Below are 121,896 nucleotides of genomic sequence, written 5' to 3' on the forward strand. Positions count from 1 at the left end.
TTTTTGCGGGACGCGGGCCTCTCCCCGTTGCAGAGCACGGGCTCCGGATGCGCAGGCTCAGCGGCCATGGCTCATGGGCCCAGCATCTCCATGGCACGCGGGATCCTCCCGGACCGGGGCACAAACCCGCGTCCCCTGCATCGGCAGGCGGGCTCTCAACCACTGCACCACCAGGGAAGCCCAATACTGTCACCTTTGTGGTTAGAATTTCAACATATGAACTCTGGGGAGACACAAACATTCAGACCAGAGCAGGGACAGAAGTAAAACTGGGCAAAGGGAGAAATCAAGCTGCCTCAGGTGACTCTGTGGGAAGTGCTGGAGCTAGAATAGCCCTTCAGAGTTGCCTCAAGTTGGGCCAAGATGTCAGTGTCCTTATATTCCCCATTGGTCAGTCATTGGATATGGGCTGCCTGGGAAAGGGTGACCTCAGGCATGGCTGTTTCTCCTTTGTTAGGTCATTCATGAAGGGGCTGGCAACTGAAGGCTATCTGCTGACAAGGCTCTTAGCAGCTCAGTTAACAAGATCCACTAAAGGAGGATCTGAATGCCGTGTCACAGGGATGGACAAAGTATGCAGAATAACATGGAATCCCAGTGGCCAGTGCCACAACACCATCTTCCAGGTCAGCTTTCAGCATGAGTGCCTTGATCAAACACATTCGTTCTATGTCCAGAGTTTGGTTGCTGGTCTACGAAGTAGGGAATTTGCATGTTCTCAGGACAATGCCTGCTTAGCCTTACTTGGATGGTCTGAAAGAGGGGATCAATCAGTAAAACCATGGAACTCCTCTAGACTCCCCAGCAAGACGCTGATTGTCACACTCTCTGTTTTGTGTGCTCAAGCCCAGATATGGGCAGTTGACATGTTCAACCTTCCGGCTCAGTCCCACCCTGTCATTATGCTAAAGAGAACCAAACAACTATAATTAGGTTCTGCTTCTCTCTCCTTTCATCAGTCTTACCTGGAAGGGAGGAACAGCAGCCTTCTACACGAATCCCTGTCATAGATATTCAGTTTGAAGGAAGAGGCTATTGACACCAGTTCTGGTTTATTCACTGGTCCAGCACTGCCTTGAATGTGTTTGTCTGGCTGGGACTCTATCAGTCTACCTAGTTCTGGTCAACCTATTTTTCCCAGGATTTGGACCATGTCCTGATCCCCCCCCCCCATGCTGTCTAGGATCCTGTTTTCATGAGAACCAAAATGACATCAGCCATTGAGTATCATCAGCGTAGCTACTGCTCAGGGAATCTAGCTGCAGGATGCCAGCTCCCCTTATCTGATACCTTAATTTGCATTTTGTGATTTGGACTTCTGGGCCAGCTTCCTCAGAAACTGGTCAGGTCGGTCCTCCCAAACCCTTGTTTCCTAAAAGCTTAAGCTTACTCTCATCTCCTCATAGACCCACACTGTTGAGGGTCCAGGACCACCACTGGCAAAATATATAGTCTATGACACCTTGAAGCCTCTTAGAAGGATGTCTCCAAAGTAGTCTTCAGGAATCAAATTGGTATAATAATTCTATTCTAGCCATATAGAGATGGCCGACTTTAACCCACAATTTCCTTGGCCTCCTTTCTTCCCAGATCTCAGTCTTTCCCTCCCAAGGAGGTTCATTTTGCTTCATACATCAAGGAGTGTTCCTCGAAACATACCAACCCCTTTGCTAGAACATGGCTAAAGACATTGCTCAACATCCCAGACACTTTCCTGTGTGATTTGTATTCCTTATGCAGTTAATTGACTGCACACAATCAATAGTCTAAACATTCCAGGCTATTTGGGATAACTCCAGCTCCCCCAAAACTCTGGGCAGTGGTTTTGTCCAGATAAATAATATCTTAGCCGTTTAAAAAAAATAAATATCTTAACCATAAATAATACGTATACATGTATTATTATAACAAATATATTAAATATATATACTTAACTATTTAATACCAATAATATAAGTAATATCTTAACAATCTGATACCAATATTTTAAATGAATCCTAATTAATATAAATATAATTTATATAAATTATAAATAATAACCATTTACTACCAGTATTATTCATTCAAAAGGGACTCTGCACAAATTCATACAGAAAGAGGTAGAATAGTAGTTGCCAGGGGCTGCACGAGGGGACAGGGGGAGTTATTGTTTAATGGGTACAGAGTTCAGGATGATGAACAAGTTTTGGAGATGGGCAGTGTTTATGGTTGCACAACAACATGAATGTGCTTAATGCTTCTGAACCGTGTACTTAAAAATGATTAAAGGGGTAGATTTTATGTATATTTTACCACACTTTTTCAAAAAGGACTCTGGAAGCAGTAATACTTTTCTCTCCCATTAATCCTATTCTGGTTAGTTTGGTTAGAGAGAGACAGATATTCACTCAAGTTTGCACAATTAACGGCTGTTTATTATAAGACTCAGGATGGAGCCAGGATCTCATGGCAGTCAAGGAACAGGGACCAGACTGGACCAGAGACAGGGATCAGACTGTTCCCAAAGACCCTCGGGAACAAGAGCCATGACTCTCCTCTAAAGTGCTCCATTTCCACATGGCTCAGCCTCTCCCTGTCTCTGCTTCTCCTCAAACTTCTTGCTACTCCTCCTGCAAATGACTGGATTTCTCTTCTCTGTCTTCTCCTTCTCACAGCTTCCACTTAATTATTCTCATCTTTTTCACAGCTTAGCTTCCTCATACTTGGCTTTGCTCTTGGCCTCGATTCTACACTGTACCCCCCTCTATACTCCTTCCACATCAGTTCCTACTGTTACCCACTTCGTGTTTCAGTTTCCCAAATCAGATTCCTGCAAGCGAGCACATGATTGGTCCAGTTTGTCCCTCTTTGAGTAGTGCTTTTTGAGCCAGATCACCCTGCAAGCTGCTCTCCAGTCGATATTTTGGCCCCCTCTAGTGCAAGGCAGATTTATATGGTACGAAACATAGCCACCTTCATCTGCCTCTTTAGCAGAGGCGGTGGGTATAAAAGACACTGTGATAGCCACGTCCAGTAGAATCTCGTTTTCCATATCTTCTCTCCTTATGTTCTAGAATAATAACCCCTTTCTAGGCAGTCTTGGCAACTACATCTGGGTCAATGACATCTTTGACAGTATATTTCAGGAGCATCTCTACTGTCTGATACAGCTGAAGACCAAATGACTGACCTAGAGATTATATTAGCAGTAACACCTGTAGAAGCCCTCCATGCTCTAGAGATCACCAGAGAGCATGCCTCAGGTGAACACACATGCAAAATCAGTTTGAAACATTTAGCTTGATTTTAGGACACATTTTTACCCCTGCTGTTTATGTTTACCCCTGTTAATTATTATGTGCCTAATGTTGGCATAGCATAAATCCAAAAACCCCTTTGGACAAATATATCATTTTTAATCAGCAATTATTTTTAGGTCTTGGTCGTTAAATCCTAATAACGTATCTAGTACATTTGGCCTGTAGCAAATGCACTAATTATTAATGTTTTAAATAACACATAACAATGTATTGTTCAGGCAACAGGCTAAGGAAGATATTCTCCCCACTTGGAGATACAGGAGACACTTCCTTGAGACATTAGCTCCTGCTGTCTGAGTCCTGTAGAGCAGCCTGAGATCATCAGCTAGCTCAACTCCAGCTCTGCAGGGCTTAAAGCTTCTGGGCAGGAGAACAGGCAGAAAAGCTGCATTGTGGGTGCCCCCAAGTGGGTACATTTTGATGTGCACGCCGAGGATTTTCTGGCCAGTAACTCTAGCATTAGGTCATGTCTGTGAAGCATTTTTAAAGATGGAAAAAAGCTATACAAAAGTGTGAATGTTTTTCAGCATGTACCTCTTATTATATAATATCTACTGAAACAATACTTAATATTTCAGGTTATCACAGATCATTTATTTTCTAGAAAATATCTTACGGGAAAATGTTCAAGTAATGCTGCCATATAAAACTGTGGAACTGAAGAGGGATGGACTTTAGTGTCAGACACAACTTGACTTTGAACACTCAGCCCCGTATTAGTTGTGTGACCTTGGGCAAGCCACTTAACCTCCGTAATCCACAATCGTCTCATTTTCAAAATGGGACTCAGGAGTATTTGAAAGAGTATCTTATAGGGTCATGTTTTGGGTAAGACAATACTTATAGTGTAATAGGGACAGTGGCACATTAGAAGTGCTCAATAAATATCACTATTTTGTGTGTGTAAACAATATGGTTTGATGTATATATATATATATGCAAAATAAAATGTATTTATTGAGATATGTCAGGGAGCTCCCCAATACCTTTTTAATAAATTCCTTTCCTGCTCAGTCAGCCATAGGCAATTTCTGTTATTTATGATGAGAACTGAGTAATGTATATGGTTATGGCAGGAAAAAATGAATGAAATTGACCTGGATTCCTCAAAAATGTCAGTGTCATGACAGAGCAAGAAAGGCTAAGGAAGTGTTCTAGATGATAACAGATTAAGAGGCACAGTGACTAAATGCAGTAAGTGACTTTGGACTGGATTCTGTATTAGAGGGGAAAAATTCTCTAAAGGACCTAATTGGGACAACTGATGAAATTGAAATGTGGGCTGTAGGTTGAATAAAAATATTTTATTAATGATAGATTTTCTGAATTGATAACTGTGATAATGTAAGAGAATCTTCCTTGTTCTTAGGAAATATGCACAGAAATATTAAGGGGCATGAGGCATGAAACCTACCCTCAAATGGTTTAGGAAAAATAAATAATATATATAACACCTGTGTACAGATGTGGATAGAGAGATATAGACATATCTATGTATAAAGACAACACCATACATACACATACACCATACATGTGCGTGTGTGTGTGTATACAAACAGAGGGAATAAGAGAGAATATGAAAAAGTGTAGAAAAATGATAGAATTGGTGAGTAGGGTAAAGGGCAAACAGTAGTTCTCTGCACTCTCCTTGCAATTTTTCTTTGCTTAATATTTAAAGTTTAAAACTATAGCTTAGGGCTTCCCTGGTGGCGCAGTGGTTGAGAGTCAGCCTGCCGATGCAGGGGACGCGGGTTCGTGCCCGGGTCCGGGAAGATCCCATATGCCGCGGAGCGGCTGGGCCCGTGAGCCATGGCTGCTGAGCCTGCACGTCCGGAGCCTGTGCTCCGCAACGGGAGAGGCCACAACAGTGAGAGGCCCACATACCGCAAAAAAATATATATATATAGCTTAAATTTTTTACATAAAAAATTTTAAAGATAATGAAGTAGTCCCCCAAAAAATATCAGCTAACTCTCCAGTACTTTGAGATAAACCCACAAAATTATTGCCAATTATTTGGCAAATAAATTATGTATATGTTAAAGGAATGTCTTACACTCTAAAGAACATTAGAATATATTAACTAATTCTTTACAAAATTAAGAAATAAAGCATAAATGTTTTTCACGAATAAGAAAAATTTTGAGTTCAAACGGACCTTACAGGTCACCTAGAACAGGCTTCTTTCAAAGACAGAAATCATCCAAATTTCCTTAAAGATATATCCCCCACTCTAAATCCATGGGCTAAATCACTCTTGTATTCATTTCCTGATGGTTTAAAATTACCTATGACTCATTATTCTGAAAACTGTAATAAAGGGAAAGAATCAACAATTTCTTCTGCCTTTTCTGTCCTAACTAACACAAGATAATAAAAATAGTTGATATGGAAAAGTTTTTCTTTGTAGAATAATTCCAGCTAAGTGAAGAAGAAATAATAGAAAAAGAATATCGCCATATTTCAATCCTAATGAAATAATCATCAATGAGCACTAAACTTAAGTAGGAAGCTGATGGGGAGCTTTATAATGGATAAATCAAGCTGAACTCATTGATCAATTTTAATATCAGAAAAAAGACAACCAGACATCGTGTGCCTCCAAAATGGTGCACATAGGAAGTACACAACACAACCTACAAAAGCTATAAGAAGGAAAAAAAAAAAATGACCAAGCCTCTAGGTCTATCTACCAATTTTCAGGAAATACAGAGTTCAAATGAACAAGTTCAATGACACCATGAGGATAAAATTAGCAAAATCCAGATTATGGGAAACACTACGTAACGAACAACTGAGTTTCTTCAACTAATAAAGGCGAAAGAAGAGTGATGGAGAGTCTATAGATGAAAAGCGACTTAAAAGACATATAACTAATTACAATGTGTAGAACTTGTACAGAGTCTTAATTTCAACAAACCAACTAAAAAATATTATAATACAATCAGGCATATCTGAACACTGGCTGCATATTTGTTGAGATTAAGGAATTATTAAATATTGTAGGTGTGATAATGGTATTGTGGTTATGTTTTTCAGTAAAGAGTCCTTATACAGATTCATACTTAAACATTCATAATTTAAATATTATGACTTCTGGAATTTGTTTCAAAATAACATGAGGTAGAGCAGATAGAGGGGAAAAGGAGTAGATGAGAGGGAGAACAGAAGAAACGAGACTAACCACGCGTTGATAACCATTGAAGCTGGGTGATGGGTGGGAATTTAGTATACTATTCCCTTTGCTTTTTAATATGTTTGAATTTTCCGTTATAAAATTTTTAAATTTATTTACGTATTTATTTTTGGCTGCGTTGGGTCTTTGTTGCTGTGCGTGGGCTTTCTCTAGTTGTGGTGAGCGGGGGCTACTCTTTGTTGTAGTGTGCAGCCTTCTCATTGTGGTGGCTTCTCTTGTTGCGGAGCACGGGCTCTAGGCGTGTGGGATTCAGTAGTTGTGGCATGTGGGCTCAGTAGTTGTGGCACTCGGGCTCTAGAGTGCAGGCTCAGTAGTTGTGGCTCGCGGGCTCTAGAGTGCAGGCTCAGTAGTTGTGGCACACGGGCTTAGTTGCTCCGTGGCATGTGGGGTCTTCTCAGACCAGAGCTTGAACTCATGTCCCCTGCATTGGCAGGCGGATTCTTAACCACTGCACCACCAGGGAAGTCCCTCCATTATAAAATTTTAAACACTATTTTTAAAAGATTGAGGTAACTGTGTGTTTACTGAAATTGAAATAATACTAACAGGTATTTGTTGAAAAAGCAAGGTATAATTTGGGGGGTTGTTTTATTATATTTATCATTATATATTATACTTATTTAGTTAAAATGTACATAATATAAAATTTTATATACAAATTTATATTAAAAATTATTTCATTTTAAAGTGTGCAGTTCAATGGCATTAAGTAAATTCACATTTTGTACAACAATCACCACTATCCATTTCCAGAACTTTTTCAGCATCCTAAAGAGAAACTCTGTACCGATTAAACAGTAACTCTCTATTTCCCTTCCCTTCAGTCCTGGTATCCTCTATCCTACTTTCTGTCTCTATGAATTTGCCTATTCTATGTATATCATATGATATTCATCCTTTTGCATCTGGCTTATTTTAATGTTTTCAAATTTCATCCATGTTGTAGCATGTATCAAAAAAATGTTTTGCTGAGATACAATATTTTTGTTATAATTTTTGTTTTATTAAAAGCTCACTTTTCCAAAGCCTGTTTCTTATTTTTTTTGGAATTGAGTATAGTTGATTTACAGTGTTTCAGGTGTACCTCAAAGTGATTCAGTTTTATTTATATACATATACATATATTCTTTTTCAGATTCTTTTCCATTATAGGTTATTACAAGATATTGAATATAGTTTCCTATGCTATACAATAGGTCCTTATTGTTTATCCATTTTATAGATAGTAGTGTGTATCTGTTAATCCCAAATTCCCAATTTATCCCTCCCTCCCCCTTTCCCCTTTGGTAATCATAAGTTTGTTTCCTATGTCTAAGAGTCTGCTTCTGTTTTGGGGGTTTTTTGTTTTTTTTAATTTATTTATTTTTGGCTCCGTTGGGTCTTCGTTACTGCGCGCGGGCTTTCTCTAGTTGAGGTGAGCGGGGGCTACTCTTCTTTGCAGTGCGCAGGCTTCTCATTGCGTTGGCTTCTCTTGTTGCAGAGCACGGGCTCTAGGTGCGCGGGCTTCAGTAGTTGTGGCATGTGGGTTCAGTAGTTGTGGTTTGCAGGCTCTAGAGCGCAGGCTCAGTAGTTGTGGCGCTCAGGCTTAGTTGCTCCGCAGCATGTGGGATCTTCCCGGACAAGGGCTTGAACCCATATCCCCTGCATTGGCAGGCGGATTCTTAACCACTGCACCACCAGGGAAGCCCCCTGCTTCTGTTTTGTAAATAAGTTCATTTGTATCGTTTTTTGGATTCCACATATAAGTGATATTATATTTGCCTTTCTCTGTCTGACTTAATTCCACATGTAAGTGATATCATATGATATTTGCTTTTCTGTGTTTGACTTAGTTCACTAGTATGATAATCACTAGGTCCATCCATGTTACTGCAAATGGCACTATTTCATTCTTTTTTATGGCTGAGTAATATTCTAGTGTGTGTGTGTGTGTGTGTGTGTGTGTGTGTGTGTACCACATCTTCTTTATCCATTCATCTGTTGATGGACACTTAGGTTGCTTCCATGTCTTGGATATTGTAAATAGTGATGCTATGAATATTGGGGTGCATGTATATTTTCAAATTAGAGTTTTCTCCAGATATCTGCCCAGGAGTGGGATTGCTGGATCATATGGTAATGCTAGTGTTGGTTTTTTAAGGAACCTTCATACTGTTTTCCATAGTGGCTGCACCAATTTACATTCCCACCAACAATGTAGGAGGGTTCCCTTTTCTCCACACCCTCTCCAGCATTTATTATTTATAGACTTTTTGATTATGGCCATTTTGACCAGTGTGAGGTGATACTTCATTGCAGTTTTGAACTGCATTTCTTTAATAATTAAGCAATGTTGAGCATCTTTCCATGTGCCTGTTGGCCACCTGTATGTCTTCTTTGGAGAAATGTCTATTCAGGTGTTCTGCCCGTTTTTTTATTGGGGTTTTTTTTTTTTTGATATTGAGCTATATAAGCTGTTTGTGTATTTTGGAAATTAATCCCTTGTCAGTTGCCTCATTTGCAAATATTTTCTCTCATTCTGTGGGTTGTCTTTTCATTTTGTTTATGGTTTCCTTTGCTGTGCAAGAGCTTTTAAGTTTAACTAGGTCCCATTTGTTTATTTTTGCTTTTGTTCCCATTATCTAGGAAACGGGACAAAAAAAACTATTGAAGCAATTTATGTCAAAGAGTGTTCTGCCTATGTTTTCCTCTAGGAGTTTTATAGTATCTGATCTTACATTTAGGTCTTTAATCCGTTTTGAGTTTACTTCTGTATATGGTGTTAGAGAAGTTCTAATTTCATCATAGTGTGTATTTTGTTGTAGCATGTATTAAAATAATATTCATTATTTTTAAGGCTGAGTAATATTCCATTGTATGTATATACCACACTTTGCTCATCCATTCATTGTTGATGGACATATATGTTGGTTCCATCTTTTGGCTATTGTGAATAATGCTTCTATGAACACTGGTGTGAAAGTATCTGTTTGAGTCCCCGCTTTCAATTGTTTTGAGTATATATACCTAGAAGTGGAATTGTTGGATCATATGGTAATTCTGTATTTAACTTTTTGAAGAGCCATCACATTGTTTTCAACAGCAGCTGTACCATTTTACATTCCAACTATTGGTGCACCAGGATTCCAATTTCCTTACATCCTCACCAACAATTTTTTCCATTTTTTGGATAATAGTCATTCTAATAGGTATGAAGTGGTATTTTGTGGTTTTGATTTCCATTTCCCTACTGACTAGTGATGTTGTACATGTTTTTATGTGCTTATTGCCCATTTGTATATCTTATTTGGAGAAATGTCTATTGAATTCCTTTTTCATTTTTGGATTGGGTTGTTTGGGGGGGTTGTTGTTTAGTTGTAGAAGTTCTTTACATATTCTGAATATTAATCCCTTATCAGATATATGATTTGTAATATTTTCTCCCATTCTGTGCGTGTGTCTTTCACTCTCTTGACGGTGTCCTTTGATGCATACAATTTTTAATGCTGATGAAGTCTAGTTAATCTATTTCTTGTTTTGTTGCCTGTGCTTTTGGTGTCATATCTAAGAAATCATCATCAAATCCTTTGTCATGAAGATTTTCTCCTACGTTTTCTCCTAAGAGTTTTATAGTTTTAGATCTTACACTTAGGTGTTTGATCCATTTTGAATTAATTTGTGTATATGGCATAAGGTAAGGGTCCCACTATTTTGCACATATATATCCAGTTTTCCCAGCACTATTCATTGAAAAGAAGATACACATTTTTATTTAAGAAAATGTAAAACTATATTCATAAATTTGTATACTACTATGTAAAAATACAGTGAAAGATTTAGAAAGGTATACACTATGTGGTTAATAATGGTTACTTTGAGAAGGAAAACAATATTGGGGAGGAGGATATATAAGAGCTATAATTTTTATTGTCTATAATTTTATACTGTTTAGATTTTTACAAGCCTGTAGTCATATATTATATAATTTTAGAAGGATAGTTTTGGTGGGGTTTTTTTTCTTTTTGTTTTTAAGAGAAAATTGGTTAGATGTCAAAGCATGGGATGTGTAAGCCAAGGGTCTATATTCTGGTACGCTAGAGGTCCAAATTAAATCAGAACTCCAAGGCAGGTGCACTGTAATGTGGCAAGGAATTAGCAGATCTCAGGGGAAATGCTGTTTGTCCAGATAATCTTGGAGCAACAATAGCAAATAGAGACAGTTAAGAAAACTTGGTCCTAATTCTTAACATTCCACCTAGCCTGCCCCCTATTTATTTTGTTTTAACCTTCACTTGTATTTGCACAGCATATGTTTTGTTGACATATGTAAGAGGTAACTGAAGAGGTCCCTGTGAGCTTTGCCAAAGCAAAGCAGCCAGTTACAAAGAGGCTCTTATGCAATGGCTGTTTGGAGGATGGTTGTTTGGCCAGACCAGAGGATTTTAATAGCAGACTGAGTAGCAGGGTTCCAGAAAAAAATGAAAGCTTTTAACTTTACATTCATTACTATATATTTTATTCTAGAATTCTCAGCAAAGAAAATATCTATGGAAAGGAGTCTCACAATTATACATAATAAATAAAATGCTTGTTGAATGAATGAATGAATAACGTATGAATCTGAAGGACCAAAAATGAAGACAAGTAGACTAAGTAAGAGTAATATGGGAGTTCCCTGGTGGTCTAGTGGTTAGGATTCAGCGCTTCCACTGCTGTGGCCTGGGTTCAGTCCCTGGTTGAGGAACTGAGATCCCTTAAGCCGTACAGCCAACAACAACAACAACAAAAAAAAGAGTAGAGTAGTACTAGTGAGGTATTGGCCTAAATAGGGTAGTCTCAGTGGGGGAAGAAAAGAAAGGAAGGAATGTGTCTAGACTTAGTTCATAGTACCACCTAGATCAGACATCTGAATAGTCAAAAAGTATGAATTAGGAAGCCTGTGACTTTTACTGTGCAATAAGCTATCAATGACCCTGACTCATCATTGAATTGACACTGGCCCATGTTTCCTGACCCTCCCTCTATTCCCTTTCTGGCCAACAGCCTATCATTAGTGATTCTCCTCTAGCTGCCCTCTTCCTGCAGGTTTTCTACCCTAAGAGCAACTTGGAGGCCAACCTGGAAAGCTATTTCTAGTCTTCTAGAAGTCACTGTGGTTCAGAAAGTATATTCTGTTGCTTTATGCTCAAGAGCATTTCAGCAGCACTGTTATATACGAGCTTCCTATATCTGCCTGCCTAGAGATATCAGTCTTCTCTTTTGATATACTTCTGTCCAGTTTCTTGGGTACCTGGCTTTTTTTCTGTCCTCCAGTAAGCTGGCTAGTATACCTACTATGCTCTTGGAGATCATGTCCTCTTCTGTCAGAGCACATCCCTGCTACTCATCTCCCAGGCCTTGTACTAAACTAAGATCCATAATGAATGGCCCATGCCACATAACACTGGGCACCTTGGCTGCCTGGATTCCAAAGTCAAGGCCCCATCCCATCTCCTTGATTTGACCCATGCCTGGAATCACCAAAATTTGACCTCTGTATTAGTTTTCTACTGCTGCTATAACAAATTACCACAAACTGGGTACCTTAAAAAAACAAACACAAATTTATTATTTTACTGTTTTGGAGGACAGAATTTTGAAATGGGTCTCACTGGCCTAAAATCAAGGTATTGGCAGGGCTGCATTCCTTCTGGAAGCTCTGGGAGAGAATCCATTACCTTGCCTTTCTAGATTTTGGAGGCTGCCTGAATCCCTTGGCTGGTGGCCTTCTTCCATTTCCTCAAAGCCAGTAACAGCCAGAGTCTTTCTCATGCTGTATCTGACTCTGCTTCTAGGGTCATATCTTCTTCTCTGACTATCCAGCCTCCCTGTTTCATTTATAAGGACCCTTGTGATTACATTGTGCCTACCCAGATAATCCAGGATAATCTCTTCATGTCAAAACCCTTAACCTAACCACATCTGCAAAGTCCCTTTCACCATCTAAGGTAACATATTCACAGATTCTGGGGTTTAGGACATGGACATCTTTGGGGAAGGGCATTCTGCCTACCAAAAGCACCCTCCAAATTTATCTGAAAAAGTCACAGCCTTTGTATGGGGGAAGAAGTTACCACTTCAGACCCTGAGTTTAACCTGAACTCCTTATACCTGGTCCCTCCCTTCCAGTTCATTCCCCAGAGCTCTCAACATGCTGTCGTGCTGTTGATCAGATGAGGTTAACTGATGCTGATCAGACGTAGGATGTAATGTAAGAAACACTAAGATATTTTGCCAAGAGGTTGAAAGATAGTGAGGAAACAGTGTAGTGGAAGGGTTTGATTGAAGTTAACTCTTGAGAAATTAAAATTGTTAGGATCTTAATAAAAGGATTATATACAATTTGCCAGTTTAGTTTTCAGAAAGGTGGACTATCAACCTGGTATATAATACATACCATATTGTTGTGTATTAGTGTACCCTCTATTAATGTACCCATGGCCACAGGCCATGGGTTGAGCAGACCAGAAAGAGGAAGGTCTGACAATAAATCCTTCCTCCTAAAGCTGAGGTCCTTGCAATCATGAAGTAGGCAATGGTTGGGTAAGAAGTGAGCAAAACCATGCTTTCCTAGCACGACCTATCTCCTGGTACATCAGTTTCACTGAAGAATAATAAAGTGGAGAATTAAGTAATTTAATTGGTAATTTAAAGCATTTTAAATTATCTCAATTTCTACAATAGAGTATCATATAAACATTGCAGGATTTTTTTTAACATAAAATAGAACAGGGCCTTTTGAAAAGTTTCCCTGATCCTTTAAGGCTGTACTCCTATAGCGGGTCTGCTTGTATTCCTCAGCTGGTAGGAGTTCTCTGGTAGAACAAGCTGAGAGAACTCCCTGAAATGGTCAAGAAAGGCAGATGGAATCTCACCAAAGAACAACCTGGAGCAACTGGTAGAATCTGCAGTTCAATAACCTGTGTCTACCATGAATATATGGCCATTCTCCTGAATGATTGACCAGCCCCATAATACTGTATAAGACTGAGCAAAAAATATGACCAGATAAAAGAAGTTCCACGTGTGACTTTCCAAACTGGAATGTTCTCATCACAATGAGGGAATAGGACCCTCTAAATTAAAGATTTTATCTGCTATGAACTTTGCTTTTCCTATAGCTATTGACCACTGGTGTTTTTCTGGCCATGTTTTCCACTTCAAGTTCAAATACAAGTTGCTATATTTAAAACGTACACATTTTGCTTATGCTCTCCTCTAGTTCAAATCAAGAAAGGCAATTTCAGCAAGCACTCTAACTTAATCCTTGAGGCTTAAATGAACATTAAGGTTTATAGACCCCATTTTGTGAAATGTGTCTCCTTGATATTTTGCCTCTGAAAACAATGCTTCCCTTAAAATTAATACAGAGCCCTCACTACTTTAAGCCAAGTTCCCTGGCTTGGGGACATGACATAGGAAACTAACCTTGGTAGTAAAGCCCATAGATCAGAAATGCTTAGATAGGTGAGATTGGTAAGGAAAAGCCTGAGACTATTTGTCTGAACAAACTGGAATAACTGACTAAAGTAATGGAATAACTGACTAAAATCAGTGATGTAAGAGGTGGCCAAGGAGAGTGACTCGTGCCGTGTAACCATATTATTCTTACACAGAGCCACGATAATCCAAAAGTGGAAAGAAAACAAAGTATTACTCAGCATGGGGCACTTGTACCATATGGAAACCCTGTAATTCCCTAAATTGATGTAAGACCTTCATTTATCACATAGCACTAGGACTAGAAATATGACCCTTAAAGACCTCACTGAGGCTAGAGTAGCAAAAAAATTGATAAGCAAAAGTCCTCTCAAACATTTTGTTAGTGTTGTGAAATCTCTTATCTCTTAACAGTAAGTTCAGTATCTGGGTCCATTGATTATGAATGGATTTAATTTCTCGAAGGAGAATAAGGACTTACATTTGCATTTGGTTGTCTTAAAATATAGCCGAGGGAATTCCCTGGTGGTCCAATGGGTAGGACTCAGTGCTTCCACTGCTGTGGGCCCGGGTTCAATCCCTGATCAGGTAACTAAGATCCCACATGCCGCGCAGCACAGCCAGAAAAAAAAAAATTATACACACACACACACACACACAGGTGAAACTGACAATATACTTTCCTATCACATACAGGAAACTCCAGCCAACATATAGATAAGAAGGTATACACACCCACACCCACACCCATGTGACGCTTTAAAACAGGAATAGCCTTACCATGGAGAGGTTAGAGTTTGAATATAAAAGTACACCGAAGCCCATCACCAAAAACTGAAATTCAACATTTAATAATGCTTCCCTTTGGTTTCATTAATACAAGTGCCATAGAAGGGATAATATAATACATTTATCAATTATTATGAAGTATTAAAACTTTCCTAACATATTGGTTTTTTACATTTTAAAGTAATGCTTATGGTAACATATCAAATAATACAGAGGTATGTGAAGAAAATTTAATAGTTCCTTCCAACCTCATTGCTCAAAAATGTACTGAGTACCTATTAGTGGGCCAAGCAAGTTCTAGGCTATGTGGATACAGCAATAAACGAAACAAAGTCCCTGTCCTCATAGACTTAGAGTCTAATGTGAGCTACAAACAAACAAGCAGTAAATAATGCCAGGTAGCAATAACTGCTATGGAGAAATATAAGGTTAGGTAAGGGATCCAGGAAGGTCTCTCTTAAGAAGTGACTTGAGCAAAGACTTGAATGAAGTGGAGGTTAAACCATAAACATAAGGTGTTCCAAACTAAAGGAATGAAAAGTGCAGTTCTGTCAGGGGAATATGGTTGGCATGTTGCAGGAATAACAAAGAGGCTGGCGTGCATAAAGCAGATGATCTAGGAGTTGCTTGTCTTTTTATCCATTTGTAGACTCTTTTTACTTACCAAAAGTAAATGTGTGGTTATGTTACCGACTAGATACAGTTAAATTCAGTTGTTTCATTTACTTTCAATTTGTAGGGATTTCAATTTTTTTTACTTCTATAAATGGTTTGCATGGTTCCAAATTCAAATCCAGAAAGCAAAGCATATTCAAAGAGGTTTAGCTTCTATTCTTGTTCTCTCTAATCTATTCCTTCCACCATAGGTAACCATCGATAAACCTTCTATTTTTTAAACACAGGAAATGCATTTGTAATTCTCTCCCTTTCTTAGATGCATTCACATCCCTCCCCACGTGTGAGGGAAATGGTAGCAAATTATTAAAACATGGAATACGTGATAAATTTGAGTGTCATCCATGCACAGGTGCCATGTTAGTCTTCTCTGTATCATTATAATTTTCGTATATGCACTGCTGAAACAAGCAATAAGTTAGATTTTACATGGATAAGAGTTCAGAAGCTGGACACTGCCTGGAAAGAGATGGCTTCAGTAGGTGCCACCATGGAGAGCCTAACATAGCCAGGAGACACCAAGAAGGTACGAGGTGCCGGCAGAGAGAGTAAGTTGCCGAAGGATGGACCAAAGGCATTGAGAAAAGAAGTGAAAGTTTGACCACAGACAGACCTTGCCTACCTCACAACCCAGCCCAGGGCCTATTATGCTTCAGCTGATGTCCCATTCCTGCCAATATTCTATTGTATCATAGAACAGGTCAATAAAGGGCTTTACTGTTTTGTTTTTTAATGAATTCTTTAGGCACATGAGAATATACACACAGAATCCTTCTTAGGCACAGAAAAAATGTTTGTTTGAACAAATTCATGCCACAAAGCAAAAATATGTTCCTCAAGTTCTCTAAGTTTGAATTTTGCAGTATGAGCAAGAAAAAGAAATTCTAGAGGTCATTCCAATTTTTCCCAACAGCCTAAAATTTTAGTTAAAAGAGAAGAATAATAAAGTTTCTGCAAATTACTTCGAATATACTAAGTACCCTATTTATTACTGAGCAAACTTTACTGAGTGACTACTATGTTTAATACTCTACATTAGGTGCTGTGGAAGACATAAATACAAATTAGACCTAATCCCTGCCCTTGAGAATCTTACCATCTGTGCTAGTTAGTAATTTATGACTTCTCCACTAGAAATCCATCTTTCTATGCCTTGTTTCTGTTCTACAACTGGACCCAATAGGCATTTCTGCTATGACAACTGGCAAAATGTTAGGCTTGGCCAATAGAGGGCACTGGAAAGACACTGTGAGGCCAGAAGAGGAGGAAGGACTTTCCTTTCTTCTTCAGGTGGGTTGGCTTGCAGCAGAGGCCTGGTTGTGTTCACCTCGGCAATTCTCATGGTTCACTTGTGGCCCGTGCCTTCAGCAAGTTTCTTCACCACAAGTGAACTTCAAGTTCCTGTGACAGCCATGTCCTCTCCTCTAAATTTCTAAGTTTTTCGTTACTATTCACTCTTACTCAGCCAAAGGTAGTAGCTATTCCTATAGTTCCTATGGTTTATCTCTAGGCTTTCTATCCTGTGCCATTGATCTATATTTCTGTTTTTGTGCCAGTACCATACTGTCTTGATTACTGTAGCTTTGTAATATAGTCTGAAGTCTGGGAGCCTGATTCCTCCAGCTTTGTTTTTCTTTCTCAAGATTGTTTTGGCTATTCATGGTCTTTTGTGTTTCCATACAAATTGTGAAATTTTTTGTTCTAGTTCTGTGAAAAATGCCATTGGTAGTTTGATAGGGATTGCATTGAATCTGTAGATTGCTTTGGGTAGTATAGTCATTTTCACAATGTTGATTCTTCCAATCCAAGAACATGGTGTATCTCTCCATCTGTTTGTGTCGTCTTTAATTTCTTTCATCAGTGTCTTACAGTTTTCTGCATATAGGTCCTTTTGTCTCCTTATCTAGGTTTATTCCTAGATATTTTATTCTTTTTGTTGCAGTGGTAAATGGGAATGTTTCCTTAATTTCTCTTTCAGATTTTTCATCATTAGTGTATAGGAATGCAAGAGATTTCTGTGCATTAATTTTGTATCCTGCTACTTTACCAAATTCATTGACTAGCTCTAGTAGTTTTCTGGTAGCAACTTTAGGATTCTCTACGTATAGTATCATGTCATCTGCAAACAGTGACAGCTTTACTTCTTCTTTTCCAATTTGTATTCCTCTTATTTCTTTTTCTTCTCTGATTGCTGTGGCTAGGACTTCCAAAACTATGTTGAATAATAGTGGTGAGAGTGGACATCCTTGTCTTGTTCCTGATCTTAGAGGAAATGCTTTCAGTTTTTCACCATTGAGGATGATGTTTGCTGTGGGTTTGTCGTATATTGCCTTTATTATGTTGAGGTAGGTTCCCTCTATGCCCACTTTCTGGAGAGTTTTTATCATAAATTGGTGTTGAATTTTGTCGAAAGGTATTTCTGCATCTATTGAGGTGATCATATGGTTTTTATTCTTCAATTTGTTAATATGGTGTATCACGTTGATTGACTTGCATATATTGAAGAATCCTTGCATTCCTGGGATAAACCCCACTTGATCATGGTGTATGATCCTTTTAATGTGCTGTTGGATTCTGTTTGCTAGTATTTTGTTGAGGATTTTTGCATCTATGTTCATCAGTGATATTGGCCTGTAAGTTTTCTTTTTTTGTGACATCTTTGTCTGGCTTTGGTATGGGACATTCCATCTTATCTTCTCAGACTGGGATTTATATCATTGGCCTCCTTGGTTCTCAGGCCTTCAGATTCCAATTGAATTATACCACCAGCTTTCCTGAGTCTCCAGCTTGGAACATCAGCTCATGGGACTTCTCAGCTTCTATAACCACATAAGCCCATTCCTCATGGTTATCGTGTCAGTCTGTCTGTCTGTCTCTCTCTCTATAAACAATAGTGCTCTGTACTACTCAGGGTTCTCCACAGAAGCAGAACCTGTAGGATCCTACTGAGGGAGGTCAGTTTTTCTTCCAGCTGGTTCTGTTTCTCTGGAGAACTCTGACTAATACAGAGCATTATTGTTTATTCTACTTTAAGCATCACAGGACATCTTACCACATACTTCAGGCAAGAACTGAGTACTTGAGAAAATATACTAATAATTTCTCTTTGAACTGCACGTATGCATTATCTCTATTTTATGGGCTAAAGATTGAAACTGGGGACTTCCCTGGTGGTCCAGTGGTTAAGAATCTGCCTTCCAATGCAGGGGATATGGGTTTAATCCCTGGTCCGGGAAGATCCCACATGCCACAGGGCAACTAAGCCCACATGCCTCAACTAGAGAGCCAGCGCGCTGCAACTGGAGAGGAGCCTGCGTGCTGCAACGAAGATCCCGCGTGCTGCAACTAAGACCTGACACAGCCAAAAATAAAAATTAATTAATTTTTAAAAAGAGATTGAAACTAAAATGATTAGCTCGTGTGTGATTTTGAAGCATTTGTCTGTGAAGTTAGATCAGTGACAAAGTCTTATTCACTCTTCAAATTTTAGTTCTGAGGGCTTCTCCCCAGGATTACTGCTAGATGATACTGCACCTTTGTGCCAACCAGAAGAAGAAGTGATCCTCTGGGTCCATGTTGTACCAGGGCTCTAGACCAAGTGGGTAGGATTTCAGTCCCCAGCCATCCCATCATCTGGGCACACTAGATATTTATTCTTTTATGTTGACTTGTATCACCTCTGATAGCCACTTGTTAGAACTATTAAGTCAGATTTACAGAATTCAAGGACTTAACAGAAGTCCAGAAAGAGCCATTTTTCTGAGACATTTCTGTATTCATCTGAAGTCCAAAGTTACCAAAAACAAGTGTTAAAGTTGGGTCAGTTTTGAAAAACTCAGACTTTCTTTAGTCCCTGGCCCTACATGAAAAAACATTTACAATCCCTTAATTCTCCCAACCATGGGTCTGGGATTGAAAAACCGACCTGCCTCACTTTACCAAGAGGCAATTTTGTGCCCAAGTCACTAAGCTCTTAGATCTATTCATTTGCTTATTCCTTTGTCCCAGTAGGTCAGGCCCACTTTCACCCAAAAGATTATTCCAGACTCTGGAACCTTTTCCAGATTCCTTTAAAGAAATGTATTTTCACTTTGCTGGGAACCCTAATTGCTTCTGCCAAGCAGAGAATGAACCGTTTCCCCACACTGAGTCCCATTTCACAGAGGAGAATGACCAGGAAGGGAGCTCCTCTATGAAAGGGACCTAGAAACTGATAAAAGGCCAAATCTCATCAACTGAAAGACAAAGTCCCACTATCCTCCGACCAGCCTAGATCAAAGGCGAAACAACTTGTTCGGTTCTCTCTGCCTGGGCTGGTCTTTATTTCTTTTTTTTGTCTCTCCGCCACCCTCTGCTCCTCAGTCCGTCTCCGGGCGGTTGTCGCTGCCTTTCCCGACTGGTTACCAATAAAGTTGTTACACAGTGACCTTGAGCGTCTTCCCAGCTGTACCCGATTCCCCGCCTTCTGCATCCGGGTGCCGCGGCGCGGATAAGAGCCGGACCGCGCCTGCGCACCCAGCCCCATTCCTTCGACCTCTGCTGACTCGGCCGCTGCCACCTCCTGGGAAGGTAAGCGGAGGGTGCGGGAGCCGGACCTGGCCGAGGTGGAGCCGCGCCCAGGAGGGACCCATTCATTCTGCTGTCGCCTCGCTTGGCACGGGACCCGAGCTGACCGCGTGCACGGGAGCCCGCGGGACCTGGGTGGAAGGACGGGCCCTCGGAGGGCACTTGACCTTAAGCCTCTTTGCCTCCGCAGAGAGGAAGCGGGAGAGGAGCCCTAGCCGCTTGTCACCCAAGTCCTCCAGCCGCGCCGCCCCGAAGAGTGCAAGATGTTCGCCTGCGCCAAGCTCGCCTGCACCCCAGCTCTGGTGCGTAGCCCAGGCTGGGCCGGGGGCTCGAGGCCCCGACCACTTGGCCCGGGCGTCCACGTTGTTGAACGGGTCACCTCGGGGCAGGACACACCGCCCTCTCGGGACAGCTCTCCCTAGCCCCATAACCTCTGTGTCCTTTTCTCCCTTTCCTCCTCTTCCTGGGGCTTCTCATTCCGCTCCTCCCCTCCACTCGCGGGGTGGAGAGTCGCCGAGGCCTAGCTGTCAGGCCCAGCTCGGTGTAGGTCAAACCCTCCTTGCCCCTCATTCCGGAGCGGCCCCCCACCCCACCTCCTCCGACACCCTGTTGGATCGCGGCCTCGCGAGGGTTGGGGTGCAGTGGAGGGGGCCCCTGAGGCCTAGCGTTGCGGCTGCACTCTCACTTGCTGATCTGTAGGTCAGTCTCGCTGCTGCAGAGGGAGGGACTTTCCTCACCCTGTGTGGGCGGAGGCGGCTGGTGCAGGACCCGAAAATCTCTCCTCCTGCTTCTGGGATGTTATTTCCAAAACCATTTTGGACACTTTTGATGACGTGAAGATCTCGGGGGTTTGTCTTAGAGAATCAGGTCTTGGTTCTGAAGGGGTTTTCTGTGACCTTAATTTAGTGGACACTCAAGGGCGGAGAAGGTGGACTGGAACGTGTCCTTATGGTCAGAGTATTTCAACGATTGTTCTTCCACTGATGTGGAATTGCTTAAGCTGCTTTTTAATTCTATGATTAATGGACATATAGGAATATCCTAGAAATAGCGGGAGCTCATGTTAACTAATGGGCTATTTAAAATGACACGCTGTTTATAGTGCTGTTGTACCTACTTGTTGATCCACTTAAACTTAACCAAAGAATGTGGGGTGTTTATTGCTGGTTTTCTGATCTGAATTGTGGCGCTACAATAATTGAAATTTTAAAAGCAATACTTATTCTTTTTAACTAATTGTTCTTAGAAGTTTTGTTCAGGATATCACAAATACATTATGAAGCAAGCTTTAAAATTGCATTAACAATTTTATTAAAATTGCTTTGTGCCTTGAAAAATGACCAAACAGACAAGATAAGAATCAATAGAGGAAAGTCATAATTTTTCTTACTCATTTTTGCAGTTTGCCTTTTTAGAATTCATGGTGCAAGAAGGGTCATTGAAGTTTTATCTGTATTTTTACTTAATACATGGAATCTTTTTTCATTAACAGATCCGAGCTGGATCCAGAGTTGCATACAGACCAATTTCTGCATCAGTGTTATCTCGACCAGAGGCTAGGACTGGAGAGGTAAATGTAGTAATAATAGAAATTAAGTAACACTACCAAATAAGCCTTATGGTTTCGATTAAAGTGAAGGGGAAAAACCTCATTAATGAGTGGTCTGAGAGGGTCCTTTCCACCCTTTCATCCAAAAAATTTGCAGAGAATGAGCCAATGAAAGAAACTTCTGTATCCAAAACTTATCCACCTGAATTGGCTAAGAAATATAGTCAGTATATATACTTAAGTATATGGTTTTGAGTTGCCTGTATTTAAGATTATGATAGCAACAGTTACTGAACAGCCTACTCTATTAAAAAGCATATGCAGGGCTTCCCTGGTGGCGCAGTGGTTAAGAATCTGCCTGCCAATGCAGGGGATATGGGTTCGAGCCGTGGTCCAGGAAGATCCCACATGCCATGGAGCAACTTAGCCCGTACACCACAACTACTGAGCCTGTGCTCTAGAGCCTGCGAGCCATAACTACTGAGCCCACATGCCACAACTACTGAAGCCTGCACACCTAGAGCCCGTGCTCTGCAACAAGAGAAGCCACTGCAATGAGAAGCCTGCTCACTGCAATGAAGGGTAGCCCCTGCTCGCCACAACTAGAGAAAGCCCATGTGCAGCAATGAAGACCCAATGCAGCCAAAAATAAATTAATTAATTCAAAATTAAAAGCATATGCACGTACACCGTTTCTTACTTTTCAAAAACCTTATGCAGTGTGATATTGCTGTTCCTATTCTGCAAGATGGGAATTATTCTAAGCCCCAGATTTTTCTGTTGTGCCACACCACCTATTCAAACTCAGCTACAAAAATAGAGAAGTGGTTATCATTTTGACAGTACAGTAATTAAAATAGATAACTGTGATTGCTGATTTGACCTTTGCCTTTATTTCCTGTTCTCTAGAGCTCTACGGTATTTAATGGGGCCCAGAATGGTGTGTCTCAGTTAATCCAAAGGGAGTTCCAGACCAGTGCAGTCAGCAGAGACATTGATACTGCGGCCAAATTTATAGGTGCAGGTGCTGCAACAGTAGGAGTGGCTGGTTCTGGTGCTGGTATTGGCACAGTCTTCGGCAGCCTCATCATTGGTTACGCCAGGTAATTCCTGTTGCCGAATAAACTAGTTTAAAAACATGCTTGAAATAATTGGAAACTTAGGAAACTAGTGAAATCATCATAGCTACTTTGTATTAAGTGCCTGTCTGTGTCTTGCATTATACTTTGAGGTCTTTGCATGCAGTTATCTCACTGCTCCCAACACGCCTTGGAGAAACACTGGTTTACCTGTGAAGGACTAGAGACACAGAGGTTATACGGCTTGCCCAAAGTCAAAGCCAGTGTCAGAAAATAAATTATAACTCACTTTGACTTCAGAGTCTGCACTCTTTAATTTTTAAGTTGTAGTGGGAATATAATTAAGAGAGCTCATGCTTTAAAAATATCAGCTTCCGTTTTATTACTTAAGACCTTATTTTTAAACTAACAAATCTTAAAAAGTATAGAACATACTTTCACGGGGATAAGAAGAATGTCAGAATCCCTCAAAATGGATGAAGACTAACCACTTATATTGATATAGAGAGACAGTGCCTCCCTTTCCCCATATGATTAGGAATGAGGAGAAAGGAATGTCAAAGGCAGAACCAAAAGAGAACTAGGCAAAACACTGTTCCAGTACTTTCCAATTTACAAAGATCCTCACGCTAGTAATCTGGTTTTTTAACATTTACCAACCATGTTAAAATTCAAATAATATTTCAAAGTAACAATGATATGTGTTGTCTCTTTTAGAAACCCTTCGCTGAAACAGCAGCTGTTCTCATATGCTATCCTGGGATTTGCCTTGTCTGAAGCTATGGGTCTCTTTTGTTTGATGGTTGCTTTCTTGATTTTGTTTGCCATGTAACAGAAATTACTGCTTGAAATGTTGGCATTCATGTTAATTACAGATGTAATTCTGTGTATCTTACTGTGACTCCAAAAACTGTAGCATTGGTGTCATGAAAATGTACGTTATTTCCAAAGTCATTAAAGATGAAAACTTTAATTTTTGCTGTGATTTGTACTTACCTAATTTAAATTTAGATCATCACAAAGAAGAACATGTATTCAGGCAGAGGCTGTACAAGTCAGAGGAAACTACTGCAGTTGCCCTGGTGATGGAAAAGATCCTAATGTAATTTTTATGGGAATTCTTTTATATAGTGTTCTGAACATTGTAAATTATAGGGCTTTTGTTTATTCGTGTAAAGGGGAAATGTTTGAGTGCTTTGAGCTTCTATGAAATATGATTAATTAAATCAAGATATTAATTACTCAAGATGGTTTTGTGTTTTTAAGGGCTAATAACGTGAATTACAATACTTGGAAGCAGGATCACCTTCCAGGACTAACCTGGCTGGTCTTAACACAGCTGGATCTAAAAATAAATCATGTCGGGTTTTTAGGAATTGAAGCCTTATTAAATGGGTGTTGGGATTAGGGAGGTGATTTTTACTTTTCAATAGGTCTCACGTTAAGCAGTTGTGTGTCTATAGTGAATCTTATCTGTCTTCTAAGAAGAAACTCAATCTAACTAGCAGCTAGTTTCTTGCTTAAACAAGGCTCTCATTAAAAACCAAATATCAAAAAGTAAACTGAATTTAAATTTAAAGCCAAAAGTTGCTAAAGCATTGCTCATCTTTGATACCAACAAATGTTTATAATAGGAGCCTTGGGAATGACAATTGGTTCAATAGTATTCTGTTTCTAATACTACATGTTGCTTATTGGTCAAATTTTGCCTATTAAAATGAAGAAAGGGGTGCTACTATAGAAAGACTGAGCTTTCCCCCTAGCAAATATATTGTACCATTACATTATTTGTCATCACAGTTTCAGGGTTTCTATAAAAGGTTAGGCTGACAGTTGGAAAGCTTCATTTTATTCCTTTAATCCCTTCTGCCTAATTTGATTTCAGTTAAGAGCCGTCAGCTACAAGGGTTTGTCAAAGTGCAGTGGGAAGACCCATCTCCATCAGAATCACCTAGGATGTCTAAAGTACAAATCCCTACGCTCCAGACCTACTGAATTAGAGTCTTTGGCCTTGAAACTCAGCCATCTGCATTTTTAAAAAGGTTTCTCAGGTAATTTTTGAGCACATTATTTGAGGATCACTAACTTATCTGTATCCTTCCCACTCTCTATAAAGTGTCAGAAACACTAAAGAGCTAGAGCTACTACCACTTTCTGGTTGGTTAATCACCTAGTCTATGTTACATAATTTCCTGGAACCTTCACCTTTTTCTTAAAAGTACTACTCAGTATTTGAATTTAGCAATGTAAAGAAGTATTACATGTATTATATGACCTAGCAATTCCGCAGCTTGGTATATACCCAAAAGAATTACAGGCATTCAACAAAAACTATATACAGATGTTCATAGCAGCACTATTCACAATAGCCAAAAGGTAGAGACAACCAAACTGATGTTTGGATAAACTGATGATAAAATGTGGTATATCCATATAATGGAATATTATTCAGCCATAGAAAAGAATGACGTACTGATGAGCGTTACAACATGAGTGAACCTTGAAAACATGAAAGTGAAAGTGCTTTCACTTGGCTAAGTGAAAGAAGCCAAGCACAAAAGGCTGAATATTTACATGAAATATTCAGAATATACAAATCTGTAGAGACAGGGGAATTCCTTGGTGGTCCAGTGGTTAGGACTCTGCGCTCTCACCACCGAGGACCCAGGTTCAATCCCTGGTTGGGAAACTAAAATCCCACAAGCTGCGCAGTGCCACCAAAAAAAAAAAAAAAAGGTCCATAGAGACAGTAGATTAGTGGTTACTAAAGGCTAGTGGGAGTAGAGATTGGGAAGTAACTGCTTAATAGGTGTGGGAGGTCCTTTTGGGGTAACCCGTGTTCTGGTGATGGTTGTACAACATTGTGAATGTACTGAATGCCACTGAATTGTACACTTTAAAATGGTTAAAAGAAAATACATATCTTACTACAATTTACAAAGAAGTACTGCACAATTAACACAAAGTCCATAGTGTAAAATCATATGACATTTTTTAAGTCCTAGGGAAATACTTAGATTAACCAGTCCTCTGTTACAAGTTCATTTTAGGCCAAACGAACAAAAAACCTGCTCTTACTGCTGGTTTGGTGTTTAAAGAGGCCTGAAACATTGATTCTGGAACAGGTTTCTTATAAGACATGCCCTTAGCTGAGGAAATCCCCTGAGAATGAAAAGGAAATTGTGCTGTGGCTGCCTGGCTTCCAAGTTACTGAGGAAAAAAGAATTCTTTAGAAAATCAGTATAACTTAGAAGTATAACCACAGGCGATCTTACCTTACTTGGAGTAACAAGTTTCTGACGTTGAAAGTACATCACTAGAATACATCTATTTGACAACAGAAATGTTTATTGTACGCCATTTTTGCAGCAAGTACTACCAGCCTTATAAGCAAATATTAATGGTGTCTGCTTTTCACTAACTTCTTAGTTTCTGAACAGAGGCCAATAAAGATATTTTTGCATTGAAGACCAAATGAGTTTTCCATGTTGATAAGTTTGGTCTGTTTAAAAACTCCAAGAGACAAGAGCACCCAAGAGTGGTAGAGTGCTAATTCATCTATTTATTTAGAATACCTAAAGGTATTTCAGATTTCCAGGCATACTTCTTATTTGGTAACATGTTGTTACCTTTCTTCATTGCAGGAATGTGGTATTTTTAATGCCTTTGGGATTAACCCAAAATACAGATTTGAGTATGAAGTGTATGTTTGAACTAAAGAAAAACTTGTCATCTAGCCCCAAACACTAGACATGTATGGAAATAACTAAAACTCAAAGTAGAATGGTGAGTTCCAGAAGAGTGGCAGGAAGTACTAAGATGTTCAGGGGAGTAGAAAGAGTTTTCTAACAATGGAATCACATGAAGAAGAGTTATTTTTCTACAAATTAATACAAACCTTGAACTGGTGGAATGAAGAAAGGCCAGAATAAGAGGGTATCTTAGCTAGTGAAAGCATGTGGTAAGGTTCGGGAGGAACAAGGAGCTGCCTGGGTATGGAAGGGAAATAGTGTAAGATAAGGCTGCAAAGGTAAACAGGGACCAAATTATGTAATTTGTCAGATGTAAAAGTGTGGGTTTTATTCATTTGACCACAGCCAGCCATTGAAGGTCCAGAGCCAAGGAAGTTTAATACAAGAACAGTGTAGGATAGACCGGAGGCAGTAATGGTCAGTGGTTGCTATAGTAGCTTTGCTGAGAGGCAACGAGGGTCCAGTCTAGGATGGCGGCAATGAGTACTTTTTTTTAAAAGAGTCTACAAAAGTTGTATCAGTAGGATTTGATGGGAACCAGTTGGAGGAGGAGAGGGTATGTGCATCAGATAAGTGCCATTCCCTATCCTAGTGACTTCGTATACTATGTCATTTAACTTTCATGACAACCATGCAAAATTGGGATTGGTTTCCAAGATGTAGAGTAAAAAGGCTGAGAGGAGTTAAACAGTTCCCCAAATTACATAGCCATTAAGTGGCAAAGTCAGGATCCAAATTCAGGTCATCTTTGATTGCAAAGCCCATGCTTTGATTTTTAGTATGATTATCTTAGGGATGACAAGGAAAAAGTTGATTTGGGGGAAGTTGGTATGTTGTTTTGTTACAGAATTCTAATACAAGATTGAAGCATACTCCTGAAGAGAGACTTGTGGGCTTGAAAAGGGGAAAGGTATGGTATATGATATGGAGTACATGTGAATAAAAGAAGTGCAGAGCAGGAGTAAGGACAGTGACCACTTGTGCCCAAGGGAAGTCAAGGACTCAGAAAAGACCTGAGAAGACCTTATGTTTACACATCAGGTTGATCCTTAGCACAGAGACAGCCTACAACAATAAATAAAAATAATAAAAAGTGCAAATCTTGGGGAAGAAGGAGAATCTGATTTCCAGAGATCCCACATTATTAGATTCAAATGTCCAGTTTTCAGCAAAAAATATCACAAAATATTCAAAGAAACAGGAAAGTGTGGTTCGTTAAAAGGAAAAAAAGATCAACAGAATCTGCCCCTGAAAAAGACCTGATGGCAGATCTACTAGGCAAAGACTTTTAAACAACTGTCTTAAAGATGATCAAAGAACTAAAGGAAGATGTGGAGAAAGTCAAAAAAAGAAAAGTATGAACTTTCTGATTTCAAAACTTACAAAAGCTACAGTAATCAAAGCTGTGTGGTGCTGGCATAAAGATAGACATAATAGACCAATGGAATAGAATAGAGAGCCCAGAAATAAACCCTTGTATATATGGCCAAATAATATTTTTACTCTTTTTTTTTTTTGGTATAGGATAGTTGATTTACAATATTGTGTTAGTTTCAGGTGTACGGCAAAGCGATTCAATTATTTTTTTCAGATTATATTCCATTATAGGTTATTACAAGGTATTGAATATAATTCCATGTGCTATATAGTAAATCCTTGTTGCTTATCTGTTTTATGTTCAGTAATTTGTATCTGTTAATCCCATACTCCTAATTTGTCCCTTCTTCCCTCCCTCTCCCCTTTGGTAACCATAAGTTTGTTTTCTATGTGAGTCTGTTTCTGTTTTGTATGTAGATTCATTTGTATTGTTTTTTAGATTCCACATATAGGTGATATCATATAGTATTTGTCTTTCTCTGTCTGACTTCACTACGTATAATATTCTCTAGGTCTATCAATGTTGCTACAAAAGGCAATATTTCATGCTTTTTTATGGCTGAGTAATATTTTTTTGTAAAATAATTTTTGACAAAAATGCTAAGACCATTCAATGGAGAAAGGACAGTCTTCAGCAAATGATACTGGGAAAACTGGCTATCCACATGCAAAAGAAAAAAGCTGGACCCTTATTTAACACTGTATACAAAAATTAACTCAAAGTGGATTAAAGACTTAAATGTAAGACCTAAAATTATAAAACTCTTGGAAGAAAACAGGGCAAAGTTTGCAGGACATTGGATTTGGCAACGATTTCTTGAATATGACACCAAAGGCACAGGCAACAAAAGAAAAATTAGATAAATTGGACATCATGAAAATTTTAAAAAATTTGTGCAATAAGAAAACCATCAACGGAATAAAAAGGCAATCCACAGAATGGGAGAAAATATTTGTAAATCATATATCTGATAAGGGATTCATATCCAGACATATAGAGTACTCCTGAAACTCAACAACAAAAAAAAAACCCAATTGAAAAATGACCAAAGGACTTGAATAGACATTTCTCCAAAAAAAAAGATAGTCAAATGGCTAACAAGCACATGAAAAGATGCTCAACATCACTAATCATTAGGGAAATGCAAATCAAAACTACAATGAGATACCACCAAGCACCCACTAGAATAGCTACTATCAAAGAAAAATGGAAAATAACAAATGTTGGCATTGATATGGAGAAAATGGAACCCCTGTGCACAGTAAGTAGGAATGTAAAATGGTATGGCTGCTGTAGAAAACAGTATGGTGTTCCTCAAAAAATTAGAAATAGAATTACCATATGACCCAGCAATTGCACTTCTGGGTATATACTCAAAAGAATCGAAAGCAAGGTCTTGAAGAGATACTTGTACACCCATAGTCATAGCAACGTTGTTCACAATAGCTAAAATGGCAACCCAAGTGTCATCGATGGATGAATGGATAAACAAAATGTGGTATATACATACAGTGGAATATTTTTCAGCCTTAAAAAGAAGGAAATTCTGACACATGCTACACTGCAGATGAACCCTGAGGACATTATGCTAAGTGAAATAAGCCTGTCACAAAAAGACAAACACCATATGTTTTCACTTATATGAGGTACTTAGAGTAGTCAAAATCATGGAGACAAAAGATAGAATTGTGGTTGCTAGGGGCTGAGGTGGGGGAAATGAGGGGGACGGGCAGCTATAGTTTAATGGGTGTAGAGTTTTAGTTTACTAGATGAGAAGAGTTATGGAGATGGATGGTGGTGATGGTTGCACAACATTATGAATATATTTATTATAATATGACTGAAATGTACACTTAAAATGGTTAAGATGGTAAATTTTGTGTGTATTTTATCAAAATTTTTTTAAAAGAGGGGGGATCAAGGGCTCAGAGGTTGCAATAAGGTTGAAGATCCATTTCAGTAAGCACCAAAAACTAGACAACTTTTTTAAATTTCAGAGTTCAGATCTTAGAAGTAAGGTAGGTCCAAGGAATGACCAAATTTTGTGGTCAAGTTGTTAAGCGGCTAAAGTTGGGTAGAAATTAATGTCCTTGAAGTTAAGTTTAAGGAGAGATTGTAGAGAAATGGGAAATAACATTTAATAACCAAATAAACTATCTCATGCTTCTACTGCAAGTTTTAAAGTCTGTTTGATAGGCTTCCCTGGTGGCGCAGTGGTTGAGAGTCCGCCTGCCGATGCAGGGGATACGGGTTCATGCCCCGGTCCGGGAAGATCCCACATGTCGCGGAGCAGCTAGGCCTGTGAGCCATGGCTGCTGAGCCTGCACGTCTGGAGCCTGTGCTCTGCAGCGGGAGAGGCCACAACAGTGAGAGTCCCGCATACCACAAAATTGTGTTTGATAATTTTAGCCAATATGGTTTGTTTTGCATGTTAAGTAAGGAGAAGTTTGTATTATTGCAGTACTATCCTCACAAAGCCTTTTAAAATATGATTTCTACACATGAAATTATAAATGAGTTGTTGAATTCTCTACATGCTGAGCATATATAAATTGCATAATTTCATGCTGTTGCTCTACTGCTAATACTATGGACTTAAGACTCTAACACATAGTTCATCAATTACTTGCCCAATCCTTTACGTTATTAGGGGAAAAAATTATTTTTTTTCAGATCTAATACCATTCTCCTCTGCCTCAACAAACATAGCAACATTATGCCTTAGTTTGCTTTGCTGGTTGACAAGTAGTAGTGAAAATTTGTCATAGTATAGGATTTATAAAAAACGATAGTATCTTTTAAATAGTTTTTTAAAAAGTATTGGTAGATAGCATGCATTTATTTATACTTCTCTCTTTCCTCCACCTATCCTTATCCTACACTTCCCTCACACACACACACACACACACCCACACACACAAGCTTACTTGTGCATTCTCCTGTAGGTTTTCTGGTGATGTGTATATCAACTTACTAGAGCATTGCTACTCAAAGTGATGTCCATGGATCAGCACCATTGGCATCACCTGGGAGCTTGTTAGAACTATAGGTTCTGTAGCCTCGCATCAGATCTTTTGAATCAGAATCTGAATTTTAACAAGGAACCCAGGTGATCTGTATATACATAAAACTCAAAGTTTACAGTGCTTCTCAAAGAAGTACTACCAGAATACTATGATTCCCGGCATGTCATGACTCAGACTCCTTATCTTTCAAAAAGCTGTCAACTGGTTCATTGGAAGACTTGTTTCCTCCTCCCTATTGCAATGTACTGCTAATCCAGTGATTCTTAAAGTGTGGTCTGAGAATTCTGAGGGCCCCAAGAGCCTTTCAGGGAGTTCATGAGGTCCTCCCTTTTCCATTTACATAGTTCTGTGAGGCTAGATTTTCATCATACACTTCAACCAAAACATATTGCAGCAGATCAAATGCAGAAGCAGATACAATAATGCAACTATCTTCTACTAAGCCATGACATAACGATTTGCAAACATGAAAACAATGTCATTCTTCTGTTTTTGTTCTAGAAAATATAATTATTTTTCCCCAAAGTGTTATTTATGTTAAGATGTTGTTATCAGGTGTAGGGTCCCAAAGTCAAAAAGTTTGAGAACCACTGGTCTAATCTGTCAGTGAGAAAACAGGCTGCAATACACATCTCACTTACAAATCAATAGAAATGTCAATTTTGTAAATTGAGGGTAACCTGTCTCCCTAGGTCATATCCTTTCAGCTATCAATCTGTTTATAATCTCTAAAAATTGGCACAGGTTCTTGGCAAGAATCTGTACTTCTTTCTCCCAAATGATTTAAGTACTCTATCTCCTCTTATATGTTTTGTAACTTAGAGCTTCTTTCTCAAAGGAGCTTAAATTTTGAAAAGAGAGGGCTTCCCTGGTGGCGCAGTGGTTGAGAGTCCGCCTCCTGACGCAGGGGACACGGGTTCGTGCCCCGGTCCGGGAAGATCCCACATGCTGCGGAGCGGCTGGGCCCGTGAGCCATGGCTGCTGAGCCTGCGCGTCCGGAGCCTGTGCTCTGCAACGGGAGAGGCCACAACAGTGAGAGGCCCGCGTACCGCAAAAAAAAAAGGCCTATCTACTTTGAAATGCCATGACATTTGCGCACATTTTAGTGAATATATTCTAGACCGAGCAATCTGTGATCTGTCAGTCACACGTTTTGTCCATCACCATGTTCATCATCAGTAATCTGAACTGCTGAGGTTTTAATAATCAGTGCTACACTACACTAACACTACTACAATGTTACTAATGTTATGTAGAGATGGTACTTTCATTTTAACTTGAGGCATAAACAGTGTCAATTTGGCTTCTTTCAGGGCTCTTGAGTAATGAAATTAGTTTTAAAAGAGGGGTGAGTTGGCTCACATACATGTATAGAGGCCAGAAACCTGCTAAAAGGTCCAGTGCCATTACAATGTCACTTTTATGGCAGATACCATTATTGAACTGTAGGTTCATTAACTCTCAAATACTATGCCCCACAATCTAACAACAATTTCAGTTTCATTTGAGTTTGGAGATAACGTTTGAGTGCATTTAATGTTCATATGTAAACTTAATACATAATTTTGCTATAGACTAGAAATCATCACTTAATAAGTGGAAAACAAGGCACTGAAAAAAACGTGCTTTTTTAAAAAAATAATTAATGCAAATTTTCGCAGGGTCCCCATCATACTTTTCAAGGGCGCTAGGGTGTATTTATTGAACAATCAATATCCCTACCTTTAACATTCGAAACATTTAAGTTGTAAGGAGAATCATAGAACGACATTAAGAAATATTTTCAGCACTTCTCTTTGTTTGTAGGAATGTATCTGTGTCAACTGAAGAGCAATAAATACGGTCTTTTTTGTCCTTTATGTTAATCAAATGATTAGCTCCCCCGCCCCGCATTCTTTTTAAACAGCTACTTTCAAAGCTTGACAGTTATTTCCTAGGCATTGCATCGGCCTATTAAGCAGTAGGACAGTATTACGGAAAGAGTGCTATTTCTACGCCGTATTAATTTGGTGTCCTTTGGTCCTCTCAAGTGTTAATACGGAGTTGCTGATGTTTTAAAGGTTTGGAATTCTCTCTACTAAAATTGATATTTTTTATCTATAACTGCTAAGTAAAGGAAAATTGATAAAATAGGATACACCATAATATGGAGGATTTTCCTCTTGCACTATTTTAAGTTAGGGAGATATAGTGGAAGGCACTGTATTTCCTTTTAGTAAGTTACTTAGAACATAATTGTATGCTAACATCATACACTGTACTGGGCGCTGAGAGCCGGAGGAATCAGTTCCAGCTACAGCTTAGTAAAATTCGAACAAACGCCATTCATGGTAAAGGCTTATTTCATTTATTTCGGAACTGACATCTTGCTTCCCCGTTTCAGGCGCGTAGGGGGCTTAGGGGGTAATTTCCAGCAAACTCCGCGGCTTCTAAACCGAAGCTCTCCTTCTCAGGCTTCAGTGCAGCCGGAAGGTGGGTTTCGGTGCGCGCCTCCCTACGCTTTACCCTCCTCCCTACCAAGGGCCGGGAAATGACAGCAACGGAAATACCAGGTTTCCGGAGCTGGGCTCAGAGGATTCCTCCTGCTTTCTCTCCCGCCACCGGCAGCCTTCCCAGAGTTCACCTTTCCTCCCTGCACACCATCAACCTCCTCACGCGACCTCAACATCCACCTGCTCCAGCGCCCTACACTCGCGCCCACCTCCAGCCGGCTGCCAATGACAGCCTTCCGCAGCTCCCGGGTACAGAGACGCCACTCTACTAACTCCCTGGTCCCGCCCCCTCCAGAACTGCTTCCCGCCCTTCGGGTTCTGTATCCAATAACCAGCGCCCGAGTATTCTTTGGTTCCCGCCCCCTTCCTTAAGTCTGACTGAACCACCTGATCCGGAGGCGCTCTGTCAGAAGGAAGGCAAGAAGGGGCGTGTGCGTGGAGAGGAGGGGCGCGAGAAGAAAGGAGGGATGTCGGGAGGGGGGCGGAGAGAAGGGTTGTCAGTCCGATCTCGCGAGAGAGGACGGAAGCCTGTGGGAGCCCGTGGCCTTTAAAGTGCGGTTCAGTCCTTTCCTCCAGGGGTGGTTTGTAAACACCGCTGAGCTCGGGTCTCCCCAGCGACCGAAAGAAGCATGAACTAGTGACCTGGAAAGGTGAGTAGTGATGAGGAGAGGGCCGCAGGACTGGAGACTGTAGGGATACAGAGAAAGAAGGCACTAACATGGCGACGTCGCTCACCATAGTCCCCACCCCCCGCTTCCCATCACCTCGGGCGCTCCTGCCCGTGCCTGGCCCTCGGGGCGGCTGTGGCTGTGCTGCAGCTTTAGCGGCCCGCGCGGCGTCGGCTTCGGAAGCCCGGCCGAACAGGCCGGACCGTTAGGTAACTGGCATTTGTTGTTCCGGCCCCTCCCCGCTCGCGCGCTTTCCTGACGAGGAGGAAAAAGGAATAACGGCTCCTCTTAGACCCCTCCCCCTGCTATATCGTCCCCTTGTCTGGTCAGTTTGGAGATCCCTGGGGCACACGTCGGATTTGCCGAGGGTGCAAGGAGAGCCCCCTTCAGTCCTTGGGTTGAACAGGAAGAGGGCCGGCTCTGGTCTCCCCACTCAGTGGTTGGGAACTGTATGTGATGGTGGCGAGGGGGAGGATCAGGAGGCGCGGCAGAAAACAGGGTCAGGGTCTCTGGCTGCGGTGGGAGCTGATGGAACAAATGGTATGCAGAACCTGGGAGCTGGAAGTCTCGGCCTTTTCTGTCCTTTCTGCCCCTTCACACTCCCGCCACCCCCAACTTTTTCAGATGGGGCGGGGCTGAGGTGCGGGTGCAGATTGATTCTGGTATTTTACCCCCCCCCCCTTTTTTTTTTTTTTAACCTTCCTGGGTGGACTGCAAACGTTCTGTAGGGAAATCACCTGTGTTTTTTTTTTTTTTAATTGATATCTTGGGGACCAGAGCCGAGAGTGTGTTTTCTGTGTTCGCTGGTTGAACTGACGCTAGAAGGAGGCAGAGGACGGAAGAGATGGGGACTATTTTTGTGCCTTTAAGTGGTATAAAATTGTCTTTGTTTAATGAAGAGTTTTAAAACTGGTCAGGCCAAGAGCAAAACTATTGTGAATATGATGGAGTAAAAGGGGTTACTCCTGATGGACCTTAGGCCTGTTGACTAATCTGTAAATTATTATGTGAAAGTTACAATTTCTTAGGAATTTAAAATTTTGGAGATAGTAACAGTAAATAAATTTAATGTCTATATTTGAAATCAGATCAAAAACTGTTCCTCTGAGCACGTTTTTTGTCCTATCTGAAGAAATTTATAACCACTGCCAGTAATAGTTTTTCTAGGCATAATCGGAAAGCCTATATGCTTGGTCTGTTGTACCAAAACTGTGAAGGTGAGAAGCTTGTTAAAAAGTCATCCCAGTACGGTTAAGTGCCCTGAAAGACAAATGCAATAGCAATGATATTTTGTAATTAAATTTAAATTTGTTACAGTGACTTGAAAAATCCACTGTAAACACTTTTCAAAACTGCAGGAACATCGTCGTAAAGTGTGTTCAAAAATAGAGATGCCCTTCTTCAGATCAAGAAACAAAAAAGTTCATGGGTCTTTAAGGTCATTGATAATTGAATCCTAATCTTTGTAAAATAGTTTGTAAGAATATTCCAAATTTACAGTGCTGTGTATGCTGCTTTCCTAAGACATGTTTAATCTTGTTCTGAGAGGATGCTACTGCCATTAAGTTTTTAATTATTTAAACTATAATATTGTGGTAATTTAGAACATAGGTGTTTGTTTTTTATTGATTTGTTTGTTTATTTATTTATTTTTGGCTGCGTTGGGTCTTCCTTGCTGAACGCGGGCTTTCTCTAGTTGCTGGAGAGAGCGGGCGCTACTCTTCTTTGCGGTGTGCGGGCTTCTCATTGAGGTGGCTTCACTTGTTGCGGAGCACGGGCTCTAGGTGCGCGGGCTTCAGTAGTTGTGGCACGTGGGCTCAGTAGTTGTGACACATGGAATTAGTTGCTCCCCGGCATGTGAGATCTTCTCAGACCAGGGCTTGAACCCGTGTCCCGTGCATTGGCAGGCAGATTCTTAACCACTGTGCCACCAGTGAAGTTCCTAAAATTGCCTCGATTTTAAAGGTCCAACAGGAAAATAACTTTCAGTTTCTGCCTGTTTTAACATTGAATTAAGCATCTCTGTGCATAGATCTTTTATTTTGAATTATTTCTGTAGATACCAATCTCTATTGAGATTCTAGGTCAAAGGATATAAATGTTTCTACAGTTGCCAAATTTTTGCCTCCCCAAAGAGTTGAGCAAGTTTACACTGTCATCAGAATGTTACTGCATCAACTTTGTCATAATTTTACCAACTTTGGAGTTGTGCTTATTAAAAAAAGTAGGATTACTTAGCTAGGAATTATTATTTTTTTTTTTTTGCGCGCTATGCGGGCCTCTCACCGTTGTGGCCTCTCCCGTTGCGGAGCACAGGCTCCGGACGCGCAGGCTCAGCGGCCATGGCTCACGGGCCCAGCCGCTCCGCAGCATGTGGGATCCTCCTGGACCCAGGCACGAACCCGCGCCCCCTGCATCAGCAGGCGGACTCTCAACCACTGCGCCACCAGGGAAGCCCAGGAATTATTAATGTAAGTGACATTATTTAGAAGTTTTATTTAGTTGACTATATCAGTCTGTAGTTATTTGTCTGCCAGTGATCTGTGTGCTGGGACAGATATGTATATTTCATATTTTCTGTCATTTCACTGATTTTATTTCTCTCAAAGATTACTGAAACTTTTGACATCCAAGTAGCAATAATCCTTAAATTTTCTGCAGTTTTACATAGTTTACACATTGGATGTCTTATGCTAGTTTGTTTTAATATAAGAGCTTCTTTCTGAACTATACATTTGTGAATTATTAAACTTCATAATGACATTCCATATAGGTAACCCTTCAAATAAGGAATGTGTATGTTACAGCCAAATTGACTGTGTTTTTGTTTCCTCAGTATTATCTTCTGGCTCATTGTAAGTATATAATCAATGTCATAGGGTAGTTACTAATCAGGTTGTCATGAGTCTACCACTTATTATCTGGGTCACCTTGGGCAAATCATATAACTTCTCTGTGCTTCAGTTTCCTTATCTTTAAAGATAATACTTAACTCATAGTCTTGTTGTGAACATTCAAATATTTAACGTATATACAATGCTTGAAACAGTGTCAGGAACTTAATGAGTACTCAGTATATGGTATGGTAATTAGAATTGTTAAAGTTCATTCAAAAATAATAATAATCCATCACAACCCCAACAGGCATGCATGTGGTGTGGCTTGAAGACAGTACAGCAGTCATCTATTTGGTAGCTTTGGCAATAATGTTGAGTTTTCCCTAGGAACTTACAATTTGTGGTGGAACTTATAATACTACCTCAGAATTTTCATAAATCCATGTGAGAGAATAGCTTGTAGTTTTTGTTCCATATACATCCCTTCTTCCCAAGTGAGACTTTTTCTATATAAAACTCGTGCAGTATAGCATATCCACATTTTGAGATGGTAAAGTCATGATACTGTGATTTGCATGCATTCCAGTTGTCATTTTCTTCTGCTCCACCAATCCCACTATAAACATTTCTGTGAGACCTTTCATTTCTTCCTCTCTATAGTGGAAGAGATGATTAAATTAAAACATCATACTTCTAATGTTTGTTCTTTTGATTTCTTTACTAATTATTTAATATAAGTATAGCATCATTTCTCAGTCATGGTGTTGAGAGTCACTAGTATCTTTTATCATTGTAAGATAGGTTTTAATGATTGTTGAAGTGTGGATGTTGGATTGAGGGTTACTTCTGAGGTAATATCTCTTTCATTTACCTGAATTTTGATGGACTTTGCATGGTGTGGGGGGAGGTAAGCTTACTAGTGTTGTAATGGGAATTGTACATAATCTGTATCTTATTGCCTTCTTCATGATGAGAAATTATTGATGTACTCCTAAGCGGTGATTATGAATTATTGTAATTCTTGGTGAGCTGTGAGTTTCTATATTACTTTTACAAAGATAAGTTTTTAGTGAGGAAAAGCAATGATCAATAGGTACATTTTATACATCTACCTTGAGCAAAATTAATGCTATGGACACTGTTTTGTATAGCTGATATGATTACCAAATCTAAAATGATGTTATTAGTAAAAACTTTCATTAGCACTGTTCATATTCATAACCATTAATCTGTAAATTCTGTGTATTTATATATTTCTGATGTTCTGTTGTAATTTTAAACTATAAAACAAGAACTTGCTTACCTTAATTCACCTAGGAATTAAAGGTCTGGGAATAATCAAGACTCACGTGAAAAAATGAAGTTTGACTTAAAAATTGGACTACTGATATTATTAAATAATATTTTGATATATTGGGCTGATTTCACTATTCACATACAGTCATCCCTTGGTATCTGTGGGGTTCGGTTCCAGGATCCACTGCAGATACCAAAATCTGTTGATGCTCAAGTCCCTTATATAAAATGGCACTGTATTTGCATATAACCTAAGTACATCCTCCCATATTCTTTTTTTTTTTTGCTGTACGCGGCCTCTCACTATTGTGGCCTCTCCCGTTTCGGAGGACAGGCTCCGGACGCGCAGGCTCAGCGGCCATGGCTCACGGGCCCAGCTGCTCCGCGGCATGTGGGATCTTCCCGGACCGGGGCACGAACCCGTGTCCCCTGCATTGGCAGGTGGACTCTCAACCACTGCGCCACCAGGGAAGCCCTCCCATATTCTTTAAATCGTCTCTACATTACTTATGATACCTAATACAATGTAAATGCTTTGTAAATAGTTGCCAGGCAGGAGGCAAATACAAGATTTGCTTTTTGGAACTTTCTGGAATTTCTTCCCCCCAAATATATATATATATATATATATTTTTTTTTTTTTTTTTTTTTTTTTTTTTGCAGTACACGGGCCTCTTACCGCTGCGGCCTCTCCCGTTGCGGAGCGCAGGACTCTCAACCACTGTGCCACCAGGGAAGCCCCCCGCCCCCCCAAATATTTTTGATCTGAGGTTTGTTGAATCCGGAGGGCCAACTGCACTCATAGTGTACTTTCATGAATACAGTATTGAGAAAAGTCTGTGATGCTCTTCATGTATCCCATCAACTTTGAGGAATATCATCAAAACTTTGGTATATTCTTGGGAGTTGTGATATGTATGAAGAACATCTGTCGTGTCTCCTGTGAGTAGCGAACAATTAAAAACTGCTGCTTTCCTCATTAAAGCGGAACTTATATTTTTCTCACTTTCTTACATTGATGAAGTAAAACATTATATACCAAATAACCTTATGGGATAACATCAAATTCATGGGTTAAAGATTAATGTAAAAATCTTCTGTCTAAAAGTTAAACTATGTAGTGCTCAGCTTCTGGCTTTAAAAATAAAGAAGGTAGTAAGATTTAGATTAATTAAATATTAGGAAAATGTACATTTAAAGTCAAAATACAGTAAAACTTCTAATAAACTGAATAGATACTATATGAGTGCCATGCACTGTACTTGATATATTTTACATATACAGTATTGTTTTCTATTATTATTATTTGTGTGTGTGTGTGTGTGTGTGTGTGTGTGTGTGTGTGTGGTACGTGGGCCTTTCACTGTTGTGGCCTCTCCCGTTGCGGATCACAGGCTCCGGACACGCAGGCTCAGCGGCCATGGCTCACGGGCCCAGCCGCTCCGCAGCATGTGGGATCCTCCCCGACCGGGGCACGAACCCGCGCCCCCTGCATCAGCAGGTGGACTCTCAACCACTGCACCACCAGGGAAGCCCTCAATTATTATTTTTGACAATCCTGAAACTAGTATATTTTTTCTTCCTGGAGAGGATAGGAGGTGAAATCATACCATTTAAATTTTTCCTAATTTAGAAACTCAAAGGGGAATGAATTCCTACTGGCTTATAGCTACAGGTTTTCAACTTCTTAGGTTTAAGTTCGTCATTATGACCATATTGCTCTTCCTAGTGTGAGCTCTAGGATCATTTCTTGGCATTTTGTGGCACTTACCAAGATATGAGAAGGAAATTAGAGCACAGAGAAAACTCTGAATCTGTGCGGTTCCTTGGGCTACAAGCCTGTCCTCCTGAGTACATTAGCATTTTTGCTTACTTTATTTTCTATTCCTGTTTCACAAATCACTACATACTTTGCATCATAAAACAACCCAAATTTATCTCATAGTTTTTGTTTGTCAGAAGTCCAGGTGGGCTCAGCTGGGCCCACTACATAAGGTCTTACTAAGCCAAAATCAGTATGTTAGCAGAGCTGCATTCTTTCTTTCTTTTTGGAGTCTCTGAGGAAGAATCCATTTCCCAGTTCATTTGGATTGTTGACTGCATACAGTTTTAAGACTGAGGTCCTTCTTTCCTTGCTGTCAGCCAGGGCTAGTCTTCACTCATAGAAGTTGAAATGCTTTCAGTGCTGCCCCCTCCAGTAATGTCAGGTAAAGTCTCTCTCATGCTTATCTCTGACTTCTGCTACTGCCAAAAGCTCTCTGACAGAGAAAGTTCTTCACTCTTACTGGCTCATGTGATTAGATTGGCCATCTGTATAACCCAGGATAATCTTCCTATTTTAGAATCTGTGATGATTTTTACATCTGCAAAGTCCATTTTGCTATGTAACATAACCTATTCATAAGTTCCAGGGATTGGGGTGTGGACATTTTTGGGGGGCCATTCTGCCTAGTACACTCATATATATACTCCTGAAAAGAAATTTGATAAACTATGTACTCTTGCACATTTCTAAGTTGATTCCTAAAATATTTCTTCATAAGTTTAGATAGTTGAAAAAAATGTAATTTCTGGCTTTTCAAGATACACCATTCTTTTATAAGTACAGTTGATCCTTAAACAACATGGGTTTGAACTGCATGGATCCACTTATATGTGGATTATTTTCAGTAGGAAGTACAGTTATCCCACAGAGCCATTTGTCCTTTGGATTGCTGCTCCATTCATAGTCCCAGATTTACATTTGTCTAGCTAAATGCCCTGTTCTGGTCCCTTTTCCTTTAAGGAACAGTCTGTATATAAAACAATTTCGTTGCCAATTTTGAAATGAGAGTCCTTATAGCTTTTGGTATTTGCATCAAAAGTTTTAAACATATTAAGGCTGTTTTGGCCAACCTTATTCAAGGTAAAGTGCAACTCTTCTTTTCAACAGTCTGTGCAATAAGGAAATCTCCAAGTTCCTACTTGGCCCTCATGCATGGGAGCTCAGCCCTCAGGTAAGGGAAGGTCAACTTTCCCTTTAACATCTTGCTCCTGGGATAGCTGCCTTTTCCTAATGCAATTGGTAACTGAACTTTCTGCCAAGTTCTTACCCAATCTCACCTTAGGCACTCCATTACTTACCTAACGGTCCCATGTAATCATTCCTAAGTTTTGTGGACTGCCTAGTGAGTTTATCCTCCTAAACTACAACTATTTAGGTTGTTGCTTTACTCTTATATTGTTACTCTGGTCTTCAGGTAGTTTTTCTTCTTCCTCTGTCACCTACAGATTGGTCTTGCATATTTAGAGAAGTCCTTATTAACATTGGTCTTGCTCCTTGGCCACTGGCAGGAGTTTCTGCCTTTGAAAGCTCCCTTCAGTGGACTGATAAGACATCTCTACAAGATATCCAACCATCTTACATTTTAGAATGAGCTGCATATGATGACAGAAACAACTAATTGTCCACCAATATTCATTCTCTTCTTTTTCCTTATTGTAGATGCTCCAGTTTTTTTTTCCAAGCATGTGGTGAAATAAAGAATGTATTTCTCAGCTTCCTTGCTAGCTATGGCCATGTGATTTAAGTTCTGGCCAGAATAGAAGTTTCCTGTAAGATTTCTGAAAAGTATCCTTAAAGGGAGGCTATCTCTCATCTCACCATTTTCCTTCCTGCCATTGATGTGATGGCTAGACCTTGAGCAGTTATTTTAGACTGTGAAGGGGACGCCACATGTTGAGGATGGAAGAACAACAAGACAGAAGGAGCCTGGGTTCCCAATGATCATGGTTCTGGACTGCCTGTGTTCTTGTGAGAGAAATAAACTTCTGACTCATTTAAGCCATTGTTATTTTGAGTTTTCTCACAGCTGAACCTAATCCTAACTGATACAGGCATAAAAAAGTCATTTCCAAATAAGAAGTACATAAACAGTTGTGTGAAGCACACTGGCACAAGAAGAGCCATTAACCTTCACTCTTAAGAATTTTGACGCTCAAGATTCAGCGCTGCCGTTTCGCGGATCAGCTGTGACTACCTCTTCCTTCTGTTATATTAAAGTTTTATTTTTCCCTTTTCACCAAGATTCCATTGCCGTGCTTCCATCTTTGAAACTGTTACACATCTGATAGGTGGCAGTGTGCCAGGAGTTTTGGGAGGCCACAAGGTAAACATCTTCCTGGAGCATTAAAGATTTTGCAGGGAACCTTAATTTTTATACTAAAAAATAATGGAATAGAAGGCAAAATACACATGCATTTTAAAATATAAAATAAACATTTACAAATTTTTGTAGTGGAGTTATTTATTTAAATTTATTTATTTATTTTTGGCTGTGTTGGGTCTTCGTTGCTGCGTGTGGGCTTTCTCTGGTTGTGTTCATTGCACTGCGTGGGCTTCTCATTGCCATGGCTTCTCTCATTGCAGAGCACGGGCTCTAGGCGCGTGGGTTTCAGTAGTTGCAGCAGGCGGGCTCAGTAGTTGTGGTACCCGGGCTTAGTTGCTCCACCGCATGTGGGATCTTCACAGACCAGGGCTCGAACCCATGTCCCCTGCATTGACTGGCGGATTCTTAACCACTGCGCCACCAGGAAAGTTCCTGGAGTTATTTAGATTTTGCAGAGTAATGAATTTGCTCTTTTCTGCTTCTCCTTTGCCCTAGGGATACTTAGATGGAAACTTGAGAAGCACTGCTTACTTGATTGGAGTTGAGGGATTCCTGGCAGAAGAGTAAATAAAGCTCATGGCCCACCAGCTAGAAAGGTAAGAAATTTTAAGCTTTTGCTGCAAAAGTGGTCTTTTATTTTGTGATTGTCTCTCAAATATTATTAAGTTCAAGAGGTGTTTCCATACGGTAATCCTCAGAATGCTAGTTGTCCTACCATATTGATAATGTTTAGTAAAAGAAATTCCTAAGGTTCAGCAAATTTGGAAATATCCTTTTGGAGCTACAGTGCATATCAGCATGTAAAAGAACACTGAAGACTACATAAAAGTATGTAATTTTGTTTAACTCAGAGGGTCCTAAACTTGTCTGACTAGGGAGCCCTCTGTAGCAAAGAGTTCCAATATGAAAGTCCCAACTCTCCTAGGATTTTGTAAGGATTAACTCCTACCCTCTTGCATGTGCTCGATAAATATTTATTGACTGAATAAGTAAATGAGACATCCGAATTTCAGGGTAGGGGGATAGTGGATGGAGGAAGATCAGAGGTGAGTGGTATTAACTAAGAAAGGAACAGATGAGTGGGAAGTAAGAGCACTCTAGACTGAGAGAGGGAGCTGCCTAACTACAGCCAAGAGATCAAGGTATCATTAAGACTGGGGTGGGTGTCAGAGGTCAGTCCACGCAAGGGTCTGCAGACAGTGTTAAGGATTAGAAGCCTTATCATAAGAACATGTTTTTCCGTAACTTGTCCTTTCCTCTGATTTTGACTGGCACTGCTTGAGTATAAACCATCATTCTCTTTCCTGAATCTAGTAGTAACGTGTACTGGTTTTCTTATGCATAGTGTTACTCTCACCAATCCATCCTCCACACTTCCATTAGAGATGTTGCAAAAATGCCCCTTTGATTATCTAATTCACCTATTTAAAATCTTCCCATTTTTTACAGCAGGATTAAGCAAACTTTTTCTTTAAAGAGGCATATAGTAAGATTTTTAGGCTTTATGGGGGTCACATATAGTCTCTGTTGCTTCTTCTTCCCTACCCACTGACCATTTAAAAAATGGAAAAACTTTCTTAGCTCAACATTTTGGTGCAGGACCATAGTTTATAACCTCAGGGTGCGGGTGGGATGGGGGAGTGAGGTTGGACTTCAGACTCCTTACTGGGGTATTAAAGGCCCTTAGAGATATGTTTCCTTCTCTGGCCTCACCTCTCTTCCCTTCAATCATATATCCCATGCTTTAGCCATCAGAAGTTCTTAGAGATCCTTCAGTGTACTCTGCTTTACTGTGCTTCTACATGCTGTCTCCTCTGCCCAAAACATCATCTCTTATTTCTTTGAGAAGACTAAGCTGAGGCATTACTTCCTTCAGTACCCTTCACAGACCCTCTCTTCAGGGTTGGCTAGGTACTAGTCTTAGTTAGGGGGTAGAAAATCAGATAAATTCAACCTAAATAAAAAGCTCATAATCAGGATACAGAAGATTCTCACATGACCCAATCACAGAAAGCATAGTCAGGCATTGCAGAAACTTCTTTCCTTCATCTTGGCTACATGGTTTCTCGTCCCTGTTTTTCTGTGCCTACTCCATTCTGGCTTTCATTAATTTTTTAAAATTAATTAATGTATTTACTTTTGGCTGCATTGGGTCTTCGTTGCTGGGCGCGGGCTTTCTCTAGTTGTGTTGAGCGGGGGCTACTCATCGTTGCGGTGCGCAGGCTTCTCATTGCGGTGGCTTCTCTTGTTGCGGAGCACGGGCTCTAGGTTTGCAGGCTTCAGTAGTTGTGGCTCACGGGCTCTAGAGTGCAGGCTCAGTAGATGCGGTTCACGGGCTTAGTTGCTCCGTGGCAGTGGGATCTTCCTGAACCAGGGATTGAACCCGCGTCCCCTGCATTGGCAGGCAGATTTTTAACCACTGTGCCACCAGCGCAGTCCCTCATTAATTTCTTATCAGTATGAACGTGGCAGAAAATGTCTGCCAGTCCTGAGTATGATTTTGAATGTCTAGTGTATACCTCTGTTTGGCTGATTTATTTATTTATTTTTTCTTTTTACACGTTTCCTGAAGAGGTAATCTGATTGGCTTGACTGTTCAGGTGTCTCCTTTGGTTCACCTGAAACAGGTATGTCAGGCCATGGAGATACAGGATTGCCCTTTACTGACAGTCTGGCTCTAAGAGGGGATTATGGCTGCGGAGGAGAGATGACCAGCTCCAGTATACCCTTTATTGCCCTATGTTCCCATAGCACTTGTGTATATCTATTATTATATGTATATCACTGAATTAGTATTACTATTTTCACTTATTTGTTTTCCTTACTAATCTGATTTTGAGGTCAGGGACCACCTTTCTTATTCTTAATGTAGTATCGGGTACAAAATAGTCAAATGTCTTCCAAATAAATTTCATAAAATAAATTATTTGTATTAGAAATGTTTGGGAATTCTGTACATTGTGTGTAACATTTAGTAATATCCATATTTTAAAAATCTGCTTTGAAACTTGAGTACATGCTTTAAATGTAAGAGGTTACAGCATTTGTAGTTCTATAATTAACTAGAAGATCAGTCAAATTTACATTTTAGACTCTAGTGATTTCTGAAATTAGTCACCAGAAATTGTTTCATTTCCCCCACCCCTATTTCCAAAGATTCATTTACTCACACTATTTTCTTTTTTTTGGTGGATGGGGGGATTAAAATACCAGCTGTAATATATTGTTAAATGAAAAAGCAAAATTCATAACAGCATGTATAGTATGCCACAATTTGTATAAAAATGTGATATACACATATATAATATACTTGTAAATACATGGATTATCTCTGGAAAAATACATAGTAACTGGTAAGAGTGGTTATCTTTGGAAATTGGGACTGAGGTCAGGGATGGGAGAAAAGGAAGGAGACTTACTTTATACTGTATATCCTTTTGTACTGTTTGATTTTTACCAGGGGCATGTGTTTTTGTCCAAAAATGATTTATATGTTAAAAATTTTAAAAGAATAAAAATAGATACCAGCTTTATTGCTGATAGGTCTGGACTGGAGAACATGTTTTGGACCTAAGCCTGAAATGAACTTTTACCCCAAGTGTAAAGACAGTGGATGCCCCACCCCAGAGGGTTAGGGAGGTCTACAGATTAGATGTTTACCCAGCCATGTAGTGAAGGACTGTAGTCTTTCCCATATATTTCTGTGAGAAATGAACTCAGGAGCCAAGAGGGCCCTAAGTTACATATCCATAATAACCCTTTTCTCAAGTTCACCAAGTTATTTCTCCTCCTATTTGGGAGACTGAATGAGTGGATAGTGGAGATGGGTAGAAATTTTCTTCCAAATATTTTTGAGAGTCACAAGTCCTTTGTTTCTTGGTCAGAAACATGGAGAGAGGCAGAGGATAGATCCTATCATACCTTTGGACATTTTTGTCCACATTGTCAACACCCAAGACAGACAGGGCTTGGCTGTCCACTTCGGGGGAGACCAGCAGTATCTTAGGAATGTCCTGCTCCCACTTGACTCGCACTGTTTTCTGTGAAGTGAATTGGTTTCCTGCCTACTTGTTTTTGGTGAGATGTAAGAAAAGCACACATTTTTATCAGCTGCATCATTTGAATGATATAATTCAAAATGGCATGGGAATAGTGATACTACAGCCTAAAGGATTGTTTATTTTGTTTAATAGGTTTAACTCACATTTCAGATTTTAAACAAAGGAGTTACCTATAGGACAAATAATTGTCTAACACTACCCTTTGAGTCTTTATTCAGGTACAGAAATTGTTCTACTAAGTTTGCTCTTAACTTTTCAGTACAGAACAGTTTTTCTGTTCTTTGACATCTCTCTCTCTCTCTTTTTTTTTTTTTTGGCCACGTGGTGAGGTATATGGGATCCTAGTTCCCCGACCAGGGATTGAACCCGTGCCCCCTGCATTGGGAGCACAGAGTCTTAACCACTGGACCACCAGGGAAGTCCATGTTCTTTGACATCTCATAACATGAAGGTTATAAACTGGAAGCAAGCAGAGAATTGTTAGAGAATCTGTGTGTTTTAGTATTTTTCTCAAAACTACTGCTAAAAACTACATGATACTAATTATATAGTGGTTATATATTGAATTATTACAGTGCATGTTATTTATATATAATTTAAATTCATTCTGTAAGTTTTTTTTTTAATTTATTTTTTGGCTGCATTGGGTCTTCGTTGCTGCGTGCAGGCTTTCTCTAGTTGTGGCGAGCGGGGGCTACTCTTCGTTGCAGTGCACGGGCTTCTCAGTACGGTGGCTTCTCTTGTTGCGGAGCATGGGCTCTATGCACGCAGGCTTCAGTAGTTGTGGCACACAGGCTCAGTAGTTGTGGCACACGGGCTCAGTAGTTGTGGCTCGCGGGCTCTAGAGTGCAGGCTCAGTAGTTGTGGCGCACGGGCTTAGTTGCTCCGTGGCATGTGGGATCTTCCCAGACCAGGGCTCGAACCCGTGTTCCCTGCATTGGCAGGCGGATTCTTAACCACTGCACCACCAGGGAAGTCCTTCCCTCTGTAAGTTTTTCCTTTTTTATTTTTAAGTTGTTTAGTCCAGACCCTTTTAAGAGTAAGTTGCTAGCATGATGTCCCATTCGCCCAAATACTTTACTTTCTACAATAAGACACTCTCCTCCAAAACCATAATACAACCATGAAAATCAAGAAATTAACTTTGAAATATTGCTACCATCTAATCTGCAGATTACATTTAAGTTTTGCCAGTTATTCCAATAATGTCTGTCCTTTATAGCAAAAGGATTCAGTCTAGAATCTCATGTTGCAGTTAGGTATCATGTCTCATTGGTCTTTTTCAATCTGAAGCAATTCCTCGATCTTTCCTTGACTTTGATGACTTGGACACTTTTGAAGATTATGGCCCAGTTATTTGAGGAGTTTACCTCAATTTGGTGTTCTGTAATGTTTCTTCATGATTAGACTCAGGTTATGTATCTTTGGCATGACTATTATGAAAGTGATGCTGTGTCATCCTCATTGCAACCGAAGGGTTGCAATGATATTGATGTTGATTTTCCTGATGTTTAGTGTTGTTAACTTGGATCACTTGAGTAAAGTGATATTTGCCAGGCTTTTGTACTGTATATTACTGTTTTGCCTTTAGTAATTAAAATGTATTTTATAGGGAGATACTTTGAGAGGATGTAAACATCTTGTCTTATCAAATTTTCATTTCTACATTGGTATGCTTTATATCAGATTAATGGAATCCTATTTTATTCACAGTATGATCTATTACTATCATTTATTTTGAATCTCAAGTTGTCTGAGATTTGGCCACTTTCTGGCTAAATCCATAAGTCCTTCTTTACTTTCTTGCAGAAGGTATTCAAGGCCCATCCTGTATTATTCCTGCTTTAGCCTCGGAATCAGCCAATTCTTCAAGGATCCCAGGTTCCTTTTGGTGGAGAATAGTATTTTGACATCAAGGTCTAGAGGGCTTATTGCTATTGGGGTATCAGTGCTCCCAGGCCTTCTCAGTGACACAGCTAAGGAAGTATTTGAATATATATGCATGTATATACACATATTATCATCTGTATTTCTATATCTGTATATTTACATTGAAAGTCGTGAGTGCACATGAATATCTCCAGATCTCATCCAGTACCAGAGTTCATTCTGTGTAATTACCTTCACCTGTAGTGTGAATTTACCTTCATCTACTATATCCTTGATAAATTCACTTATTCAATTAATACCTGCATGTATATGTAATGAATTGCCTGTTGCCACCAGACCCCCTCCTCCTCATCAAGTAGACATCTTCCTGCTTGGGCCCTGATATCCTGTCCTGGGCTGGTGCCATCCCTATTCTTTACCTCATGTGGGTGTTATGCAAAGATTTGTCCTCAGAGATATTCACTGATGATAAAAATCCAGTGGTAAAGAATTAGTTATAAATATGTCATATCTGTATTGTGGAATACTATATAGCCATAAAAATGACATCTAATATTTGATGATGTGGCAGAATTTAGATAATTGTGTTTTAAAGGAAGTTATAATGCTCTTTTTACAATTAAAAATTTTTTATTTATCTTCATACATTAATAAGACTGAATATGTACTCTGGAATATTAGACAGTAGTTATCTCTGAATGATAGTATTTTGGGTGGCTTTTTTTTTTCTTCTGTATTTTTTCTGGGAGCAAATTGAAAGTTCCTTACAACATCTTAATTCAGTAAGCATAATCTAGTTCATATTATCCAGAAATAACAATGACCTCTTTCTGAACCCCAATTAAACTTGAGCTTTAAAGGTTTTTTAGAATTATGTAAGATTGATCATTTATGTGGGATACCTAGTGGTGAATAGTTCTATGGCTATGTTATAACAAACAAAATTTAAAATATACCTTTAACCAAGTTTGGAGTTCTAAAATAAAATGCCTATAGCAATGAAATAGAGAAAATATGAGGAACATACACGTGTTTATATGTGGAATTGTCTTAGAAACTGGAAAGAGGAGTCTGAGCTGGATGCTTGATTAGCTAGCATAAGCTCCTTCACAATCCTGGAAGCTTCTTGAGGGCAGAATCTATTTAATTCACCACTGCATCCCTAGCATGTAGCATAGTGCAAAGCACAAAGTAGATACTCAAATATTTGTTGGTTGAAAGACAAAAGGGGGAACTTTGGCACTAAATCATTAGGGTAGGGAAGATGAAGGAGTGTTAGAAGAAGAGTTAAGAGAGATTAGAGAAACCAAAGAAACTGGCTTCTTTTAAATCTTGCCTAGAACCCTCCTGTGTATTCTTCATGACAGTGATTTTCCTACCAGTATAGGTTGTGGATGCTTGCCAGAGAGTGGTGTGGTATAGTAAGAGTTCACTATCTGCAGTCATTGTCTTCTCTGAGTTTATAGTTGAACAAAGCCTCCTTCCCATGCTTTGCTAGGAGCATATTTCCACCCTTGATGTAAAAGGGAGATAAACCTCGATTTAGAGGCTTGAGATTCAGTTAGTTAGCTTAAAAATGCTATCTCTTTGTTAATCCTCCCAGAAGAACTCTCATCATTTATGTGCCAAGGTGCTTTGACTTATATTTACAGACCTCAGCTAGGTATTAGGAAATAGTATAAGGAATGGGAATTTTTATTGGTTGGCTAGGAAATAGTCTAGTTCCTAGACTGTAGGAAAGGAACTATAGAAGTTGCCTCCTGCAGGTAAGGAACACCTTTTGTAGAAGAATGGGACAATAGTAGTCAAGGGGGTGTGGAAAAGATCAGAGAGGAGGATACGAAGAGTTAATTCCCTCAAAGCTTTTCTAGAACTATCGGATTGGTCCCTGCACTACCTGTATATTTTTATTTATTTATTTTTTATTTTTTTGCGGTACAAGGGCCTCTCACTGTTGTGGCCTCTCCCGTTGTGGAGCACAGGCTCCGGACGCGCAGGCTCCGTGGCTATGGCTCACGGGCCCAGCCGCTGCACGACATGTGGGATCCTCCCGGACCGGGGCACGAACCCGTGTCCCCTGCATTGGCAGGTGGACTCTCAACCACTGCACCACCAGGGAAGCCCCTACCTGTATATTTTTAATATTTTAACTGTTATTCTTACCAAATTGAATTGAAATTATATTTCTGTATTCTTTCTTCTGCTTGACTGAAAGTTTCTCAAAGTGGAGGGACTGTTTGTTTTGTTTTGGTTTTTTTTGGACTGTTTGTTTTTTCACCTTTGTGTCTTGGCATGAGTTTGGTGTTTAAATGTTTCTTGAACTTAACTGAGTTTAAATATTGCTTTGATTTTTCAAAGCAATATGAACTGCATTTATTAGTTTTAGAAATTTTTTGAGTTAGATAACTTAAACTAAATTTATCTGACTTTTTCATATCATATGGCTGTTTATTCATTCCTTAATATTTAATGAGTAAATGCTACTATAAGCTAGGCACTGTTTCAGGTAGTTAACCCAAAGATAAGTTCCTTGTCTTCATTGAGTTCACATTCTACTGGTAATGACTGAAGCATAACTTTTATAGGTTTCCTTTGGATTATTCCAGTGCTTTTTCCCCCTCTTCTCACAGGCAACATGATAAAGTTGAATGTGAATGATGAAATGTAACCTTACCAGATAGATAGAAGTTTTGCCTGGGACCAGGAAAAGAACTTTCTTCTTCCTTTCTCCTATATCAGACCATCTCTGACTCTAGGACTCAGAAGTGTAGCTATTTACACATTTCCCCACAGGAATTACCCAATTTTCCTGAGCAGGACATTCTTGACACCACATTTATAAGCAAAATTATGTAAAATAAAAATTTTCTCTGTGTACCATTGGTTTATTTGCATAAGCATATAGTTAACTCTGTTTGCCACTACATGGGGTTTCAGTGAATGTAATGGAGGATTAGCAGAGTTTAAAGATGAGGCACTGACCCTCATAGTTTAAACATAGTTTAAGTATGTTGTACTTGTCCTTAAGCTAATGTCAAATAAGTAAACTATAAAATTAGGGAAGAGGGAACTTCTTATAAAGATCAACTATCATTACATTATGGGACAAATAGTGATGAATTAGGCTGAGAACCAGACCATCACTGACTACATTTTTTAAAACTTAAAGCTTTCTGAATAGATATTTTGAAATACTAGATCTCATCTTTTCATCAGACGTCAAAAGTCAGGATTTTCACTTTTTTAATTACTGCTCTTCAACCACAGTCCTAAAGGCTAAGTTAAATGTTTCTCTTTTACCCTCTTTATCGTGGAGTTGGATATATTAATACCTATGTTTAAGACATTTATATGGGTGTTCATATTTTAGGAGCAGTGCTCTATTATAAAGATTCTTAATAGTGAGTGGGTTTTTGGATGACAGTAGTGTTACAAAGAGTGTAATTATTTGAGTGTTTTTATTGTTTTACTATGTTTCAAGAAATGTTTCAAAACTATATTTAACAGTGTGAAACCACTTCATTTTTCAGTATCCTTGCCATGAAAAAGAGGACGTGATAAGTTGTACAACTTATGAAATTCAAGTTACATGTGAATTCTGCCAGGTGTGTATGCAATATTTGGTATTTTGTGCTTTTTTCATATTTTAGATTATAAAAATTCTCATAGGTTATTTCTAAATAAATATTTCAAGTGTTTTTCATAAATAAGAAAATACTTATCTAGTATGTAGTTTAGCTACTACTTCTATAGTATTTTAAAGTTATCAAATAGAGCATCAAAATACACTTAACTATGACAAGCATAAACATATTTTAGGGTTTTGATTTCTCCTAAAATGAGTTCCAAATAATACTAGTCCCATGAGATGTTCTAGTATTGTTCTAGTGAAAAAGGTTCAAATAGAAAATGGATGTGGCAAAAATGCTGTATTCTAGGTGCTCTTCTGGTCATTTCTCTTGAACATATAAAGTCTGAAAAGTCCTGCCCCTAAAAAACAGTATTCTAGCATTTCCCAAATTTGGCCATAATAGTGATTGTCATCTCTGTTCCTGAAGAGAAACTTATTTCCGAAAGGTTAACACACTAGTGTTGAAAAAGAAACAACGTTACAGTATTTTTAGTTGTCAAATATAGTTCATATATGTAATTTCTATGAAGAAAGCAAAAACAAAAACCTACAAGTTAACGGAAGGAATAATTGGAAACTTTAAGTCTATATCAAAAAGTAGGAAAACAATCTTGACTCAAAAATGTCTTTTTGTAGTTGTTTGGTTCAAATCTGGATCCAAGAAAGTCCCCATATTGCATTTTGTTTAGTATGTTTATTAGACCTCTTTTAATCTAAAACAGTTCCCCTCTACCTCCTCTTTTCTTTAGTTCCCCATGACATTTATTTCTTGAAGAAACCAGGTCTTTTGTCCTGTAGAATTTGGCTAATTCCAGCTTGGTGATGTTGTTTGACATGTTTTTCTTTTCTTTTTTTTTTTTTTACGTTAGAGGATTCTTTTTAAAATTTATTTTTTTATACAGCAGGTTCTTATTAGTTATCTGTTTTATACATATTAGTGTATACATGTCAATCCCAGTCTCCCAATTCATCCCATCCCCACCCCCACTTTCCCCCCTTGGTGTCCATACATTTGTTCTCTACATCTGTGTCTCTATTTTGCCTTGCAAACCGGTTCATCTGTACCATTTTTTCTGGATTCCACATATAATATGCATTAATATACGATATTTGTTTTTCTCTTTCTGATTTACTTCACTCTGTATGACAGTCTCTAGGTCTGTCCACATCTCTACAAATGACCCAATTTTGTTAATTTTTATGGCTAAGTAATACTCCATTGTATATATGTACCACAACTTCTTTATCCATTCGTCTGTCGATGGGCATTTAGGTTGCTTCCATGACCTGGCTGTTGTAAATAGTGCTGCAGTGAACATTGGGGTGCATGTGTCTTTTTTTTTTTTTTTTTGGCGGAACGCGGGCCTCTCACTGCTGTGGCCTCTCCCATTGCGGAGCACAGGTTCCGGACACACAGGCCCAGTGGCCATGGCTCACGGGCCCAGCCGCTCCGCGACATGTGGAATCCTCCCAGACCAGGGCACGAACCCATGTCCCCCGCATCGGCAGGTGAACTCTCAACCACTGCGCCACCAGGGAAGCCCGCATGTGTCTTTCTGAATTGCAGTTTTCTCTGGTTATATGCCCAATAGTGGGATTGCTGGGTCATATGGTAATTCTATTTTGAGTTTTTTAAGGAATCTCCATACTGTTCTCCATAGTGGCTATATCAATTTACATTCCCACCAGCAGTGCAAGAGGGTTCCTTTTCTCCACACCCTCTCCAGCATTTGTTGTTTGTAGATTTCCTGATGATGCCTATTCTAACTGGTGTAAGTGATACCTCATTGTAGTTTTGATTTGCATTTCTCTAATAATTAGTAATGTTGAGCAGCTTTTCATGTGCCTCTTGGCTATCTGTATGACTTCTTTGGAGAGATGTCTGTTTAGGTCTTCTGCCCATTTTTTGATTGGGCTGTTTGTTTTTTTAATATTGAGCTGCATGAGCTGTTTATATATTTTGGAGATTAATCCTTTATCCATTGATTCATTTGCAAATATTTTTCCCATTCTGAGGATTGTCTTTTTGTTTCGTTTATAGTTTCCTTTGCTGTGCAAAAGCTTTTAAGTTTCATTAGGTCCCATTTGTTTATTTTTGTTTTTATTTCCATTACTCTAGGAGGTGGGTCATAAAAGATCTTGCTGTCATTTATGTCAAAGAGCATTCTTCCTATGTTTTCCTCTAAGAGTTTTATAGTGTCCGGTCTTACATTTAGGTCTTGAATCCATTTTGAGTTTATTTTGGTGTATGGTGTTAGGGAGTGTTCTAATTTCATTCTTTTACATGTAGCTGTCCAGTTTTCCCAGCACCACTTGTTGAAGAGACTGTCTTTTCTCTATTGTATATCCTTACCTCCTTTGTTGTAGATTAGTTGATCATAGGTGCGTGGGTTTATCTCTGAGCTTTCTATCCTGTTCCGTTGATGTATATTTCTGTTTTTGTGCCAGTACCATATTGTCTTCATTACTGTAGCTTTGTGGTATAGTCTGAAGTCAGGGAGTCTGATTCCTCCAGCTCTGTTTTTTTCCCTCAAGTCTGCTTTGGCTATTCGGGGTCTTTTCTGTCTGCACAGAAATATTAAGATTTTTTGTTCTAATTCTGTAAAAAAAAAAAATGCCACTGGTAATTTGATAGGGATTGCACTGAATCTGTAGATTGCTTTGGGTAGTATAGTCATTTTCACAATGTTGATTCTTCCAATCCAAGAACATGGTATATCTCTCCATCTGTTGCTATCATCTTTAATTTCTTTCATCAGTGTCTTATAATTTTCTGCATACAGGTCTTTTGTCTCCCTAGGTAGGTTTATTCCTAGATATTTTATTCTGTTTGTTGCAATGGTAAATGGGAGTGTTTCCTTAATTTCTCTTTCAGATTTTTCATCATTAGTGTATAGGAATGCAAGAGATTTCTGTGCATTAATTTTGTATCTTGCTACTTTACCTGATTCATTCATTAGCTCTAGGAGTTTTCTGGTGGCATCTTTAGGATTCTCTATGTATAGTATCATGTCATCTGCAAACAGTGACAGTTTTACTTCTTCTTTTCCAATTTATATTCCTTTTATTTCTTTTTCTTCTCTGATTGCCGTGGCTAGGAATTCCAAATTTATGTTGAATAATAGTGGCGAGAGTGGACATTGTTGTCTTCTTCCTGACCTTAGAGGAAATGCTTTCAGTTTTTCAGCATTGAGAATGATGTTTGCGCTGGGTTTGTTGTATATGGCCTTTATTATGTTGAGGTAGGTTCCCTCTATGCCCACTTTCTGGAGAGTTTTTATCATAAATGGGTGTTGAATTTTGTCAAAAGCTCTCTCTGCATCTATTGAGATGATCATATGGTTTTTATTCTTCAATTTGTTAATATGGTATATCACACATATTAATTGATTTGCATTATACTGAAGAATCCTTGCATCCCTGGGATAAATCCCACTTGATCTTGGTGTATGATCCTTTTAATGTGTTGTTGGATTCTGTTTCCTAGTATTTTATTGAGGATTTTTGCATCTATATTCATCGGTGATATTGGTCTGTAATTTTCTTTTTTTGTAGTATCTCTGTCTGGTTTTGGTATCAGGGTGATGGTGGCCTCTTAGAATGAGTTGAGAGTGTTCCTTTCTCTGCAAGTTTTTGGAAGAGTTTGAGAAGGATGAGTGTTAGCTCTTCTCTAAACATTTGATAGAATTCACCTGTGAAGCCATCTGGTCCTGGACTTTTGTTTGTTGGAAGATTTTTAATCACAGTTTCAATTTTATTACTTGTGATTAGTCTGTTCATATTTTGTTTCTTCCTGGTTCAGTCTTGGGAGGTTATACCTTTCTAAGAATTTGTCCATTTCTTCCAGGTTGTCCATTTTATTGGCATAGAGTTGCTTGTAGTAGTCTCTTATTATGCTTTGTATTTCTGCAGTGTCCATTGTAACTTCTCCTCTTTCATTTCTAATTTTATTGATTTGAGTCCTCTACCTCTTTTTCTTCATGCGTCTGGCTAAAGGTTTATCAATTTTGTTTATCTTCTCAAAGAACCAGCTTTTAGTTTCATTGATTTTTGCTATTTTTTCTTTGTTTCTATTTCATTTATTTCTGATCTGATCTTTATGATTTCCTTCCTTCTGCTAACTTTGGGGTTTTTTTGTTCTTTCTGTAGTTCCTTTAGGTGTAAGGTTAGAGTGTTTATTTGAGATTTTTCTTGTTTCTTGAGGTAGGCTTGTATAGCTATAAACTTCCCTCTTAGAACTGCTTTTGCTGCATCCCATAGGTGTTGGATCATCGTGTTTTCATTGTCATTTGTCTCTAGGTATTTTTTGATTTCCTCTTTGATTTCTTCAGTGATCTCCTGGTTATTTAGTAATGTATTGTTTAGCCTCCATGTGTTTGTGTTTTTTGCGGTTTTTTTTTTCCCTGTAACTGATTTCTAATTTCATAGCATTGTGGTCGGAAAAGATGCTTGATATAATTTCAGTTTTCTTAAATTTACTGAGTCTTGATTTGTGACCCAAGGTGTGATCTATCCTGGAGAATGTTCCGTGTGCACTTGAGAAGAAAGTGTAATATGCTGTTTTTGGATGGAATGTCCTGTAGATGTCATTTAAATCTATCTGGTCTAAAGAAAAAGCTTGTGTTTCCTTATCAGTTTTCTGTCTGGATGATCTATTAGTGTAAGTGAAGTGTTAAAGCCCACCCTATTGTGTTACTGTCAATTTCCTCTTTAATAGCTGTTAGCAGTTGCCTTATGTATTGAGGTGCTCCTATGTTGGGTGCATATTTATTTATAATTGTTGTATCTTCTTCTTAGATTGATCCCTTGATCATTATGTAGTGTCCTTCCTTGTCTCTTATAACATTCTTTTTTTTTAAGTCTATTTTATCTGACATGGGTATTGCTATTCCAGCTTTCTTTTGATTTCCATTTGCATGGAATATCTTTTTCCATCCCCTCACTTTCAGGCTGTATGTGTCCCTAGGTCTGAAGTGGGTCTCTTGTAGACAGCATGTATATGGGTCTTAATTTTGTATCCATTCAGTGAGCCTGTGTCTTGTGCTTGGGGCATTTAATACATTCACGTTTAAGGTAATTATCGGTATGTATGTTCCTATTACCATTTTCTTAATTGTTATGGGGTTTTTTCCTAGGCCCTTTTCTTTTGTGTTTCCCTCTTAGAGAAGTTCCTTTAACATTTGTTGTGGAGCTGGTTTGGTGGTGCTGAATTCTCTTAGCTTTTGCTTGTCTGTAAAGCTTTTGATTTCTCCGTTGAATCTGAAAGAGATCCTGCCGGGTAGAGTAATCTTGGTTGTAGGTTCTTCCCTTTCATCACTTCAAATATATCTTGCCACTCCCTTTTGCCTTGTAGAGTTTCTGCTGAAAAATCAGCTGTTAAGCTTATGGGAGTTCCCTTGTATGTTATTTGTCATTTTTCCCTTGTTGCTTTCCATAATTTTTCTTTGTCTTTAATTTTTGTCAATTTGATTACTATGTGTCTCAGCATGTTTCTCCTTGGGTTTATCCTGCCTGGACTCTCTGTGCTTCCTGGACTTGGGTGGCTGTTTCCTTTCCCACGTTAGGGAAGTTTTCGACTATAATCTCTTCAGATATTTTCTCGGGTCCTTTCTCTCTCTCTTCTCCTTCTGGAACCCCTATAATGTGAATGTTGGTGTGTTTAATGTTGTTCCAGAGATCTCTTAGGCTGTCCTCATTTTTTTTCATTCTTTTTTATTTATTCTGTTCCTCAGCAGTGAATTCCACCATTCTGTCTTCCAGGTCACTTATCCGTTCTTCTGCCTCAGTTATTCTGCTATTGATTCCTTCTAGTATAGTTTTTTTTTTTTTTAAACATCTTTATTGGGGTATAATTGCTTTACAATGGTGTGTTAGTTTCTGCTTTATAACAAAGTGAATCAGTTATACATATACATATGTTCCCATATTTCTTCCCTCTTGCGTCTCCCTCCCTCCCACCCTCCCTATCCCACCCCTCCAGGCTGTCACAAAGCACCGAGCCAATATCCCTGTGCCATGCGGCTGCTTCCCACTAGCTATCTACCTTACTACGTTTGTTAGTGTGTATATGTCCATGACTCTCTCTCGCCCTGTCACAGCTCACCCTTCCCCCTCCCCATAACCTCAAGTCCGTTCTCTAGTAGGTCTGCGTCTTTATTCCTGCCTTACCCCTAGGTTCTTCATGACTTTTTTTCCCCTTAAATTCCATATAAATGTGTTAGCATATGGTATTTGTCTTTTTCTTTCTAACTTACTTCACTCTGTATGACATACTCTAGGTCTATCCACCTCATTACAAATAGCTCAATTTCGTTTCTTTTTATGGCTGAGTAATATTCCATTGTATATATGTGCCACATCTTCTTTATCCATTCATCCGATGACGGGCACTTAGGTTGTTTCCATCTCCGGGCTATTGTAAATAGAGCTGCAATGAACATTTTGGTACATGACTCTTTTTGAATTTTAGTTTTCTCAGGGTATATGCCCAGTAGTGGGATTGCTGGGTCATATGGTAGTTCTATTTGTAGTTTTTTAAGGAACCTCCATACTGTTCTCCATAGTGGCTGAACCAATTCACATTCCCACCAGCAGTGCAAGAGTGTTCCCTTTTCTCCACACCCTCTCCAGCATTTACTGTTTCTAGATTTTTTTGATGATGGCCATTCTGACTGGTGTGAGGTGATATCTCATTGTAGTTTTGATTTGCATTTCTCTAATGATTAATGATGTTGAGCATTCTTTCATGTGTTTGTTGGCAGTCTGTATATCTTCTTTGGAGAAATGTCTGTTTAGGTCTTCTGCCCATTTGTGGATTGGGTTGTTTGTTTTTTTGTTATTGAGCTGCATGAGCTGCTTGTAAATTTTGGAGATTAATCCTTTGTCGGTTGCTTCATTTGCAAATATTTTCTCCCATTCTGAGTGTTGTCTTTTGGTCTTGTTTATGGTTTCCTTTGCTGTGCAAAAGCTTTGAAGTTTCATTAGGTCCCATTTGTTTATTTTTGTTTTTATTTCCATTACTCTAGGAGGTGGGTCAGAAAGGATCTTGCTGTGATTTATGTCATAGAGTGTTCTGCCTATGTTTTCCTCTAAGAGTTTGATAGTTTCTGGCCTTACATTTAGGTCTTTAATCCATTTTGAGCTTATTTTTGTGTATGGTGTTAGGGAGTGATCTAATCTCATACTTTTACATGTACCTGTCCAGTTTTCCCAGCACCACTTATTGAAGAGGCTGTCCTTTCTCCACTGTACATTCCTGCCACCTTTATCAAAGATAAGGTGTCCATATGTGCGTGGGTTTATCTCTGGGCTTTCTATCCTGTTGCATTGATCTATCTTTCTGTTTTTGTGCCAGTACCATACTGTCTTGATTACTGTAGCTTTGTAGTATAGTCTGAAGTCAGGGAGCCTGATTCCTCCAGCTCCTTTTTTCGTTCTCAAGATTGCTTTGGCTATTCGGGGTCTTTTGTGTTTCCATACAAATTGCAAAATTTTTTGTTCTAGTTCTGTGAAAAATGCCAGTGGTAGTTTGATAGGGATTGCATTGAATCTATAGATTGCTTTGGGTAGTAGAGTCATTTTCACAATGTTGATTCTTCCAATCCAAGAACATGGTATATCTCTCCATCTGTTGCTATCATCTTTAATTTCTTTCATCAGTGTCTTATAATTTTCTGCATACAGGTCTTTTGTCTCCCTAGGTAGGTTTATTCCTAGATATTTTATTCTTTTTGTTGCAATGGTAAATGGGAGTGTTTTCTTGATTTCACTTTCAGATTTTTCATCATTAGTATATAGGAATGCCAGAGATTTCTGTGCATTAATTTTGTATCCTGCCACTTTACCAAATTCATTGATTAGCTCTAGTAGTTTTCTGGTAGCATCTTTAGGATTCTCTATGTATAGGATCATGTCATCTGCAAACAGTGACAGCTTTACTTCTTCTTTTCCGATTTGGATTCCTTTTATTTCCTTTTCTTCTCTGATTGCTGTGGCTAAAACTTCCAAAACTATGTTGAATAAGAGTGGTGAGAGTGGGCAACCTTGTCTTGTTCCTGATCTTAGTGGAAATGCTTTCAGTTTTTCACCATTGAGGATGATGTTTGCTGTGGGCTTGTCATATATGGCCTTTATTATGTTGAGGAAAGTTCCCTCTATGCCTACTTTCTGCAGGGTTTTTATCATAAATGGGTGTTGAATTTTGTCAAAAGCTCTCTCTGCATCTATTGAGATGATCATATGGTTTTTCTCCTTCAATTTGTTAATATGGTGTATCATGTTGATTGATTTGCATATACTGAAGAATCCTTGCATTCCTGGGATAAACCCCACTTGATCATGGTGTATGATCCTTTTAATGTGCTGTTGGATTCCGTTTGCTAGTATTTTGTTGAGAATTTTTGCATCTATGTTCATCAGTGATATTGGCCTGTAGTTTTCTTTCTTTGTGACATCCTTGTCTGGTTTTGGTATCAAGGTGATGGTCGCCTCATAGAAGGAATTTGGGAGTGTTCCTCCCTCTGCTATATTTTGGAAGAGTTTGAGAAGGATAGGTGTTAGCTCTTCTCTAAATGTTTCATAGAATTCGCCTGTGAAGCCATCTGGTCCTGGGCTTTTGTTTGTTGGAAGATTTTTAATCACAGTTTCAATTTCAGTGCTTGTGATTGGTCTGTTCATATTTTCTGTTTCTTCCTGATTCAGTCTTGGCAGGTTGTGCATTTCTAAGAATTTGTCCATTTCATCCAGATTGTCCATTTTATTGGCATAGAGTTGCTTGTAGTAATCTCTCATGAACTTTTGTATTTCTGCCGTGACAGTTTTTACTTCTCCTTTTTCTTTTCTAATTCTATTGATTTGAGTCTTCTCCCTTTTTTCTTGATGAGTCTGGCTAGTGGTTTATCTATTTTGTTTATCTTCTCAAAGAACCAGCTTTTAGTTTTATTGATCTTTGCTATTGTTTCCTTCATTTCTTTTTCATTTATTTCTGATCTGATTTTTATGATTTATTTCCTTCTGCTAGCTTTGGGGTTTTTTTCTTCTTCTTTCTCTAATTGCTTGAGGTGCAAGGTTAGGTTGTTTATTCGAGATGTTTCCTGCTTCTTAAGGTGGGCTTGTATTGCTATAAACTTCCCCCTTAGAACTGCTTTTGCTGCATCCCATAGGTTTTGGGTCATTGTGTCTCCATTGTCATTTGTTTCTAGGTATTTTTTGATTTCTTCAGTGATCACTTCATTATTAAGTAGTGTATTGTTTAGCCTCCATGTGTTTGTATTTTTTACAGGTCTTTTCCTGTAATTGATATCTAGTCTCATGGCGTTGTGGTCAGAAAAGATACTTGATACAATTTCAATTTTCTTAAATTTACCAAGGCTTGATTTGTGACCCAAGATACGATCTATCCTGGAGAATGTTCCATGAGCACTTGAGAATAATGTGTATTCTGTTGTTTTTGGATGGAATGTCCTATAAATAAGTCCATGTTGTTTAATGTATCATTTAAGGCTTGTGTTTCCTTATTTATTTTCATTTTGGATGATCTGTCCATGGGTGAAAGTGGGGTGTTTAAGTCCCCTACTATGAATGTGTTACTGTCGAGTTCCCCTTTTATGGCTGTTAGTATTTGCCTTATGTATTGAGGTGCTCCTATGTTGGGTGCATAAATATTTACAGTTGTTATATCTTCTTCTTGGATCGATCCCTTGATCATTATGTAGTGTCCTTCTTTGTCTCTTTTAATAGTCCTTATTTTAAAGTCTATTTTGTCTGATATGAGAATTGCTACTCCAGCTTTCTTTTGGTTTCCATTTGCATGGAATATCTTTTTCCATCCCCTTACTTTCAGTCTGTATGTGTCTCTAGGTCTGAAGTGGGTCTCTTGTAGACAGCATATATAAGGGTCTTGTTTTTGTATCCATTCAGCCAATCTGTGTCTTTTGGTGGGAGCATTTAGTCCATTTACATTTAAGGTAATTATCGATATGTATGTTCCTATTCCCATTTTCTAAATTGTTTTGCGTTCGTTATTGTAGGTCTTTTCCTTCTCTTGTGTTTCTTGTCTAGAGAAGTTCCTTTAGCATTTGTTGTAAAGCTGGTTTGGTGGTGCTGAACTCTCTCAGCTTTTGCTTGTCTGTAAAGGTTTTAATTTCTGATCAAATCTGAATGAGATCCTTGCTGGGTAGAGTAGTCTTGGCTGCAGGTTTTTCTCCTTCATCACTCTCAGTATGTCCTGCCACTCCCTTCTGGCTTGTAGGGTTTCTGCTGAGAGATCAGCTGTTAACCTTATGGGGATTCCCTTATGTGTTATTTGTTGTTTTTCCCTTGCTGCTTTTAATATGCTTTCCTTGTATTTAATTTTTGACAGTTTGATTAATATGTGTCTTGGCGTATTTCTCCTTGTATTTATCCTGTATGGGACTCTCTGTGCTTCCTGGATTGATTAACTATTTCCTTTCCCACATTAGGGAAGTTTTCAACTATAATCTCTTCAAATATTTTCTCTGTCCCTTTCTTTTTCTCTTCTTCTTCTGGGACCCCTATAATTTGAATGTTGATGTGTTTAATGTTGTCCAGAGGTCTCTTAGACTGTCCTTAATTCTTTTCATTCTTTTTTCTTTATTCTGCTCTGTGGTAGTTATTTCCACTATTTTATCTTCCAGGTCACTTATCCGTACTTCTGCCTCAGTTATTCTGCTATTGATCCCATCTAGAGTACTTTTAATTTCATTTATTGTGTTGTTCATCGTTGCTTGTTTCATCTTTATTTCTTCTAGGTCCTTGTTAACTGTTTCTTGCATTTTGTCCATTCTGTTTCCAAGATTTTGGATCATCCTTACTATCATTGTTCTGATTTCCTTTTCAGGTAGACTGCCTATTTCCTCTTCATTTGTTAGGTCTGGTGCATTTTTATCTTGCTCCTTTATCTGCTGTGTGTTTTTCTGTCTTCTCATTTTGCTTATCTTACTGTGTTTGGGGTCTCTTTGCAGACTGCAGGTTCGTAGTTCCCGCTGTTTTTGATGTCTGTCTCCAGTGGCTAAGGTTGGTTCAGTGGGTTGTGTAGGCTTCCTGGTGGAGGGGACTGGTGCCTGTGTTGTGGTGGATGAGGCTGGATCTTGTCTCTCTAGTGGGCAGGTTCACGTCTGGTGGTGTGTTTTGGGGTGTCTGTGGCCTTATTATGATTTTAGGCAGCCTGTCTGCTAATGGGTGGGGTTGTGTTCCTGTTTTGCTAGTTGTTTGGCATAGGTTGTCCAGCACTGTGGCTTGCTGGTCGTTGAGTGAAGCTGGGTGCTGGTGTTAAGATGGAGGTCTCTGGGAGATTTTCGCCGTTTGATATTATGTGGAGCTGGGAGGTCTCTTGTTGACCAGTGTCCTGAAGTTGGCTCTCCTATCTCAGAGGCAGAGCCCTGACTCCTGGCTGGAGCACCAAGAGCCTTTCATCCACATGGCTCAGAATAAAAGGGAGAAAAAGTAGAGAGAATTAGTAGAAGTATGAGGAAAGAAAGAAGGAAAGGAGGGAAGGAAGGAAGCAAGGGAGGAAGGAAGAAAGAAAGAAGCAAAGAAGGAAAGGCAAGAAGGAAAGAAAGGAGGGAGGGAGGAAGGAGGGAAAGAAGGAAAGACAAGAAGGAAAGAAAGGAGGGAGGGAGGAAGGAAGGAAGGAGGGAAAGAAGGAAAAAAGACAGAAAGAAAGAAGATACAGTAAAAATAAAGTATAATAAAGTTATGGAATTAAAAAATTCTTATTTAGAAAAAAAAAGGGACGGATAGAACCTTAGGACAAATGTTGGAAGCAAAGCTATACAGACAAAATCTTACACAGAAGCATACACATACACCCTCACTAAAAGAGGTAAAGGGGGAAAAATCATAAATCTTGCTCTCAGAGACCACCTCCTCAATTTGGGATGATTCGTTGTCTAAAGGAGGGAAGGAGGGAAGGAAAGAAAGAAAGAACGAAGGTAAAGTATAATAACGTTATTAAAATTAATAAGAAAAAAATTTTTTAAAAAACCATGGACGGATAGAACCCTAGGACAAATGGTGGAAGCAAGACTATACAGACAAGATCTCACACAGAAGCATACACATACACATTCACAAAAAGAGGAAAAGGGAAAAAAAATCATAGATCTTGCTCCTAGAGTCTACTTCCTTAATTTGGGATGATTGGTTGTCTATTCAGGTATTCCACAGATGCAGGGTATATCAAGTTGATTGTGGAGCTTTAATCCGCTGCTTCTGAGGCTGCTGGGAGAGATTTCCCTTTCTCTTCTTTGTTCTCACAGCTCACCGGGGCTCAGCTTTGGATTTGGCCCTGCCTCTGCGTGTAGGTCGCTGGAGGGCGTCTGTTTTTTGCTCAGACAGGACGGGGTTAAAGGAGCCGCTGATTCGGGGGCTCTGGCTCACTCAGGCCGGGGGGAGGGAGGGGCACGGAGTGCGGGGCGGGCCTGCGGCGGCAAAGGCCGGCGTGACTTTGCACCAACCTGAGGCCCGCCGTGCGTTCTCCCGGGGAAGTTGTCCCTGGATCCCGGGAACCTGGCAGTGGCGGGCTGCACAGGCTCCGTGGAAGAGGGGTGTGGAGAGTGACCTGTGCTCGCACACAGGCCCCTTGGTGGCGGCAGCAGCAGCCTTAGCGTCTCCCGCCCGTCTCTGGGGTCCGCGCTTTTAGCCGCGGCTCGCGCCTGTCTCTGGAGTTCCTTTAAGCAGCGTTCTTAAACCCCTCTCCTCACGCACCAGGAAACGAAGAGGGAAGAAAAAGTCTCTTGCCTCTTCGGCAGGTGCAGACTTTTCCCCGGACTCCCTCCCGGCTAGCCGTGGTGCACTAACCCCTTCAGGCTATGTTCAAGCTGCCAACCCCAGTCCTCTCCCTGCGCTCCGTCCGAAACCGAAACCCGAGCCTCAGAGCCTCAGCTCGAAGCCCCGCCCGCCCCGGCGGGTGAGCAGACAAGCCTCTCGGGCTGGTGAGTGCCGGTCGGCACGGATTCTCTGTGCGGGAATCTCCCCGCTTTGCCCTCCGCACCCGTTGCTGTGCACTGCTCCGCGGCTTCGAAGCTCCCCCCTCCGCCTCCCGCAGTCTCCGCCCGCGAAGGGGCTTCCTAGTGTGTGGAAACTTTTTCTCCTTCACAGCTCCCTCCCACTGGTGCAGGTGCCGTCCCTATTCTTTTGTCTCTGTTTTTTCTTTTGCCCTACCCAGGTACGTGGGGAGTTTCTTGCCTTTTGGGAGGTCTGAGGTCTTCTGCCAGCCTTCAGTAGGTGTTCTGTAGGAGCTGTTCCATGTGTAGATGTATTTCTGGTGTATCTGTGGGGAGGAAGGTGATCTCCGCGTCTTACTCTTCCGCCATCTTCCTCTCATTCCTAGTGTAGTTTTTATTTCAGTTATTGTATTGTTCATCTCTGTTTGTTTGTTCTTTAATTCTTCTAGGTGTTTGTTCTTTAATTCTTCTAGGTCTTTCTTCAGTATTTCTTACACCTTCTTCATCTTTGCCTCCATTCTTTTTCCGAGGTCCTGGATCATCTTCACTATCATTATTCTGATTTCTTTTTCTGGGAGGTTGCCTATCTCCACTTCATTTAATTGTTTTTCTGGGTTTTTATCTTGTTCCTTCATCTGGTACATAGTCCTCTGCCTTTTCATTTTGTCTGTCTCTGTGAATGTGGTTTTCGATCCACAGGCTGCAGAATTGTAGTTCTTCTTGCTTCTGCTGTCTCCCCTTTCGACATGTTTTTCTATCTCCTGTATTTCCTGTAGTTGGATCTAGAGAGGCTTGATTAGATTCAGGCTTGACTTTTTTCCCCCAAGAATCCTTGGTGTGCTTTCTAGCATCATATCGGGGGCACATAATGTTTGTCTCACTTTTAGTGATGTTAATTTAAGACTGACCTGTGAGTTCAGATGCTGTCACCCTGACCCAGCCATTATAAAGTTCCCATCACCTTTGTTCCTGATTGTTTTATCAGACACTGATGATAGTTACCTAGTCCATTATTTCATTGGGGTTTAAAGTGGTTATCTTCTCATTATTTCATTTCTCTGCACTTATGCTACTGAACAGGAAAGATTTAGACTGATAGATCAGGGTTCCTAATATTTTTTTCTGTAGTGTAAAATCTGCATGTTACATGTTTCTGTTCGTAATAAGAAAATGGAAGGTGGGGTTAAAATGTCAGTAAAAGTGTTTTACTTCACATTCAGATAGAAGGTGATAAGCTTAGTGAAAATCAAATAATATTACATTTTAAGTTGTTCTTTATTTAAAAATCTATACTGTGAAACATTTAGCCATTTCTTAATGTTTTATTATAGGCAATACAAGGACCTGTGGAATATGAGTGATGACAAACCCTTTCTATGTACTGCCCCTGGATGTGGCCAGGTAATATATAAATTGTTTTGTATATTCATATTTAGTAAAACACTTATGACAATATATGTTGTCATTAAAAGGATTCTTTTACAATGTTTTGTACAATTTTGGAGTTAGAATGAAAATAACCCAGAAAAATTTGGGGAAGAAATTAATTTTCCTCAATAGCACATCTGAGTTTTAAAGAATACAATCTAATATGGAAAAAAAAAAATTAAGTCTTGTAAGGGAAAGATGGAAAACCTGGAGAAAATCCAAGATTTAAAAGTATATTCATTTGACCATTATTGGTTGAAAATCATTGTGAACTGCCTAATTGGAAATCAGATATACATTATCTTTTATGAAAATTAGTTTACTTGCTGAACTCTTATGAAAAAAACTAATGTTTACCTCTGAGCATATCACTAATAATATATTAATGTTCTTAAGTATAACATCTTTAATATAGAGCATGTGTGGAAGCATTTTTAGAAAATAATATTTTAGCGTTGTTACAGAAAATAATATTTCAGTGTTTTTTAATAGGCCGTTAAATTATTAATCTGTTACTGTTATAATAATCTTAAAATAGCTATAGACACTAAGGAATGAAAGAATAAATTTAATGTGTAGTAAAATTACAGAGTACTTAAATATACAAACTCTAAATCATAAATAAGTATTAAAGTGTTTCTTTGGTTCTCATTGTTTTCTTTAGCTGATATTTTAAATGCAGGTGTAATTTATATACAACAAACTGCACATACTCATAGTGTACAGTTTGATACATTTTAACATATGTATGTATCCATAAAACCATCACCACAATTAAGATAGTGAACATATTCATCATCCCCAAAAGTTTCCTCATGCTTATTTGTTATACCTCCCTCCCATCCCTGTCAACCATTGATCTGCCTTCTGTCACTATAGGTTAGTTTGTATTTTCCAGAATTTTATGTAAGTGGAATCATACAGTATGTACTTTTGACTGGATTCTTTCCTTCCACATAATTAATTTACAATTTCTGCATGCTATGTGATTAGTAGTTAATTCCTTTTCATTGAGGAGCAGTATTTCCTTATTTCACCATTAGTTTATTTATTCACTTGTTTATGGACATTTGTCTTATTTCCAGTTTTTAGTTGTTACAGATAAAGCTGTTGTGAATATTTATGTATAAGTCTTTGAATGAATGCATGCTTTTTTTTCTCTTGGGTGAGTACCTAGGAGAGTAGTGGTGGGATCATATGTAATATATAATAGGAAATTGCCAAACTGCTTTCTAAAACAGAGGTGTCACTTTGCATTTCCACCAACAGTCTATGAGAGGTCCTGTTGTATCATATCTTTGCCAACGTTTGGTGTCAATCTTTTAATTTTAGCCATTTTCATTGTGTGTATACTGATATATAAAGTGTTACTTTGCATTTCTTTGTTGACTGATGAAAAAATGAGCACTTTTTCATGTGCTTATTGGCTATTCGTATACTTTATTTTTTGTGAAATATCTTTTCAAATCTTCTACTTGTTTTTAAAAATTAGGTTGCCTGTCTTTTAATTATTGAGTTGTATGAGCTCTTTAAATATCCTAGGTACCAGTCTGTCATCAAATATTTCTCCAGGTCTGTGGTTTCCAACTTGATTTTCATAATAGTATCTTTTGATGAACAGATGTTTCTAATTTTAATGAAGTCTAATGTATTAATTTTTTCTCTTCTTTGGTTGTTGGTTTTTGTGACTTATCTAAGAAACTTTTGTTTAACCTTAAGTCACAAAGATATTCTCCATTGCTTTCCTCTGAAAGCTTGGTTTTTCATTTCGGTCTCTTTTGTATCTTGAATTAATTTTTGTGTATAGCGTGAGGTAGGAATTGAAGCTCGCTTTTTTTTCCATATGGTTTCTCAGATATTCCAGTGTCGTTTGTTGAAAAGATTTCCCTTTCTCCATTAAATTGCTTCATCCCCTTTATTGAAAATCAAATGATTTGTGTAAGTGTGGATCTATTTCTGAGCTTTCTATTCTGTTCCTTTCATCAGTCTGTCAACTTTTATGCCAGTACCATACTGTCTTGATTGCTTTAGCTTTACAGTAAGCCTTCCAGTCAGGTAGAGTAAGTTCTCCAATTTAGTTTTTTTTCAGGATTGTTTTGGATAGTCTTTTAATTTTAATCATTCTGGTGAGGGTATAGTGGTATCTAAAGATTTTAATTTACATGGTGTCCATGATGTTGAGCAGGGTAAAGGTAGGAGTTACCAGGGTTGGTGATATTTTAGATAGGTTGGTCAGGGAATGCCTCTGTAATAAGGTGACATTTGAATAAAGATGTGGGAGCAAACCCTGCACATACCTGGGGGAAGAGTTTTCCAGACTGAAGGAACAGCAAATATAAAGTCTTGTAGGGAAGAAATGGATTTGGTTTGTTTAAAAACAGAAAGATGACTGTTGCAGCTGGAGCATACAGTGATTAATGAGGATAAGGGTAGAAGATGATGTCAGAAAGGCAGGGGAATAAAAAGAGTCCATAACCTGTAGGGCTTTTGTTGACTGTGATAAGGTATTTGGATTTTATTCAGAGAGCAAGGAAAAGCCATTGCTGAGCTAATAGTGAAAGTAGAGACTGGCAGCAGTCAGAGAGATAGTGGTGGCTTTGACTAGGTGAATAATGGACAAATAGAGAAATAGACTGATTTGACATATATTTTGGAGACATATTTTGTATACATTTTTCTATAAATTCAGGAAAGCTAAAAATTGCAATTTCTAAAATCCTTTTCAGCTAGAATTCTGGGTATGATTTTAGGTTCCACCAACCAGATTTACTCATTCTGGTAAATTACATTTACTCCTTGGATTTGGGACCAAGTTGAATGGAAAGGTGGTATTACTCAAGTCCTCCATTTTGCTGGAATGGATTGGACAGACACAGTATGAATCTTTAATCCCTGGATTACAGCTAATACAATATGTTTCTAGAGCCAGCCTTTGGACCATGACCAGTTTTGCTGTGTTGTTCTAGGAATCATTCATGGAAACTCAGTCTCAAACTAGTCCCTAATTCCTTGTCCTATCCTTTTCTGCTTAAAATAGTTGGAATTGTTATTTTGTGATTGAGTCTTTAGTAACATACATGCCATTTTAAATAAAAAGAATTACATTTAAATTCACTTAAGAGAGCTTCCAAATGAAGCCAACAAAAGATCAGGGGGGATTTGACTTCAGGATGAATCCAAGAAGTCGAATTAGTACCATCCAACCTTCCCCGTTTTTGGTGCCTCTGCGCCAAAACTATCCCTTCCATCTTCTGCCTCCACCCCAACTCCCAAGGCCAGGCTGTCGTTTCTCCCTATCTGGGAGATAGAACCAGTGAAAGAATGACTCAGTAAAATTAGGAGAAAAAGGCAAATGGAAATGAGATAGTCTTTAGGTCAAGAAGATATTTTAAAATTGCTGAGAAAAATTACACAATCTGTTCAAGCATATCCAGACTGTTTCTAGACACTATTAATGGTTTGCTTCCTTAGCTGATGGGGTGAGGCAAATGGAACATTACACAGTACATCCCCGGGGTAAAGTAAGAGTTTATTCACCTCAACACCAGATCCAGAAAGTCTGGGAACTTTTTAATATTCATTGTTTAAGTTCTCGCAGCAGACTGCCTTGCACATGCCCAGTCCGTGTCCATGGCACAAATGGCCAAGAGACTGAGAGGTAGACTACCTCTTAGCCAGCCAAGAAGAGACCCTTCGTAGGGCTAAGGTCTTCTATGAACATAACAAGGGTGTTCCAGCACTTTATCAGGCCCCAAAGTCACCCATTGTTCTTCCTCATAATATATATCAGCAACATTTCCATCTAATGATCCTGCCTATAAATCAATCTATGCTTATTTTGACATTTTCTACCATAAGAATGTTTATACTTTTGGCAAAGCAGCAACCATTTTACTTCAGTGATATTAAAAGTACTCTTGCACTCTTATTCATTGCTGGTAAAAGTGCAAGATGGCACACCCCCTAGAGGGAGTTTGACAATATCTAGCAAAATTACACATGCATTTACCCTTTGACCCAACAATCCTACTTCTGGGACTCTATCCCAAAAGTGCACTGTCAAAACTATGAAAAGACATATGCCCAAGGTTATTAGATATATGTTCAATATATTTTGTTACTTGTCAGTCTCTGGACAGTAGTATTCCAGGAGAATAGAAGCAAAAGCTATAAAGCTTCTTGAAGCTTCAGTTTAGAAGTGACAGGTCATCACTTCTGCAGCATTCTGTTGATCAGTGCAAGTCACCAGACCAGCCCAGACTCAAGGGGTGGGGAAATAGATACCCTCCTCCGGATGGGAGAACCAGCCTTACCACATTGCAAAGGAAGGAGGGTACATATCATAATGGAAGGAATTTGTGGCCATATTTTACAATCTAGCACAGACAAATACTGAAATACTTAACAGGTAAAATAATTTCTGGGGATGGCCTCAAAAAAATCCATTGGGTGAATGGTGAGTAGAGATGAAATGAGATGGATCATAGGTTGATAATTGCTAAAGCTGGGTGAATGTGCAAAGGGGTTTATTACACTATTTCTTTTTAATTTACTAAAATGCAACAGAAGAAAAAGAAACCTATTGCTGAATGTAAGAACATATGTATGTATGTGCATCAGAGATTGTTTAAAAGACCTAATATTTTTTAAAAATATGAAAAACATTAAGAAGTTAGAATTGTTTTTTAGACTCCCTGTTAGGAAAGGAGTTAACATTCATTTTTCCTCCTACTTCTTTCCTCTCCCTTGATGTCTGATAATAATTTTTCCATTGTCAGGGTTTGTAATACATTTTGTCTGATAATCTATAATCCCCATATTTCTTTAGTTTTACTTCTGTATTTAAATAGTATAGATAGAGAGGAAGGGTGAGAGCTAAGCTTTAAGGCACTCCAGTGTTCAGAAGTCAGAAAGAGGGGGAGGATGTAGCAGAGGAGACTGAGAAGCAAGCAGACAATGAAGAAAATTGTGTTCTGGAAGTCAAGTAGAAAAAGTATTTCAAAGTGTGGGGGAACAATGTAGTCATATAGTTGGTAGGGTAAGGTGAGAATTCAGTATTTATTATCGGATTTAGAAAAATGGGGATTATTAGACACCTTGCTAAGAGTAGCTTCAGTGAAGCAGCAGTGACAACAGTGAGATTGGAGTTAGCCTGACAAGTAAATGTGGAGAACCAGAAGTGGAGACATCATAAGATACCTTTTTCTTGGAATTTAGCTTAAAGGGAACAGTAAAATAACTGCTGGAGGAGAATTGAAGATGGAGTTTTTTTGTTTGTTTTGAATTTTAAGGTGGGACTATCACAGCATATTTGACACTGCAGAGAGAGGGACTATTGCAGGAATGGGGTCCTTAAGAGAGGATGGGATCCGGTGTTCAAGTGAAGGAACTGGCCTTAGAAAGGACCATAGACAATTTATCCATAGTAACTGAAAGTGAAAAGGCGGGAAGAGGTGTGGAAGGTTTGAATAGAGAAAAGGAAGCATATCAAAACTTAGACATACAAACATTTCTTCGATATGGTCACCATAAAAAACTACATTTCTTTTCATTCCATTACACAAAAGAAATCACCTTTAGAAGCTATGGCACATTGTTTTAAAGAGACTTGTATTACTTAGGATGCTGGCTGAAACAAAGACTCAACCTTAATAGATTGAGCAGTTTGTTCTTTATGTAATAACTGGGAAGTAGGAGTCCCAGGGCTGGCTGATTCTATAACCCTCAACATGCTACTTCCATTTTTAGCTCCATGATGGCTGTTCCAGCTCCTCACTCAAGTCCATATTCCAGCAATAAGAGAGGGAGAAGGGGAAGCAAAACACAGCATGTATACACCCATCATTTTAGGAGCATTAACTGGAAGTAATGCATATAATTTTCACTCATTCTTTTGGTCCCAGCCCAATCATATGCCCACCTAACTGCAAAGAAAGCTAGAAAATGTGGTCTTTGTCCTGGGCAGCCAAGTGCTCACCTAAAATTCAGAAGTTCTTTTATTGAAAGAAAAAGGGTAATACATATTGAGGGACAGCTGGCGGTCCTTGTCATAGTTTTCAGAGATGATTTTGAATTTGGTAACCTAACAAAAAGTCATTTGGAGTCTGAGTCTGGTTAAGCTGGGTAATACTGAAATTACCAAAGTCTTGAGTTTAGTTAATAGTAATATATCAATGTTGGTTTCTTAGTTTTGATAAACGTACCACAGTAATGTAAGATGAGAACATTGGGGAAACAAACTGAGTAATGAGTGTGTGAGAACTCTCTGTACTATTATTACAACTTTTCTGTAAACTTAAAGGTTTTCCAAAATAAAAAGTTTATTCAAAACAATAACAACAAAAAGCTCTACCTGAGAAACACAAAAAAGTTGCTTATGAACCACAGAATAGAGCTTTCAGATATTTATCAAGTGTATATATACCATGTCTATTTATTTGTGCTCCAGCTTGTTTCAAAAAGGATTTGAGGAATTAAAGTTTCATATAATAGTTGTCATAGTAATAAAAACAGTTATAAAAGTAGTAACATTTTTTAACTTAGCCAGTCACTGTGCTAAGAAGCTTATGTGGGATATGTCACTTAATCCTGCAAAAGCCCTATAAAATAGGTGCTACTGGCCTCATTTTATAAGTGAGCAGTTGAACTTAAATATACTACTGAATGTCTCTCAGTCACAGAGCCTGAAAATATTGAAGATAAGTTTGAACCCAAGCCTGCTCTTGTGTTAACATTTATAGCGAAACATCCCTAAATAGAATGTTCAGGCTTCAAGGTATATTTGAATACAGGTCTTTGTATATGTTTTTTTTTCAATTAACATTAAAGGTTTTTATTTTCTCATAATTACAAAAGCATCACTGAAAATGTTGACAAAAGGAAAAAATAAAATCCAGAGAGGACTTCTGTTAACATTTGGTGTATTTCCTATATCCTTCCCCCCTTTTATTTATTCAAACAAAATTGGGATCATACTGCACATATAGTTTTGTATTCTATTTGTATGCAGATGACACTATATGTATTATGGGCATTTTGTGTGTTAATTGAAAACATGGGTTTGAGTTCCTGTGTAGTATTCTGTTGCCAGAATGTGTCCCATAATCTATTTACCCATTCCTCTTTTATGACCTAAAAATTAATTATTATGGCCTTAAAAAATCACAACATTGTGATGAGTATTCTTCTGTATTACCCTTTATATGCATCTCTAATTAATTCCTCAAAATACATTTTTAGAAATCAAATTATTGGGTGAAAATGTATACACATTTTTAAGGTTCTTCATACATTTTGCATATTGTTTTTAAAAGCTAAAACAATTTATTTTCACTAGTAATTTATCTAAGCACCGTTCTCATCATGAACACTCCAATCCTAGGTATTATTAACTATTTTTTGGCTTATATTTGTTCCCTAATATACTTAAAATAGTCTAATCTCTATGTTATAATAATACCTTGTAACTGTTACTGGCCAAAATGATAATCCGGCTAAGGTCAGCATCATCCATTTGTTAAATCTTGCTTAGAACAGAAATGGTATAATCTCTCTCTAGATTCAAATAGTATTTCCTAGGAAATCAGAAGTTCTAATAAGAATTGATTTTAGAAACACCAATTTATTGGTGGTATTACAAATTATTTTTTGTCACTAGTAGGTGATAACATTATTCCAAATTTGAATTTCACCTTTAAAAAACTTAATGGACTTAAATTTTCAAATAGGTTTTTAAAATTTTTAATACATTTTGTTGATAATGTCATTTCAGAGATAGAGACTTATAGAATTCAATGCAGAGGATTTTAACTTTTGACTCTTTATATTACAATTTTTTTCATATGCTCGCTCAGTCACTATTAGGTATTTCACAAAGAGTCCTGTTCATTTCATTTGTTTTAACATGGTGTTCCATTGAATTCAGTAAAAGAGACAAAGTTGAGATAATTTAGTGAAAGATTCATTTAACATTGAAACTCATATTTTATTGATAGTATCTTTGCTTTTGGTGATACTCTTATTGAAAATTCTTTCTTTGGTAGAATGTTAATACATTATAAGCTGTTTTACAAAGGAGATAATCATTTTATTTAACCTAAAGTTTCAGTGAAGGTGTGAGAGTGGGAGTGTGTATGTGTGTGTGTTTAATTAGTAACTTCCTGATGTTGAATAAAATAATTCAGCTAGTTAAAGAAGTAGTAAAATGGGCTACTGGCCTGATGGCTTTATAACTTAGTGCCTATTTAATCTATTTTAAATAGGAATAATAATCTATATCATAGATATGAATGCATGTATTAAATGTAGAATGATTTCTTAGGAAGTTAATTCTGGTAAGAGTGTTCAAGCCTTGGAAACACAGATTTCTCAGATACCAGAGCTTAAATTAATTTATTATGGAAGCAACTATTTCACCTCCCTCCTACCTGTCAGGTTACCCATCCTTTTTAACCTTTTAAGAGAGATGGTTGGCCTATCCTACCTTTCTTGACTGCCTTTCCCATTGTTTATTCAGCTGTATGCTCAAAGTCTTCTTGTTTAACAAAACACTACACATCAATAACATTTTGCATTGGAGTTGTGCTCTCAATTTGCCTGGAAGAAAGAAATTGTATGAATTCAATGTGTTATCACTAGCAGTATCATTATAATTTTTCTACGAAGCTTATTTTTAGAATAAAATTCTTAATTTGTCTGGGAAAGCAGTTCAAAGAGATTCTGCAAAAATGTTAGCTTGTAATAGCTACTTTATGTGTTTGTTGAAGAAAGAATGCATTTTACAATATATATGTTCCTGGTGACTGCCTTTTGACACTGTCTTTTTAAGTTTCTTGTTAGAGATAAATAAGTTTTCTCAGATGATAGCCAAGGTTAAACTCACCTGTATCAAGTGTCAATTTCAGTGTATTTTATCCGTGTATATAAATAATATCATTATATGATCAACAATTCCTTTATAAATAGCATTCAGGTAAATTTGATCTGTACATTCTCCATGAGACTTTGTAAATTCATATTCGCCGCATTTCTCCTCTTACTATTCATATGATCCTAAATGTTTTTTAGGATCCTTTTAGCTGTTTCTTTTCACTTAGAATCAATCTCGGTGCCGTTTTCACATGTTTTGTATAAAGCATAATGTTATTTATTCTATATGTAGTTGCTGTTTGATTTGGATATTTGTGTTCAAACCAGAATCTAAGCAGAGGATACTGTTAGGATAAAAAATTCTTAGCACATAACTATCTGTTAATTATGCTGACTGCTGTTTTAAAATCTAAGACCTCTACCAAAACGCATTCATTTGCAAATGTTTAATGATTGCCCTCAATGGAGAAAGCCACGTTGTTAGGTTCTTTGGAACATAAAGTGAACCTTGCTTTAAGATACCTGTAAGACATTCAAGCAAAAAAAAAAAAAAAAAAAAAGATACTTGTAAGACATTCAGAACTGTAAAGTAAAAAGCAATGAAGTAACACAAGTAAACGCTATAGCTATGTTCATTCTCCAAGAGCTTTGTTATTCGGTCTATCAAAGGATGACTATTTCTTATTTCTCCAACTTGTTTTTTTTTTAATAAATTTGTTTTTTTTTTATTTTTGGCTGTGTTGGGTCTTCATTGCTGCGTGTGGGCTTCTCCTGATGCAGAGCACGGCCTCTAGGCACTTGGGCTTCAGTAGTTGTGGCTCGCGGACTGAGTAGTTGTGGCTCGTGGGCTCTAGAGCGCAGGCTCAGTAGCTGTGACGCACGGGTTTAGTTGCTCCGCAGCATGTGGGAATCTTCCTGGACCAGGGCTCAAATCTGTGTCCCCTGCATTGGCAGGTGGATTCTTAACCACTGCGCCACCAGGGAAGCCCTTATTTCTCCAATTTGGAAAGGATTCTTACAATGATGAAGCAATAGGAAAATAGCACTTGAGTGGGGAGGAGCTGGATTATGATCCCATTGCCTATAGTTGGTACTCAATAAATGTTTGAAGAGTAAATGAATAAGTCAAGGGGTAGAGGTACTGTTTGCATCTGGACACTCACCTACAATGGGAATACAAGCAGGTTTTGAAGAGGGGTCATATAATAATAATTTTCCACTGGTGTACAGTAACTTAAAGACTTAATGGTAAGCATACTTACATGAGAGCACTATACAGCCAAATTAAATTAAAGGCTTAATTCATCTTAAGGAGCAGTCTGTGGTTTGGTGGGTTTTTTGTTTTTCCTTTAGACTGAGCTTGAAGATTCAATTCTTTAATTGTAAGGAGTTCTTTCTTTCAATTGGCATTTATTGACTACTTACTATATGCTAAATTTGGGAGAGCTCAAATAGTAGGAGCTCAGCCTACTTAAAAGGAAATACAAAAATATCAGTATCATATTGATAGGTGCTATAACCAGGCACTGTGCAGAGCAAGATGGGGTATATATGAGAGGGATTAACTTTTACAGTGGGCTTGTGGGCTGGCCTAAGTATGATATAGGTCATACTTTTAATATTTAGAATAAAAAACATAATGGAAAGAAATATTTCATTCTTTTACGTAGTTTTAAGGTTACCCTAAAGCTATTATCATTTGTTGCATGAAAGGATGTAGTGAGTTGGATAGTGGGGTGGTGAGACCAAAGAGAAAGAATCCATTTTTGGTGGTTCAGAGGAACCAAGTTCAAATATATATAATTTTAACTTCCCATTTGTAAGGATATAGACTAGAGAGTGAGTTTAGATCTCTTAATTTGGCATTTTATAATTATTGCTCTGAAATAACAAAAAGTAAGTGCTCTCTATTTTCAGTTATAAATGTTACTAAAGATAAGGAAGCATCTTCATAAAGATTGATGTCCAGACACAGTCAGGAGGTATTTAAACAATGCATTTATTATATTGTAATCATAAATGTCACCTTTGGCAGGCAGGATGTATCCACGCTAAGTGTAGTTTTAAAAATAAATTTGCTTCATTTTTTTATATAAGAATGCGATAATAAAATGAAAAATCACTTTATTCTAAGTTAAAATTTTAATTTAATTTTATTTTACTTTTAAAAAATTATTTATTTATTTACTTTTGGCTGCGTTGGGTCTTCCTTGCTGCGTGCAGGCTTTCTCTAGTTGTGGCCAGCAGGGGCTACTCTTCATTGCGGTGCACGGGCTTCTCATTGCAGAGCATGAGCTCTAGGCGCATGGGCTTCAGTAGTTGCAGCGCGTGGGCTCAGTAGTTGCAGTGCGCGGGCTTCAGTAGTTGTGGCTCTTGGGCTCTAGAGCGCAGGCTCAGTAGTTGTGGCGCACGGGCTTAGGCTTAGTTGCTCTGCGGCATGTGGGATCTTCCCGGACCAGGGCTAGAACCCGTTTCCCCTGCATTGGCAGGCGGAATCTTAACCACTGTGCCACCAGGGAAGTCCTTAATTTTATTTTAAAGTAATTAATTGCTTTATTATTGTACTGGCCACTATTTCTTTGCTGGATTATAATCGAGGCATTCTTTTTTTTATGTGATAACATAAAGAACCTGATTCACCTCTTAATTTGTCCAGGAGCAATATTTTTATAAGAAAGTTTTCGTTTTAAAAGTGGTAAGTAACCTGAAATCTAAGTAAAATACAGTGCTTTCTTCAAAAGTCATTATACCATGGAGTATATATTTCTACTATGATATGGCAAAAATTAATAGTGGTCTATTTTTAGTGTCCAAATGAAATTTATATAAAGTTTCTTTGCCTCAGGTTTTGTTTTTAAATGCTCTAAAATGAGTTATGTGACCTAGTATTATATCAGAATTGCTTGTTCTTGGGTAATGTGTTTCTCTATGATTGTTTGAGATCTAGTATGTTTATCTATACTAACAGTAGGTTCTTTATAGTTAACAAACTGCTATTTCTTTTTTAATGGTGGTTTTACATGTTGTGGAAATGAATTTCCTTATCATTTAACTTATTTGATCAAATTGAAAATCTTAACTATATTTTAAAACTTTTTGCCACAGCGTTTTACCAACGAGGATCATTTGGCTGTCCATAAACATAAACATGAGATGACACTGAAATTTGGTCCAGCACGTAATGACAGTGTCATTGTGGCTGGTTAGTATATGCTTTTATTAATAGCTTATATACATATTTCACCTGGAATGTGCACAATTTTTGTGTATTCTCTGTAAATAATATAGTCTGGTGATATTCCAATGACTTCATTTACAATAAATGTTGGCAACATGTATTTTACCCATTACATTTTTATGTTTCCTTCTGACCATTCATTTCACTCTTTTTGTGTGGTTTTCAAATGTAGATTTTAATGTCATTTTTTGTGGAAGTTAATTAGAAACCTGGGAACATTCATACCATTTCCAAAATTTACATTTAACTGATAGTTGAACTAATGTGATGTTTAGTCAATGTTTCTTTTAGCTGTTTACACCTGCTTTACGATGCTATGCGAAGCTAGATGATGATCAAGCTCTTCCTGTTGGAGAAAGAGCAATTAGCAGACTTGTTCATTAGGATTTTGTTTGTTTCTTTTTGGACTAAACATCTGTGTTAGTAAAATACTCTCAATAAAGGGGGCTAAAATTCAGTCAGTGCTTTTATTTTTGTATGTTGCTCCTATGAACATGCAGTATCACCTAAGCAGATGATTATCTTACAGTATGCAAAAAGAGAAACCCAATTCATGCATTGGTTTATTGTCCTTCCATGCTATATCAGCTACCCCTTTTTTGGTATTTAAATATATATATGTACATATCTCTGTATATGTACACACACATAACATTTAATTTCATTGCATTTTGTATATTTTATAAGTAGTGTGGTAAGAAAACAGTTTTATATAAAATTTAATATACTTATATACATTTCAGTCCTTCTTGTGTCATAACCACAGATTCACATAAATATTCAAATTAACTTAATTTTTTTCTCTTGTAAAGCTTAGGTTATACTATTTGTAAGTCTAGAATTATATACCTGTATACTGAATATTATTAATACTTTTAAATTATTACCCAACATAGAGATCAAATTGTCATATGCAATGATTTGGAGAGATAATGAGGAAAAAAGACGGTTCTTGTCATTCGGTATCAAGATTTTGCATTGAAAAAACTGGAGGTAAAAATGTTGATAATTTACCAAAAAACAATTTGTTTAGGAAAAATGTAGGGTAGCATTCAACATATCTTCATTTCTGTAAGTAGAAGGAAGTAGACAAGAGTGAGGTATGCATTTCTTTAAAACACTATACATCAGATACTAGGAGAGAGAACCAAAAACACAAACAAAATAACAACAGCCTGAAGTTTCACTCTCCTAGGCACGAAGGGCTTTGCTTCTCTAGAATTTCTTGCCTTAGAGCCATATCTCTCTCTGTAACATTTAACTCAAAAATATTTTGAGATTGGTTTCTAGAACTTACTTTCCTATCTGTTTACATTTAATGCAATAGAAAAGTAGAACACACTCAAACATAGCACTTGACCATTTTTTTACTAATATATATTGAGATGAGTAGTTTAGCATTACTGTATAAATATAGTGCATGATGTGTATGGTATATATTTGATGATCAATAGCCATAAGCCATGTGCATGTTTAAACAATTGTGCCTGTGTTGACTTTTCTCTTTTCAAGCCTGATCATTATAGTAATCACTGATAAAAGTGATTTTTCCATACGTATTTTATTTTTAAGACTTCTCTCCCTTTAATACAAAATAGCCTTCTCTTGGGCTTAGATAGACAAACCCTTTGGGCATGAACAGAAGAGTCAAATTTATGTTCAGTTTACTAATTCAGTCATGATGGACCTAGGTTGATACAAGTATGCTGGGCCCTTACTATAATACCATTTTGAAGTCTTTTTTGGGGTAGAGGTTATATATGTTGCAGACTAACTATTAGGTAAAATGAAGACAAAATAAAAGTCCTTCAGTAATTTTGATAATACTAATAGTGTCTGAGGTAGGCCTACATTATATCTAATGTGTATGACAAGTAGGTCATTTTAGTGTTAAATATATTTATATGTAGTAAACATATTAATACTCTGGGAATATGTTGAGGTGAGGGTGAAGATAAAACAGTAAGTAATGCCCACTCTGGGGACCCAGTAGTTAACAGAAATATGTGAATTTTAATTTCACAGAAGGTTTTATGAGTATTTTATCTTAAACCAGGAGTCATCCTTATACTTTTATTTAGTTAAAGCTTGATCCCTGATATAACCTATAAAATTGATGCCCTAAAATATATAAAATGTGAATAGAATTTGAATGTGCTACGAACTCTAATCAATCTGAGTAAATAGCCTTGAAAATAATAAGACTAAACAGGCAAAATTCATAAATTTGCTCTTTCAATTCAACGTGGACCTTAAGTGGCACTTGTTCTGTAACTAATACATGCTCACATGTACATTCAGTACATGTTTTAATGCACCTAGTGTGAGTACATATTCAAATGTAGTTAAAATGTTTCAAGTTTCCAGAAAGCAGAGTTTGACTAATTCTCTCCTGCCTAGGAATTAAGCTAGAACGTTAGACATATAACTCTTACATAGCCCCTCATACCAAGCTTGAAAAATGCTTTAAAATAGAAAATTAGCTTTAAAAAGGAGGGTTTTGTTTTAGTTTTCGTTTGCGGGGGGCTCTTGTTTTAACCTTCTTTTTCTTCTAGTATTTTGATCTACCTACTAAAGACTGTTTTATCTTAAGCTTGCTTTCATAATAGATTATGAACACTAGTGGAAGGGCAAAGTTAAAGCAAATATACATGCTGTTGTCCTAGTTTTCCCCAAATTGCATGTATTTTATGCATTTGTAAGTTTTAATAGTGTAAATTTTTTTTAAATTTTGTGTTAGATAACGACAGTAGTTGATCTCTGAGTAGCGGGTGTTTATGTCACTCAGAGAGAACGTGTGGACTAAGGAACAAGAAGTACTTCTTTTCATACTTTTATGGTTCATAAAGTTGGAGGAAATACCTTAAACTGCAACAAAGACTTAACCAGATTTTGTTTGCTTTAAAGGAAGAGGTCTTTCCAAAGAGAATTAACAGCTGACTGAACCAGTCCTGCTAATTTGTTAATTTACTAGCTATATTTTAGGGTCCTGTATGATATTTAAATATATGTGTTTACTTCTTGACATTTATTTCAGATCAGACCCCAACACCAACAAGGTTCTTGAAAAACTGTGAAGAAGTGGGTTTGTTTAATGAGTTGGCAAGTCCATTTGAGAATGAATTCAAGAAAGCCTCAGAAGACGACATTAAAAAAGTATGTTGTTAACTATGAAATTAAAACAGTGCTTCTGACAGAACAGTAATCATAGTTTTCACTCCCTGCTCTCTTATTTTAGATATACTGATTGGCTATTTTTAAACTCCTAACATTTTCTTTAACGTTTGTGTTTTAGATGCCTCTAGATTTATCTCCTCTTGCAACACCCATCGTAAGAAGCAAAATTGAGGAGCCCTCTGTTGTAGAAACAACTCACCAGGATAGTCCTTTACCTCACCCAGAGTCTACTACCAGTGATGAGAAGGTTAGAAATTTGTATTTATGGTAGAAACACAAACTAAGTGGAAAAAAAATCAGCTAAGTCTAATATTTGATCTACATAAAATGTTAATGTAATAAATTATACATAAATCAGTGTCAGGTTGTAATAGTCTTATTATATGTGAAAGCCTGTGAATACTCAGAAATTTCAGGGAAAGAAGACTGTACCTTTATAGATAATTCGTTTTTTGTTACACACAGAAAAATTATTGGGGAGAATAGAAGAGCCATGGCAGAGGAGCTAGAAGTAAGGCAGAAAAAGTAACTATTTACCTAGGAATAAATGCTTTGACCTTAGGTGTTTTGTGTTTTTTTCATTTCCTTGTTATAAAGGTACATTCTCATTATAAAAAGTTTAAGAACATAGAAAAATACAAGAAAGAAAAAAAAAACTACCTTTTAGCCCATAATTGACTGATAAGAATTACTAGTATTTTGAAACGTTTTTCCTAGATATATGCATGCATTTATACATAAAAATATACATATATAAGTGAATAGTTATAGGATACAAAGAGGAATCTTGGTTTTTTTTTTTTTTTTTTGGCTGCTTTGGGTCTTCCTTGCTGTGTGCGGGCTTTCTCTAGTTGTGGTGAGCGGAGGCTACTCTTCATTGCAGTGCACAGGCTTCTCATTGCACAGGCTCTAGGCACGCATGCTTCAGTAGTTACAGTGCGTGGGCTCAGTAGTTGTGGTGCGCGGGCTTCAATAGTTGTGGCTGTCAGACTCTAGAGCGCAGGCTCAGTAGTTGTGCACGGGCTTAGATGCTCCGCAGCATGAGGGATCTTCCCGGATCAGGGATTGAACCTGTGTCCCCTGCATTGGCAGGTGGATTCCTAACCACTGTGCCACCAGGGAAGTCCCAGTTTACTTTTTTATATCATGCTTTAGATATTCAGCATTAATGTACATTTTCCCATGGCATTAGAAAATTTTCCAAAGTCATAATTTTTAATGTTTGCACTTTATTTTATCATTACCTTAATGTATTTACTTATCTTGTTCTTGTTGGACATAAAGGTTGTTTCCACATTATCACAATTATAAGAAATGCTGTTAAATCTTTGATATAAATATCTTTTTCCTAGAAAGTATTTCAGTCCCTTCACACTCAGCAGTTTTTTCCTGTTGATTGCTGCTTTAGCCTCTTTTAGGGGTATTTCTTCTTCCTGCATTCCTCAGTCATTAGTTCCCCCTGGGCATGGCATAGTCATTCCAAGTTGTAAAAAGCAAGTTCTGGGCCCCCTTCTCTTTTCTTTCTCAATTTTTTTCTTAAGTGCTCTCATCCAGACTCATAACTTTAAAAACCATCTTCGTGGTTTTCAAATTTATATCAACCCGGGTATTTCCCAGATTTCCATATTCATATCCAGCTCCATCTTGACATTTCCTTTTCTGTGTCTAATGGACATCTTAAACATAGTATGTCTAAATTAGAGCCCTTGATTTTTTTTCCCACAGTTTTCCCTGTCTCGGTAAAACAGGGAAAACTTCTTTCCATCCATCTAGTTGCTCAGGCCAAGAATAAAGAATACTTAATTCCCTCTTTTCCTTCACACTGAAACCAGTAACAAATCTTACTAGACCTACTTCCTGAATATATCCTTAATTTATCTCTTTTATCTTCAGTGTCACCACTTTAGTCCAATCCATCATTATCTTTTACTTGGATTGTTAACGATTACCTTCTAATAATTGTTAACAATTATTATTTGTTAAAATACAAATAATATTAATATAATAATTTTAATATAATTAATATATTAATAATGTTAATATAATTTTTAACAATTACCTGGACTTTCTACTTCCATCTCCAACCTATTTTCCATAGGCTATTTTATTTTTAATACATTATGTCACTTCCCTGCTTAAAATCCTTCAATGGTTTGCCATTGCATTTAAGGTAACACACTCCTTCTATAAGTCCTCATTGATCTGGACTTACCTACCCATCCAGCCTCACCTCATGCCATTCTCTGGGATGTTCATCAGGTATTCTAAGCTTTTTCCTACCTCAAAGACATTGCTCTTGGTATTGCTTCCTTTTCCCTAGAATGCTCTCCTCCTTATCTTTTCAGTACCTGTTCAAATGCTGTTTTGCAAAGAAGCTCACCTTACCTCACTATGCTATCAAAGGAGCCAACTCCAACCTTCCCTCAGTTGATCTTTCATGATTTCTTATGTTTTGCTGTTAGTCTGTAACACATTACAGTCTGAAATTTTCTTGTTTGTTTTACTTGTTTATTGTCTCTCTTCCCACTAGGCCTTGAGGGTGTGTTGTAAATTCTCAAACTTGTCAAATAAATGAAGTCCCAGTACTACTAGTTTGTCTTTCTTCCTGTATAGCTTAATAAGATTTTGATAATAAATGGCAGTATAAAGGCCAATTCAAAGAACATAGTAGACCCAATTTTTACAGTAACTAGTTACAGAGTCCTGGATAATCTCTGTTTTCTAATCTGTAAAACTGGGGAAAAGACCATCTATGAGGTTCTGTGTTTTCCTTTACTTTGGAAAGATGTTACTCCAATAGTTATTTATTTTTACATTCAAGGTATCAATATTACTCGGCCTTTTGATACTGAGAAATTATTGATAATGTAGAGATAGTTACCTAAAATTAGCAAATATTTGTATTAAAAAAATTTTAACATTTTTGGGCCCTTACTATAGTACCATTTTATAAGTATTCTATTATTGAATTTGTATCAACTATAAAACAGTCTCCTGGACCTATTTCTTCTTTATACAGTATAATGATGGAGTAGGACTAGGCAATCCCTTCTGGATTTTAAGTTCTATGCTTCCATGAGAATGGAGTTGTATTTCTGTTTTTTAACTTAAATTCTCATGGAGTTATATAGCCAAGTTGCCCAGCCTAACTTATTTCTAGATTGATGGTAAAATAAATTGTACTGAAAAAACCACTCAAGATGTTTTTAAATTAAAATATGAACATTGCATCTGAAACTTTACAGTGGCTTCTACAATTTTCTTTTAATTAACTTTAAATATTAATATACTTTGGGGTATATTAAGTATTATGTTTGTTTTTAAAAATGTGTTATATTCTGTTGACTTGCATTTTTAAATTACATTCTTTCTCTATCTCATTATTAAATAGGAAGTACCATTGACACAAACTGCACAGCCCACATCAGCTATCGTTCGTCCAGCATCATTACAGGTTCCCAATGTGCTGCTTACAAGTTCTGACTCAAGTGTAATTATTCAGCAGGCAGTACCTTCACCAACCTCAAGTACTGTAATCACACAGGCACCGTCCTCCAACAGGCCAATCGTGTAAGTGATTTGGGCCAATCATTGAATTATATGAATTGTTAAGTTTTTCTTGTTATGATTTGTCCTAAGATATTTAATTATTCTAATTGTGGCCTTTGTGTGTGTGTGTGTGTTAATAGTATTTTGCATGCTTTGATTTTCGGAAAAAATGCTTGGGTAGTCTTTTTAATAAATATAAATAGTATCTAATAAATTAGAAAATAAATATCTAAAACTTAATTTGAAAAACAAATCAACATAGAATGTGATTTTAAGATGGTCTCTTATTTTCGTGCTATTTCACACAAAACACATAAGATTATTTTTATCACCAGGTAACATTTCTTTCATTTCTTACAGGTAGTTGATAAGAATTTTTCTCAACTAACATGTTGGAGATTGTCCTAAGTAAATTCATAACTTTTTCCATTTTTTTCCTCTTTTTCTCTACACTGCTTACGTACATTGTGCATTTAAGATGCAATTAAAAACAATTAAATTTTACGATGTGCTTTGCAGTGATTGGAAGATTTTTGTTTTGTTTTTAATTACTTGAGTGGTGTATATATACCATGAATAATTTTCTGTGGGTATTTTATTCATGTTATGAGAAAGATGGTATCAAGTTTCCATCTGTCACATAGGCATTTTCTTGGGCTGGAGCTGCAGTTCTTTTTTCTTTTTTTTCCAGTTTTATTGAGATATACAGTGGACCCTTGAACAATACCAGTTTGAACTGCGTGAGTCCAGTTACACACAGATATTTTTCAACAAGTACATACTACCACACTACACAATCCACAGTTGGTTGAATCTGCAGATACAGAGGCTGACCATAAGCTACACTGGGATTTTCGACTCTGCATAGTGTCAGTGCATCTAACCCTCTTGTTCAAGGGTTAACTGCAATTGACATACAGCACTGTATATATTTAAGGTGCATAGCATAATGATCTGACTTACATCATGAAATGATTACCACAGTAAGTTTAGTGAACATCCATCATCTTGTACAGATATAAAATAAGAGAAAAAAATATTTTTTCCTTGTGATGAGAACTCTTAGGATCTACTCTGGTAACAGCTTTCATATGTAACATACAACAGTGTTAACTATATTAATCATGTTGTGCATTACATCCCTAGTACTTATTTATCTTATAACTGTAAGTTTGTACCTTTTGACCGCCTTTGTTACTGTACAAAGATATAACATTATTAATGACTGTATTCCTCACACTGAATTTCATCCCTGTGACTCCTTTATTTTGTAACTGGAAGTTTGTACCTCTTAATTTCTCTCATCTCTCCAACACCCTTCCCTCTGGAAACCACCTGTCTGTTCTCCGTTTCTGTTTTGTTATGTTTGTTCATCTGTTTTGTTTTTTAGATTCCACATATAAGTGAAATCATACAGTGTTTACCTTTCTCTGGAAAATTTACTTTTAAATGATATAATAATAGGAGTAAAAATACTCTTGTATTTTTAGAGATTATTGATAGGGATTTCTTTTCTCTAATTGCCCTTCTTTTGTTTTCCTTAGTCCTGTACCAGGCCCATTTCCTCTTCTGTTACATCTTCCTAATGGACAAACCATGCCTGTTGCTATTCCTGCATCAATTACAAGTTCGAATGTGCATGTTCCAGCTGCAGTCCCAGTAAGTTTGAAATTTAGACTATTAAAATTTTTTCTTTATAGTAAAACCGATCTTTGTAATCAGAAAATACAGCCCAAGGGGGGGCTGCTTGATTAGTTTATGAAACTGAATTCAACAAAATACTTAGTGGTGAGCAGTATTTACTCACTGATATTTATTGTGATAGCATTTACCTTTCAAGGCAAACACAATTGGATAGAAAACATTTTTCCATCCTAAAAATCTTGTTTTCCTTTTATTTTTAGTATTAAGAACTTTATTCCATATTCAACCCATTTCAATTTGCTAGATTTGTAGAATTCAAATATTAACATAGATTTCTATTCTTTAAGAAGACATTTATACTGGAACACTTATCAGGTAACTCCATGTTATTTTGATTACTATAGAAATTGTTTATAAAAGCACTCTGTGAAATATTATGGTCAGGTTGGGTTTACAAAATTCCTTTGCTGTCCCAAGCGTGTGAAAATCTAAATGGTCTAGTAGAATGGGCAATAGATAGTCCCCACTTTCCTAAAGAGAAGATGCATAAGAAAAGTTTTTTGAGGGCATGTTAAATATATAAATTTTGAAAGACATAGACAGTAGTTAAATATGTACTTACAATATTTAATAACATAGTGAATATTTAGAAGCACATTCTTTGGAATAATATGTTAGAAATAATCCTTTTTTCCTGTTCTCACATTTCGTAAGTTTATTCAGACTCTTCAAATGTGTCTTCAACATTCAAGTTTTCATCATTAGAACCACTTTTTAAGAAATCTCACACAATTTTCCAAAACACATTGTTTTCATCCTCACCCAAGTAGTTTCAGTATAACACTTTTGTGTTAATCTATTAACACAATCTATTAACACAATCTATTAACACTTGTGTTTAATCTATTATTGTAATCCTGGGAATCTTACACCAAGTCCTAATATTCATTCATGTAATAAAAAGACAGTTTCTTCTTTTACCTTGTAGATAGTTGTTTCTGATCAGTACAATATAATCACTTATTGTATAGCTTTTAAAAATTAGTTTTAAAAGCCTCTTTACAGTAACATCTAACACTTTGGTGAGATTATATCCTCAGAAATAATACTAAAATTAATGTTAAATATTTACTTTTTTTATTAACTAGTTCTTCCAAAGTGACCTTTTCTAAGTATCCAAAATTAACATTGATTGAAATAATTTCAAGATAATATGTTGTCTTCAAACAGAACTTTGTTGTTCAGAATGAGATATTTTATAAGGACTCGAATATAAGGTGATTACTTCCTCTTTTCTCAGGATATTTTCAAGGGGGAAACATCCTTGTCCTGTATCTGGGATTGTATGGTTATCCCGTTAAATGTAACTGTGATGAGAGAAACTGAAATGAAAAAGAGGTATACTTTAGGTACATAATAATTAATCATTCAGTGTTGATATTAGGTTTTTTAAAAAAGGCAAAAACCAGAAAAATCTGTTACATATTATTATTAGAGGAATTATTAGAGGTAATCAGGTTCTTCTTTGTCATGCTTTATATTAATATATCAAAGAACTTTCATTGTATATTTTAGAAATTTTATATGTATATATTTTAGAAAAGCAAAGTTCATTGTTGAAATTACTTTCTATGCCTAGTTATACAAGTTTTAACATTCTTTCCTTTCACATTCAAAATGGAAGGGTGACAGATCTGTGAGAAATCCATCACTTTAAATATTATTTTCTATAAGAAGAAGTCATTTAAAAAAAGGAATTATGAAAATTGAAGATTAGGAAAGTGAGTGTCTCAGAACAACTGACAACTTTTTTTCTTTTTTTTTTTTGCGGTATGCGGGCATCTCACTGTTGTGGCCTCTCCCGTTGCGGAGCACAGGCTCCGGACGTGCAGGCTCAGCGGCCATGGCTCACGGGCCCAGCCGCTCCACGGCATGTGGGATCTTCCCGGACCGGGGCGTGAACCCGTGTCCCCTGCATCGGCAGGCGGACTCTCAACCACTGCACCACCAGGGAAGCCCCAATTGACAACTTTTGAAGGATAAATCAGGATTAAGATCAATAAGGGTTCAGACAGAGATACAGTTTTCTAATTCTGAAGTCTCAAATAATTATACCAATTATATTTATATTAATATACATTTTCTATTAATGTATAATATATTGTCATGTAAATGTATTATATTGATTATAATATGTAAATTATTATAGCAGCCATTGTGCAAATAAAAGTACAAATCTCATTTTGAATATATTCTCTAGCAATTATTTTTCAATATCTTCTGCATAGCTTGTTCGACCAGTCACCATGGTGCCTAGTGTTCCGGGAATTCCAGGTCCTTCTTCTCCTCAACCAGTACAGTCAGAAGCAAAAATGGTAAGCAAGATTTTATTTGTTCTATACATTTCTTGAGCCTGTTTCGAATTAGTTTTTTCCATTAAAGCCCACTTCAGATGCACAATTTAGATCAAATTTTATAAAATCGTGGACTGTATTACATTACAGAAGAACCAGAAAATTTGGAAAAGGAAAGCTTTCATTAGCATAGTGACAAGCTACTGATACTTTAAAGCAAATGAATGGATTGGGAGTAAAGTTCTAGTTCTTGTCATTGGTTTGTCTGATTTTTGGTGTGGCTTTTTAGATAAATCCTCCCCCTGCTGGAGGCTAGAGATATTGCAGCTGAAACTAGAAGTAATCATCTGAAGGCAGTGCTGATATAATGAGTGGTTGTATACAGTCATACAAATGAGTAGAACAGAATTAACTAGAATTCTGAAATAGTATATGAGTTAGTAAACATTACACATAATATATAAACGGAAAGCATATTTTTGAGTTATGTTTCAGACACTAAGAAATTGGTGGTAAGGGATGAACTACAGAGTAGGAATCAAGAGACGTATTTTCATTTTAATCCTGATTCTGCTATTCAGTACCCCTAATCAACCCACTTTAACTTTTCTGAGACTCATTTTCCTCATCTGTGAAATAAAGGGGTTAAACTTTGATTTCTGGGGTCTCTCTTAGCTCCAAATCCTACTAACTTGCTAATTTTCTTGGTAGAAGATCTGAAGCTGCTGCTGTGGGATGGGGAGTGTGGGGGGTTGGTTTTATTCAAATAAGTGTAATTCTCCCTTCTACAGTCTAACACACTTTAAAGCTAATTCTTCTTAACTACAACCAATGAATCGATAGATAGTTTTTAGACACCTATTATTTGTTTCAGTTCTATGCTAGGCACTATACTAATAATATAAATCTGTACACATGAAAGCCATTATGTATCAATATTATCGCAAGGCTTTAAATTTTTTACTGCTATTCTCCATTAATGCAAATAATCAATCTGAAATTGGCATGGGATAACTTTTTTTTTTTAACAGCAAAACTTATATACCATCTGAATGAATAATAGTTGGTTGAAGAGTATTAAAATTAGCTGGTTATTGATTGTGGTGAGGGAACTTGAAAACCCAGGAGGGGAATTTTTCACATAACAGCATGTTTAGGTCAAAGGCATGGAAATAATAACTAAGATGAATCTTTTCCACTTAATAGCAGAAGAGCTTCACTGGGAATGTGTTTTACACTTCCTACTTTAAACATAACTGTTACAATGAAAAGTTCAATTAGTGAAACTGAGTAGAGTAGAAATAGAAGTTAAAGAGATCCTGTTGTTGTACACTGTATCTAAAAATATTTTTACATATTCAGTGGACTTTTTTTTCCCACAAATTAATTCCAATGGAAAAAATCAGATTTAAAGAAATACTTTTGGCTATAAGAGATTAGGCCATATTTGTAGAAACTAGTAAACTTCCCTGAATAACTTTTTCTTTTAATCACTAAGAAATTTAATAAGAATAAAAGTGTTTTGTATGCTTGTATATTAAAAAAAATACCAAAGCTATATTTCATAAATTTATATATGAAAAAGTTATTGGTTGAAAGCCCCAAAATAGCATGGGGAGTCACAGATTGCCCCACTTAAATTTAACAGTCCAGTTAAATTTCTTATTAGAATATTGTTAACATATAAAATAGCCATATTTAGGTGATTGCCTATTTTAATTGGGATAGTAAATAAGATTGTCCTGTTTTTAATTTAAAAAGACTCAGAAATTAGTCCATTTCCTTTTTTTTTTTTAAGCTTTTTGTTATGGAAGAATTCAAACACATACAAAATAAATAGGTTTCTATAATGAACCCCCATGTACCCATCATCCAGCTTCAATTATTAGCGATATAACTGCCATTCTTGTTTTATCTGTACCTCAGACCACTCCCTACCCTCACTCAATTTTTTTTTTTTTTTTTTTGGCGGTACGCGGGCCTCTCACTGTTGTGGCCTCTCCCGTTGCGGAGCGCAGGCTCCAGACGCGCAGGCTCAGCGGCCATGGCTCACGGGCCTAGTCGCTCCGCTGCATGTGGGATCTTCCCAGACCGGGGCACGAACCCGTGTCCCCTGCATCGGCAGGCGGACTCTCAACCACTGCGCCACCAGGGAAGCCCATAAGGCTTTCTTAATGTAAAATTTACATAGATTGAAATGGACCGATTTTATCTGTACAGTTTAAGTGCATTCATGTAACTCACACCCTTATTATGGTATAGAACATTAACATCTACCCATCAAGTTTCTTTATTTCCCTTCCCAATCAGTCCACCTCCCCCAACTGTTCTTGTATTTGTCACCAGCAATGTAAATGGAATCAATATATACTCTTGTGTTCAGCTAAGCATATGTTTATGTGATTTATCCATGTTGTTGCGTGTATCAAAGTTTGTTTCTTTTTATTGCTGAGTAGTTTTCCATTGTGTGAGTATACCACAATTTCTTTATCCATTCTCCTATTGGTGGACACTTGAATGGTTTTTAGTATTTAGCTGTTGTGAATAAAGCTCATATGCACATTCTTGTATAACTCCCTTTGTAGATGTATATTTTCATTAAGTTTATCTACCTAAGAGTGGAATTGCTGAGTCAGAGAGTAGGTATACATATAACTTTATAATAAATTGCCAGACCTTTTGCCAAAGGTTTACATTCCTACCAGCAGTGTATGGGAATTCCAGTTGTTCCCACATTTTTGCGGACATTTGGTTTTATCTATTGTTTTCATTGTAGACATTCTAGGAGATTGTGGCAGCATCTCTTGGTTTCAATTTACATTTCCAATCAGCCAGACATTATTTGTGATATTTTTTGCTCATTCTTTAAATTTGGTTACTTGTCTTTTACTATTGTGTTATAGGAATTCTTTATATATATTCTAGATACAAATTTGTATATAGATATGTATATATATATATCATGAATATTTTCTCAGTCTGTAGCTTGCCTTTATTTTTCTTAATGGTATACTGTATTACCGTTGATTGCTACTTTTATCTTTAATATTTTCTTTGTCTACTTAATTGGGTTTAATTTGCTTATCTTTTTTTAGCTTCTTAAAGTAGAAGCTTAGATTATTGATTTAAATCTTTTTACCTTTCTCATATAGGCATTTAACGCTATAACTGTGCACAAATTTTGATATGCCGTACTTTTATTATTTATTTTCTAATTTCCCTTGTGATTTCTTCCTTGAACTGTGGGTTATTTAAAAGTGTAGTATATAATTTCCAAATATTTCAGGGCTTTTTATCTGTTTCATATTGATTTCTATATTAATTAAATTACATTGTGGTTTGGTAATGTACCACCTTTAGTATATTTGATTGTCCAGTGAATCAGTTTGATTGAAGAATTTTCAGTGCTTGAATTTCATTATCATCATTATCAAGTATACTTATATATTGGTATAAGTACAAAACAAATCTACCAACCTTTGGGAATAACCCGGAAATAGTTTGGGTTTTGTAGTTTAATTCATGTTCATTTATTTTGCATCAGCCTCATTTAACAGTTATTTCTAATGATTGCTGTTTATTTAACAAACATTTCTTGGGTACTAAGAAATTCATCAGACGTGATCTTAAGTTTTGAGATTTTTCTTGCAAATGTTTCCAATGATCATCAAGAGAGTAAAAAAAAAGTCTTCTTATCTTTTTAATATGCCGTTATTGATTTTTTTTTCCCAACAGGTATGGCAGTTAGGATTATATTGTATCAATGAGGTGTTTGGCTCTTGTTTTCAGTTTTTTGATACCCTTGATGGTGACTTTTGTGCACAAAAACCATTATTGAGAGTCTCCTTTTTAAAAATAAAGTTACAAATTCAAAAACTTATTTCTTCCCTAAGTTCTCAAGGCCAATTTATAAATCGAGTTGTACAGCGATCACTTTTAAAGGGCTTAAAATAAAATTAAACATACTAAACTTCATTTTAAACTTAATATATCCTGTTTTCTCTATAGGTACCTCATTGTCTAACAAACTTCCCCAAGTACTTCAATAACTGAAATAATTAAATTATAGATATAATGAGGGTTTGGTTCTCTTCAATATTCCTGTATTATTAAGAGGCTTAGTAAGATTATCTTAGTTCTTCCAACTAAAATCACAGGACTAAATCAATCTCAAACATTTAAAACTAAAATCCAAGGGCAGTCTCTTACTCTATGTGGCAAGTTATTTTAGATACATTTGTAACATGAAATACAAAATAGTTACAGATTGTTTGTAAATTTAGATTAAAATGTCAGTGTCATTGATTACTTAATTAAACATCAAAGGGCTAAAAAAAAGATTTACTAAATAAGTAATTGTATAATTCTAACTGGAGAAAGTTGAGACTAGGTTCATATCCCATTGCACAGAGGTTTCTTAATGATCAGATAAACGATCATAGGACTTAATTCTTTCTCTATCAGTGATAGAATTCCAGTTCCATGCTCTCCAAATGAATGGTTCCCAGCTCACATCCCCTAGATTCACATTACACATTAAATAATTTTTCTGACTGTTTACCAGTCTGTAGCACCCCAGCAAAACTTATAATTTCTTCTTTCACTGCTTCAAGTGGATTTTGCTTTGTTGTTTTCAACTCTTTGAAAATATTTTAAATATCCTCCCTGCTTGATTCTGCATTTCTGTTAAGGATTTGTTTGACTTTTGTGGTCACAGTCTGTTAACGACATGCTAAATAGTGCAGCAATGGTGATTGTGCTAAAATGTGGTTAAAAAATAATGTTTGAGAAATGGCAGCATTGGAACACATAAGAATGAGTAGCGCACTACAGCTGAAGAGAAACTTATTTGTATCCTAAGATAGCCAAGGATGCTTTTGTGGTGCCCTGATTTTCAGATGCCCAGTGCTCACAGGAAGATTTATATGCATTGTGTTTGTGTCTACTATAAATATTTAAATAAGATCCTTCTTTTTTGCTAAAGAAATTTCTTCAGGACAAGTTGTGTTTGTTATGTTTTGTTTTTTAAAAACGTTAAGTCTTTGGAAAAGTAAGCACGTAGTTTTTAAAAATATATATATATGGTGGTCCACAAATACAAGATTACCTAGTATTTTTTAATACTCTAGGAAAATTCCTATTATCTACTATTTTCACAAAATTTCACTGGATCTCACCAGATTTAGGTTTAGGGGTTTTGTTGGTCATTAAGCACATTAAACCACAGATATTTGCTATCTGTGTTACTCTTCTAATAAAACAAATTTCCTATGTAATATTTGTAATCAAAAAGTAACTTCTGGGGCTTCCCTGGTGGCGCAGTAGTTGAGAGTCTGCCTGCCGGTGCAGGGGATACGAGTTTGTGCCCCAGTCCGGGAAGATCCCACATGCCGTGGAACGGCTGGGCCCGTGAGCCATGGCCGCTGAGCCTGTGCGTCCGGAGCCTGTGCTCTGCAGCGGGAGAGGCCACACGGTGAGAAGCCCGCGTACTGCAAAAAAAAAAAAAAAAGTAACTTCTAAATAAGAAAATGTTAACCATCCAGGAGTTTTGTTTAAGAAGATTTAGTAAATTATTTGAGTAGTATTCCCCAGAATCATTCCTTTAAGACTTGTGTGACAAACTGAGAGAGATCTTTGCACACAGTGGGTAGCCAGTAGGGTTTCTGCAGGGGGTTTCTACTGAGCGCTGACAGAGGGCATCTTGGCAAATGTTCAGAAACCTACATTAACTTAGTTGGGCCCTGCATGGAACCTCATGTTCAGCAGAATTCTTCTGACCTGCCTCTGCACGCCAAGCTAATCAGCAAACACCTAACGAGCCCACTCCAAAGAAACAGACTCTCTCCCAACGTACTTCATTTTCATATGTTCTCTGGGGGTGGGGAGACAAGATTTCACGAGGACTGATGATGCTGCAAAGACTACAATAATGATAATTAACTTGCTGAATTTAGAAGATTATGCTGTTAATTAGTTGCAAAATAAAGATAAGTAATAGAGCAGCAGATGGTAGGATAACACCCCAGAGAAGGAGGGTTATTACTCTGATGAGCTTTTGTGGCACATATGAAATATGGATCTGACTTTTTCATACATTGTTTCTAGAGAACATTGTGTTTTTTCTTTGAACTATGATAGAGTAGTTTCTTCCTACCAAGTTCTGACAGATGTGATAAAATTTGTTTTCAGGGGTACAACATATAACATAGAATTTGAATAACGAATTATTTTTAGCAGATTACCTCTTAAGATGAGTGTCAGATTGGTCAGCACAACAGACTATTTACTCTTTAATTGACACAATCTCTAAGAAAAAAGTTTTCAACATAGTAGTTGAATTTTACAACACTAAAATTTTAACTCTAAACATTAAAGCACTAAGTCTGCTTAGAAATGTAGTAATAAAGATTTTAGTTTTCTTTCACTGTATACCTTTAGTTTAAAATTAAAATTATGCCTAGCTTTTATTGTACATGTTAGAGAATATAGACTTGTTAAATCTTACTTACTTTCTCTGAGTATTCAATCTTTATTTACTTAACTAGATTTCTCTATTGATAGAAATTTTTATCTTAGTAATGGACTGACCGATGTCTAATACTCTTCTTAATGATTATTAAAATATACTTAGAATACTTAATATTAGACAAAAGCTCTAGTTTGGAAAAACTTTTATTTAAAATATGTTTGTTCAGTGAAGTAAGAGTCAACAGACAGAATTTCTGGTCCTAGCTCTGTTTCTTTTATAACTACCTCTGTGCTTCTGGGAAGTAACTTCACTCTTTGGGCCTTAGTTTCTTTATCTGTAAGATGGTAATTGGACTAATTGATTAGCTCCAAATTTCTACTGTAAAATAAATATTATATTTATATGTTTTCATTAATTTGGGGGAGGACCAAATAGTTGCCCTTCTTTAAAATATCTCTAACATATATGTGGGTGGATTGTAGATATCCTTATTGTAAAATGTATATGAATAATGACAACTTCCTTCACCTAACCCACTGTAATTTCTTTTAGTGTATGTGTGTTTTTGTTGCTGTTTTTAAAAAAAAATCTGCAGTTCAGAGCAGTGTTAATTAACCCTTGAAAATCTTTTTCTTACATTTTGTACCCAGTGGCACACTTTTCCAAGTAAGACCCATCGTAATCAATGTAACAGCATGGAGTAAACATTAGAGCTTCCTCCCTGGATGAGTACTGTATACCCTAGGGCAGTCAAGAGAGGATAATGAATGCTGCTTTTAAGTGCTCTATAAGGTAGTAACTTGCCCTACTAAAGATTATTCAAGAGAGTGATGTTTATGTACTTCAGACTCCCCTAGGTGCAGTTACTGTATTTCATTAATTCTAAGAGTTAAGCTCTTCACTATAAAACTTTAAATGCTCTTCTTTGTTTTCTACCTAAGGACTTAAAAATGTTTTACCAACACATAATTTACCAAGCTTCACATCTCAACCAATATGTATATTTATGTACATTTTATATGCAGAAATGGAAGCCCACCTAACGCTATAGATTGGTGGGTTTTGTTTTGTTTTGTTTTGTTTTTTTCCGGTACGTGGGCCTCTCACTGTTGTGGCCTCTCCCGTTGTGGAGCACAGGCTCCGGACGTGAAGGCTCCGGACGTGCAGGCTCAGCGGCCATGGCTCACAGGCCCAGCCGCTCCGCGGCATGTGGGATCTTCCCGGACCGGGGCACGAACCCGTGTCCCCTGCATCGGCAGGCAGACTCTCAACCACTGCACCACCAGGGAAGCCCCATATAGATTGGTTTTTAAAAGATATAAGTATGCACACTCAGATCCTCCTCCTTCTGTTTATGTGACCCATACCTTCAGACTCCTGTCTTTTTACTTTAAGTTCTTTGACCATTTAGCCTAAGTATTCCTACCTGATTACAGCCAACTACTGCTTTGGTCACCTACCTAATTTTTAATCCATCCACTTCCACATTAGCCCATCAGTTATGAGTGTCCCAATTTCCTGGATCTTAGCTGCTAATGTGGTCGTTTCTGCTTGTTTAAAAAAGAAGGAAGAAAAAAAGCAACCAGGAATCTGACCTGGATTCTGAAAGATGCAGTGTGTCACATGGTCTTGAGAATATATTTTCCATAATAAAATATGTCTGAAGCTAAACCAGTCCTTAAGATGAACCCCTAAGCACTTTTTTTCCCTCTAAGTGTATTTTGAAAATACAAAAGTATAGGAACTTTCCTGATTCTTTGGTGTCCTCACCCTGACACCTGTGCTAAAAAAATAGAGGCCTCAATAGCTGTTTTTGAAAAAAGTAAGGAAGGGACTTCCCTGGCGGTCCAGTGGTAAAGAATCCGTCTTACAATGCAGGGGACACGGGTTTGATCCCTGGTCAGGGAACTAAGATCCCACATCATGCCTCAGGGCAACTAAGCCCTCACGCCACAACTACTGAGCTCACGTGCCTCCATTAGAGCCCGCGTGCCGCAAACTACAGAGCCCACGCACTCTGGAACCCACACATCACTACAGAGCCTACGCACCCTGGAGCCTGTGTGCCACAACTGGAGAAGAGAAAACCCACATGCCACAACTAGAGAGAAGCCTACACACAACAACAAAAGATCCTGTGCGCCGCAACAAAGACCCAGTTCAGCCAAAAATAAATAATTGTTTAAAAAAGAAAAAAGTAAGGAAGTTGATACTTAAGAAATCCTTTTATGAATCAGGTAATTTTGCATATTATATTTAATCTTTACCTTATCCCTGCAAGGAAATTACCATTGTTCCCAATTTTACAGACAAGGAAACACAGACTCAGAGATTGAAATGATTTGTTCAGAGTCACACAGATTGTTTGAGGCAGAGTTAAATCCTAAACAATAAAGTGTCTTCTCAGCTGTATACATTATGTATGCTAATATGTATACAGTATACATTACATATACTAACCTATTGTGGTGCTATTTGCAATTCATAAAGAAGTATTCAGTCAGAAAAGATGGAAAAAACATACCTGATCCTGGAGTGACAGGACTTTAGCAGTTGCAGTATCAGACTTGGCATTCCTAATCCTTTGTGATTGTCTTTCATGCCGCGTGGCTTGCGAGATCTTAGTTCCCGGACCAGGGATTGAACCTGGGCCCATGGCAGTGAAAGCGTGGAGTCCTAGCCACTGGACTGCCAGGGAATTCCCTTGTGGTTGTCTTCTGAATCATCAAGCCATCCAGCCTTAATTTCCTTATCTTCCTTAATTTTTAATCTTCCTTAATTTTTTCCTTTTTCTTTCTTGATTTTTCCTTTTCCCTTTTTTTTTTTTTGGTAGGATAACATATGTAACATGGTGCCATGGAAAAACTGTGCACTTTGAAATTAAGGAGATCCATGTTCAAATGTAGGATTTTAACTAGCTTAATGGCTGTGTGACCTTGGGCAAATGATCTCTAGTGTCCTAATCTGTAAAATTGGAATACTGTTTATTAGAAACTCATTGAAAAACTACTGATAATGCAACAACAGGGATGGATCTCAAGTGCATTATGCTAAAGGAAAAAAGCCAGATTCAAAAGGCTATATACACTGTATGATTCCATTTATATGATACTCTGGAAAAGGCAAAACTTTGGGGATCAAAAAACAGACTAGTGGTTTCCAGGGGCTGTGGGTGGGAGGAGAGTGACAGGAAAGAAGCATGAGGAAAGTTTGGGGGGGGTAATAGAACTGTTCTGTATCCTGATTGTAGAGGGTGGTTGCACGACTGTATGTGCTTGTTGAAACTCACAGAACTGTACACTAAAAAGAGTTCATTTTACTGTATGTAACTTATACCTCAACAAAATATTTTTTATACTACTGACTTTGTTTTTAAAATCATACCCAGAATCTACAATGATTAGCAGTAGAAAATGTCCATTAACACTTGTCTAGTTAGAATTACTGCTTCATTGGAAATTTTGATCTTTTCATATATGCTTGTTTTTTTTTTAATTATTATTTTTTGGCTGTGTTGGGTCTTAATTGCCACGCGTCACTTTCTCTGTTTGCAGCAAGCGGGGCTTCGCTTGTTGCGGAGTACAGGCTCTAGACACGCGGGCTTCAGTGGTTGCAGCACGTGGGCTCAGTAGTTGCAGTGTAAGGGCTCTAGGGCACGTGGGCTTCGATAGTTGTGGCTTGTGAGCTCAGTAGTTGTGGCTTGTGGGTTCTAGAGCACAGGCTCAGTAGTTGTGGTGCACAGGCTTAGTTGCTCTGCAGCGTGTGGGATCTTCCCGGACCAGGGATTGAACCCGTGTCCCCTGTATTGGCAGGTGGATTCTTAATCACTGTGTCACCAGGGAAGTCCTGTGCTTCAGTTTTTAAGGGATCTGGATCAATTATAGATGGTAAGAAGATATGTATAGGTGAAAATAAAGAAATTACAAATTTTCTAAATTGTTCTTAGTTGGAATAAATGAAAACAATTGTAGTAGAATCATTTGGGAGACTTTTTCTAAAGCTCTTCTCTACTATCTACCCCTTTATGCTATTTCCAGGGAAAGAAGAGAGGAAAGGTTGCCAAGAATCTGTTTTTAGCATGTGATACCAAGGCAGTTAATTGACTTCTAGGAAGTGTGGGAAGCACTGGGTAGACTGCAGCATAGTTCTTATATCAGTATTTGTAACCTCCCTCCCTGCCACATGTGCACCTGAGTGTGGACCTTAGGAAAATGTAATGACATATCTCTTCACCAGATTTTGTTATAAAACTATATTTTGAGCTCAAGGGCTACTTCTGAGTTATTAAGTACAATATCATCAATAATAGTCCCAGGTCTCTCAGATCCCTGAGATCCCTTTCATTGCTAAGATACTATAATATGACTATTTTGTGCTAATTATTTCATATTTATAGAGCATAACAATAAAACACCCCAAAGATCCCATGTGCCATTTTCAAAGAAACCAATTTCTGTCCATTAGCAAATATATTTGTTGTCCATCTATGTAGCAAATCAATGTACCAGTTGCTAAAAGGAATGCAAGGAAATAAAAGGCAATCTCTGCTCTTAAAGAGCTTACTGTTTGGTTGGGGAGATAGGATACTCATATATTTTTGCTGATAGAATAATAAGCCTTGCTCAAATGGTGTTTTTTTTGTTTTGTTTTAAAGAAGTAGCCATAAATGTCTAGAGCTTCATTGTAACGCTAGATCTGCCATACTCTGACAGTGAGTTGGGTGCAGTTCACTGGCAAAATGGAACATAGTAGAAGGGATAGACTTGGAGCTAGGTCTGCTTACTGGTGACAGGGAAGACCTAAGGGAGGCAAACCCAGCTGTGGGTTCTAGCAGGAGGTTCAGTCTGACAGTCAGTACAATGGCCTAAAAAATGCAACATCAGGTCATTGTCCAAGTAAGCAGTGACATCAAACCTGCAAGGAGAGATCAAATGGACTCAAATCTGAAAAAGAAGATATTTAGGTCTAAGAATCTAGGCAGAGCCTGAAAAGACTGGGATATGGGATATAGGAATGGGGTAGGAAAAAATAGGTGAAACATGCATAATTAACTTGTTTTGCTTATTTTAGTTGAACAAATCTAGTTATTTTCAGTCAACAGTGTTTTTAGTTTCCACTCTTTTCTCAAAATTGATTAATTAGGAATAGCAAAGTATAGAACCCTCTAGTAGTACTAGACAAAAAAGACTCAGGCAGACTTTCCAAAGGTCCTGTTCGTCTTACTGATATTTAGGAATGCAGTGGAATATGATAAATCAAAACTAATATTAAAGCCGAATGTATTTATGTATTCCTTAACAAATAATTTCTTTTGGTTAACCAAAGAGTATGCTGGGAGTTGGATTTGGGTGGAAAGCAGGAAACGTTTTTTTTAAATTGGTGTTTGCATTTCAGAGATTAAAAGCTGCTTTGACCCAGCAACATCCTCCAGTTACCAATGGCGATACTGTCAAAGGTCATGGTAGCGGACTGGTTAGGACTCAATCAGAGGAATCTCGACCACAGTCATTACAACAGCCAGCCACATCCACTACAGAAACTCCGGTATGTGTGTTGTTTTTATCATTCAGTGTTCAGTTATCCTTAAAAACAAACAAACAAACACAGTGTAACTTAAATGACTATATGCTTTGAAAAAAATTTTCTGGTAAAATTTTATTCCAAAAGTGTATAAAAAGCCTTAGGAAAAGGTAGTTCAATGTAAAAGTATTGATACAAAAAATAAATAAGTAAAAATAATCAAGCAATTGTTACTGCTCATGGCACCCTGTAAATGTTTCTGTGAGTGTCTGTATGTTGGTTTGACATGGCATAATGTCCATCAATACTTTTTAAAGAAAACTTTTTTCTGTTGATTGTATTCAACAAGAAATGTATATAGGTATTATATTACTAATATAAGTCAAACGATTCTTGAATTAACATTTGTGAAATACACCAAAGGAGCAGATAGGCTTAATGGCAGCTATTTATACCAGAGGCCCTTTTCACTTATCTTTAATTTGTTACCGCCCATTAGATGATTGATATTTCTATATGTCTGCAGTATATTTCTACAGTAAGCATTACTATATTTCTGTTAAATGTTTCAGAGCTCTATTTATACCTTTTATCTTCTGTACTTAAAGAATATTCACATTTAAAAGTAAAACTTTCCAATTAAAGAAACACGGTTACACAGCAAGTTTTAGACTGCCTACTAAGCATAGGTATTTAGATTACTGTATTTTATCTTTGTGAAACTTAAGATAAAGTGGAATGTAGTTGTGGTTGTCATCCACTAAGCAACTTTACTTAGGGGCCAAGAGAGGGGAAAAGTGAGTATGTTCTCATGTCATAATTCAGGGGTTAGCAAACTAGCTCGTGAGCCGAATGCAGCTTATGGCTATTTCTTTGTACGGCCTGTAAGCTTAGTATGGCTTTTACATCTTTAAATGTTTATTTAAAAGAAAATAAATGAATATAATTTATTTTCTTATACTAACTGTAGTTTCCCTGGATCTAGTTTTCATCTATAGCTTTATATTTTATTGTATTGGAATGAAGCTCCATGAGGGCAGGACTTTTATCTGTTTGTTCACTGCTGTATCACTAGCATAGCTCCTGTATTTTTTTCAATGAAGTGGAATGAATGAATCACTGGAATGAGGGAGAGAAGGAGAAATATATGCTTCTAAGTAGCCTCAAATCCTTGTTAGGGGTAATGATATACAAATATAACTCTGTAATAGTTTCTGCTTACAATACCTGTGATTAGCCTTTGCTGTAGTAACCAAGTTGTCAATTAAAAACAAAAACTGTTCTCCCCTATTCAGTAAAATTTTAAAACCTGCTATTAGTAAGTTAAGAGGATAAAAGAATATATTTCAAAGTTATCATTCTTGAAGCCAGCCATAGAAAGATTTTTCTAAAAGATTAATTGCAATTATATAGGTAAAAGAATCTGATTTAATTCTTGATCTTAATTACAATTAAAATACAGTATAAATGAAATAACCCTCACAATATTTAATGCTAGTTACTTGGAAAAGGAATGATAACTTTGATTTTTGGAGTTTGTAGAGTGAGAACTAATTCAGGTTATTTCCCTGCAGAACTTATCTTAAGTTTTTAAGATTTTTGTTTATTGTATAGATTAAGAGAAGATAGAAGTTTTTGTTCACATCGTTTTAAAATACCATTAAGTAGAGGTTTTTCAGGCTGCTTCTTTGGATCATGTGTCTGTGGCCACAAAGTGCTGTTTCTTTTGCACTATTTCTAAGGGTTCATATACTGTCTCCTGTATTCAAGTGTTGTGTGGCACAATTTTGGGATTTGTGAGAAGCTTGAAGATGTTATTCTGTAGTCCTACACACTGGACTGTATCACTAGTGACTGAAGATTCCTGTCTCTGGCTGATCTGGCAGGGCAGGGGGACCAATTAAAATGAAAATCTAGACTCTGGGATTCTACCCACCAGGAAAATGAGCATTAATAATTATATGAACCTGACCCTTAGAAAAAGACTGATCCCAAATTTCAAAAACTGAAGAAGAGCTGAATACACTAAAATATGTATGTACTCTCAACTCCTTAATTTTAGAGAAACCAATTTTTAAAGAAAATTTAGAGATTTAATGCTATTTTTTATTTCAAAAATATCATAGAAAACATGGTTTCTCATAATGAATTTAAATAGGAAGTTATTTTTATTTTAGTACCTTAATAATTATCAAAGGATTGAATAATACCACAATGTTTGCTTAAAAGTACACTTGGAAAAATACAAGATGGAAAACTACAAGATCTGTACATGATCATTTGTATTGCATTTTAAATTTCTTTGTATTATTTCTATAAAAATGAAAATACTATACAAACTTTAAAGAATACATTCACTGTGATAGTTAATTAGTGAGAATCGTGTTTTAGCAATGCTCATTTATTTCAAGGAATTTGTTAAACCACAGGGTGATTTTCACATTGCTCTACAATATTGATGTATACAATGAGACTTAGAAAATAAAATTAGTGGCTCTCACCTTTGCCACCCTTTACTGCCTGTGTTAATTTAACCACTAGGTACAAATATAAAAAACTTTCATTTGTGTCTATTATAGGCTTCTCCAGCTCACACAACTCCACAGACCCAAAATACAACTGGTCGTCGAAGAAGAGCAGCTAACGAAGATCCTGATGAAAAAAGAAGGAAGTTTCTGGAAAGAAATAGAGCAGCAGCTTCAAGATGCAGACAAAAAAGAAAAGTTTGGGTTCAATCTTTAGAAAAGAAAGCAGAAGACTTGAGTTCATTAAATGGTCAACTGCAGGTATGGTGCATATATGTAAATTGTTTTATTTATTTATTTATTTTTAATAATTATGAATACACATTTTCCCTATTTTTTCCTAGTTAGCCATCCAGGCATTTTAGGACACAATATTGGGTGTGTATGGAATCTATAGTAAAGCGCAGATTTATAAACCTATTTGAATACCGAGATGAAGTAATATAAAATTTTCAACACTGATACAGTGAAGAAATTTTTAAATATAAGTGTTTACTTGTACAGTACAAAAGTACCTAAACTGTCTGGCTTAAACTTTATAAAGTTGTGATATAGCGTTCAAACAAAGAATCTCAAAATGTAAGATATTACTGGTATTTTACTTTTCTTATTTGTTGGTTTATATCACAACTATAAAGTTGCTGCAATTTGTAGTTTCTGTTTTTAGTTCTTTTGTTCTTTGAATTATAAATTTTGTTTTGTTTGTTTTATTTAAAGTGAATATAGTGCTCGTGAAAGGTGCCAGATTGACAGCTTTGGAAACTGAAGGACTCTAATTATCCACAGAACAGGTACAATATGGCCAGTGGCAATAAAAATCATTTCATAACTGCCCTGCCAGTGTGCCTCAGATACATTTCTTAGGAACCTTATGGGGTATAAAGGTTTAAGGCTCCTTCCTGTTCAGTCTTTGGTAAGATTTGCAATGATGGTATTGGGCAGCACTAAGTCTGTTTCCTTCCTTCTGTTTTTTCTTCCTTTTTTATTGTTGTTGTTAATGTTGTGAATATTCTCAAGTAAAATCTTCTAAAATACCAACTGATGAGCATCAACTAGAAAATTGATGTTAATGAACTGTAGTTGTTATTGGTCAACCTTCTGAGCTATCCATTCCTAGTTAAAAATGAATCTTCTGTGTAATCAGAATTGATGATGAGACCTGCTCTCTTCTTATATCTTTAAAGATGTCACCAATGTAAGTGTCTTGTTAAATGCTTAGGAAGAAGCTTTTTAGCACCAGGTGTAGCATTTAATCTAATGTAAATTTTATAACAAAATTTTTTCATACGTGAGGCTGACATCTTTTAAACTCTATGTTGGGGGCTTCCGTGGTGGCTCAGTGGTTAAGAATCCGCCTGCCAATGCAGGGGACATGGGTTCAAGCCCTGGTCTGGGAAGATCCCACATACCGCGGAGCAGCTAAGCCCGTGCGCCACAACTACCCAAGCCTGCGCTCTAGAGCCCAAGAGCCACAACTACTGAAGCCTGAGTGCCTAGAGCCGTGCTCTGCAACAAGAGAAGCCACTGCAATGAGAAGCCCGTGCACCGCAACAAAGCGTAGCCCCCGCTCAAGGCAACTAAAGTAAGCCCACGTGCAGCAACAAAGACCTAATGCAGCCAAAAATAAATTTAAAAAAAAACTGCTGTGCTTTGAATATTGACATGTTAGCTTTAGGACAAATATAATTATTTCACAAAATTTACTTTTAACCATTTAGAACAAAATTAAACATGATTTACCATATCACAGAAACTTCAGATATGTACTTGTATACTAGGATATGTTAAGAAATAATATATTATCTGACAAATGAATTCTTATTCAAGAACTGTTTTCATAATGTTTAAGAAAAAAACTTGAATTTTTCTTCTTAAAGTGAAACAGATTATAGATACCAATTTATTTATATACTATAAATGTCTATTATTTACCAGATTTCTCTGTTAGAATATTAACTATCATCATTTAAATTTTTAAATGTTCATATTACATTAACAAAGTGATTTAGGAGGACCTATTTTTTTCTTTTCTGTTCTTAACTAACAAAATCATTCTTCTGAATGACTCGGCTATTTTACAGTTACGTGATGTTAAAGATATTTTTGTTAGCCTCAGTTATCTTATCCATAGAATAGAGATAATAATACTTGCTGGTCCTACTGCTGTGGGTTGTTACATACATCAGTGGAATTAGAATGTTTGCAGATATTTTTAAATATATTGATTTTAATAGGATAAATGTATCAGTATTTTAGTAATTTGGCTTATTATGCCTTTTTAAGAAGTAAAAATGTTTGAAAACTATAAAGCGGTATATAAGTATATGGTATTATTTTCATGGTATTGGACTTTATTTAGGTTGGGCCAGTTTCTGTTTTGACCCAAGGCATAGCAGTGTTAACAGCTTTTAATTAGACATTGCTATTTCTTTAATTATACTGCAGCACTGGTCACCATTATGAATAGCAGCAGTGCTTTATTATTTCAGAAAACCTTGGAAAATTCAGCATTCAAAATAAATGTAAAATTTACTTCATTGATCTCTTGCTTTTTCTACCATCCAAACTGATTAAAATATCATTATTGTAAATTGTGTTACATTTTTATATTTCCTAATTTGGGTAGAAATTTCTTGATTAGAGGAATAAAGGCAAGATTTATCACCTAGGTAAAAGTTACCTAACACTTTAGTTTTGAAGCAAGTGTGAAACTTTTACTTTTTTTTTTTTTAAGACGTTATTTATTTATTTATTTGGCTGTGTCGAGTCTTAGTTGTGGCATGTGGGATATTCGTTGCGGTACGCGGGATCTTTCCTTGCAGCACACGGGCTTTTCTAGTCGTGGCATGTGGGCTCCAGAGCATGCAGGCTCAGTAGTTGCAGCACACAGGCTCTCTAGTTGTGGCGCGCAGTCTCTAGAGCTTAGTTGCCCCGTGGCATGTGGGATTTTAGTTACCTGAACAGGAATTGAACTTGCGTCCCCTGCATTGGAAGGCGGATTCTTAACCACTGGACCACCATGGAAGTCCCAAAATTTTTAAATGGAAGTCATATTCAAGAAATCACTAAGTTAAACTCTACAGTTGAACATAACTTTAGTTAATACCTCAAATTACAAACAGAACCAGTAAAGTCAGTATATGTTTTAAATTGAGGTATAGTTGATGTATAATATACACTTATATAAGTTTTGGTGTACACATCGTGATTCACAATTGTTAAAGGTTATACTTCATTTACACTTATATAAAATATTGACTATATTCCTTGTGCTGTACAATATATCCTTGTAGCTTATTTATTTTATATATAGTAATTTTTACCTCTCAATCCCCTACCCCTATCTCGCCCCTCCCCTCTTCTCTCTCCCCACTGGTAAGCTCTGTTTTTCTCAATATCTGTTTCTTTTTTGTTATATTTACTAGTTTTGTTTTTTAGATTCCAGATATAGATGATATCCTACAGTATTTGTCTTTCTCTAATTTATGTCACTAAGCATAAAAATCAGTATTTTTAATCATTAATAATTGAGTGATGATGGCATCATGGTTAGATAAGAAAGTGTTCTTAGTTTTAGAAATGCATACCAAAATATGAAGATAGGTGAAATGATGTGTTATCAGGGATTTTTTTAAAAAAAATACTTGTGCAAAAAAGAAAGAGAATAAGGTCCTTCTGCATGTATTAACCTGGAAAAATGTCTGTAATATATTATTATGGGCAAAAAGAAAGTTGCTGGAAACCGTCCAATGTCCATCAATAGATAAATTGTGGCATATACATCCAATGGAATATTTTTCAGCCATAAAAAGGAGTGAAAGTACAATGTGGATGAACCTCAAAATGTTATGCTTAAGTGAAAGAAGCCACACACAAAGTCATGAATTATATGACTCCATTTATATGAAATATCTAGAACAAATGAATCCATAGAGACAAAATGCAAATGTAGTTTCCAGAGACTGGTGGGGAGGAGGAAATAGGCAGAAACTGGTTAATGGATAAGGGGTTTTACTTTGAATGGACAGATAGAGGGTGGTGGTAACCCAACATTGCAGATGTACTAAACTGTACTGGTTCAGTGTACTGAACCGTTCACTTTAAAATGGTTAATTCTATATTATGGAAATTTCACCTCAATAAATTAAAGTTGCATACTAAAATGTGTAACATAATTCTTTTTCATTAATGAAAGGTTTATAGTTAGATGGATAAATGTGTAGGTATGGAAGTCAGTATAGAAATGATTCTTTAAATAGAAGTAAAATTTTAAGAATGACATGTACCAGCTTGTAACAGTGAGGAAGAGGGGGTTGGAAAGCATGGGTGGTTTGGGAAGAAAGGGTACCTCAATTATGACTTTATTGTTTCAAGTGGATATATGATTTTTTTGGTTGTTAGTTATTTGTCAAATAAAATAAAAACAGTTCTTAAAGAGTAAGTGACACATTCTAGTTTTCAGAGTATGAAGAGTTAATGTGCTTATAATAGATTCTGGAGAAAAATTTCATTCGGTTCGCCAACAGCAAAACGGTTAACTGTGAAGAACAGAATGACTTGTAAAGAAAATTGAATGTCAAAGAAATAATTAAACTCTATGTGAAAACATTCATCAATTCTACATTTCCTTAAAAATCCTTCACGTGACATACAGGCTTAGCTGATCAGTGTAGTGGGCAGTAATGACCCATGGTTGCTTACATATTATATATAATAAAAGGTTTAATGAGTGTTGAGGTGTGACTCTTCATATTTTTACCAAATATATATTAGGTTTCAAAGAAAATACTAATTATTCAACCTTATTGCCCCACTCACTGAATTTAGTTATATTTTAGCTTTCTAGAGTCATTGCTTTAAAAGAGCAATTTTATCAAATTGTATTAGATACATTTGTGGTCATCTAGACGAAGAATTGGATACTGTTGGTTATAAACTATTATATTTTTAAAGGTAATATATGATTTTTGTCTTTTACTTGAAATGGTTTTAACCTCGTTATGTCTTTGTCTTTCAGCTATACTCATCTTGGGGGTTAGTTTTCAGTTTAGAATTTCAGCGTTTCCTTTATGAACAAAAGGCTGACTCTTCTCTTTACTAATAGGAGCTCCTTAACAATCTGTGGATAAAACTTGGAGAGTTTGTTGTGGATTTTGCTTTTAAAACTTAGGTATTGCAAAATGTGTGTGGAGTGGAAGCTCAGTAAATTAATGGAAGCATTCTTTGATAGCAGGATATGTGAGGAGTTTTCATTCATAAGATAATATGGAAAAGGTTTTGCTTATTGGTCCATTGACTTAAGGGGAATGGGATCAAATATTTTATTCCTGGTACCTAAACGATATTTAACTTTAGTATTTATCGCCCGAAATAGAAAGGAATGGCAGAAGTTGGGAGATGGTATACAATATCTGTTTAATTCCTGAAAAAAAATAGAACTGTTTTCCTTTTCCCCCCTGAGTTTTTCACTATATTCTAGAGGGGGAAAGGTAATAGTGATGCCACCTCTACCTCATGCATTTTATTCTGAGTACTTCTTTTTACTAGCCTTTACTAAAATCTTCCCAAGCCTTTACTTCCCCATCTGTCAAACTCATAGAATAAGTACTATTTTTGAAGATCAAACGAGAGAGGTAATAGAAAAGTATGTTGTAATTACACTATGCAAATGCTAATTATTTATTATTCATTCTGTCATTAAGCATCTATTGTGTGCAGGGCATGTTATTAGACACAGGATAGAACAGTGAAAAAAGACATTGTCCTTAACACTTGCAGAATTTGTGGTCTGGCAGAGAAGACAGATGTGAAACAAGTAATTAAAGTATGAGAATAGGAAAAGAGTCATTCCCATTAATTTTGCAGAATATTTGCAAAATATTATGAACCCTGTCATCTTTTTTTCTGTTGTTGAAAATAAAAATTAAAGAACTATTCTGTTTTCAAGTATAAGGTTTTGCATCCATGACAACCCTTAAAACTTGTGGTGGGAAGTTAAGATATTTAATCATTGATTTTTGTGAAGACTGGCTTATCTTTAGCAATGAGAAATTCCCCAAAGAAGAAACTATCCAATATTATTTCTTTAATTTGGGGGGTAGTAGCTGAACTAGAAAGTCAAAGATCATGAATTTATGGAGTACCTGGTCATCAGTCTGTGGCCAAATATCAGTGAAAAATTTTGACTGATTAATCAATTAGCTATCCTGTCATTATTTCATCAGGCTGATGTGCTTCAGACAGACTGTTAAAAAAATATATTATTTGTTCATCAGTATGTAATTAACCTTTGACTAGATACAAATAGAGTAGAGCAATGGTATAGACAGTGCCAAAATAATTACATTTTCTTTTAGACCATAATCATAATTTTCTTCAGCATCTACTTTATCTTACCAAATACACTTTCCTTTGACAAAAATATCAGTAATTGCTCACATCTGAATGGGACTTTAATGTTTTCCAAATGTTTCCGTGTCTCTTATTTCACTTTATCTTCAGAATGATCCGGGAAGACAGTTAACATATTCTGCAAATATACTAAATAACAAACTAACCAGAAAGGCTTTGGAGGCTAAATCCAATTATAATCCAATCTAAAATAATCCTCAGATAGTAGAGGTATAAATATTTCTTTTTTCATTTAATATTAATTCTGTTTATGGCTTAACATGTATCCCCTCCAGATTCACTTTGGCTTAAGCAAACTGGTTTTATATATTTATATAAATACAAATATAGATAGATAGATAGATAGATATGGTCTGTTACGGCTTTCTTTTTTTTTTCATTCTGAGGTCTCTCCATAGAATCTTCAGGACTCTTATTATATGTATGGAGGCTTTTGTCTCTGATTCTACCTGTCTTCCGATCTTTCTTTGTCAAAACATTTCAGAGTTAAAGTCATGATTTATGTAACTACCTTATCTAAATATTGTCTATATTTATGTTTAAGTCCTTTCCTTTATACATACGGGTATGAGACTATAATTCTTGAATGTTTGGATTAATTTGTTGAATTTTGCTACATTTTATCAAACGATTTTAAAAATGCTGGCCGGGCTTTGGCAAACTCCTACAATTCTGCCTAATGTAAAGGTTATACACCATAATGAGCCTCCTGTTTTCAACCTCTGCTTGACCTGATCTTGACCACAAGCTTATGCTCACACTTAGGGCTCTACAGCTCAACTAAATCCACTTCCTTCAAGGTTTGGCCTTCTCTTATTCCTAATCAGCACTCTACCTGTGTGCTTTGCAGTATTTCTAACAGTCCCAATTCTTTGCTAGCAACCATGTCCCATTTGCTGCTTTCAGTCTAGTGCTTGATACCAGTTTTTAAAGAAATTGAATATTAGGATACAATAATAATACAAACTATTGATTTAATTTAACCTTTCAATCAAAAATCACCTGAGCTTCAGGATTACCATTAGGAAAATCTCTTACCATTGTACAACATTTTAGATCAGGATGATGTAAAAAATTAGACTAAATTTGTATTGAGCATAGCTTGAGTTTGTTGGGGTTTTTTTTCTTACAATTTCTGTCATTTAAAAGGTGTAGGGGGAAAATTGGGTTTTTGAATTTTGCATGAAGACTAGCATATTTGTGTACTGTTATCACTTAGGTATTATATAAATTATAATGTTAAAACGGTTTTATTTTCAATTTTCTCCTCTCTTCCAGTTTTTTTCCTTCCCCAAGTTGTTTGCTCTGTTAAGTGTGACTCCAATTAAATTCAGTTAACACAAATATAAGTAAGTTGTTGTAACAGGAATCAAATACCTTACCTCTGAAGTCCTTAATGTTCATTACCCATTGTTAGCTAGTGGCATCTTTAGTTTCTTCACTTGTCAATGGACCAGGAAGTCTAATTAGATGAACAACCAAAACACCACCAACTGTTGTTTGAATATAGAAACTGATATTCCATTCCATCAGTTTCAAACCTGTCATTTAAAGAGAGATTTTAAATGTATACATTTAATTTTGAGTGCATAGGAATATTGTTTTATTGGTTAATCCCCAGAATTATTTAAATCAACTATTTTGTATCAGTTAGATTATCAACTTGTAACTGCTCAGCAATTTTATCTAATACAGCATTTTGTTTCATAATATGGTTTATAATGAATGTCCATATAGAGTATTTAGTTGAGAAGGCATTTGTGATTTTTAAAATTCTGTAATTGAGGTGATGCTATTAAACACGCCAATTTTCATTTTCTGACTGAGAAAATTAACAGTGTGACTATGTTGGTGAGGTTGTTGGCAATAAATAATGAAATTAGGACCCCTGACCAGTTTTATATTATTCAAGCTATTTCATTTCACCTTCTTTGGTGTTTTTTACTCCCTGAAAATAGATTTTAGAGAAGACCATGGTAATTCTGTGTACTCAGTCTGTGCCAGGCTGTGGGCTATGCTCTGGGGATACAAAAAGCAAGATAATCCCTGCCCTTGAGAAACCTCAGTCTGGCAGAGGTGGCAAATAAGTAAACTAAAAATTACAATCCAGTGTGATAAGTACTATGTAAATACACACATACAAACACACATACAATACATACATGTATATACGGCTGTGGGAGCACAGAAATTGACACCTAACTTTTCCTATGCATATTTGTACTGAGTTGACGCTTAAAGATGAGTGAAATAATTAGCAAGGCAAAAAGGTTTTCTAGATGGAAGCAACAGTATATATTTAGTAAGCCATATGAAATTTCTATTTTTATAGGTCAAAATGATTAAATATTGATTATTAGGTTCAAACTAGTGAGAAGGGTGGTCACAGGTACCAGATTATAAAAGATTGTGTATTCTTGACTAAAAATACATATCCAGCCCTATTTCATATTATAAAAATTAATGAGCGAAACTTGTAGATGTGAGTCTCAAAATCAAGCTGACACAGCAGAGAGAGAAACTTTTTTTTGGATAATATACGTTGGATTATTCATAATATGGGTTCCCATAAATAGTGTCATTAATAAAGAGCTATAATTAGCGGTATTGACACTAATGACAAGTTCAGTATTCCATAGAAATTAGTTTTCTAAATAACAGCTTGTTTTTTAAAGCAAACTTTTAACCTTTTCTTTTTGTACTTTAATCACTATACACCCATTTTTGTCTCAAATACAATATTCTAAACATAATTTAACCTTTTTATGAATGGTTCAGAGTTCTTGTAAGCATCAAGAACAAGCATTTGTTCTGTGCTTTAATACAGTGTTGCAGTTTATTGTTATTGGGGTGTGAGGAACTATTTGACCCAACAGACTTGCCTTTGGATTGCTTAACTTTTATTCTTTTGATTTGTATGTTTCTGTCATTGATCACTTAAGGAGGCGTAATGAGTCTAATCTACTAAAGTATTTTACCTTCAGCTTTCTGGTTAAGAGACTGAGGGATGGAAAAAGAAGTGCTTGAGCTTTTATATACACCTTTTTTGCTGTATTTCATTTAGTTTTGGGTTCATGGATAAAATGTGAATGGTTAATGTAAGTCCAAATAAGTAGAGGTGTTTGTAAGTTAAGATCTTTTAATGTTACCAATTTATTAAATTCATATTATTTCTAACTCTTGAGTATTGGTAATTATCACTAATTTATGTGTTAATATTTGGGGGTGACCCAAAGGAATTAATTGGACTCTCTCAATTTGGAACTTTTACATAGAATCTATCAGATTAATGCATCCAAAACAAAGACTGAACTGCTCATTCTGTGATAAGGAGTAGGATAGATCACCATTGATTTATCAGATTTAAATTTAGATGTGTACAAATGGCCTAGGTCAAAGGCAGTTAAGCCATTTCAACATTACATCTGCTTTCACTGGTTCCGTGTCCGACACAATGCCTTGCGATGCATTTTAGGTATCCATGATTCTTTGGTTGTTTGTGTTTTCCCCTATGGAGCTTTTCCTAGTTTCTAGAAAACTGCTTAACTTAGTTTCCAGGACAAAATTTTTACTTCCAAGTGAATAGAGTCAGTGAAATTTTATTCTGACTCCCCTTATACTTCTAATTGTTCAAATAATCAAAAAGAGCATGTGGGCTTCCCTGGTGGCACAGTGGTTGACAGTCCGCCTGCTGACGCAGGGGACACCGGTTCATGCCCCGGTCCGGGAAGATCCCACATGCCGCAGAGTGGCTGGGCCCGTGAGCCATGGCCACTGAGCCTGCGTGTCCGGAGCCTGTGATCTGCAACAGGAGAGGCCGCAACAGTGAGAGGCCCACGTACTGCAAAAAAAAAAAAAAAAAAAAACCAGAAAAAAAAGAGCATGTAACGTGTAAAAAATACCTTTGATAGGTAACCTGTAGTATATAAGCAGTCACAAGGCAAATGATAACGTAAAAAGTAACTTTGAAATATGCTATCCAGTTGTGGTGTTAAATTTTTATGTAAGTTTCAGGGTCTATATAAATGCTAAAATATAAAAGCTAATGTATAATGATTAAACATTTAAACAGCATATTTTGTTTATTCCTTGGTGTTCTTTTAAAGATGTCCAATTTTCATATCTTAATCTTCACTTGTGTTAAACAGTAAAAATTGTTAGTCTGAGGCTGGTAAGGTACATAAGTTGTTTCTTCCCCAGAGTGAAGTCACCCTGCTGAGAAATGAAGTGGCACAGCTGAAACAGCTTCTTCTGGCTCATAAAGATTGCCCTGTAACCGCCATGCAGAAGAAATCTGGCTATCATAGTGAGTAATGTTCCATTACCTATAGCCTTAGGCTACATCAGTGAAATACTGCCAGAGTGAACCAAGCTACCATTAAAAAAGTGGAGGCTGCAGTTCTGATATTTAATGTTAAATATCAGAAGTTCCGCAAGTTTATTATGGAATGGGGGATATACTTAGAATCTAGAGTTTTAAAGTTTTCCTACTTCTAGCTTTTTTCTAGAGATTACTATAAATAAAATGGGTTGGTTAATAATTTAAAGTATAGTGTAAGTACTGATGATACTTTGTTTATATTCTCAGAGTAATACTTTTCTTGGACTGACATAGTGAAACACTACTTTTCTAGCCTCTGTTTAGTAATTTTTTTTGTCTTCACTTAATCTGTAGCACATCCTATTGTTCTTTCTTAGATATCAGCATTGTGCAATTTTATTGTTCTGAATCTTTAGATTGAGTCTTCTAGTTAGTCATAAAAATGCTAAAATAGAACAGTATTTAAATTATTTGCTTGTAAGTTTCCTTTTAAATATTTACCTTCAAAATGAGGTTCTTCTGTTTTCAGCATTTTAGAAGTTAATTGTGCTTTTCCTTCTTGTAATGTCCTTTTTTGATAAGGTGCACAATGTTGGAACCAGCTGTTACTCTTGAATAAATGGCCAATTCTGTCCATCGTACACAAATTTGTAACAAATAACAGAGCTGGGAATGCATTAGGCAACATTCATAATATATAACCCACAGCTTTCATTTTTATGGTTTAGTGATATTTCAGGATATTTGTAAATGTGAAAATTGTTTCAACCATATGTATCCACTTCATTTTAATTTGCCAGTGTCAGTAATTCAAAAGAAAGAAACATTTTGTATTGGATGCAAACAGTTCCTCAGGTGCTCACGATAAAACTTAATGGCCACCATCTTTACTTGTAGTCATTGTAAGCAGTTTCATCAGAATGGGCAATATTTTTTAATTTAAAAGATTCAGTAGATTGAGCAACTCTCTGTTGCCATATATATTTAGAACATTGATTTTTGTCAGTTTTGAGCAAATAAATCTCAGTCCTTTGATATCTAGTCATTTTGACAGGATTGTGAAACACATTGTGGAGTAAATTGAAACCGTATAGAAATATGTTTGGGGTTTGTATTAACAATGATTGCTGCAGGGATGAGGCCATTATGGCTCCCATCTGACTTAACAACATAATTTCCTTTAGAAGTTACTGAGTTCAGCATTATGCATACATGATTTTCTTAACAAGAGAGCTCTCTTGAATTTTGATAGTTCAGAAAGAAATATACAAGTGATACTATAAAATTAGAAGGAAAATTAACTCTTAAATTGCATTCAGTTTTAAATTATCTTCAATTTTTTAATCTTAGTTAATTTATTGGATAACCCCAACAGTTTTATCCCTGTTATCCAGGCAGTATATGCTCAGCAAATGCAAGCCAATTTTTTATTTTAAGCAATAAAGATATTTTTAAGTGTATATATGTATGGTTTTATATGCTATATCCTCAAACTGACTGAAAATCTAGATTAATAAGTTTTTAGTGAAGGTATACGAGGTTGTGAAAATGTAAGAAATGAATAAGACATTTTTGGGTTTGGGAACAGTTCCTATCTTTTATCCTGTCCGGTTATCTAGATAATCATATTGACTGAGGTAAGTATAGTTCTTGCATAAAATTAGTTCTCTTCAGCTCTTGGGAGATAATTGGACTTTGTAGAAATTTCAAATTTTTTATTTTCAAATTTGAAGTCTTTGGGAAAAATCTGACTTCTCTGTTTTTAATAGTCAAGGTAAATACAAAGATTGTTTAAGTAAATGTTTAAATCTTGGAGAAAATGTGGAGAAATTCACAAATACCTAACACTATTCATCACATTGTAGCACATAGCAGTTGCTAATAGTGGTGAGCTATAATACTAGTTAACTCAAAACATTGTATATAGAAAACTAAGGTTTAGTAGAAACTAAGGAATCTTACAAAATCTTGCAGGTAAAGGTGACAGTATAAAGTCACACAGTCATAGGGTCTCTTTTTTAACACTGGGAAGTCCCACGTCCTAGGAAACCCCTCAGTCATGGGAAAACCATGACAGTTGTTGACCTTAAGGGTCAAGTAGTATATAAAATGAGAATGAAAATATGAAAACATTTTTAATGTTTGGGTTCCTTGAAGAGTAAAACATAAGAGTAATCTTATTGCCATTAATTCATATTCTGTAGATCTCTGGGCATAATTAACATTGTATTATAGTTGTTGCTGTAATCCTAAATGGGAAGAAAAGCTTATTGGGCCCAAAATTGTGAGCTTATATTTTCATTAATGAAAATATGTATAAACATTGGTGGAACTTCAGAGAGAGTGAATTGTCAAACAGCTGATTTCTTTTAAGTAGGGCCAAAAATGACTCTGTGAGTGCAGTAAGATCTCTTGTATCTTTCTAGAGCTTGTGATTATATTAGTAATTTTTCTCCCCTTACCATCTAGAACTGGACATAGGTGCAGCTGTATCACATTATAAAGGTATTTTATACATAAAATTTATAATTACATAATTTATAAGTGAGTACCTGCTTCTTTGTACAGCCTAAAGATTTGTTTTACCAAATTCTGAAAGCCTGGAGGTAGATAAGCACTTGTCCCTTACAACTTAACTGTTTCATTTTGAGTCATCGCCTCCACAATATATTTACATTTCCTTATACCGCTCATCACAGATCAGCCTCTTTATTTCTGAAAGCTGTTATATCCCTAGAACGTAACATTGAAAGGACATTTTGTTGTCATGTTGAATAGTGGTGAAATAGAGGGCTTTTTACTGTTCTCTCTAGTTAAACTGTCATTTGCCAGTGTTTTCTGTGAATGTATAACAATTGTATTGGCTATATAACTGAATTGTAAATATTTTATAACATTCATTATTGCTTGATCAGAACAGTATCCCTTCTGCTTTATATAATTTTAAAAAGGATTACTGATTGTGCTTTTTTTTTTTTAACTGCATCTTGAGGTCAGATTTTTATCCAGTGGTGTAGTTTTGCATTTAAAGCAGAGTTATAGAGAGGGTGAGATTCTATCACATTAAAATTCTGTAAGAGCTACTATATTTCAGAAAACCCTCAAAATGAAGAATTTTATTTGAACTAGAGTTGTACTTGCCAGATTCCTCCCCCTCTATCTTCTACATTACAAATCATGGGGTAAGTCCTACTTCATGGGGTCCACAGTCTTTTAATAGTTGACTTTCAGAATGAGCACCTGGCCATCAGTAAGCAGGCCAGTATGTATTGTCAGATTTGATAGGAAGCCAGCTTATTATACTTCTAAACACTAAATAAAAATTATTTTAGAGTGTTCAGAAAGAAACAAAGCTAAACAGTACTGTTTAGGGATATATACCTATTTGGTAAAACTTCAAAGAAAAAACAAGGGAATGGTAAAAGAAATACTTACCAGAATGGTGATTGCCTTTGGTGAAGAGAGGAGCCTCCAAGAAGCACGAGTGTTACTAGCAATTTTCTCTTTAAGTTGGGGGCTGGGTTCACAGGTGTTCATGCTATCATTGTGTCTCATAACTTGCGTACACTATAATTATTTGTGTGTGTTGTACTTATCAGATTTTTCACTAAATGAAATTATTGGATTAATAAGAAAGTTGAAGATTTGTTATTAAAGCCTAAACAATGGTAGATATATTTTCATTAATATTTAGAATGCCCTTTCCTGAATATCTTTTCAATTACAGTATCTTGAGTTTTATATGGATTTTTATTTGAATCTCAATTAATTCATGCAACTATAACAGCTGGTGGCATTTAGATTCTAAATATTGCTTATTCTCAAGTGTATGCATCATTAGAATCAGGTGTTATAATCATCCATTGCTGCCTTAGATGGAAAGTCAGCCAGAATAAAAATAGTTCTGCAGAGGGAATTATTTGAAGATATAATTTGTATGTTAGCATTCATTTTGTTTATGCATATGGTTATAAATTTTTTAATCTTTTAATAAGAATGGCGTGTAGGCAAACAGACTGGTTTTGTTAAATGTGTTGCTGGGGTAAGTGTTTGATTATATCTATAAGAGACCTATCTCCCAAATTCCCACCCAATTTTCTTCCTTAACACTATTTAGCAAATAATTCTTCAGCTCTCTTTTATGTGGCACTGGGCATTGAGGTGTTTCCATGTGCATGCTTGTGCCTTGTTTAGCCTGTACAGACAAAATTGCCTACTTCATGACTTCTAGCCACCTTTCAGTTACTCAATTCCAGTCATACCAACTTCTCTAAACTGATTCTGTAAAATGCCATCTAACTTTTTATTCTGTGCATTGACTCAACCTGATAAATTCTTACAACTATTTTAAGAAACTGAGTAGTTTCCTTTTTTCCACTCAGCTGCTGATAAAGATGATAGTTCAGAAGACCTGTCAGTGCCGAGTAGTCCACATACTGAAGCTATACAGCATAGTTCTGTCAGCACATCCAATGGAGTCAGTTCAACTTCCAAGGCAGAAGCTGTAGCCACTTCAGTCCTCACGCAGATGGCGGACCAGAGTTCAGAGCCTGCGCTTTCACAGATTGTCATGGCTCCTTCCTCCCAGTCACAGCCCTCAGGAAGTTGATTAAAAACCTCAGTGCAGCAGTTTTAGATACTCATTAGTGACTTCAAAGGGAAATCAAGGAAAGACCAATTTCCATTTATGCGAAGTCTGTGGTTGTAAATTTTTTTTTTTACTTGAAATTAAATTTGGCTCTAAAGTTGGTGTAGCAGCAGTTGATGATCAGACTGAACAACAACAGTTTTTAGTCTCTGGAAAAAGACTGATTTTGCTTTTTTTATAAATATTGTTAGATTTATTCATTTTTCTGTGCTCAACGTGTAAATTGTATTATAATTCATTGTGGTTTATTTCACTTTTAATTTTGTGGTGTTTTAATAAATGGGGGTGTTACTGAATCTCTCTTCCCACTTCCATTTCTTTTGACCACCTCTTAACCCTCAACTGTGATGGTAGTATTGTTATATCATTTATACCAAAGTTCTGCATAGTCCCTATTGACTTTGTAGTGTTAACAAGGTCATAAAGCACTAGCAAGAAAAATATAGAAATTTGCTTTTAATCTTTTTGCCTTTTATTTTGCACATTATGCAAAAGGAAGAACATTATCGAACACTTTTTAAGTGAGTGAAACATGGTAAAAGACATACAGTGCTTTTATGCACACTTAAACTAAATGAAGATCAGTAACAGTGCGTTTCCTTTTTTTTTAAGATTTTAAGTAGGCATGAATTTTGGAATCCTTTATCATTTCAAAAATGACTTTTTTAAGGCTTAAATTCAGTATTTTAAACCCTATGTTTTGAGACTAACAAAATATGAAATTATATAATGTACAATACAGGGTTATCAGATATCTAATAATTTTTTGAAATTAGTTTTTTGTTTTGTTTTGTTTTGTTTTGTTTTGCAGATTTCAGGTTTCAAACTGAGAAGTTTATGCATAATCAAGTAAGGTATGGTTGCCAGAAAAGCCTAAAAATTACTACTTAGAAAATTTAAGACTGTTTACCCCCATTGTCTTGTACTTGCAAGTTAACTTGTACTTATTCTTGTGAAAGCACTGTCATCTTTTAGTAGCAAATTTTGATAACGTTTCTCGTGGGAAAAAAATCAGTATCTATCTTTAGAACAATGTAATTATAATATGGGAAACGAGTGAGTGAGAGAGTGTGTGTGTGTGTGTGTGTGTGGGGCGTGTGTGTGTGCGTGTGTGTCTTTCAGTAGTTCATGCCAGCAATCTTTGCTTGAATGTTTAACGATGCCTTCAGTGTGATGCTGGCCAATAGATGATTGCAATTTAAGATGTCATTACTGTGCAGGCTTGGATAACTAACATTCCATGATGTAGTTTGTTTCTGATGAGATGATTGTAGGTACACTTTTCTCATTATCCAGTCATCTGTGGGATACTGAGTTTTCTAATGTGCCATTATCTATTTTTATTCTGCAGTTATGTTCAAAATACAGTACAATATTTTAAAATAGACAAAATTGTTAAAAAATAAAAATGTAGTAGACGTGTGTAAGAAAACTTTGTAAAATAGTTATGAGTCCTCCCCAGTAGCAACTTCTGGCATTCGAGCAGGATCCATTATGTAAATATCTGTCATGCATTTATAATAAGTTGTGTAGTTTGTTCTGCATCCATACTACACTGTTTGCTAAAGTCTCAGTGCCATCTCCTAATGAGACTGACATTTTAAAAACCGGTATGGAATATCCTTGGTAATTCAAGGAAATATTCCACTTGCCTAAGTTCCAAACTGGGAAACGTTCAGATTATACAAATGACATTTCAGGACTTTTAATTATGAAGATAATAGGAATTTTATTGTTTGGCTTATTAAAAATACCATTTTGGGTTGATAATCCTACTTCTAAAATTTTTTTATTTTTAACTGATTTTATAATTTTCCAGTAATCAGTTTCTAATCATGATTTTGCCATAGTTATGCTAAGGAGTTGATCTCAAAGGCACAAAATATGAAAATATATCTCAAAGGCTGTTTTTTATTGTAGTTTGGATGGATTAGGAAAAGCCTCTGTTTTTCACTCTCCTGGGTCATTCAGTGCATTTTCCTTAAATTTTATTATTTATGCAAGTTAAAAGTTCTTTGGTAACAGGAATTCTTGCAACTGTAAAATAAAACTACATAGATGTAAGAAGTCATGTAAACAGTTAATGAGCTTATTACCAAGGTTAGCAAAACTTTCATTGTAAATCAGTCTGTACTCAGCAAATAAAAGTCATTATTAGTTGTATAAACACAAATTCCATTTTGACTTTCAGGATGTCACACTACTTCTGTACCTAGCATTTTGAGTCCTTATATTTGCAATGTTACCCAAACTGTACTATTTTCTTTTATGTGCAGTTTGCATGAGTAAACCATCAGAGAATAAATTTTATCTTTAAATTATGTTCATAATTTGCTTGTTCTTACCTATCCTTCATAAGGTAACATCACCTGATAATGATGTTTTTCTCCTTCAGGGTGTTTATTACCTGAGAAGAACCTGATATTCTTTTTATTTCTGTGATAAAATTCATTCCTTCTCAAAGAAGACCTTTCAGCTGCAAGGGTGTTCAGGCCTCTTTCCTCTTCTCTGAATTCACTTTAAGCCTCGTTCATACAAAATGAACCTTTAATCTATGTCTCCAGCCCAGAATATTGCCTGAGCCACAAACGGACGCACCAGCCTTCGGTTTATCTTAGTGACTGCCTGACAAAACATAGAGTATCTTCAATACTGAACTCTAATCTTCCCTCGCCCTACCTTCAAACACACTGCTCCCATAATGTTTCATAAATCAGTTGATTACAACTCTGTCCTTCCAGTTGCTTAAATCAGAACCACCTTGATTCCTCTCTTTTCTCACAACCCGCGTCCAAGACATCGGGAAATACTGTTTGCTTTACCTTCAGAGTAATACAGAATTCAGCCACTCCTCACCATTTCCAGGGCTGTCACCCTGATCTGTGCCCTCATCGTTCCTCACCGAGATCCGTCTCCTTTCTTCCACCCTGCCTACTACAGCCCATCCTCAACACAGCAGCTAGAGTGAAGCTTTTCAAACACGTATCAG

General features: G+C 37.0%; 2 protein-coding genes and 1 non-coding gene across 4 annotated transcripts; 2 read left to right on the plus strand and 1 right to left on the minus strand.

Moving 5' to 3' along the window:
* Positions 1-15,724: 15,724 nt before the first annotated feature.
* On the minus strand, positions 15,725-15,829 carry LOC115851123 (U6 spliceosomal RNA). The gene has a single exon (XR_004038623.2). It is a non-coding gene; the product is annotated as a U6 spliceosomal RNA (small nuclear RNA).
* A 4,017-nt stretch (positions 15,830-19,846) lies between these two features.
* ATP5MC3 (ATP synthase membrane subunit c locus 3) lies at positions 19,847-23,857 on the plus strand. Its single transcript, XM_030851415.2, has 5 exons — positions 19,847-19,986; positions 20,174-20,285; positions 21,476-21,553; positions 22,442-22,635; positions 23,329-23,857. Exons 2-5 carry the CDS (start codon positions 20,247-20,249, stop codon positions 23,441-23,443), a joined length of 426 nt encoding a protein of 141 aa, XP_030707275.1. The 5' UTR covers positions 19,847-19,986; positions 20,174-20,246; the 3' UTR covers positions 23,444-23,857.
* Positions 23,858-33,728: 9,871 nt separating this feature from the next.
* On the plus strand, positions 33,729-121,229 carry ATF2 (activating transcription factor 2). 2 transcript variants are annotated; one of them, XR_011377584.1, is made up of 14 exons: positions 33,729-33,909; positions 42,704-42,804; positions 51,690-51,764; positions 66,087-66,156; positions 78,157-78,253; positions 81,327-81,445; positions 81,585-81,713; positions 84,858-85,036; positions 86,560-86,674; positions 88,948-89,034; positions 100,877-101,026; positions 103,582-103,788; positions 104,245-104,318; positions 114,139-114,156. XR_011377584.1 is itself a non-coding variant. In XM_030851450.3 (14 exons), exons 3-14 carry the CDS (start codon positions 51,733-51,735, stop codon positions 118,866-118,868), a joined length of 1,518 nt encoding a protein of 505 aa, XP_030707310.1. In that variant the 5' UTR covers positions 33,733-33,909; positions 42,704-42,804; positions 51,690-51,732; the 3' UTR covers positions 118,869-121,229. The 2 variants fall into 2 exon arrangements, 1 of the variants encoding a protein (XP_030707310.1); XM_030851450.3 differs by lacking the exon at positions 104,245-104,318 and adding an exon at positions 118,642-121,229 and having other exon boundaries at positions 33,733-33,909; positions 114,139-114,244.
* Positions 121,230-121,896: the final 667 nt, after the last annotated feature.

This window comes from Globicephala melas, chromosome 7, assembly GCF_963455315.2.
Source record: "Globicephala melas chromosome 7, mGloMel1.2, whole genome shotgun sequence".
NCBI classification, from domain to species: Eukaryota; Metazoa; Chordata; class Mammalia; order Artiodactyla; family Delphinidae; genus Globicephala; species Globicephala melas.

What these genes read in the sequence shown, in the direction of transcription:
- ATP5MC3 (XM_030851415.2), top strand. Translation starts at nt 20,247, where the DNA reads ATGTTCGCCTGCGCCAAGCTCGCCTGCACCCCAGCTCTG. An exon ending in TCGCCTGCACCCCAGCTCTG is followed by an intron (nt 20,286 to 21,475) that starts GTGCGTAGCCCA and finishes TTTCATTAACAG; the next exon opens with ATCCGAGCTGGATCCAGAGT. An exon ending in CTCATCATTGGTTACGCCAG is followed by an intron (nt 22,636 to 23,328) that starts GTAATTCCTGTT and finishes TGTCTCTTTTAG; the next exon opens with AAACCCTTCGCTGAAACAGC.
- ATF2 (XM_030851450.3), top strand. Translation starts at nt 51,733, where the DNA reads ATGAAATTCAAGTTACATGTGAATTCTGCCAG. An exon ending in CATCCACTACAGAAACTCCG is followed by an intron (nt 101,027 to 103,581) that starts GTATGTGTGTTG and finishes TGTCTATTATAG; the next exon opens with GCTTCTCCAGCTCACACAAC. An exon ending in CATTAAATGGTCAACTGCAG is followed by an intron (nt 103,789 to 114,138) that starts GTATGGTGCATA and finishes TTTCTTCCCCAG; the next exon opens with AGTGAAGTCACCCTGCTGAG.